The sequence below is a fragment of the Acartia tonsa genome, chromosome 3, assembly GCF_053477335.1.
Source record: "Acartia tonsa isolate MP-2025a chromosome 3, ASM5347733v1, whole genome shotgun sequence".
In the NCBI taxonomy this organism is placed as follows: domain Eukaryota; kingdom Metazoa; phylum Arthropoda; class Copepoda; order Calanoida; family Acartiidae; genus Acartia; species Acartia tonsa.
The window spans coordinates 40,467,242-40,589,137 of NC_137262.1; the positions used below are offsets into that span (position 1 = coordinate 40,467,242).

Genomic DNA, 121,896 nt, shown 5'->3' on the forward strand with positions numbered 1-121,896 from the left:
ATAATTTATTAGAATATTACAGTCATAGATAAAATATCGTATAGCTATCACAGTTTAAAATGGGTCAGATATCTTAAAATCAATTTAATTAACATCTTCATCGACCTATAGTTCCTCGCAAGAATCAACATACTCACTCTCAGATTCCTTGCCCTCATCCTCGGGAACATAGTCAGAGTCTTCCTCACTCTTATAGCCCTCCAGATCACCCTTCAGGTCGGCAATTTCACGGTGCTGGTTATCCTCAACATGATCGCCTTCCTGAGATTCAGTCTCGTCAATATCCTCAGAGTCCTCTTTATCAATTACGGCAGGAGCAGTTTGATCTTCAGCTACAAGCTGAAGGCCAACCAGCGAGAGAATTGTGTTGATGCACAACAGGCTGCTGATGTAACCAAGAAGGCCAGAGCGGGCCAAAGGATCATTTTCCAGGTGGCTCTTCCTCTCCCCAGCACGTCTCACAGTACGCAGGGCTCTGCGGGTCTGTCTCATCTTTTGGTAGGCAAAAGCAATCATACTTCCGTCCTTCAGGTCAGAGTGGAAAAACTTTGTAGTTTTCTCAGCAATGGACAAAGATTTGTCAGCAATTTTGAGACCAACCTGAACCATGCCGTAGGAAGCAACATATTCAGCAGCTAAGTTAATATAGTTGATGGCCGCGTCCTTAGAAGTCTCAATAAGCTCAGGGGTAGGTTCCTTCAGGGCAGGCACTCTTGTAGTCAAATTATCAATGGCTCCGGCTGCAATGGTATCGATCTGCTCAACAGTGCTGGTAACCTTGCCCTTAACATTCTCAACAGCACCAGTCAAACTACTCTGAACAGCTTCAACAGTCTGCTTCACCTTAGGATGTTCAGCAGCAACCTTAACCTGTTCCTTGACAGAATCTACAGCACTGGAAACCTTCACCTTGGCACTGTCAGCCATTTCATAGCCAGTAGCAACAGCTTGCTTAACTTGAGGATTTTCTACAGCACCCTGGACAGTGTTCTTGACACTATCAACAGTGGACTTGACACGGAGATTCTCAAGGACCTGCTCAACTACCTTACCCTGGATCTGCTGAACTTGTTCCACCATCTTGCCCTGCATTTGTTGGAGAGACTCGCTCTGCTCAGACAAAGTCTTGAGTCCACCCTCCACAATCTGCTTGGCAGCCTGGACATGCTCATTCTCGCTGACCTTACTGCCAATGGTCTCGCTGACCTGCCCGGCCAGGCTGGTGGCATACGTCTCCAAGTCAGTGACAACTGGTAGCTCACGTGCCTTTCCAATGGTTTTCAACTCTCCAATGGATTTAGCTGGGGCGGCCTCGTGGCTGGCAGCGACGGCGGGGATGGTGTTCTGCTCAACTGGAGGCATCTGAAATTTAAAATAGAATTAATAAAGTTAGAAGTGGCAACATAATACAGTTAGGGAGTTGAATCCATTTTTATAGAAGCAGAAATATAATCTATGATTATGGTTTTGACCCTCTAAAACTGTAATCTACCCTTCCACTTTCCCCTCTCTTGGTGAAGATATCTTCAACGCCGATACGATTTTTGAAATATAAGATTCCACTTTTGTCTCTCTTGTTGAAGATATCTTCACCAAGAGAGGCAAAAGTGGAATCTTAAATTTCAAAAATCGTATCGGCGTTGAAGATATCTTCACCAAGAGAGGCAAAAGTGGAATCTTACATTTCAAAAATCGTATCGGCGTTGAAGATATCTTCACCAAGAGAAGGGAAAGTAGAATCTTACATTTCAAAAATCGTATCGGCGTTGAAGATATCTTCACCAAGAGAGGGGAAAGTGGAAAGGTAGATTACAGTTTTAGAGGGTCCAAACCATAATCATAGATTATATTTCTGCTTCTATAAAAATGGATTCAACTGTAATACATAGTTTGATTATATAGAAATTACTAATTAAAGATTTGAGTAAAAAACATTTGTAACGTAATAACTCATGCTTTGTAAAAGATTTAGGATTTCAGAATTCAAAAATAACAATAAAGCTTATGAATTAATTAATCTGTTTACTTTTATTATCTAATCACTAAAATAAAATCCATATAGAAATTTGTTAAGAGCACAAAGATATAAAAGACAAATGAGATAAATATTTTTTGAGGAAAGAAAAGTTCTCAAAACAGGTAGGGAGTGGAGTGAAAGGGAGTATTTTTATAAACAAGTATAGCCTCAATTTAAACAGAATCATATCGTAAATAATATTAAGTTTCAACGAGAAAATAAACTAAAATTAAGCTTAAGAATTCATATTTAACGCGGAAAGCTTACCAAATTCTATGCGATATATTATTAATAACTAGCATGTAAGAATTTAAAATCCCCCATTAGCCTTCAAGAAAAACTTATCTGGTAAACCAACCCATGACAAAAGTAGAACTCTTTAAGATTAATAAATAGGGTATTACAATAACAACTTAGCAAAAACGATGCCAATATAAAGTTAACGTTATGAAAAAGAGGTAGAATGTTAAACAATATTTTAGGATAAGTGAATATCCCTCTAAATGTAAAATGTAAACAAAATACTTTGATAAATATAATAAAAATATGATTGAATACAAAATAAAACTAATTAGATAATATAATAATAAAACGTGACTTACTTTGAATAATAATTAAAAGTGGGTAAAAGATGATGACAGTAGATGTTGTCGATGAAGAATGTTGCTGGTTACTAATCCAATCTTTGTTTATATAGATTTTAGTTTCAGTACATTTTAATTGTGTTTATACATTACAGCTAAAACTTTAAAGATTTCCCGCAATTTTTATGGATTTTAGTTTTTAATAAAAATTACTTTTATAATTTCTTCTTATAAAATACTCTATATAATTTTGCAAAAATGTATGATACATTTTTTTCTTGTAAATTTATTGCTTTACGTACTATGTTTTTTCCTTTACCCTTTAAAGATGAAATTGAATATTTGAATTATTTTTTGAAAATTACTAAAACAAAATAAATGAATTGTAACATATCAAATAAGATCCAAATATAATTATTGAAAAACTTAAAAGGCTTTCTTTAGATTTATTGATTTTGGTATTTTGAAAATTTTCGATGAATTCCCTAAAATTCTTAGTTGATTAAAAAAACCATCCTATTCTGAAATAAATAAGTTGGGTTGTAGTTTTTCGCGTGTTTGTTTTTTACTGTATGACAGGTGAGGTTAGGTTATATTGAATGCAGGGAAACCCCGCAGGATTAGGACACTAAAGGTATAGGCCCCGTAAGAATATGGCCCTCTGCGGAGATTAGACGCAATTTCTACTCTTATTTTCATTTAATTTAGAAATCCCTCAATATGCTTGCCAAACACTTTGAGGGAAAATACAACTTTTTAAACAATTTTTTTATTATGTAAATAAATCAATCTTTAAATACACGTAAAATAGAATATTTTTTGAGTAAAAATTCACACAACCTATACTATAGTATTTGCATATTCAGAACATATATCAATGGATTATGAATTATTTATCTTTTAATGTATACGCCTACACTGTAAAGGAGAACCATATTTGTTAACTAGATCCTTCGGTATACACACAGACAGACACAAATCCCGTTACTTTGGCTTAACAACCATGGGGACTTTTCAATGGTTTGTTCATTTAGTTTAGTGTGCAAATATTTCAACCAATAATTTTAATTTACAGAAGGAGTAATTTTGTGTATCACATTTGGGGGTTACATCAATTTGTCGGCCATTGTCCTATTTCCTTTAGTTTTTGATAATTTAGAATATTTGACTTTGTTAGTCTAAAAAGTGATGGTTTAATATATTGACCAGTTCTTCTAACTGACCACATATCACACCCTCAACATACTAGGGATGGAAGGGATAATTACTCTGGGAGGTTAACCCTACCCCATCACTTACAGATACAAAATTTTTTTTGTATACTTTTTCTGATTTCAACAGCTTTCGTTCTTTCTATCATTATTGGTAAGCTGGCATTTAAGGCTTACCTACTAATTACATTTAACTATTTTAGACAATAATTGATATCTAGGGCGTAAACACGATTTTGGCTACGGTACTGGGTAAGGGGTAAAAAATGTCATAATGTTTAATATATTTTCTCGTATTCATTCGAATCCGGTGGATTGGAACCAGTTCTAATCCATACGAAAAAACTATGTCTAGCATCGTATTATATCCAGCTTTCTACGAATATAAAAATGTACAATCATAAGATTAAAATAACTTTTTTTATCCCATGCCTTCGTCACCTCGGGGCTAAAAAAACTGGTTTAATCTTATATTTGTACATTCCATATCCGCGGAAAGCTGTTTATAATACGATGCGAGAAATAACTATTCTGGAATTTTTTACTCTCCTAGGACATTAAACATCAGCGGGGATATTTCATTTAATAACTCCCTCCCCACCCATAAGGTTGTGTGTTACTTAACTTATTCCACTCCCTCACGGGAAACTTTTTTTATGCAAAGTCAAATTTATTTTTTGGGTGTTCATTGACTAACCTCCAATCCCTGGCACACACACAAACACCACAGATCCTTCTAACCTTCCATCCAACACTTCGTAAAAGTTTGTAAATTCCAGGTATAAAATTTCATGGCCTGACAATTGAATAACAAGGATGACAATATTTATAAAACCGGAGCACTATATTAGAAGGAAGGACAAACAATAACTCTTGTGGAGTGTCAGAATTTAATAAGCAGAACATTAACATTTAGTTTTAAGACTAGACGAAATTGTACATAAATTTGTTGCAAAATTGCTTATATACAGGATACAGTAAAGGGACATACATTCATACAAAGTTTGAAATCGGTAGGACAATTCTACTAGTCAAAATTAACTAAAATAGCTAACCGTTACGGACGGACCGACCCTAATTATAGAAAAGCCTCGTCCTAAAGAAAAGAGTAATTCAAATTCTCAAATTATTTATAGGGAGGAAGTGACATTGGGCTGTAAATTATGCTATTCAATGTTTCATGAATACGTTCTCATTCATTGGCTTGAAACCTTTCGCTACTTTTACAAGATCTTGATGAGATGGTAAAAAATACGCAATGTCCATAACTATAATCTAAAGATATGGGTAATTAAGTCCCTTAACCTTAAGGTTGTTCAACAAATATATTCATTTCCCAATCGTATTATAAACAGTCGTCCGCGGCCACGAAAATAAAATAGTTAAATGTAAATCAATATTTTTCATTAACAAGTGTAAACTCAAGATTGAGGCGAAGATTAATTTATATTCTACAAAACAAAAAGTCGCACCTAATTACTTAATAAGGTAAAGATTATTGTTTTACAGGCACGATATGCTATTTATTTTCTTACTTTTTAAGTTTTAAAAGCATGTAAAATTTTACGAGCGAACCATGCATATACTTTAAAGACTGTGCATGCGAAGAAAATCTACTCTTTAATTTATCCAAATACAATTATTTGTATTCAAATACCCAAACTTTTGAAAGTACGTGCTCTTATTCGTAGTTTGGAAAACTTTGGGTATTTTCAATCAGTTGGCACAGACTAGCAGTATCCAAATATATCCACCTGTAGTTTCAATCAACAGAAGGGGTAATTTTGAGTATCGAAAATGGATATGTACATTAGGGTGGGTCGATTTTAGACATTTTTTTCTGAGGCCAAAGCGGGGATCTTCAAATGATTTGTATGAGTATAATACACCTCTGGATAATTTAAAATTTATCCTAAGTCTTGAAACCGCTGACGACCAGACATTCAATTGTATAGCTATTTGTAAATGGGAGTCAAAAATTTATTGAATCAGAACTATGGCTTCATGGTACTCCCAGGAAAGGCATTGAGGAGTAGAATCAGGAACTTTTGACCGTTTCAAAAAATCTCGTTCCTAGCCTGAGAAAGTCTAAAAAACATCTACAAATTGGACAATTCTCAATAAACCTTTAAAAAATGTGTTTTTTTTAGTGATTTCTAAGGCTAGGAACGAGATATTTGGAAACGGACAAAAGTTCCTGATTCAGCTCCTCAAGGCCTTTCCAGGGAGCACCATGAAGCATAGTTCTGATTCAAAATTTTTTTTGACTGTCGTCTTTGCATATTAATAAGTAATCAAATATATTTTTTAGTGGTCGCGTTCTAAAACTCATTTTTTTAAAATTCTTTTTCGGTCAGAAATGTTTTAAAGGTTAATTTTATCTGTTGCATATCCCCTCTTTGTCTAATTCCGATATGAACCCGCCCTAATGTACATAAATTTATCGTTTATTATCTTATCCCCTGAGATCCCTATATAAAACCCTCTAAACGAGTATTTATACTTTTCAAAAGACATGCCACGATGAAATACAATCATTCTTGTCTGCAAGCAAAGTATAAAAAGTCTTTACAGCTGCATTTAGATAATTTTAGATAATTAAATGTTATTCCAGTATGACTTTGAAACCGATTAATATCAGCTGGATTAGAACAAGTTCTCAGCCACAATGAAAAAATTATGTATAGCACCGTATTACAGACAATTTTCCAAGAATATTAAAATAAAAATCTTATGATTGATACCCGAGCTTTCAGCCCCTAATAAAACTGGTTTTAATCTTACGATTTTTCATTTTTATCTACGGAATGCTGTCTGTAATATGATTATGATGTTAAACTAAGGAAGAAAATGACAATGACGCTATAAGCTGCCCCTCCGCCTCTCCCTATTACAATACCATTCCTTTTGAAGTCAAAAAATCATGAAAAAGTCCCATAAGATTTTAAATCAACGAGTGATAGAAAGTGTTCGTCTTTTCTATGGGCTATTAGTCTAGCAATTTACGAGATCTCTAAAAAAAATACAAAATTTAATAGTTATTTCTCGCATCGTATTATAAACGGCTTTCCGCGGATATAGAATGTACAATTATAAGATTAAAACCAGTTTTTTAGCCCCTAGGTGCCGTAGGCACGGGCTAAAAAAAGCTGGTTTTAATCTTATGATTGTACATTTTTATATTCGTAGAAAGCTGGATATAATACGATGCTAGACATAGTTTTTTCGTATTGATGCGAACCGGTTCCTATCCACCGGATTCGAATAAATACGAGAAAAAGAATTATGTAACATTTATGAGGAAGAAATCTAGAAACTTGTTATTTAAAAGTTTAAAATCATTCTTCTCTGAATTTCATAATAGTTTTCTTAAAAAAAAAAACTTTTATTGCTTTCACATTTTTTACGAGAAATATAAATTTGATTAAATATTTATGCATTAAGAAAATAGTGAAAAAAGGATGACAACATCCATAAAAGCGAAGCTCTAAAATAGGAAGGAAGGAATAACGAATAATAACTCTTGTAGAGTCTCAGAGTCCTTGATAACCAGTAAGAATAAACCAATTGTACATAAATTAAATGCAAAATTGTGTAAATACAAGATTCAGTTAAAGGACATACTTCCATTTTTAATATTTGATAATAGTTATTTCTCGCATCGTATTATAAACGGCTTTAGGCGGATATAGAATGTACAATTATGAGATTAAAACAAGTTTTTTTTAGCCCCGAGGTGATGAAGTCACCGGCTAAAAAAAAATAGTTTTAATCTTATGATTGTACATTTCTATATTCGTAGAAAGCTGGATATAATACGATGCTAGACATAGTTCTTTCGTATGAATGAGAACCGGTTCCTATCCACCGGATTCGAATGAATACGAGAAAAGAGATTCTTCAATTATAAATATGTAACTTGTTGTTCTAGAAATCATTATTCCAGAAATCATATAAAAGGATAATTATATCATGTAAAAAGTTAAAAATCAGCATGTTTTAAATGGACGTACGGACTTTCTGGTAAATCAACGAATAAAGAGTTGATACGCTTCATAAATAATCATTGTAGGAATCATCAAGCAAAATTTAAAATCAATAGGAGAATTCTAAAATGTCTAAATTAATTAAATGAGTTAACCGTTACGGACAGACGGTTGGACATACGGACCTACCCTAAAAATAGAAAATTTTTCTTTTTAAAAGGAAAAAGGTTGCTAATAATTTAATTCTTTTTTTGAGTATTATTGATTAATGATAATTATTTGCAATTATGTACAACTCAAGTTAACTTAATTCTAAAATTCCATAACGTTAGATTCAATAAAATACAGGGGCTTTTTTAGAGGCGAGAGTGAGAGAGAGAGAGAGAGAGACAGAGAGAGAAAGGGAGACAGAGAGGAGAGAGAGAGAGAGAGAGAGAGAGAGAGAGAGAGAGAGAGAGAGAGAGAGAGAGAGAGAGAGAGAGAGAGAGAGAGAAAGAGAGAGAGAGGGAGATAGAGAAAGAAAGGGGAGAGATAATTGTAAAAAAAAGAACAAGGTGTGAAGTTAAGTTATGTTACTAAAAAGCTCTTATATGACTAAATATTATGTGACATGGTTAACCCCTTAACCTTAAATTAGAACAAGGATGACAACATCCAAAAGTAGCGAAGCTCAAAAATTATAAATGGATATCCGGAAAAAAATTAACTTTATTGCAGTTTCATAAAAAACGCTAAACTAAAAAATCACGAAACCTTGTACGATTTATAACGTGAAAATCTAGGAATCGATCTAGCACCTTAGCAAATTGGCAAATCTTAATGAAACTTTGTGGGGATAAGTAAATTGTGAACTTATTTAATATCTATTTAATATTTAATAATATCAGCCGTATATCTCTGATAAGAGTTAAGAAAATCATGAAAAACCTAAAAATCTAGGAATTGAACTAGCACCCCAACCAACGAGCAAATCTCGATAAAACTTAATAAAAGTATTCAGAATATGATAGTATTCAATCCCTGAAAATTTCAGCCGTCTATGTTGAATAGGAGTTGAATTAATCATGAAAACTTAAAAATTTAGGAATCGATCTAACACCCCAACCTTAATGAAACTTGGTGAAAATTTGAAGACTGTTTACATAATTTATCCCTGAAAATTTCAGCTCTCTATCTTTTACAGGAGCCGAGAAAATCACGTTTCTCCCTTTCTGTCTCAGACGGACGGATGAACGGACAGACATTTCGAATTATAGAGTAGCTTCGCTACTAATAAATTTTCATTTTGTTTGTATTCTGCAAACAGTTGTTTGATTGAACCTATGTAATAGGGGTGTTATCTCTAGCATTATCGCATTAAGTATTGTGACAGATTCTCGAGTACTCTGTTTCTCAGAGCTGGCTAATATAACGACACTCCCTTTCTTTACTACATCCCCTCCCATTACCATGGTGGAACGTATTGACAATATCCACGTTTTCTATATTCATTATTTACGCATATATTTTTCCTTTTTTTTATGACAACTAAACATCTGTTCTAAAACTCACATAGTCTTGTTTTCCATTTATGATTTTCTTGTGCTTCTTCGCTACTTATGGGTGTTGTCATCCTTGTTTTCTAGTATATACATAGTACATACATTCTTTCTTGTTTATTATTTATGATTGGACAATAGTAAATTATGCTTATCTAAATAGTTGCATATCTAACAATAACATTTATTTATTAGTAGCGAAGCTACTCTATACCTCAATTTTCTTTCCTTTCGATTGTCAGTGCTTAATGACATTCAACTCCCATGGGTCGTCGGTCTTATATTTTAAGAAAAATAAACTAAAGATAGAAGATGATTTACTCGGCTGTTGTCAGAGATAAGTAGATTTAAAAATACTAATATCCACTTTATAATTTTGGCCTGTTGGTCTATCTGTAATGCTCTGGAGGACATCAAACTTAACAACGGAAATTTATTTTTACGGCTATTTTTAGAGTTAGAACGGACTTACATATACCCATTTTATGAAATTGTCCGTCTGTCCGTAAATTGGTTTTTAATATTAGTTTATTGTTTTAAATTATAAGCTTCGCAACTTATTGATGTTGACATCCTTGTTTATGTTATTATGCTTGCGTAGTGCAATCAAGCATATTTGACTGTTCTATATTTAGATTAATCAAAAAAGAATAACTTCATAAATATTATCCTATTATATAAAAGTAGTAAGTTTTTTTTCTTTAGAGAAGGATCTCGCTAACTGCTGAATCTATATGGTTTTCCTTTGTAGCGAAGCTTATTAAAGGTCCAGAGACGGTTTCAAACTATTTTGGGGGAGGGTATCTCCACCATCCAAATAAAAGATGACCGCCCTCCAATTTTTATTCAACTTTTTCTTTTTAAACTTAAATTGAAAATAAGGCGGTCAACTTTTGTCCCTCCCACCTTAACAGCTCCTACTGGCTTCTAGGGGCGTAGCTGATAGTAGTTATAATAAGCTGTTTCCTGAAGAGAATATTTAAGTTTTATACAGTTATTTAGACTTGTAAATTCGCCATTTGTAAAATTCTTTTGATCTGCTAGGATGCGTAATACCACAACGGCTTCGAATCAAATTCATTTTTGTTGGTCGCATACCAGTCATGAACGTTATCTTCTATGCTATTCAAATTCTTGTCTTGAGCTCACTAGAAACAAACTTACATAATTACAGACTGACCGACAGACACACATTCTGTTATAGTTATATAAGGATAAAATGATTTTAAGTGGCTTTATCTTTAGTGCTTCCATTAAAATTTAATTTTGCCTCGACAAACAAAGTCAGGGAGAACTGGGTACGTCAAAAAATCAAATGAAGATAAAATACCTGTCTCCATTCTAATTCTATAGGTTATACCTTTGGAGCTTAATCATTATGTGTTTATTATTGATATTTTCTATTGACCTTCCCATCCCTGTCTAAAGAACTTTTAAAGCCCAGAATGGTAGGTTATTTTGGTATAGTATACCTTTCAAATTTAAATCTAATTTTCGGGAGTGAATATTAAATTCAATCTGACACCGGAAAATTTGTTTTAGACAGAATTTCCAACCCAGAGCCTTAAACTGCGGTTGGAGGCCGGAAGGGTTCCACCAGGAAAAAGGGAAAGTAAAGGGAAAGGGGCCGCAGGGGATGGGGACAATAGTTTTAACTTTTAAGGAAAAAAAAGAGAGAGGATATAGAGTTATCAAATGTTGCAAAATAATGTTTAAAAATTTCTTATTTTTTTTGTTTTATTTTAGACATTTAAAGAAAACGATCTAAGTACACGGAAACACTATGCTAATAAGGAATTTACTGCATATTTGGTCATCGTTATTGAAACAGTTGACCACGAGTATGTAAATGTAAAATAATGAATTAAATAATTGAGAGTGGTGTAAACTTCAGAATTAAAAATTTAGAGTAGCTATGTTTAAAATATAATAAATTCTAAAATATTTTTCTTGACCATTCTAAAACATGTAGTCTATTATAAAAAGATTCATTTTTGAAAATTCTTTTCTAAATGTATGCAAAAACCTTTTTTGATGGATTATAGGCTTGGAAATGTTTTACATTGTATACTATGTATGTTTTAGGGAAACTTTGAAATGGTTCATTTTCTAATAAAGAAACCAGACCTTTAAAATGTTCGCCTCCTCAGGGTATTTAAATCTGGAAAAAGGGCAAAAGATGTTTTAATTAGGCACGAATCTAATGCTCTAATATAAAACACAAAATTTGGCATTTTATGGAAACTTCAAAACTGATTAATAGTAATACCCGGTCGATTAGAACCAGTTTTCGGTCATACTGAAAAATTATGTCTAGCATCGTATTATATCCGGTTTTCTACGAATATAGATTCTTAGAAATAAACAATAATAAGATTTAAACCATGTTTTTAGCATCTCGGGGCTAAAAAGACTGGTTTTAATCTTATATTTGTAAATTTTATATCCGCGGAAAGCTGTTTATAATACGATGCCAGAAACTATAACTATTCTGAAACTCTAATATTCTTTTTACAAATTCTATACACTGGTTTTTATACCAAAACATGGCCAAAATCAGAAGTCCTTTAATAAGTATACATGCGCATATAAAAGAAATGGTTTAAACAATATTTCATAAAAACAAGGATGATCAAGTTCAAAAGTACCTTATATTGGATAATAGATGTATTATTACTTGGATCTTACTCCAGTTTTTCATGTTCTCAAATATAGTAAAAACCACAGCGGGCTAACGATTTCGCCCTTCCACTCCCTTAAGCGCATCCCCTCCCATCCTACTGAATGAACGAACTTACAAATACATGACAGGAAAGTAAAATTTCCCTGTCATAATATCCATGTGTTTTTACAACCATTATAATATAGTTAACTTACAGTTAGGAAACATTATTTCTGAAAAAAAATTTGGACAGAAAAGTTGGAAGTAAATTGTATGAATATTTTCAAAATTCAGAGTCTTTTATAATTAGTAGCTACGCTACTAAGAAAATGGTTGGAAAAATTGGATTATAATCTCATGGGAGGTCAGATAATGTAAACAATTATTTTACAAATTTAAATAATATAATTTAACGCTTTTATTTATTTTCATGTTTAAGTTTTAAAATACTAAAAATAACAAATTAAATGTAGTCATTTTAACTACATTTTAACTTAATAATATTTTTAATTAATAAGTAGGACGAATGGTTAATAACCCAACATGTAAAACCCTCAGATCATATAAAAAAAAACTCAAGGCTTTAACTTTTAAATTTATTCATTGTTCAAGGGCAAGACTGCCCTCATCATCAGGAATTTTTTTCGTTCGTAAATATTGTTAAAAAACACAAAATTAAAACTTTCAATTGGTTTTTCACAGAAGCGATTTCTCTCACTTACCGCTATCCCTTTTATCCCCTTTTTTCCTTAGGGGTAGCTAGACCAATCCTGAAAAAAAAGAGTCCCTCCATATAATTTTTATAATAAATTCTTTTCTCGTATTCATTTGAATCCGGTGGATAGGAACCGGTTCTCATGAATACGAAAAAACTATGTCTAGCATCGTATTATATCCAGTTTTCTACGAATATAGAAATGTACAATCATAAGATTAAAACTAGTTTTAATCTTATAATTGTACATTCTATATCCGCGGAAAGCCGTTTATAATACGATACGAGAAATAACTATTCCAGTATTTCTTCGAAACCGATTAATATCCCAATATCCCCTTGATTAGAATCGGTTCTCAGCCATACGGAAAAATCTCGTATAGCATCGTATTACAGGCAATTTTACATGAATATTAAAATAAAAATAATATCAGTTTTGTTAGTCCAAAGGGTCCAAAGGCTTATATATTTTTTCTTTATTATCCGTGCGGAACGCTGTCTATAATACGATACGATAAATAATTTCTGCTTTGAATAAATTGGTTGTTGTTGTATCTAAATCTATTCACTTTGTACTTTACTTTTGCTGACATTTATTTCAATAGTAGATGAGATGTAGAACAATTGTGAAATTCATGCTTTATGTTTAATTATTCATATGCCCGCTGTTTCTAAACACAATGAGAAATCTAGACTAATTAAATACAAACATTAGACAGAAAAGGTTATAAACATTTCTTTTTCATGTTTAAATGTATATATTTTCGTATATATAACAGTTTTCCGTGGAAAGTAATGTTTTATCATAGAATAATTTTTTTTTTGTTGCCCTGAGAGGGTTATAATAAGTTTTATTTTTAGATATAATAAATGTCCCATATTTACTTTAAAATAAATCATTAGGTGTTAGAAGTGGTTAACATTAAGATCCGTTTGAAATGATTAAGAAATCATTACTCAATTTTGATCACCCTATACTTTTGTCAAATTTGACAATCTTTTTCACGTGAGCAATCATTAAACAACGACAGAACCTAAGCTGATTAAACAAATTATTTCTCCACAATAAGGCTGGTAGTATTCTCGTAATATATACCTTGTGTGCCTGATCTACAAAAGGACTCACCATTATTAAAGAGTAGCTTTAACCATGAATTAAACCATAGTATTTTGATTAAAGTTATTACAGTATTACAGCATTTCAAATTTCAAACTCACTTTTGAGAATTTCGAACTGTATGAAACATTACAACCTTTGTCTGATCTGATGTAATATATATTCTGTAATATCCAAGGATAAAGTAAATAGAAAACAAGGACAATAACGTCCAATAACTGTTTGTAATCATAAGCAAACCCTTGAGAGAGTTAGAGAATGATAAAAGACACAACTGAAAAAAATAGAAAAAAAGTTATAAAGGAAAAGGATATGCTATTCCAAACATACATATTATATTACAAACCGTCCTTAAATGTAGAAAAGCTTTGCTTTTTAAAAGAAAGGCATATCAGAATGTCAATGCGAAGTATCATTTTCATCAATTCATCCCTGCTTTATACCTATCCGTTTATCTACTTTAATAATATTCATGATTTCAAAAGAATAAATGAAATGCTTTGTGTATTATGTACTGCAGAAATATAGGGTAAGGAAAATTGAATAAATTTCACGAATTGAAATTGTTCTATCGGTTCTAAACTTTAAATAATGATTCCTGTAACTGTGAGGTTGATTTTAGAAAGAATAACAACTTTATAAAAAGTATGTCTAACCGTTTGAACTTTTCTTTTATGGACTTTATTTTCAAAAAATTATGATGAACACATTTTCTTCTAGGAAAATTTAGCATTCCAAAAGGCTCAATTACTTATTCTTAAATCCCATTAAACAAGGAGAAGAATTTGATGTGTTTGTATCTGTACAGTGATATATGGATGGGACATTAGATGTTAAATTGATCTTTTCCCCAAATAAAACATAATAAATGATGTCATTGGTTGTAAGATATTATTGAAAAAAAAATTTTATCTTCAGCTTCAAAGTCAGAAATGTGTTCACTAAATTTGGCAGACATTTTTTTAGCTCATTGTTGTAACCCTGTATCCCTGGAATCTGTCACAATGACATGGAATATTTAATGCTTGTCTTTCAATGTCTTTTCAAATTGCATTGTCGTGTAATAATAAGTTTTTCATTAACAGTTTTTTTGCGTTATTCGAACTTAAAACACGAAAAAAAGCATATGATTTATGAGCAACTCTATAACAAGAGTATTGTATATTACCTGGCCATGAATGCTCATACCAGGGTTGAAGTAATTACCCCCTCCACACGTAAATTATACCCCCGGGAAAAAATATTTCTTTGTGTTCTTCTCGTGTCATTTTACCTTCTTCCCCCTACATCAAGTATTTCATTATCCCTGTCCTAAAAAATAAACAACCTTGATTAAATATATTAAGTAACAAACCTTTTCTTAATAAAGCAATCTCATTAATCAGTTCTGACCTTCCATAATAAATAAATTCCATTAATGATAAAGAAAAGTAAAATTAATTGTTGAAGGTGCAATTTTTCTAGAAATAGCTGCAGTTGGATTTTATAATTTCTGCATCGGAAATGATTTTGCATTATTTCCTGAGCTCTGATGAAGTATACCCATAGTGCAGCAAATACATTTAATTTTTAAGTAGCGAAATTACTAAACAACGCGGACATCTGACAGTTAGCATAAGATGATACCCCATTCTTTGGGGCCTTTGAAGATAGTGGGGGTGGGGGTAGGGTCACAGAAACCACATCTATAATACAAAGTAGAACGATGTCTGTCCATCCGTCCGTCTGAAGCTTAAGATCTCAGTAACCACTAAACCGATCGGATTCTACTCTTCAGGGTATATACCTATTGGTCCTGCGGTGGTTTTAAGCTATTATCTTGGGGGGTGGGACACCCCCAACCCCCCAAAAACAAAAAAATCCCCCCCCTCTTGGGGCACAGCCCCTAGAGACTAGGGGCGAAGCCACTAGTAAAGATTATAAAGCGTCCCTTTTAAGAAAAACACAATTAAGCTAGTTTCACAAACAGCTTGTTAGCACAAAATAGTTTTCTTCATATTGATTTAATTGTCCTTGTTCACTAATAAAAATTTTTTTTGCTGAATTTTATTAATGTTTAAATATTTTCGATTAATAATTTTTTTGTGGTGTAGGTGGAACAGCTGAAATATTCCAACATTCTTGGGTTCTATGCAGTTTAACCAATTTACTTACAAAGTACAAAGTCAGTACGATTAGATTTAGTTTAACACTTTAACCGTATTTTTATTGGAAAATCTAATTTAATAAAATTAATTATTTAATAGTAAAGCCAATAATTTTAGCCAATCATTAAAGTAACTTATTACTATTTTTTCAGAAAAATATTATGAAACAAAGATAAATCAAATTTATAAAATCGGACAAATGACGGACCATAAGGAAAAAGGATAAGAGGATGAATACTCACCCCTTTTTCATTGTAAGATACTACTTCCCCCCTACTAAAATAATTCGTCTGCTATTTATGTAAACCGCCCACGGCTTTTTGCATCGTAATCATAACCTATTCTATATATAGAAAAAAAAATACAAAAAATTGTTTTTTTCTTATTATTATCATTATTCTATAACTTATTAGGTTTTTAAAAAAATTTAAGAAAATATTTAAAATATAATTTGATTTAGGATCTTAAATAACAAACAGCCAGGGACGACTTTGGTCTGGTAGAAAAGTTTGTTACGCATAGTTTAAAAATTGGAGGATTTACCTTTTATGATCAAATTTTTTTTTTTAAATTAGTTTAAATGTAATATTTAAATCTAATTAACATGATAAAACTTTTAAGTGTTTACTAATAAAAAAATTAATAGTTCAGCTGTAAGCCACCAGGATCGCTAGTTGTCTACTTCAAATTCTTACTTGAAAACTAAGGATAAATATTAAATAAAATATTTCAAAACTGTGTAATAAAAATTAGTGAATAATCTGTAATGCTATCTACGTTTTTTCTAGGATAATACTCGTTTTTACAATATTTTTAACATTTTCAAGTGATGTTATTTAGCCCTCAGGGTTTGGCCCTTTAGTGACGAAAATCCAAAACAAGATAAATACAGACAAAATAAAATTAGATGAACTCTTTGATATTCTAGTTCTACATTCAAAGCTAGATGGCACTGAAAAACTGATTATTATGATTTACAATCAAGTTCTTATATAAATTTGTAAAAACGTTTATTTATTAAGTAATAAAAGTTAGATAGACTGCAATATGAATCTTATAAACTAATAATGTGTGTAATAATTAAAGTCAGTAGCAAAGTTAAGAGAAATTGATAATGATAATTTTATATTCTTTTATCAGGTTTTATCAGAATTGGTAATATTTCTAAATATTTCTATATCATCCTATAAAAATCAGATGTATGCTTCAAACGGCAACTATAACTGTCTGGAAATTACATTTAATTTTAAAATATTCCCATTTTGAAAAGTGGTGGAATAACACTAAAAATTTAGCGCGGCAATTGCTCAATATAGGCCTCTAGGCCCACTGCATATTTTATTCCTCCAAATACCTTGATTTCTCTCTTTTATTATTTTCTCTATGTGACGGACAAACGGACAATAACAAGTTTAGAAAAAATAAATTCCAAATTAAAAAAAGTTTGAAATAAATGTCCCGTTGAGCTCCTTTGATACAGAATATTAAAAATTTACAATCATTTTTGGACTTAATTTATAGAAAAGCATCGCTTGTTTTATGGTGCCTAATCGAACTAGGCATTGTTTGAAATCTTGCATTTTTAATCGACAATTCTAACACACTTAAGTTAACTATTAGAGATATTCGTAAAAAGTTAAGTCAAATGTTGTCATTGCTAATACAATCTATGATGTTCAATATTCTTACAATTCTGTTGGCATAATATACAACCAAAGCCTGACAGGGATATAAATTTTTCATTTATTATCCCTTTATCCCTACAACTACATTTGTAAATATGACATGTTTACGCTTAAAGAATGTATGAAAAAACAGCAATAAATATTGATGGCCTAAATAAAGGGCAACCTCATGACTTGTAAATTTATGATTTATGGGGCTATTTCTTTCATAATTAAAATTGTGATTACTAAGCAATATAGATTAAAGTTACAAACAAAAATGCATATGTTTTCAGGGATTAAAAGGATATGGAAGTGATTAAAATAAAAAAAATAAGACAGCGTCATATTTTGAGACGTTGACGGTACTGCATGACATAAATAGTAAGAGTTCTAGTAATGCCTTGGCCCAAAATAGACCCACTCAAGACCTTGATAAAAGGTCCTGAAATCAAAGAGTTTGTTTAGGTCATTTGGTCGCATAACCATGCAAATCACTAGCATGATTTGGTCTAATCATACATCAGAATAAGATCTCGTCGTGTGTCCTGTTCTTTCTACTTTTAACTTTCTACTCATAGATGTAATGGCCTTGAGAGTCTTTAAAGTCTACAGCTGTGAAGAATCAAAGCAATAAATATTGTTCTATATATATTATCTATTATCCCCAGGGATAAGGGATGGGAAATGTAAGAAAATATTATTCCAGGCCTATTTTCCAACTAGGCCTAAAAAACTAGTTTCGGGATGACGCAGTAGTTAGATTTGAAAACTATGAACAATGATGAAATAGCTATTATATGAATGCAAAGAAAAAAAGTATAGAATAGAATTCAGGTAGTTGATTTCACCTATCATAAAATATAATAAAAACTTTTCAAAGAACCAATATGTTAGTGGCTTTAAGTAGAATCCCGTTATTACTTCGCCAACCCCCCCCCCCCATTTAAAAAAGTTTTTTTTTGAGATGGGTAAATCTGATTTATTTTCAAACATTTTAAGGGGGGATCTACTTCACCCCAAAATTTGTATATAGAAATAAACACCGCTTTAGCTCCCCAGCTTTAATAAATAAATTAAGTAGAATTGAATAAGTACATGGGTAACATTCTATCAACTAATTGTTCCATAGCAAACATATAAATTAAGAATTTAAAAAAAAAATTATTTTACGTTAAATATTAACAGAAAAGTTCAATTAAGTGTGCAATAATTTTTACCAAAATTAATGAAATTTTTTTTTTAACAAAACACAGTACTGAGATATAGACAGACTTTCATAAGTTAATGATAGAGTAGACTTAATATTTAATTCAAAATACAAACAGTTTTTCAAGTATTTATTATATTGGATTAAATGCAGTTTTTGAGTAAATAAGATTAGATATATATACTTTATTTAGAAATGGTTAAATATATTAATAATTCAAAACTACTGATTATTTAAGCTGGAAAGTTCTGAAGTAGCAGGATGTCTGTCTGTATATCAGGACACCAAGCAACAGGATGACTGTCTGTTTAATTAATACAATGTATTAATTAACTATGCACTTTGAAGGGGTAGAATATCTGCCTATGCAAACTAGCTAAAGTAATAGGATGTCTGTAAATAGCTGAATTGGTCTTAATAAGACTCGAACCCAAACCAGATAATGTTCTGTGTTAGGACTCTCAATATCAACTGTCTTTAATACATTTTCTCTTTATTCTTTCTGAGAGCAATTGAAGAGTAATTGAGAGTAACAACTAAAACATGTCTGCAAACTTAAATATATGACATCACAACTTAAATATATGACAGTACACTTTTATTTACATATTGAACTAGTTTTGTATTTGTGATCATTTAGATGGGTTATCAATTCCACATGAAATGTAACTTTTAAATTGTCTAAAGACATGAGTTTTTCGCATTGTTCTAAAGTATAAAATGTTGAATCCTACTCAGTCTTCAAAAAACGATCTCTAAATTTATGTTTTGCTATATGGACATTTATTAATGTGTAAATTTAATAATAAGTTGATGTGATTGAACGTCATATATAATGTTGTCATTCTAATAGCAGAAAGTTTCCATTGTTGTCTTTCTAATAGCAGAAATTTATGTTTGGTAGAATTAATTTAGCCAATAATGAACTGAGGGACGCGTTTGTTATTAATTAATTGGTTAATGCTAAAAGCAAGTTTCAGGCTATTGGATATTGGCCTACAGCCAATGAGGAACTGGGGGAAATGAGTTGATTTTATAGGCAAAAAAGAAAAGTTGCCCCATCACTTTTAAAAGGAGGCTGAGACCTAATTTTCGGTCAGGTTTCCCATCCCTTATCCCTGATTATCCCTGGTTTATATTATTACTCATAAACATGTGTTAACTCTGTATTGCACCTCTGTGCTTTGAATATGAAATAGTATTTATGATAAATTAAACAGAAGACAAGTTTTCAGCATCGCAGCTACTCTAAAATTTTCTACACTTTCTCTAAGATTGATTCTGTATTTGACTGTTTTTTTTCAGTTAGCCTTATTACATACTAGCGGCTACTCCCAAAGATGCCATAAAGGAAAGGATTGGGTCAGAAGTCGCCATCCACTTTAGTTTTAAAAACAAAAATGCTTAAAAATAATTTTTCTTGGGAGGGTGGATATTATTCACCAAAATAGTTATAAACCTTCTCTGAACCTATAGAAGATTCATTGTAAATAAGAACTAAACCGGTTCAGCGGTTAGAGAGATCTTATGCCACAGACATAACACCCAGACAGACATCCTATTATTTTCATAAACCGATTGTTATTTGGATATTTTTGAAAAATACTATTATTGTACTTAATTGGATGTTTTTTGTGTGTTCTATGTACTTTTAAAATGCATTGAATATTTACTCATTTTTGAATTATGAACAGTTATATTTAATTTGTTTAATTTTACTTATGGAGGCTTAGGACAACAGATACTTCGTGTTAATAGAGTTGTCAAAGATCAGGATTTACTGACCCATGTACCAATAATTGTGTTCAAAAGGTAGCACAGCTTACAACATTTTTCATAAAAAAAGATTAGAAAATGTCAATTTTGAGACCAAATTGAGTTTTGAACAGTTTATGTCTTTCGGTGGCAAAATTCTTCAAAAAAAAGTTTACTTGATTTTCTCACATAAGTGACTAAAAGGGAACACAAGACTAATTTGAATTTCTGGATCATTTTGATTAAATCAATGTACCCAATAGTTATAAGCTATCACAAATCAAATCAAGAATACTTAATTTAATCCATCTTTCTACCTCGTATTCATCCAGAAATGGAACTTAATCATCACATCGAAATAGAGACCCATTTTCTGTTATGTTTTCATTCTATCAAAATTTAAACCTTTTCTATTTAAAATGCATTATTGAAAAGTTTTAAAAATATTATGCACGTGTGGGTGTATAAGGGGGGAACAGATTTTTTTTCGGGGTCGATAGCCGCAGCTTCATTAATAACCGATGACTAGAACTGAATTTGCTTGAAAGTCGACAAGCTGCCAGCCGAGCAAGCTGTGAATATAATTGGACAATCAGAATGACTGGCCGCGACTGCCCGTATCAACACTATAAAAACGCGAAGCTTTTCTATAATTAGGGTAGGTCCGTCCGTCCGTGCGTCAAGAAAGGTTAGCCCTTTTTTTGTTAATTTATACATGTCAGAAATAAGATGTAAGATGTAAGATGATTCCTTTAAAAAATAGGTACGATTTAGAAAGCTTAGCAACTCTATAACAAGAAAGTCCGTACTTCTTTGATCTATAAACCGAAGCATTTTCGCCCAACCTTTAACACTTTTCATCCGTCTGAAGTTGCATCCACACATCTCATAATCTGTGATCCTCAACCGCAGATTACTGCACTTGAAATGATGAGGCCTTGTATTTTTGCAACAATTTAGCCAAGGGTTGTGAGCAAATAAGTATGCAAAATAACATAATTAATATTAGTAGGATTTGCCCACCCTAAAAATATCTATCTATCTATCTATCTATCTATCTATCTATCTATCTATCTATCTATCTATCTATCTATCTATCTATCTATCTATCTATCTATCTATCTATCTATCTATCTATCTATCTATCTATCTATCTATCTATCTATCTATCCATCCATCTATCTATCCATCCATCTATCCATCTATCTATCCATCTATCTATCCATCTATCTATCCATCTATTTATCTATCTATCTATCTAATCAATTTGACAGATGGTTCCTAATTGAAGTAAAAAGTTTATTGAGGTTAAGAATTGCACTTTACTTACTCTTCTGAGATTCCAGGCAGCACAGCTTCCACACACACTCATACCTTTACCCTGGGAGGGAAGGGACATTTGGCTGTTTATTACACTAGTTCCCAAAGCCTTATAATAACATTTTCTTATTTGTTACATTAACAACCTTGGGACTTTTATTGAATTTGATTCGTTTAGTTGACTGCTTCCCCAACCATAAATATATAAAAGTATTTTAATTTATCATCATTGGGGATATTCATCAATTTATCGGTCATTGGCTTGTCCTTTTAGATCCCTGCCCTTATCCCTATCTTGTTTATAATGCTAATGTTTAAATAAAAGTTCTGCTAAGATTTTGGACATTTTCATTCTTTTTTACATTTGCAAGCGTGGAATGGTATATTACAATGCAAGAGTATGTACATTTCAGGAATAGGTATGACCAACAAGCGAAAAAAATCTAAAATAACATTTGGGGGGCAAATGGAGAGGTCGTCAATTTTACGATGTGTTGCCCCCCAACGACAGCTGAAAAACACGTATAGGTTTCGTGATTTTTTCCGAATTCATTTTATTGTTGGTATAAGCTGTGTACATTTGTGTGTGTGTATGTGTTGTATGCTGTATTTGTGTGTGTATATAATTCTGTTTAAGATTTAATTATATTGGAAAGCTCAAAAGTATAAAAAAACTGACTTTTACTAAAAAACTGATTTAACTGATCTTCAAGGCTCAATTATTACACTGTATGAAATAAATTATCGTATTGTAGTAAACCAAAAACATTGTCTATAAAAGTCTTAATCTATAAAAATGGGATTGTAAGGGGTGAGTGTGTGTGTGTGTATCATGTGTGTATGTGTGTGAATTCCTTTTTCAACACATTTAGATTAATACACACGAAAAAAAATCTGCAAATAAATTAAAAAACAAAGATTTCAACATCCATACTTTTTTAATGCAAAAAAGAAAGAAAAAATCAATTTCACAATCAATTGCAATTTGCACATGTATAAAAATAACAAAGAGTTTTTTTAAAAAACTTATAATTAATTTAACAATGATGACAATCCATAAAAGCTAATTGCTAAAATCAGAAGGAATGTCAAACGAACAATAACTCTTGTACATAAATTTGTTGCAAAATTGCGCAAATAATAGGATAATTTTCACATATAAAAAGATGTTGCCAAAAAAAAATATAAATCAGTATGTATTTAACAGATTATAGGACTTTCTGGTAACGAATATAGAGTTACTATGCTTTCAAAATTGTACCTAAAAAGCGTCAAAAAATGTTTTTCTTAAGTTTTGTTTTAAAAAAAGATTTTTTAACTGCTACATAAATGTTTTTCCATCCCTTGTTTAAAAATATTATTACAATAGCGTCATAACAATAAAAAAAGATTTAAAGCCTTCCCCCCTTCCCCCCTCCCCTCTTCCAACCCCCGGATAGCACTTTTACCCTCAAAACAAAGAACCTTTGATTAGCACAAAAGTACAAAAGATGCAAACGGTTTAAAAATGCTATAAAACTTTTTTGCTTTGAGGTTTGGTAAAATGGTATTTTACAAACCAAAAAAATACATAGTGTGATATCTAATTATAATTTAAAGTAAAAGGATGTCAGACTGTCTTTATGTACTGAAGGATCTCTATAACCATTGGACCGACATGGTTCTCCTTTACAGTGTAGCTTCTCATAGGACCTGAGAAGGTTTTAAACTATTTTGGGTAGGGAACCACCACGCTCTCAAGAGAAATCTCACCTAAAAAAATGCCAAACACCCAAAACTTTTCAATTTAAAAAAAAACTGAAATTGAAAGTTGAATAAGGTTGACTCCCCCTTCCCTAGAGGCCTCTAGATAGATATTTTTAATCTTATTATTTTCTATATTAAATTTTAAATAAAAACTCAATAATGCAATGTATGAATAACCTTGAGTATGGGATAAATTCTGTTGAAGAAACAACGTTTTCATATAACAGCAAGCAGATTTACTTATTTTAGTCCAAAATAGAAGACCCCAAAAAACGTTGAGATATTAACAGAAATATAGAAGTACACACAATTAAATGCTATATAAATTGGAAAAATATAATTTAAGGAGAAATAGTAAAGACAAAAAATCTTTTAGCGAACAGAAAAACAATCACAAAAATTGATAAATACAAACAAGTTTTATGTCCAAATAATGTTTATCTCTTTTCAGAGTTTTACAATGTTTTATATTCATATTAGGATAAAATTATAAAACCAAAAATATACTGTTCAAAGACTAAATTATTTGGCGAGTTTTTTAGATAACTATTTTATGAACTGTGTGCATGTGTGCCCCGCCCATATTCAGTGTAAGCAGCGTGCAAAAATAACTACGCGGTCATGCTTGCATCAAACTTAAAGGGATATTCTAATACCTAATTTTTGAAATGAGTAAATATGCTTATAAGGACATTACAACTATTATTACCTTTCTTACAAAGTGTATAATATTCTGAAATTAGACTAGAATGGGAATTTAATGATTTTAAAAGTTAACGGATGTCTATGATATCTATAGCTTAAGACATCGCTAACCACTGGAATGATATACAGTTGAGCTTCTTATAGATTCAGGGAAGATCCATCAATATCATGTAACACTGTTTGAACTTCATCTTGCAACAAGTTTATATACAATTTTGTTTACACCAAATTTAGGCTAATAATACTTCTGCTTCATATGTGTTCACTGTTCATGTTTGTTTGTTCTACCGTGTTATTTCAGAGCTTCGATGGATGTTGTCAACCTTGCTTGAAAATAAACAAGAACACAGTAATAGTGTCTGACTGATTATGACGTAACAAAAAAATTAGCCAATGAGAGGCCGTTATTGACCAATGGTAAAATTTATAGTGGCCTCTCATTGGTTTTTTTTGTTACGTCATAATCAGTCAGACACTATTACTGTGTTCATAAACAAGGACTATTTCCTACAATAATAGCGAACTAAAATTGAACATTAGGACATACACACAAACGAGAGAGATAATGAGTAATGAAAGAAAATGAGTATATGAAAGTAAGAAAGAATAGAAGAAAGAAGAAAAAATAGACAGAATAAAGTATAAAGATAAGAAGAAAGGAGGACAGGCCGTCATTAGTCTAGGGTTGAAGCCAGTATTGTAATAAACAAAATATATATCTTTAAAATTATTTAACTACTTATCGATTTTACAAATTCATCGTAATTGATAAGTTATAAACTTTAGACCAACTTTTAAACAGTTTGTACTTTCAAAGAAAACTTTTTTATGAATGATTTTCAAAGTGTCGATAGGGGACCTTCAATCAAATACCATGTTCTAGAACTTACAGCGAAATTATGATTCTGTGAGTGTCGCTCATATTAACCCCCTTCCCTTCTTAAGTTTCAGAAAGTTAGTCTATTACTTGTGTTGGTAAGGTTAGGTTCTGGTTGGTGTTTGTTATTGGTTAACCTGTGGGGTTCAACCAGGGTAGGTCATATCATAATTATAATACCATTTTTATTGCCATATAATCGACACTATTCCTTTAAACTTTATTTCGACAACAGATTGCCTTCAGGTTTAGCAAGTAAATGTGATTGTTATATATCAAAATAAAGGATTTTACCTATAACACCTTTCCGAAATTAAAATGTGATAAAAACTGTAAAGATTAAAGGGTACATTGTTATGATATCCTTTAATGACAATTCTTTATCTTTTCATACTGAACCAATACCTTATGTATACAAAATATCATGGATCATGTAAAAAGTATGTTTCTCTTAATTTCCTTACCAGTTCAAAATAATGCTTACAAAAAAGGTAGCATTAATGCACAAGGACAGTCAAAAAATGACTCTATTCATTAAGTGCGAAATTCTTGTGCCTGTTTTTTCGTTATGAACTATGTCAATAATTGCGACATTTTGTATGATCCGTCCTAAACATGCAAATCATAATAATAACTAGTAATAATAAATTAAGCTACAAGAGATTAAGAGAAGACATTAAGTAAACATTATCATAAATACAGAGTAAACAGTGTTTGGACTAACTACAGTGTTGACTATGATAATCATATTTATATAACAGAGAGAATAATATTATCATAAATACAGAGTAAACAGTGTTTGGACTAACTACAGTGTTGACTATGATAATCATATTTATAAAACAGAGAGAATATTATTATCATAAATAAAGAGTAAACAGTGTTTGGACTAACTACAGTGTTGACTATGATAATCATATTTATATAACAGAGAGAATATTATTATCATAAATAAAGAGTAAACAGTGTTTGGACTAACTACAGTGTTGACTATGATAATCATATTTATATAACAGAGAGAATATTATTATCATAAATAAAGAGTAAACAGTGTTTGGACTAACTACAGTGTTGACTACGATAATCATATTGATATAACAGAGAGAATATTATTATCATAAATACAGAGTAAACAGTGTTTGGACTAACTACAGTGTTGACTATGATAATCATATTGATATAACAGAGAGATTATATTATCATAAATAAACAGTAAACAGTGTTTGGACTAACTACAGTGTTGACTATGATAATTATATTGATATAACAGAGAGAATAATATTATCATAAATACAGAGTAAACAGTGTTTGGACTAACTACAGTGTTGACTATGATAATTATATTGATATAACAGAGAGAATAATATTATCATAAATAAAGAGTAAACAGTGTTTGGACTAACTACAGTGTTGACTATGATAATTATATTGATATAACAGAGAGATTATATTATCATAAATAAACAGTAAACAGCGTTTGGACTAACTACAGTGTTGACTATGATAATTATATTGATATAACAGAGAGAATAATATTATCATAAATAAAGAGTAAACAGTGTTTGGACTAACTACAGTGTTGACTATGATAATTATATTGATATAACAGAGAGATTATATTATCATAAATAAAGAGTAAACAGTGTTTGGACTAACTACAGTGTTGACTATGATAATTATATTGATATAACAGAGAGATTATATTATCATAAATAAAGAGTAAACAGTGTTTGGACTAACTACAGTGTTGATTATGATAATTATATTGTTCACACTTTGTTGACATGCACAGTAACGACATACTGGCAAGATACACCTGACATGCTGCGTTTTTTTAAGTCAGAGAATGATGCCGGACCGCAGCCACCTGGCACAATTCCGGTCACCTTAGACATACAGTCTCTATACACAAATATACCAATTTAACAAGGTATAGAGACTTTCCGCTACTTTTTGAACCAGAGACAAGATAAATCTGTACCAACATCGTTCCTGATTATACTTCTTACATTTGTCCTTACGTGTAATATTTTAGTATTTAATAATACTTTCTACCTACAGACAAAAGGCACCGCGATGGGCTCAAGAGTCGCCCCGACGTTCGCGTGTCTATTTATGGCTGGTGTAGAGCAATTGGCTCTAAAAAGATGGAAAGGCCTACAACCCCGACATTTTCGCAGATATATTGACGATATATTTTTCTTATGGAATGGTAGTGAAAATGAGCTTTTAAAATTTATTAAACATTTAAATGATTTCCATCCATATCTCAAGTTTACAGCCAGTTATGATTTCACCAAGAAAACCGTTGTTTTTTTGGATACAGTTATTTCTGTGACAAAGGATAACTTTATCAAAACTAACCTTTATGAGAAACCGGGGCGAAAATGCAACTATCTTTCGCCCTTATCCTGTCACCCCTCACACATTACAGAAAATATACCTTACTCATTAGCGTTAAGGCTAAAACGTATTTGCAGTGAAAATTTAGATTTTTTAAACAAATTAGATTGTTTGAAAATAAAGCTTTTATCACGTGGTTGTAAAGTTAATTATATAACAAAAGCTTTTGATAAAGTGAAAATTATTGATAGAAATGTTGCTTTACAAAAAGTTGCTAAGCAATCTGAAATAAAACGCCCAGTTTTATCTTTACAATATGACCCCCGTTTACCCTCTATTTCAAATATAATTTTTAGATTTTGGAAAGTTATGGTAAAAAATCCTAGACTAAAAAGAATTTTTCCCCACCCACCAATGATTACTTGGACTAGCCAAAAAATCTCAGAGAATATTTAATTCGAGCCAAACTTCCTGTTTTAAATGATCGAAAATCAGAGAGAAAAAAGATTGGTTTTAAACATTGTAATAGAAATTGTAATCTTTGTAAACATTCACCCAGATTTGCAAATTATTTAACATCATCAACAACAAATGAAAAATTTCCTATTCTCTCTAGTATGAATTGTTTATCTTCTAATGTAATTTATTGTATAACATGTGTTAAACAATCTGGCAATTGTAGACTAAAACCACAGTACATTGGCAAAACAAAAAATCGTATTTGTGATAGATTTAATGCCCATAACAGTTCCATTAAACCAAATTCAACCAAAGCTGTAGGTATTCATTTTTCTTCTAATGGACACCAGCCCAATGATTTTCAAATGGTGCCATTAGAGCAAGTGCAGAGTAATGACCCTTGGATTTTGTTATCTAGAGAAAAATATTATATTCGTAAAATTGACCCTGTATTAAATATTAGAATGTAAAATGCAGTTGCAATGTTTTTAAACAAGGATGACAACATCCATAAAAGCGAAGCTCTGAAACGATATGACAGACGAACATTAACTTTTGTTGAGTGTCAGAACTGAATATACAAAATATGAAAATATAAGGTTTGACAAAATTATACGTAAATTTGTTGCAAAACTTCTTAAATACAGAATTCTGTTTAAGGACATACTGACATTTTTAATACTTGATTATAGAGATGCTTTGCTCATAATATTGTACCTTATAGTAATAGGAATCAGTAATCAAAAAATCAGATCAATCGGATGATTTTATCACATAAAAATTGTTATTAAAAAAGTAAAAAAATCAACATGTTTAAAATGGACGTACGGACATTCTGGTAACGATTATAGAGTTGCTACGCTTTCTAAATCGTACCTAACTACTACAGGAATCACCATGCAAAGTTTGAAATCGATAGGACAATTCTAACATGCCTAAATTAACGAATAAAAGCTAACTATCTCGGACGGACGGACGGACGTACGGACGGACGGACGTACGGACCGACCCTAATTATAGAAAAGCTTCGCTTTTAAAAAATGAAAATAACAACCACACCACAATCCCCTCTTGCTACGCCCATTCAAAATCTTCAACCCTTTCTTTCAGCTGTTTTTTTGTTTGTTTTGAAATGGTCTGCTGTTAGACCATAAATAGATATGTAGCGGGAGTGTAAATATGTTTAAAATGTCAAAAAAGTTTATAGGTATGTGTTTTTATTAATATGAATTATGAAAATTTAATTTTAACAGCATTTCTAATTACATAACCTTTTATAAAGATGCGATGCATCTCTACAATTCTTCAAATCAAAAAGAAAAAAAGAAACGTTAAATATCTTATTCAGATTCTTCAAAAATAGACTTTTTGTATGTATTATTTACTGATTTGTGTTTTTTTCCTTTACAGGACGATTGAGAATGATAACCTTAGTTATTGAAATATATATATGGCCCGTAAAAAGATGTTAGTTTGATAAAGTAGTCTTGGGTTGAGATGGATCAATAGCTTTTAAAAATAATTATATTGATATAACAGAGAGAATATTATTATCATAAATACAGAGTAAACAGTGTTTGGACTAACTACAGTGTTGACTATGATAATTATATTGACATAACAGAGAGAATAATATTATCATAAATAAAGAGTAAACAGTGTTTGGACTAACTACAGTGTTGACTATAATAATCATATTGATATAACAGAGAGAATAATATTATCATAAACAAAGAGATAAGAAGTTCTCTTATTCTTTCATTTTGCCTTATAAAGATCCAATAACGGCTCTGAAAAGGTCCTAAATATCATAATGAATAAATGTTAACAACCATTCACTAGGGTATTATTCTGGTGTTTCTTAAGCTACACTAAACTAGTTGCTTTTAACTCTGCTTTGTTTGTTCTAAATTCTCCCTTCTCTTGCTTACTACTTAATTGTTCTTGGCCTTTCAGAAGCTTATCATTTAAACAAGGATAACAAATTACAGAGCTATGGTATTTTAATAAATTTAATTTTGAATCAAACCGATTTTGGACCAAAGAATTTTTTTACAAAATATGTTTGAGGCCCATTTTTAGGTTATTTAAAGGTTGATATCCGTTTGACTGTAAAGATTGTATCCCGTTTGGATAGGGCCCTGCAGGGGCTAGAAATATAGAGTAGAAAAGAGGGGGGGGGGGGGACTGAAATGGGTCTAAGTGAATGTACCTTTTCTTGTTTGAATTATTATAAACAAATCTTCTCTAAGTATAATTTTATACATCTGATTTTCTTATTTCGTTGAAGAGTTATTAGGTGTAATTGGATTGTAATTAATTATAATACAAAGTAGCTTGATGTCTGTCTGTCTGTCCGTCCGTCTGAAGCTTAAGATCTCGGTAACCACTGAACCGATTGAATTCTACTCTTCAGGGTATATACCTATCGGTCCTGTGGTGGTTTTAAGCTGTTTTCTTGGGGGGTGGGACACCCCCAACCCCCCCACAAATGAAAATTTCCCCCTCATTTTTTTCTTTCTTTTTTTTCGATGATGTATAATTATAATATGATGAAGATGAGGATCCTAATTTTTTTTTTGTGATGATTTATAATTTTAATATGATGAAGATGAGGATACTGAATTTTATTTTTTTTAATAATGTATATGATGAAGATGAAGATCCACCACATGTACTACATTTTTTTAATTACCTCTTGGGACAAAGCCTCTAAAGGCTAGGGGCGATGCCGCTAGTTAATTAATATAAAGGGTAGAATTAAAATGAAAAACCTAAAAATAATTAAAATCAAAGATATGCAACAAAAACACATGCATAAAATAACAATTTTACAGTACTAAAAATATTGTTTTTATTGATGATTGATATATTTACTTAAGTTATTGTACAATAATAAACATTAACAAGGAAGACAGTATTCATATTATGATCTTGGCGGACATATTACCGTCTTTTTCTGTCCACTGTATTGGCATTGATTAAAATGTTAAAGAATATAGGGTACACCGCGTTATATTGAAATGACGTTAGAAGTTGAACCTACAAATCGTATTATTGGTTTGGTGCATGCCCTCAATAGTGTAGAAGTAATGCCTTAACCAGAAAACAGGTAGAGGTAAATACCATGATTAATTAGGACTTCCAGAGAAAAGTTCTGCAATTAAACCTTTCCCTGGCCTTGTAAGAAATTTATTAGATATTGGAATGCAGTTTATCTATTTTTTCTCAGGACATATGAGAAGCTACTCTGTAAAGGAGAACCATATTGATTCAGCGATTACAGAGATTCTTCAGGACAGACAGTTACATACAGTGTTTTTTTTTATGAGAACTTTTTTGAAAGCAATTTTACCCCACTTATAGTTATCAGAATTTAATGATTGATGGCTTATTTTCTTCGTTTTTTAATGATTAATGCTTTCAAAAAAGTTCTCATTAAAAAAACACACTGTATATTACTTTTATATTATGATATTTTATATTTACCGAAAAAGAAAACTTACATAAAAATGCACATTAATCATTTTACTACAAAAAAAATATGAAAAATATACATTATACATTTATGAGTAGGAATACACACAATTATAACCACATTTATGACGTCATGGTATTCTGAGAAATACAAATATTAAAAAAATATCCGGAAATATGAAATGGTGCGCGATTTAATCAGCAAAAGAACCCGGGTTTTTTACTTATTATCTAAGCCAGGCAAATTGTTTTATAATAATATCAATAAGTAACACCGTTTTTTTAAAGGATTTTAGTGATTAAGATGGTTATATGGTCAACGTAGATTTCAGGCAATTTAGTTGTAGGAAGCAAATGTCGATAGTTTGTCAGCCAAGACAACTTTTATTTAAAATGTACCCTTCAAAATTTCCTTTATCAAATTCAACTTTTTACTTTTTGGAGGGAGGGTGAGGACATTGTATTCTACATTATAATGTTACCCACAGTTTTTAAAGCAAGCTTTCTCATTTGTTGGATTAAAAACTGAATGAACTTTATTAAATCTTGATTTATTGGTAAAAAACTAGCAGTGTTTGAACTTTTCCACCAAAACCTTAATCTACAGAATGGGTATTTTGTTTACCTGCAAACGCACATTGCAGTGGCGTGCGAAGCACTTTGTCTAGGGGGGGGGCATTTTGAAGATTTTGTAAAATTTTGCCCCCCCCTAAATCAAAGTGCCCCCGGGGGGGCACTTTGCTTTAGGGGGGGGGGGCATTTTGATTATATATACTAATTTCAAATAAGGGCGTTTTAAGGGGTGGGATTATTTGATTATGGGCCTTCTAGTCCTTATCCCTTCCCCCATCCCTATTTCCCATTTATATCCCCCATCTCTCCCCCCCCCATCTCTTCTCTCCCATCCCTTTTCCCCACCCTGCAATGACTGAAGGGAAGAGAGCTAGAAAGCATCTTCGAAAAAAAAGTACAGAAGATAATTTGACCTTCCCCCCCCCCCCCCCCCCACCACAAAACATTTTTTATGGGTTGAAGGGGATGTTATAAAATCTCAGCAGGAAGGATGAATAACCCCATAAAAAAAATTTTTTGAGGGGGGGGGGGATAAAAACACTCATTTTGGAAAGAGTTTATCAAAAATTAACCTAATATGTAAAACTGATTTTAAATATTACTTTATTGTATGACAACAAGGATGACAACATCTTTAAATAGCAAAGCACAAAAAATCATTAATAAGAATACAGACAAGTAGATTTAAAGAGCATCTGTTGAAATAATATATTTTAGGTAGAAAAAGTCACAAATCCTTTTTCCTGTATGTTGTGTGATGACAGTCAAATTAATTTACTTACTGGGTGCTCGAAACATCGAGAAATTTTTTTTTTTTAATATTATAATCCACAAAAACATTTCAGGCCAGACAGAAAACATTTGCCGAGAAATGCTTAAAGCCAAGGTTGATATCCTAGCTATCACCGAATCAAGGTGGACAAATAATGGAGAGTTTAAACATCATTCTGGCTTGAAAATACTTTACTCAGGCCATATGAATGAGGATCTAGGACATAACCAAGGGGTGGCTCTTATGCTGACCAAGCAAGCAGAGCAGGCCATGATCAGTTGGCAACCCCATGGTCCAAGAATCATGGAGGCTTACTTCAAATCCTCAGATAAAAACATCAATCTGAGAATAATAGTAGCATAAGCAGATACAGAGGTCAAAAACGAATTTTATGACCAGCTTGACTCTGTATTTAAGAATTGTCATAAAGAAAAGGACCTGACCATGCTCCTAGGAGATTTCAATGCTCAAGTGGGGAGTAATAATGAGAATTTAGAAGAAGTTATGGGCAGATATGGCCTAGGCTTAAGTAATGGCAAGGATAATGACAATGGTGATAGACTTGTAAGTTTTTGTACTGAAAACAAACTTGTCATTGGTGGAACCATCTTTAAACACAAGAAGATTCATACTGCCACCTGGAGATCACCAGATCAAAGAACCTTTAATCAGATAGATCACATCTGTATATCTAGACGTTTTAAAGGTTCTCTCCTTGATGTCAGGGTTGAAAGAGGACCTGATGTTAATTCAGACCATTATCTTCTATCTTCTAAAGTTCGGCTTAGATTTAAAAAGCAGGACACAAAGCCTAACCCCAGGAAAAAGTATAACTTAACAACCCTTCAAAACTCTGAAAAGCTACAAGAGTTTAAGCTCACTCTAAAGAACAGATTTGAGTTGTTGACTCTTCAAGAGGATGATGGAGTTGAAGATATTTGGCAAGGTATCAAAAAAGTTTATAATGATACTAGCCAAGAAAAATTAGGTTTCAAAAAGGCTAACCAAAAGCCGTGGATCACTCAAAGATCCATTGATCTCATGGATCAAAGAAGAGAGGTAAGACAAAAGACACTCTCCAGAAACTCTCCAGAAGATAAAGACCTGTATAAGATGCTCAGCAGGGAAATCCAAAGAAGTGTCAGAATTGACAAAAAAGAACACTTGGAAAACCTTGCTATGCAAGCAGAAAATGCTGCTAATCAAAATAGAATGAAAGATGTCTATGAGATTACTAAGAGCATTGCAGGTAAAGTACACAAATCAGGATCACACATCAGGGACAAGGATGGTTCACTCCTTAAAACTGATGAAGATATTCTAAATAGATGGGCAGAGCACTTCACTGAACTGCTGAATCTTCCAGTTCCAGAGGAAGAAACTGAGATTCCACCCTCAGATGCACTTGACATTGACTGTCGAGCGCCAAATCTATTGGAAATCAAGGAGGCCATTAAAAGTTTGAAAAATAACAAGGCCGCTGGACCTGATAACATACCAGCTGAGGTCATAAAAGCAGATCTAGATACATCTGCTGAGGCATTCCTACCTCTGATCACAAAGATATGGAATGATGAGTTATGCCCAGAGGACTGGAAGAATGGACATATCTCAATACTAGCCAAAAAAGGAGACTTGACCCAATGTGGAAACTACAGAGGGATAATGCTCCTTTCAGTACCTGGCCGTATCATTAGTAAGATTCTTCTTAATAGAATAAAGAAGAAGGTTAATGAAAAGCTAAGACCTAATCAGGCTGGATTTAGACCAAACCGTTCCACTATTGATCAGATAACCTCTCTAAGAATCATCATAGAGCAATCCAAGGAATGGAACTCTGAGCTTTTTGTAAACTTCATTGACTACAAAAAAGCATTTGATTCTTTAGACAGAAGATCTCTCTGGAAAATCTGCCGACACTATGGCATTCCAGAAAAGATAATCAATATCATTAAAGCTATCTATCACAAAGGAGGTGGAAATGTAATGTATAAAGGTAAACTATCAACCTTTTTTGAGATTGTAACAGGCGTCAGACAAGGATGCCTTCTTTCTCCCTTCCTTTTCCTCCTTGCCATTGACTGGATCATGAAGAACTGTGAAAGTAATGATGGCATTCGCTGGGAGCTATTTGGCAATCCCAAATATTTAGGAGATCTGGACTTTGCTGATGATATCGCTTTGTTAACAAGCAATAGAAGTCAAAGGCAAAGAAGGACTAACAGAAAATTGGACTAGAAATAAATGTTCCTAAAACTAAAATACTCAGATTAAATGCAAATTCCCAAGAACCAATTACTATTGGAGACCAAATTCTTGAGGATGTAGATTGTTTTGAGTATCTTGGAAGTAAAATTGATGAAGCTGGAGGCACTTTAACAGATGTTAAAGCTAGAATTAACAAATCTAGGACAGCCTTTGCCAGCCTGAACAAAATTTGGAATTCCAACAACATCTCCATAAAGACCAAGTTAAGACTGTTCAAGTCAAATGTTCTCTCTGTTTTGCTGTATGGGGCTGAAACTTGGTTCCTAAACACAGCAGTGGTCTCCAAGCTACAGACATGTGTCAATAAATGTCTAAGGAGAATCCACAAGATCTTTTGGCCTAATAAGATCACAAATGCTGAGCTTCTAGAGCGCAGTGATATGTCAGACATTAAACTGACAATAAAACAGAGAAAATGGAGATGGCTGGGGCACACTCTAAGGAAAGGGCATGATGATATAACCAATCAAGCCTTGACTTGGAACCCCCACGTAGGAAAGAGGAAACCAGGTAGACCAAAAACAACCTGGAGGAGGGAACTCTTAAGTGAACTGAAAGAAAAGAAAATTCCATCTTTCAGCAATGCCTCAAAACGTGCCCAAAAAAAGGAAGATTGGAGAACCATTGTGCATGGCCTACGTTCTGCCGAGAACTAAAAGGCAATGATGATGACAAAAACATTTATCGTACCATAAAAACCAAAGATATAAAGAATTATGTAAAAAAAAAAGATTACTTGTCCTTTCATCTACAGATATATATATCTCTTAGAAATATGGAAAACTTTGGGGTATAGTCTCTTTTGTGGCAACGCCTTTTAAGGGGCATTTTGTCGTATTTTCATAGTAGCTTTTAATAGGTTATTCTAGGTTAAGTTAGGTCAGGTGATTTCCCCGCAGGGTTAGGCAATTGGCCCTGCAGGAGCTATAAATAGGTGAAAAGCTACTGTGAAAATACGACGAATGCACCTTAAGAGGCAATGTCACAAAAGGGACTATACCCAAAATTTAAAATATACAAAAATAGCCAAAAACGTCCTGAAAAGCAGTCCGACCTCCATGAATTTTTAATAGTTAATTATACTCCATAATGGTGGGAATGTTACCATAAAGTTTTAACCTTCTATCTTTAATTGCAGTTGAAAAAATCACACTTCCCCCTTAGCATTACGTACTGACAGCCATAGTGAATTATAGAGAAGCTAAAAAGTTACATCAACATATCCTACCCTCTTTAAATGGCACTTTAAAACTCTGTTAATTTTTTATTTAGTGGTGTTTCCAAGGATTTATAAGGGCGGTGCCTGAAGCGCACCTACTCCCCCTTTGAACTAAAATCAATTAAAGACAACAAGAGTGGCGTATTTTATTAAGTTAGGAATATAGAGTGTAGTTAGTTTTAAGAGTTTTTAATGAAAATTGCCATAAAAAAAAACATGTCTTTTTGTAAAAAAATGATAAACTTATTCATTTAGACAGACATACAGTGTTGAGAAAAAGGCTTGGATAAATATCAACGCTGTTTCTTTTTTATATAAAATAACTTTTTGATTAAATATTTGTTGTCTACACATGTTTTTATAGAAATAAAAACAAAATAAAAAGCATAAACCATTTGGAAGGGCGCGAAGCGCAAATTTTTTTCTTCAAATTTTCAGGGAGTGAGGGGTTTTTGGGCTATTTATTACACTAGTCCCCAATATTTCATGTAAAATTTTCTTATTCGTTGGCTCAACAACTTTGGGGACTTTTATGGAATTTTGATTGGTTGGTTAATTAAGTCGAATTTCCATACATTTTATCCACTAATTGTAATCTATATAAGGGGTAATTTTGTGTATCATCATTGGGGATGTACAAAAAAAATACTTCCTATTATCTGGTTTGTTATGTTCAGTGAAAAAATATTATAACCTAATTTCTACACTAATTAAAAATTTTTGTAAGGTTAAATGAATAGTAACTGTCTGTATGATCTTTTTTTGGGAAACTGGGATAGTTTTGCTTTTTGTAGGGTAAGGGGCAAAAAGGGGCATTTTTGTTGACCAGGGGGGGGGGGGCAAAATGGGGCATTTTTCAACATTTAGGGGGGGGGGCAGGGGTGGCGGTGGCTAGGGGGGGGCAGGGGGGGGCATTTTGGTCGCTAGGGGGGGGGGGCGATTGCCCCAAATGCCCCCTTCGGTTCGCACGCCACTGGCACATTGTACCAATTTATTGACAATTGTCTTATCTCATAAGAACTCAGGCTTTTTGTAAAGAAAATTACAACTTCGATGATGTGAATAAATATGTTGTGCGTTATTGATATACAACTAATATGAGATATATGAGGAAATGTATTCCTAAAGAAAACAAACGTATCCAGTACAATTTACGGTAAAATATTGCTGTCATCTTCACCCAAGATTATTGGGTGCTTATAGCTAAATATCTGAACCAACAATTAGCAAAGTATATAATCCCCCCCTCCCCCATAAAAAAAAACCTAATAATAGATTAGCTCTACTACCATAAATAGAAATTTATCAGTTTAACATCACGCAACCTTGATCAACATAAATACATAAGAATTCATTTACGAGCATTTTGTTAGTTCAATGTCCAACAATAATCATCATTATTTCAATTCTTGTTAATGGGTTTGAAATGTCATTTCATGTTTAAAACTTGAAATTTTATATAACTTTTTTCGACACTTCTTTTTATAGTAAAAGTTGAAGTAGCGAAACTACTCAATAGTTCACATTGCTAAATCATTCTGTATGTACTTTCGCAAGTCCGTGGAGATGGATATTCTATGGAAGATGTGATCATGTGATGGGCTTGGCTAATGTCAATGATATATTTCTAAAATACATAAGAAATTTTGTCCATCTATCGATTTGGCTGTTCATAATTATTGTATTTTATATTGTTATACAATTGTGGGTTTCGCTTCTCTTGGATATTGCCATCTTTGTGTACACACTCTTTAAGTTTTGAGATAAATAGATAACTTAATAAAGATATACAATATAAGTGCTTTCACTAATACTTGTAAATGAACCACCGAATACCCCTGACCCCTTTTAAAATCAAATGTTAAAATATCCTGTTTTATGTCTCATCGAGGAGTGTGGTAGGTCGAACGCTGCTGTACCAATAAATATAGGGCACTATCACTGCAGGGCTCTTATGAGTAATGACAGTTCCTAACCAACCTTTTAAAAAGCACAAAAAAAAATTTTTCTTTAAAAAGTTTGAATGTGGTTCATATTTAATTTAAGGGAAATTGCCAGATATTATCATCCCCTTCTTCCAAACACTTACATTTACTAAAATAATATTATTGTCACTTTTGACATAATTTTCAGACAAAAACAAATATCTCTCATCCTCTCTCTCTCTTTTTTTTGGATGCAAAGCTTTTGTACATCTAGTGTATGTGTGTCCGTCCAAGCTGTGAGTCTGATGTAAAGAAAAAATATCTATGAGCTCTATTTTCTTTAACTGAAAGCTTTTTTTAGATGTTTTGAAAAAGAATTTTCACAAAAAAACACAGTATAAATTAAATTTATTTGAAATAGAGATTTCTAGGACAATAAGGAATTGCTTGATATAAAAGTAGGAAGTGAACAGAATATTTTTGATTTTATACCTTTTAAAATATTTTGTCTCTTCGTTTCTACCCTATATTTTACATATATTTTACTTTGTTTCGTTTCCTTTTGGATGTTGTCATCATTGTTTCTTATCTTTTTATAAAAGAAACTCTGTAGCTTTCAATTGTTTATTAAATAAATTTTATTATTACTTTATTTACTAAACTACAGTGCTAATATTTAATGTTAAAATTGGCCTTTGGTAAGTGTTAGCGGTCTCTTATATGAAACTGGTTTAGGCTTTTCTATATGTATTACATTGTATGTATGTGTATTATTAGGGTAGGTTCAAATAGATGGATGGACAAGTCTACTATACATATATAGCATATATATTAATATGTATATTAACACATATATGTATTACTAGAGTTGGCTCGATATAATTATCTCCCTATTGGCTAGTTTTCTATATGCATATCTATTTCTCAATAAATCTATTTTCCTCACCCGGCATTACTATCTAAAAGAAAGTAAATATTTAATAATTTAAATGATTTTTTTAAATTATATTTTTTTCTTTACATTACCATCACCAAAGGGTTAATGATGATGATTACAATTTTAGTTTAATATTTGAACACACAAAATGTCGCCACAATCGAATTCTTTTAAAACATAGTTTTCTTAAATTTATCATATTATAAATTTAAATTTTCTTTTTTATGATTAGAAATTAAATACATCAATATAAGGTAAATAGCAACATGAAATGAAAAAAATGAATTTATTTTTAATAAAGTAAAATAATGGGTCTTATCGTTCTGGGCAATGAGAGTTTATTATGGATTATTGGAGCACTATGAGTTTTAATCATATATTCCTTGGAAAACTTGAGCTCGTTTATAGACATTTATTTCCTATATAGATCTGACATGGATCTTGAAGCAATTAAGCAGGCCGTTTTGTACATGTTAAAAATTGGAAGATTTCATTAAATAAAAGTAATCGCAAATATACTTAGTAAATAAAGAAATGAGAGGGATTGAGAGAGGAGAGACAAAAATTCGAGGATGCTTTGGGGTTACGGTTGTGCGAGTGGGGGGGGGGGTGGAGAGGGGGAATGGTAATATGGTTGTAACTCTTATTTCAGAGAGAGGAGATTTGGTGGTACACAACTACACTGTGTGTGTGCTATCAGAGTTTTGGTGTGTGTGTGAGTGTTACTGAGAGAGGAGGAGAGGGAGTGAGAGAGATGGTAATGGCTTGCAAGTGTTATGTCAGCAGCACCACCACACTCACTCACTAGTAGCAAGTGGAATTCAACAACAAAGTCAGGGAGAACAACAGAGAGAGAGAGAGAGAGAGAGACAGGAAATAGGAGAGAGATTGATGTTGTTGTGGTGTGTGTGTGTGTGTGGTGGGAAGAAGAAGGAGGCGGCGTTGGTGGTGCTGAGCTCCACACTCTTTGGTGTGTGCGAGTGTGTGTGTGTGTGAGTGTGTTTTCTGTGCTCTCTTCCCCATAACTTCCCCCCCTAAAATTGTAACACCCCACCCATTGCCCCCCTTGCGCACACCCACCCCCTCAATAATATTCCAGTATAGTCTGAAAGTCTGTGGGTGAAGAATCAAATCACAGAGGGACGCAACACCTCTCTCTCTCTCTATATTTGACTCTCGTTAGCTTTGTATACTAGAGATCTTGTTCTGCAAGCCTTGGCAGCCACAGATCTGCTTATTAAAATATACCCAAAGTAATCCATGAAGTTTTTATAACTGGTCAGCATTTTATACAATTTTACATGTTATTAGTTTTTATGATAATTTGTGTAATATAATATGTAATATACAAACTGAAAGTGACATATTTCAAATTTTCTCTGCCATGTCCCTACAGTTTCTTTGCATTGTGTTATATATTTTTTCTAGTTAGAAAATGGTTTATTTGTGTGTTTTGTTGGTATGAAAATTAACAATACATCAAAGAGCAAAAATATTAAAATTCTCTAGTTTTGTCACATTATTTTGTATGCCATTCCCCCCTCTCATCACATCATTAACAGAAATCACAATAATATACATGTGTGTATATAATAATCATGTATATTAATATATATTATATGTGTGCTAATGGTCTAGCTTATTATTTTTTTACTACTAGGAAAACCTTTAATGATATATTCTTTAAAATGCCACATTCTTTAAGGCTATTAGTTAGTTCTATATTATGTTTATTACAATAAAAAAGTAAAATTGTATAAAATTATTATTTAAGACAAGTTGATTGACCTGGTTTGAGTTACTTTGTGCTATCAGACTGACCCTGTAGCAGCACTGCCAGTTGACCGCTCAACTTGCACCACCCCACCTCCACCCCCTGCACTCCCTCACATCTCCCCTGACACAGTGATAACAGTACAGTGTTGTTGATACAGTGTGTGATTCATCCACATTTGTGACAAAAGCGTGATAAATTGTTATTTAATTAGTTATAGAATCAACAGAAAAAAAACATATAAAAAGTCAAGATGGGATGTATCAAGAGCAAGCAGGGTCTGTCCCAGGAGGATCTGGACTTCCTCAAGAGCCACACACGCTACGACGAGAACACGATAAAGGAGTGGTACAAGGGGTTCAAGCAGGACTGCCCCAACGGCCGTCTGACGCCGCCCAAGTTTGTTGACATGTACAAGCTGTTCTTCCCCTCGGGCAACGCGGAGCAGTTCTGCGACCACGTGTTCAGAACCTTCGACACCGACAAGAACGGATTTATCGACTTCAGAGAGTTCCTGCTCGCCATTGATGTGACGTCAGCCGGCACCCCCGAGGAGAAGCTCAAGTGGGCCTTCAGGTAGGACAGACATTAAGTACAAGAGTGTGTGTCTATTATATAATCATCATGCCTTGTGTGTGTTTGTGTGTGTGTGTGTGTGTGTGTGTGTGTATGTGGGTGTTATGTCTGTATGCACATTGGTTAATTAATAATTTATTGAGTTTCAAAGTATTATTTGTTTTTCAAATAGAAATAAACTTTTTTACGCCTTCATTAATTATACTTTAAAATTGGGTCAAATTAACCTTCGCTTCCATTTGAATATTCCCAAATGTCATATTTATAGGTTTATTGACATTATCTGCCAAGATAAATAAGTTTACTGTGATATAATCTAATGTTTTCAGCTCTACTTTTGAACATAGTTGTATTAGTAATAACTTTTTTTGGTAATGATTCATTTCAATCAATTTTATGTACCAAATTCATAATTGATAACGAGAAAAACATTCAATGTTGTTATATTATTTTTAAGATTGGGGAGAAGCCACTCTAAGAAAATCTAATTTTCGCCTACATTTTGCCAGTAAACATATATTTTTTTCTCAGATCATATATCCCTTGTCCCTCCTAGTGGTAACCTTTGCAAAAAGTTTTGTAAGAAATAATTACACATTATCCAACAAAAACTAATTAATAATTGCTTCGCCGAGACATTGTTCTTATTAGCGCAGCTACTTCATACCTCTTTCATTCTTTTATTGGAAATTTACTATAATTTAAAATAAATAATATTATCCAATAAAAATGTGTTGGATTTTTTCCTATTTAATTTACTTGCGGCGCCGCCCTTAGTATCTAATGGCTCTGCATTCAATGGGTTATGAAAGGTGGCAGAAAAATAGCCTAAACTCGTCTGATTAATAAATCTAAATATAAAAGAGTCTAAAACCATCGCGGGATCCCTTAGAAGCTTCCCTAAAAAGGAGAACTCAATCAGTTTAGAAGTCATGAATTATTAAATTTTATATACTAATTGATTGATAGGTTGTTATTGCCGACTTAATAATGCAAAAATTGTTCCACTTTTTCTTTTGTTTTCAATTTCATTTTAAACGAGTATATTCATAAAAAGGACGCGCACCAACTATTCTATTCCCCAACAAGGATAAAAATCAACACATCAGGCACCGAAATTTTTCGTTTATTGGCATAAACATCATCAGGGTCTAAAAAATATTAAATTTTTTTCACAAAAAAGTATAAGAAATGGTTATATACACAATAACATAACAAATCATTTTAGCAAAATGGTCAAAATTTAAAGAAACAAGGACAATTATATCAACAAAAAGCGTAGTAACAACAGGACTATGTAAATTTAAAATATGTAATAAAAAAATTCTATAAAATAAAACAACTTACATGGTTATTTATATACATTTTTTCACATAAAATTTAGCAGTATCTTCGTGCATTGTCAAGAATAGAATGAGTTTTTTGGGGGAAGATTAGTTTGATAACAATACAGGCGGTCAAAATGGTCAAAATTTGGGTGGTTGTTGAAAATCATCTGTTTAAAGGGTTAAATAACTATTACAAAAATGTTATATATAATAAAGACAAAAAAAAGGAGGTACAAGAAAAAAATTTAAGGTTGCAACTGGCAATTAATAATTTCTGTTTAATCCAAAGATTACAGTATTTTTTTCTAAAATCCAATATTTTTCACGAACATCTAATAAAGTTTTATCTTTTTTATTTAATTTTTCAAAAGGTGTAAAAATCATATCTGAATGAGAGTGGTTTCTACTGTTAAAATGCTTTGGTACAGGTTTCTCATTCTTTTTATTTATGATATCCCATGAGTGGCTGTTAAAGCGTCTACACACAGGTGTCGTAGTTTGGCCTACATATTGCATATCACATTTTTTACATTGAATTGAATAAATAATATAACTATCAGAGCATTTAATTTTAGATTTTATAGGATATTTCTTTTTTGAATGACTAGCAACATGTTCTGTTATGTTTTGACTATGGTTACACAAATCACAACCAATATCTCGTTTACTACATTTAAAGAAACCATTTCTATTTCTCATTTCATACCTATGGATGGGATACAATTTAGCACGGATCAAGTGATCGCCTAAATTGCGTGCTCTTTTGTACCCAACCATAGGCATTTTCGGAAAAGATATTTTAAAACTGGGATCCTTATTTGCAATAACATAGTGCTTTTTTATACTATCATTTACATTTATAATTCTTGGGTCATAAGTTAAAGAAAACATTACTCTATTATTTTGTTTTGGATGAATTACTTTTTCTAAAGTTTTACTGCGTGGAATATTTTTGAGTTTGTCAAAGGCATTTACAATAATTTTGGCATTGTAACCACGGCTTAATAAATTTATTTTGAGTTCATTTAATCTTAACAGAAAATTTTCATTTGAAGTACAAATTCTTTTTAATCTGTATGCTAAAGAGTAAGGTATATTGCGACAAATAAAACTGGGGTGACAACTTTGAGGCATTAAATAAGTTATTCTGTCTGTATCTTTTGTAAATAAATCACATTCAAATTTACAAAGATCATTAATCCAAATTGTACAATCAAGAAAATCAATTGACCTAGGTCTTACATTTCCAATTGGTAATCTATTAACATCAAGGTTGCCATTTTTCCATTTGGTTTTAACGATAACATCATTTAATCTATATTCACATGTAAATTTAATAGTAGGATGATAAGAACTAATAAAAGTCAAAAATTTTAACAAATCATTTTCATTTCCAACAAATAGACATATAATATCATCAATATAACGTTTCCAAAAGGCCGGAAGCGTTCCTTTAAACTTTTTAAGCATTTCGGTTTCTAGTTTATTCATAAAAATATTTGCATAAGTTGGGGCTACTTTTGTACCTATACTGGTACCCCACTCTTGAAGGTAAAATTTTTCATTAAAAATGAAGCTGTTAAATTGTAACACATATTGCAAAAGTGTTATTATAAAATTTATACACATACTTGATTGGCCATATTTAGGTTCATGCATGGCTTCTCTAAAAGCATCTATTCCCTCATCTTGAGGGATGTTAGGATAGAGTCCTACTACATCAATTGAGACTAAAATTGCATTGCTTGGAATATCTGGGCCTTTATTTGCTTCCTCCAGAAACCTTAAAAGATCAGGTGTGTCTTGAATAAAAGAATCAGTTTGCTCTGGAATATGTTTAGAATAATGATTTACAAAGTGGGAAATATTCTCTGTATTGGATGCACACCCACTAATAACTAGGCGTGTTGGGGGTAGTTTTTCTCCATCAGCAACAGGTTTATGTGCTTTAGGCATCGCGTACGCGCGTGCCTCAGATGGTTGGTCCGGCAAAAGTTGCGCGGCTAACTCATTGTTTATTAATCCCCTATTTTCTGCTTGTTCAACAGTTTCTTTAATTTTACAAAAATGTACTTTAACCATGCTCGGATCAATACGTCGATAGACTGGTAGGCAGGTACCATCTTGAGTGGTAATTTTAGAATTTAAATGTTCCGATTCTACTTTATTTATGTAATCATTGCGATCCATAATGGCCATAATGGCGATTTTAAACGAATGAAAACATAAAACAAGTTTTATTTTAACTATATGTTTATGAACATTTATTTTAAACATGATAATTGCTTTTTTTGAAAGGTAAATTACATGATTATTATTTGGCATTTAATTGACAAATCTGATTTAAAAAAATCAATTTTAAATTTGTAAATGATATAATAATTGTAGTATAAGGACAGTTATGTCCATAGAAAGCGCAGCTTTTTTTTTATAAAACACAAACCGTAATCTTTATAATTAAAATAAAATAAGCTTATGTTATATTCAGAAAAAAATATAATACGCTCAAAGAATCAGATGTAACTATAGAGTAGCTATACTACCTTATAAAGAACTGAAATTTATCTAACTGTCGTTGATTAAATTTACATGGTCGCTGAGTTTTCACCAATCTACACTCTAAAAAATATATTCTTAATATTAAGAACTTTTTTCCCAATTAATTTAGCCTTCATTCAGCTTTCCATAAAACAAATAACAACCAAAACCCAGGAATAAGGTATAACCAACAAGCAAAATAAATCTAAATTAATATTTGGGGGGCAAATGGAGAGGTCGTCAATTTTACGATGTGTTGCCCCCCAACGACAGCTGAAAAACACGTATAGGTTTCGTGATTTTTTTCCGAATTAATTTCGTTATTGGTATGAGCTGACCAAAACCTCTTCATCTAATGAAAGTAAATAATAATATAAAAATAATAATAAATAAATAATAAAAATATAAAAGCACAGAATTTGAAATAAATGCCATAATTTGGATTTATTTTGTACAGTGTACACTCACACAAACATTAACAAATTAACAAAATCTAGAAGAAAAAAACAAAGTCATTTGGTCTTGTAAAACAAAAACAAAGCCTACATTTACTACATTTTTAGTTTACTGTTTAATAATAAGACTTATTTATTACTTTCTTATGGCTTACAGAGAAGGCTTTTAGTATTTATCTTTTAAGTTATATATACCAAATTTTCAAATTGTTACTTTTATAAAAAGACATTTAGGCAACAAACTTAGTAATAATAGAGAATAAAATTGCCTAATAATATAGGAGAATTTGAGTTTTTCTCTTACATTTTGTAAATTCTAAGATAATTAGTAGTATAAGTATACTCAGTATTAATACAAAATATTTTGTCTTTATAACATAAACATACTGTAATTGTCTCTAAAAAACTTTTCTTTAGATGAAAAATCCCTCCCTTTAAATATATTCAAAAGACAAAATAAGATAAATTTAATATTTCATGCATATTTCCCACAAGCACAAAGTATTATAATCCATCAGTAATTATAAATTATTTAGATTAATATTATTTAAGCCTTATCTTATTACATTTTTTATAAATGTTTATCAAAAAGTTTGTTTTATAGGCATTTGAAAGCATAAGATATTAATTTACATTAATGTGGCCAATACCAATAAAAATATGATTGTTTATTTCTGTTTTTTGTTTTAATTTTATATTCAATAAAAAAGCTGTTTTTTCTAACTAATTTTAAAAAGATTTCTTTAAGCATTATTTATGCATTTCAACTGTTAAAATGAATATATCTTACAGTTTTTTTTGTACATTTTTGTGGAATATGAATGATCTTTATAAATTCTATCAAATTTTAATATTTATTTCTAAAGTTTATCTTGTGTAAGTAGTTTCTGTAGATGCAAAAATTGAAGAAAAATAAATTGAAATGAATCATGTTTCATGTTCTAGAGCATTGCACATAATTTTTCAGGGATGTAAGGGGATATAAATTGACCCTTCCCTTTAATTTCATAATTATGAACAGGGTTCGGAAGCCGCGCCTCAGCCGCGCATAAGCCTCAGTTTTAAACCTGCTTGTAAGCAGAAAAATAAATTTCAGAAAGAAGGATTGTCTGCCAAAGAGCAGTTTTATACATCCAGCTAAATTTTATAGTGATAAAATGACGATTTCAGTAAGGCTTACACGCGGCTTACGCGCGGCTTCCGATCCCTGATTATGAATAATTAGGCAGCCGCGTGAGAAGCTGCGGCCGATTTTCGCAGGAATTGTTGGCAGTCGCCCTCAAATTGCAATTGCAAATTGCACAAACAAGATTTTGAATTAAAACGTAATTTTGTTGCTTATTTTAAGCTAAGTAAGGTTTCGAAAAGCCGCGCAGGGATAGTATCGCATGATAGGACACCGCATCTGGAACTGGAAACATATTTTTTCTTCAAAAATTATTGTAACAAGGATGAAAACATCCATAAAAGCGAAGCACTGAAACGGTAGGACAAACGGACATTAACACTTGTATAGTGTCATAACGAATAATCATAATATAAATGTATAAGAGTCAAAGCAAAATTGTAAGTAAATTTGTTGAAAAACTGCTTGATTCAGGATAATGTTTATGGACATACTTACATTTTTAGGACTTGATTATAGAGTTGCTTCGCTTATTAAATTAAACTTTGTTGTCCCAGGAATAAATATACCAAAAATCAGATCAATCGGATGATTAGATCACATAAAAATTTGTTGTTAAAAAAGTAAAAAAATGAACATGTTTAAAATGGACGTACGGACATTTTGGTGATGATTATAGAGTTGCTACGCTTTCTAAATCGTACCTAACTACTAAAGGAATCACCATGCAAAATTTGAAATCGATAGGACAATTCTAACATGCCAAAATTAACGAAAAAAGCTATCCGTTACGGACGTACGGACGGACGGACGGACGGACGTACGTTCGGACCGACCCTAATTATAGAAAAGCTTCGCTTTTAAAAAAGGGGAATGTGGTTATCTGGTGGTTCAGATATTGATTTGAATAAGTGAAAAACTAATTATTTAATTCTATCCCCTTATCCCTGTACAAGTCTTGATATAAATTGTTTAACATTTACAATCATAAATTTTACTAAATCATATTTTTTCCGGAAAATTGCCATAATTTAGTTTATATTTGTTTTTATGTTTGATAAGAGATTTTCAGGGAGGGAAATTGCAATGACGACTAAATTAATCACCCAAATTTTACAGATAATGAGAACTGAGGGTATGATTACTTTATCGACCATTGTCCTATCCTTAGATTCCTTTGGGTAGTATATTAAATAATATTTACATGTTTACGGCTACGGCTACCCTATATTTAAGTGCTTGAACATTAACTTCTAACTTGGGAAATCTTTGTTTATAATGTTATATGTTTATTACGACATAAACATAATTAAAGAGAAGCTTCGCTACTAGCAAGACAAATGTGTCTTTTATGACGATAGGGACTTTTCTATTAATTGCCTTTTTAAAAGTGTCTTGTGGAAATGACCTTTAAAACTGAACAAGCTCTAAAATAATAAATAAATAAAGATCTAAAAGACAAGTAGCAATCTAAATGCTAATATAGACAAAGTTGCTCTTGTATTTATTTTATTTTGTTACAAATAGCGGGTTCAATGGGGTAACTCGCCCTTCCATTATTTACTTTTAAGGGGTGGGTTGAAGGCGTTCTTAAGTAACATGCACAACACACTTTCAGCAAAAAAATTGTTTTTGGGATGGTAATTTGGTATTTTACATTGTACTTTCGATCAGTGGCGTGCGCAGGTTTTAGTCGAGAGGGCTGGAAAAAAAACAGGCCTTGTAAGGTTCAAATTATCTGAGTGAGACGCCAATGATTGCAATTTTATCTCCAAATAATATTTAGTTTGTTGAATTATTGAATCTGTAGCATGGCCTTTTATAAAAGTTATATGTTATAAGTGAGTGGTGATAATTTAAAATGTCAGAGCATTAGTCAACTTAAATGAAAATCAATTGAGAGCGGCTCCACACAGAATTAAATGTCCTTTTGTGTTTGAGTGAATTATTATATTTTCAATAGGGATATCTGTGTGTGTGTGTGTTTGTTTTTTTGAATGTTTTATGTAAGTACGTGTCTTTGAGTCGAAGCTCTTCTATAAATTGTGTGTGTTCGTCAGTTTAAATTTATCTTTATCTTTAATTTTTCACAAACATACAAAACAATTACAAAAAGTTTTTTTTTTGTAAACTCGTTCAATTAACAATATAATAACTTTTAGAAAATCTTTGCTACAAGTGGGCATAATTGTCCTTGCTTGTTTATGCATGATGCGGGTTTTAATCTTAATAAAATGATTGTTGAAATGACAGCATCTCAATTAAGGTCATAAAAAGCATTCAATTTACATATAGAATTATCTTATTTAGCATACGGGAAGTGTTTAAGTTCTATTAAGTAATTTTCTTGTGTGTTTTTGTTTATTCAGTTTATATTGGCTTAATTTTAATTAGAGTTTTAGTAGCGAAGCAACTCTTAAACTAGTTTCTAGATTGATATGTCAGTTTAATACACTACTCAATGAAGCCAAATCTTTATTTTGTGGGTAGGGGAGAAGTTTATATCTTTTTTTCAATATTTTATAAAAAAAGATTCAACTCCTAGACTATAATGTAAAACATGTTTTTCTACCAAAAAACATTTTACAATTTGTCCAAAAAAAAAGTAGTAAAACGAACTGGGCCAGAAAGTATAATATGAAAAGAATTGTTAAATACGTTTTATATGTACTCCATCTTGAATAGATCTTGGGTTGAGGGATATTGTACTTAGAAAAACTTTAGAATCTTAACTTAGTGCAAAAAATAATCTAATGATGTTATTTGATGGCCAAAAAGTTCTGTAAGAATTTTGGTCTTAAGATGCCGTTTTCCTATTCCTGTTTTATTTAAAACGTTCATTCACTTCCTCGAAATTATTATTATCGAATTAGCAGAGCTCCAAATTGTTACTAACAAAAATTGCACCTTTTCTTTTGCTTCAAGTTTATCTCCATTTATCAAATGATATTTTGTGTGTTATTGCTATTATGGAACATGTTGCGTACATGACCAAATGTGGAAGTCATTGCCCATCGTTATTTTGTTGGGAATAGGAGTGTAGAAGAATATTCGCATATAAACCTTTTATGCCATTTGAATTGCAGATTGGATAGATTTGGAATGTAAAAGCTTTTGGCTTGCACAAAATTCTCATACTAGTTGAAGTAGGTTGCTGTGTGTGTGTGTGTGTTTGTGTGTGTGTTTTACTATATGTGTATTTTGAATATAAAAGACTTTTTATTTTTACTAAAACCAATATGTTTTCGATACATCTATCGTCAGAAAGTCTATTGAAAAAAATTAATTATCCTTTTGTCAATGAGAAAGCAAAATAGAAATATTGCTTGATCACTTCTACAAGAGACAAAATGAATTGAAAATGATTGCTAAAATCAAAATATATCTTCATGCCTTAGAATAGTGTATTATTTTAAAAAAATATGTTGAAAAACATACTATTTAAAATATCAATGCAATTCTACTTTTTTTGTCAAATGTATTTTATGAAATAACCTTTATGTAAGTTCTCTATATGTTTCATGCATTAAATGCATAAAAATTCAAAGTCTTATTGCTTAAAGCAATTTCCAACGAATATTTGAGCACCAAATCCACTTTAACTTAAAGGAATTTAAAAGTAAGGATAGGATTTAGAAAAATACAAATTCTTTTACTATTTTTCTTCCACTTTATCTCAAAACTAGAATGTAAAAAAAATGTGTTCAGTAAAATCTGGTTCTGGAATTTTTATTGGCAAATATTTAAGGCTGCGTGCCAAAAGTATTGTTCTCATAACCTGTTCCAAAAAAATCAACTATGCATTTTTTTTAACTTGTATATTAAAGATAAAATGCATATAAAATATTTTTGGGAGGTTTGGCAGCTGCCAAAAATGCCTTTTGCGATTTTTTTGACAGCTGGTAAATGTGTATCAAGCCTTATAGGACAACAGAAAAAAAAGACTATTGTGGAGATCCTAGGTGATACATTTATCAACATGGTTTTTGGCAGATGCCAATTAACACAAGTATCTGGGTCGTTGAATCCAATTAAATAAATGCTTTAAAGTTCTCTAATAAGACGTACTATTGATTTAACTGTCAAACATTTTGTTAACTTGTTAAAAAAAGTTGATCATAGGCGATAAATGTAACCATTAACGCAGTAACCAAACAATATTCAAGAAATAAAACAGTAGACTATAATATATTAAAAATAAAACATTCAGAATAGGTAACAGAAATATGATAGATGATATAAATGCATATACAGAAAATATTTTTTCATGACAAAAAAGGAACGCAAAATAATATTTCCTGATAACCTATTTGTGAGCAAGCATAAGTTACTCGGTCGGACAGACAGACGGACAAGTGGATAACTCTAAGTAAAGAATATATGTGTTCTAAGTGTAATCAGTAATAACTGGATCTTAAACATTTTTCGAAAAATATCCTAGTACATTATTATTTAAACCTGTTGGTCTAGTAATTAAAATTATAAAGCCACTGTCGATATGGCTATGCATAATACAAGTTTAATATCTATGAAAGCAATCTGAAATGGCCAATAAAATTAATTTTTAAGAAGTACTATTTGAAATACATTTTTTTACATGTGATGACATAACATTGTAAAATTGTTACCACAAAAGTGAATTGTAATTTTTTTTTACAATTCCAAAAATTCAAATGAGGCAATGTTTGTTAAATTATTATCACTCTATTTCATTGATAGCGATATAAATATTGAAACACAAACTATTATGTCCATATTATCCATAGAGGGAGGGGACATTAACCTGTTTATTACACTAGTACCCAAAGTTTTATAATAACGATTTCTTATTCGTTGGCATATCAATATATATTATTGAATTTGATTGGTTGATCCATTAAGTTCAGTGTCCAAACGTTTCAACCACTAATCGTAATCTACAGAATTGGTAATTTAATGTATCATCATGGGGACCGATGGATGAAAAATTCGCTTTATAGCTATACGACTGGGTATGATTGTTTTCAACAGAACACAGTAATAGTGTCTGACTGATTATGACGTAACAAAAAAAATTAGCCAATGAGAGGCCGTTATTGACCAATGGTAAAATTTATAGTGGCCTCTCATTGGCTAATTTTTTTTGTTACGTCATAATCAGTCAGACACTATTACTGTGTTCTTTTCAACAGAATAAGTTTTATTAAAAACGAGCCATGTTTAAATTCTTTTTAAACTGAATTGATGCAACTTTTTTTGTTCAGATGATGACTTTAAAATAAAACTAATGTAAGATGCATTTTCCATATCACTGTATAATTTGTGCCAAATGTTCTTGTTTAAGCACAGCACAGCAACAATAGGCACAGTTCTTTAAAAGTAGAAGTAGGATTTATTTTTAAAGCTATCAGCTAATATAGTCAGCTATATAAATTTACCCAAGTCAAAGTTGACAATAGGTTTAATTAATGATACTAAATTCGACCTTTAATTAGTCTTAATTAACTTATTTTTTTTTATAATTTTTTAGTAAATTTATTGAAAATTCAATTCAATTAATTCTTAGTTTATGACACAAACAAAACCTTTGACATGTAACATAAAAGTTAACATGAACTTTTTGTGTTCTAGAGTAATTTTTTTAATCTTAGCTCCAGTTGAAGACAACTGTGTGGGCTAAGCAATTGAGAATTGCTTGAGGGAAAGGAAAATAACTCTTTAATTGAATAAATTGTATACTAGTGCACTCCTGCAGGCTATATGCCAGTGTGTATACAAATGATATCATGCATATAAAAAGGACATTTAGAAAAAGAAGAATAGTTTAAATTTCAGTTTAATGTGCACAATTTAAAGCATTTAGATTGCAAAATAACAATCTATTTTAAATAATATCAATCATTTTAATGCTTTGTTATAATTTCAACCAAAAAAGTCAAAATTATGCTGTAAACGACTTATTGTTAAAAATATCCCATATGAAAATTATTAAGTATAAATAATTGTAAATTACCCTTTTTATAAGTGTAGATGCTTATTATTAGGGTCCATCCGTCTTTCTGACCCAATTGTAAACATAATTGTACTTGTTGTTCTTATTATAAAAATTTTAATGATTTTAAATTCAAATCAACATCTAAATATAATGATTTGGTGGATGTTAGAATTCTAATCTATTTTATTTGACTGATTTTAATTATTTCGTCTAATTTAAAATCCATTTGTTGCAACAATGAATGTGAATACAAAATAGTTTACCACAAAAAAAAATAATTTTTTTACCATAATTTTTTCTAAAGATTCATTAATTGTTGAAACGTTTTGCCCTGTTTGTAAAATATGATTTAAACGTCATCATTGATAAAAAAAATAAGACTTCTCAATTTGATAGAAAAATATATTTTCCTAAGATAAAACACTCTGCTCTAAAAATAAAACTAGCATTTAAAGCTTTCCTGAAATCTACACAGTTTGTTGTTTTGAAATATATTCTATCTGGTAGATGCAGGCAATAAATATAATTTAAATATTCATCCACAAAAACCCAGGCAGGTGTCGTTCAATACAGCAAATTATTTTATTTTTTTTTATGCTGATTTACTTTAGCTTAGCCCAGTGGGATATAGTAAACGAGTCAAAAAAGACTCTATTATTCTGCTTTCCTATTTTAGTTATTATTTTTAAAGCTACTTACTTTGAGATGTAATCGTCATTATTCAAAATCTTAATTCGTCAATTTATAAACAAAGTATTTGGCCAAAGAATTAAAACATAAAATCGTGTATCTAATGTGTATTTATGTTTAAAGTATACTATACATCATGGTACAGGGATGGTTCATTTGGAAATACTTAAGCTTTCTTTCAAGTCAATGAAATAAAAAATATCAAAATTACGATCCTTTACTTTAAAAACATTTTAGGAAATACATACTTTCAATTGGGGATAGATTAAATTATCACTCTTTGATCTATCCATTCCAGTATATATTCGGTTGAAGATAAATAAAGTTGGCATCTTGTATTCTGAATCTTAACTTGAATAGGATTAGATTCATAGATTATAGAGAGATTAAAGGATAAATTAAAACATACAGCTTCCATCTAATCAATTTGAATAATTTATCATGTAGCTTTTAGGGATGGATAATTTGAATTAAATGTAACCTCCTAACTTTTCTGCTAATCAAAAAAGAATTTTCAGTGGTGTGCACAGGGTTTTCCAGAAGGCGTAAACCTTAAGGGGGTGAAGTGACAAAAAATATACTTCTGTCTATCTATTCTTTTTATTTTTAATTTTATGACAACAATTTGACAAAGACATTAATCTATTGCTTTGTCATACTTTTCTATGTTTTCATTGTTGTTATCAACAAATATTCATTTAATATTTGAAGTGAAGCAACAGAACATTCAGGGAGGTAGAGGATATCTAATCAGTCCATCTTTCTATCCCCAAATATTGGATGGATACCATAAGCAGATATTTTTTATATATAAACTTGACGAAGATTGATTTATTGACTATTAACCAACATCCCAGCAAGTAAATATTTCAATGCAACAGCACGGAATTAAAACTCCTGAAATATTTAAATTCAGTACACAGACATTCACTTGTTGTTATTATGTATTGCATAGTTAGGCAGCTGGAATTTTTATTCTTTTCTTCACATGACCCTGTTTTGTGTTTTCTTGTTTCCTCAAAGGAAGCCTGCAAGAAATGCACCGGTATAACTGCTGAAAGACTGCCACAAGTTTACCCAATAACCCTATGTTGAAGCCTTCAGCTTCAATAAAAGAAAAGTTGTATGCATTTCAAAACGGCATTTTATATTGTATATGAAAATTTTACATTGCTCCTGACGCAAATTTCAATATTAAACTACTTTGCGGAGAAACAAAATTATAAGCTTATTTTCGGCAGAAAGTTAGGTTGTCAGTAACTGACTACATTTTTAAAAATAAAAACACCACTTTTTATAGTCAAAATCTCTAAAAAAAAAATCGGTTTAGTATTAGCATGCTATATGTTATCAACATTAAATTATGTTGATTCATTTATGTTACTTGTTGATACATTAACAGTGCTAGAGTAATAAAGTATAATTTAAGAAGTCTAAAAAGAAGAAAAAAATATTATCTGCCCTATTGTAACGTTGTTGCTTACATAATATGTTACGGTGGTGATGTAGTTGATATACTCTGTAATACTGTAGTAATAGATATGGAACTTCTAGATGGCTAATCCCTTAAATAGGCCAATAGTATAAATGAGGAGAAATCCGCACACATTTTGCACATTTTGGTACGAAAATGATTTTTTTTCATTTCATCCATGAAAAATGTCAGCTGTATTTAAACAGTTGAACTTCTTAGGATACGCTTAGCTTAGGGAAATTTTATTGTCCAAAGATTTCGTCGATCGTATGTTGGGATTGAACCTTATGTGATGAATATAAACTAAAATTTTCATATACCAGTAAAAGCTTTTTGAAATGACCATCTAGGATACTAAATCTATTATTGTAGTTAATATGCTGTATGGTAACGCTTGACCGAATAACCTTCTAATTTTGTTTAATTCATGTATTGATATAAATTTTAAACATTCAAACAATGATTATGTAATAAATAAAAATGTTAATTAAAATTAATTAGTTCCTTTTTATAATTTCATACATTTAGATATCAAAATATAAAAAACAGACAGTTTATAAATTCCTAAGACAATTTGATTTTGTAAGAGGTCAACACCCCTTGATACACCCCCGAAAATAGTAAAGATCGATGGCAAGTTAAAAAAGTCAAACCTTACTTAAATAAGGTGAGGTGAAAAAATTGACCGTTGAAATTATACCTCCCTATAGCTCACACCTCCTTCGTTTTTAGTTTAAAGGGGGAGTAATTTTTGTTGCCCCTGGCAAAACCCTGTTCATGCCTCTGAAATAAAAGTATACTTTATTTCCAAAAATATAACGGTGACAGTATAAAATTAAATTGAAAATAATTAATTGCTTTCAACAAAGAAAGAAAGAGATTGATGGAAAGGTCGACAAAAAACTGTGAAAGACGAAATTGCAAATCAGAAAAATGCAATTTAATATTGAAAAGAAGACTGAAATATTTGACAAAAACAATATTATTCCCCGAGTTTTCCTTTAACTCTAACTGAGTGGGGGGGGGGGGGGAGTAGTTATTTTAGCTCTAAACTCCTGTTGAATCCTTTTGTGTCTTTTAAAAGATGTGAATGATACTTATATACAATTTTATTGAAATAAAAGAAAACGCAGCGAAACTATGCTCTAATGTTATTTAAAGAGGGGCCTAACACTGCCCCCCCCCCCCTCAGTATCATTCAGATAGGGTTAAAAGAATTGTCAAGTCAGTGACCCTCAACTCGAGACCAGTTCCAAGAAATTATTTTTTATTTCTGTCCATTTGATCTGTCTGAATTTTTGATTTTTGCTTGTCTGTATTTCATTCTGTTAATTTTGCTAAAGATTTGCACCTAACCTAATCTAAGATCAGTGTCGTAGGATGGAAACTCAATAGGCGCAGTTCAACATTCAATAATATAATTTACCCTTATAAAAAAGTATTAGATATATTTCTATGTGTCTTAAAATTTTTAAGAATTGCAACCTTTGACTTTTAAGCCGATAAAGGAAACCTTAAACTGGTCAGTGGCCACACACAGACACACACACACACACACTTGGACTAAATATGATATTCTTATTACCTGTATAAGTGCTACGTCATGTAATGACATACATGATACAACAGCATGCGAGTTTTTTGTTGGTCTTAAAGACATTGTCCAAACGTGCGCCAAGCAAATGTCATAAATTCATGGCTAGAAAAAATTAAGTTTATTTGAATTTATTTTTGAAATATACAAATCAAATTAATTTCAAGCATAATATCATTTATTTATTTATGCTTTTTAGCAGCAATAAAATTTCTTATGTTACAAAACAAACTTTATTTTTATACATTTTTAGCACTAATTGTTGAGTAATTATTTCTTATACAAAGTGTATTATTGTATGTATTTTTCTGATGAGTAATCATTAACTATTTTTAGTTTTCTTTTCTTTTCTGGATGAATTTCTTTTTCTAATTTTTGCTTTTCATGTTAGATAAATAAGATAAATTTACTTTTAGATTAATTCATTTCTTACTTGTGTTATTCTTTTTAGCTGGTTTTATAGATTTAAAAAGAAAAGTGCGGGCGTCGAACTGTTGACCTATAGTCGTCTAAAGCTTTTGCTGTTTTTTGGGGGTTTTTAGCAGTTTTAAAGGGTGAGCAAAAAAATGCGTAGATTTTTAAAATTCAAATTGCACGGCTTGTGTTAATAGTAGAAAAATGTTATGGATACCGTTAGATCCGCTATGAACTGTATTTTTTGGAAATATAAAAACGATTTCTGTGCTACACATTGGTATGGAGCTTCGCGTTAAAATGTCCCAATTGACTTAAAACTTGACTTGCGAGTATATTACTAAATTTTAGAGAATAGTGTGTGCAAAAATAACTGCGTAGATTTTTAAAATTCAAATTGCGCGGCTTGTATTCATAGTAGAAAAATGTTACGCATATCGTTAGAACCGTTATGAACTCTACTTTTTGGAAATATAAAAACGGTGCCTGTGCTACAAATAATATAGGATCTAGATGGTAACACGTTCCAAATTTTACTCGCAAGTCAAGTTTTAAGTCAGTTGGAACATTTTACCACGTAGCTCCCTAACTATATGCAACAGAGGAATCGTTCTTATATTTCCAAAAAAAACACTTCATAGCGGTTCTAACGGTATGCGTAACATTTTTCTACTATTAATACAAGCCGCGCAATTTGAATTTTAAAAATCTACGCATTTTTTGCTCATCCTTTAGAATGGACTCGTAAAAAACTTGTGTTTACTCGACTAACTTGATAAAAAAAATTATTCATAAATAGTATATGAATTTCCAAAAGTTTTTTTTATAGTGCAAAAGACTGTTTGTATTAATTTATTAAACTTAAATTATTAGATAGATTTAACATCACAATAGATAAGAACTATATTTACACTAAGCTGTATCTAAATTCTAAGACTTCAATACTATGTTAATCTTAACTATTTCACGTGAGTTTAGTCACAAAGATAAAACACAAATATAATAATTAAAACGTTTTGTATAATAAAATCGTAATCTTTCATATTTTTTTTTTATTTTAGGTATGTTTGATTTTTTTGTTGGTCTTTCAAGCTGGTTGTAAAGGTACATAGAACAAGGATGACAACAGTTCTAAGTATTGAAGTACCAAGATTATTTTTATTACACAAGCGGTCTAGTACTCACCCTATTTATTTTAAAAATCATTATCCCCTTATAGTTAAACGTTTGAACTTTATACAAGTGCCTATGATAAAAAAGACGTTATACAATACATATGACCAATGATAGGCCGATACACAGACTTAATTACCAATGGCAGGCCAGTAATTGCCCAATAGTAGGTTTGTATGACGTCATATCTTTAGGCAATATTAAAAGCCTTTATAAACGTTCATACAAATGAGAAAATTATGGCGTTTAAGTAGATTTGATAAAGTCAAAATGAGTAAACATGTTATGAAATGTTTTATCAAGCAAAAATAGATTTTTATACACGAGCAAAAAATAAATTTGGTTAGCAGATCAATTTGTCATGTTTACAATTTCTCCCGACACACAAAATTGGGTAAAACAAACCATCATATAGCTTAGTGGACCTTTAAACAACCCCCCTCTCTTCCACAATTTTTTAAAATTTATATAAAAAGCTCTTTTTAGTTAAGTGCCTATAAAAAAATATGTCATTCAATACAAATGACCAATGATAGTCCACAACACAGACTAAATTAGCAATGGCAGGCCAGTATAATTTTTATTGACCAATAGTAGGCCAGTATGACGTCATTTTATAGGCAATTTTAAAAAAGCTTTTCTAATCCCAAATTAAGCACGACATTTTTTCTCTATGATAGGGGTCGACTGTCAATTGGTTGAGTTATTGCCAAAAATGGCTTTCTTAAACATGAATAAATTTTTCAAGAAAATACACTTTCTCATATTTTGATGGATTTATTCAAACTAGAACATTTCTGTGAGGCATTTTTTTAATTAATTTTCATAAGCTTTAATAAATATTTTTATAGTAAAATATTAAAGAATAAGCCTTTAATTTATATTTTACACAGACTGACAACAATACCTATTGAAAAAGTTGTAATAGTTATTAATTATCCAATATAGAAATATTCTTTATACTTTTACAAGAACGATAATTACCAATTGAATTATTTTTCAAGTTTGGCTTCAAAACCGATTAATATCCACTGGATAGAAACTGGATCTCATTCACACTAAAAAATCATATATAGCATCGTATTGCAGAAATTTTCCACGAATATTTAAATATAAATCATAGACTTAACGTCTTAGATTTAACATTTAAATATCCTTAGAAAGCTGTTTAAAATACTTTGCAATAAATATCTATTATAGAGTTAATTTTATCGTTAGTTTATTTAAATGTATAGTATGAATGTATGTTTGAACTTAACATAAGAGGATTATAAACAAACAGACCGACAAGAATCACTTGAAAAATAGCTTATCTGTAAAATAAGCTTATCATAAAAATAAAGAATACATTAAAAAGAACATGACAGACCAGCCGACTTTAGAGTATTTTCTCTATAATAGACAAGTAGCGAAGTATTATGAATGTATGTATGTATATTGTATAAAATGTAAATGGAGTTTTAATTCACGACTGGAGAAGAATAAAAACCCATGAATAACTTATTTTCTTGGAAATATAATAAAAGGGTGCTTAAAAATAACAAAAAATGTGCTATTTTTCAAAATTGTTTCTGTTTTTTTTTCAAGGGGTAATTTTCTTTGTCATTACTGGAGTGAGAAGAGATGTGGAGAGGTTTAAATTTTTTTACATCCATAGTCCTATTTTACCCCTGGAAAATAAGGAATGATCTAAAAACTAGGAATTCATATTTGTTAAAAAAAATCGTGGATTTTTGAAGATATTCTTATATAATTTGTGTATGCATAGCTTTCACAATATTCTCTGAAAAAAAGAACTTAATCTTGTATAAAAATGGATGAAATATTACACGCAGATTAAACTTTTATAACTGCCTCTGCTTGGTGAAACATTACTTCAGCATAATATTTTCTTGATATTGTCTTATGCAAAATATTGCCACAGGATTAATTGCCCCTTTTCCATAACTTTATCATTGGCATTTTTTCTTATATTTTTAACAGTATAAAACGAATACTTGGCATTTCACGACCAACAGACATGCAACTTTTGTCCATTTTGCATTTTGCGGAAGTTTTATCACACCCTTCTGCAAGGATTACTAAGCTTTATTGGTGCATAATTTCATAAACATTTTTGGTAATATTCTTTTTAGATTAGATTGCTCATTAGCTAATAGGATAATCTACAAACAGGGTTTTAATTGAAAATTTACTGTTCTTGAATTTAATGTAGGATTGTTATTGCTGAGCTTCTTTAAAGTATATTCTTATGTCTAAAGCTATTCATTATAAATATCAATGATAGATTGACTTAAACAGTCTTTAATATAATTTTATTTATAATATAAAGGTGTAAAATAAAACATTGTAATAAGAGAGGATCTGGCTAAACTATAAAGACTTTATTTACAGTTGTAAATGCTTATGATAAAAACTTTGTGTTTATTTGATTATCTATAAAACTTGTAATATGACTGTTTAAGTAATGATAAGCGAATAAGATATTTATAGATAGCATAGAGTATTATGATATAGAATAGCCATATCTACTGATTTAAAAGTAAAATAACAATTATTTATTAAAAGCCTTTCTAATTTAATGTCAGATATTTTTTGCTTTAAAGTTCATTTTCAATTGAATGCTTTTATGAAAATTTGAAAAGTACATTTGTAAATAAAATTAGACTATCAATTCAATTTAGAAAATTGGGTTTCCTGGTTCATAGCAATGCAATCATGTACTTTTATAGTATAGAACAAGGATGACAACTTTGATTACATAAAATTTTTAGAAAATCATAAAGCTTTATTAGAATGGCTGAATGCATAGACCATGTTATTGTTTAATGCATATAGTGAATGCTAAACTAATTATTTTACTGTTAAGACATACAGTCGTACTATATAATAAATAAACAATATACATCTAATAAATTTGTAAAGGAAATCTGCAATAAAATAGTCTTTTATTTTTAAAAAAACAACTGAAAAATTAAGTATCCTATATTTTGCTATGATTTATTCAAAGATACATTTTCATGACAGATTAATGCAGAAGTTTTTTAAAGATAACACTATCATATTTTTTATGGCAAGCATTTTATCATGTATTAAAAATATTTATATTGTTTGTTTGCTTGTCAGTGTGTGTGTTTGTGTGTGTGTGTGTGTGTGTGTATGTGTGTGAGTGTGTGTGTGTGTGTGTGTGCCTGTCATTCATACATCTTCCTTCCCTTGTTCAATCCTTACTTCCCTTCCCTTTTAATCTTTTCTTACTAAATCCTTTTTTTCTCCTTTTCTATCATCCTCCTCCTGCCTTCAAGCCTTTGACATTTGGTACGGGAGAGAATATGGTGTCTCAAAAATTGCATATTTTTTGGATTTGTTTGATTTTAATATTTCTTCTTTTCAACTTAGTTTTTTCAGTTAGGGGTAACTTGGCCTTATCTTTACGTCGACATTATGTCCAGAAAAATTAATATGTGAATATAATTACCATTTAATGCTTTGCAGAAAATGAAATAAATACCATAGTCTTAAATAAAAGCCCCTTCAAAGATTATAATGTCTGTAGAAAGTTTGTTTTTGAGAGACTACCTTTTTTGACGGCCTCATTTTTCCATGAGGCATATTTGACATGTCAGTCAGATATTTTCAGGTACTGAGGGATAAGACAATGGATAATAAATAAACCTACCCCATAATTTGTCAAATTTTGCCTTCAGTAGGTAATTAAAAATTATTTTTGGAAAAAATTTTATTTCTATTGTCCTATCCCTTTATCCCTGGAAATTATGTAGAATAAATTCTTATCCAGTTGAAATCATACAAATAAAATGGTTTTGATTGTCTATTTCTCTTCTTGGAAGCTTAGCATCTTTTTATGGATAAAAATGAAAATTATGTCCATGAGTGGTGTAGCAATTAGAATAACACAATATTTTTATACCTGCATAACTTTTCAGGCATATTTAGAAACTGTATCCATAAATAAAATTTTCAAAGTGTCTGTTGTGAAGAATCTTGGTAACGGCAAGGGGAGGGAACCTCCAATCTTCTAAGAGAAATCGTCCCTAGATAAAAAAAATGTGTTAGGCGTACATTAATTAATACGGCCTTTTGTTGTGCTTGCATTTATCTTTGTTTTCATTACGGACATGTGTACAAATGGAAGGACATACCTTGCATAAAGAGAAGTTGCGCTTCTAATAATTTTCTTTTATTAACATCATTATTTCTTTAGAAAAAATAATCCTGTATTTTTTTCCAAATTACTTTTTTGAATAACATAAAAAAGTTTACTAATAATTAATTCAATTAAAAAACTCGGAAAAGAAACTTACAAAAGAATAAAATTGTCATCATTTGAAATTTTAAGTTTAGAAGTTTAAATGATATACTTTATCTTAAAACTTTTGCAAAAAAACTTTTAATTCTTTTTACAATGAAACATGATCTCTAACTTTTGATGAAATTCATATTTCAAAGGGTCACAAGGAATTATTATTTTTTTTACCATAGTACTTTTTTAGCATTTTTCAATAGAGAAGCTACTTTCAAGATTATTTATTGGTCCAGAATGACTTTTTAGTAGCATATCTACTTTTTAATTAAAAATATATTTTGGAAGAACGAGGTTTTCTAGGCTGCTATCAAAAGTAGGTACATATCTAAAATCTACCTGAATCTCTTTTTTTTGTCAATCTTAGGATTAAGGTCAGAGGAGATAAAAAGCGTGATTTTCTCAGCGTATATTATAGATAGATGTCAGAAATTTCTTATGAAGATTTCGAAACCTTATAAGTACCTCCTTTATTAATCAGAATTTCCATCCTTCTGTTTGACATTTTAAAAGATTTAGGAGCTTTCTTTCTAAGTGTTGCTGTTATCCTTATTGTCTAATCAAGACAAATAGGAAAAAATGAAAAAAAAAAACGCAGCAAAGGAACATTTCGGGGTTGTTGCAATTTTTTTCATTCTTGTTTCATAATAAAGTCTTTGAGATTGTTTCTAAGTTTATTATAATGAATATCTAAACTGTATTAAAGTTATGTATATTGAAAATAAATTAATTTAAAAGTTTGTTGAGACAAAGAAAGTATGAATCATCTTGATGCTGAAGTTAGATGACGTTGCAATGCACTCTCTTCTACAAACTTATACCAACTTTTAATTTAACAATATTCATTAATTTATTTTAATTTCATAGTCCTTGGGTTCGAATCCCATAAAAAATGTTTTTAAAGCATTGTTTTATTGGTGAATATAAAAACTATAAATTCAAAAGTAAGATTGTTTAAATCTATCATATTATGTAAAGTTTTAAGGGCTTTTTATCTGAAGCCTAAGATCTCAATAACTTCTGAACTGATTGAGTTTTTCTATTTTAAGTAAGCTACACAATGGTGCTCTGATAGTTCAAGGCTATTTCATTTTTAGATTTAAGTCTCGGTTTAAAGCTTTTTCATAGCACCTTTTCCCTTTAAATACAAAGCCTCCAGATGGTAGGAGCGCAGCCGCTAGTTTAAAAACAAATTACTATAGTGAGTTGGTAATGTAAAGAAATTCCTTCCTAATCTAATTATTCTTGGTTTATCTTTCTATCAGAACTAGTGCTGACGAGTCTTGACTCTCTAACTAACTATTAAATAGAGAATGCCAGGTTTAATGGGATAAGCCAATGGACGAAAAATTAATCTTCTCTTATTTTTAATTCCATCTTTTATACAGTGAAACAATTTGGTTCAATATAAGGATAATACATAGCCTCCCCTCCCCCAATCATTTCTAAAATTCTTGTGTAATATTCGAGAATATATTGATTTATTGTCCATTTTCATATTCCTTTATCAATGAGATTCTGTAGAAGAAAGATTGGATTAATTATTTTGTGTATAATTAATGTAGCATTTAATTAATCTTCTCTCTAAAACTTTGGATGCTTCAATCTTAAAAAGATTTATGAAACGATAAAAGTATAAATTGAACTTTCTACACATCCATACAAAACTTTTGTGTTGGTATTATATCAACAAGTTAATAATATTGTTTTTACAGAACTAGGTATCTAAAGGGATAAGATTATATCCGATAAATTGATGTACATCATCAATGTTCATACACATAATTCTGTAGATTACAATTAGTGGTTGAAACACCAACCAATCAAATCCATTAAAAGTCTCCAAAGTCATTAAGCCAACGAACAAGAAAATGTTATTACACAATTTTAGTGACTAAGAAATAAACGGCCAATTATTCCCTCTCTCTCTCTCTGATATAGAACTCTTGAAGTTTAGTTTTATGTTGGTAATTATATCGACACAACTATCAGACCAAACAGCCCTCATATTGTTGTTTTGAACATTAAGAATAAAAAGAACAGTTTAATAAATTAACATTTCAATTGAATGTGAACGGAATTTGTGTTATTTATCTTATCTATTTCAAATGGAATTTTGATTAGATATCTTTAAACTTTGAAGCGTTTACCTTACAATTGTTTAGAATATAATTGTTTATTACTTAAGTTTAGTTATAAGAATAAAGATCTTAAAAACCAAATTCTTAGTTTTCTATACATTAGATTTATTTCATAATCTAAATTTTTAACATTACTTTGCTAATGATTTTCATTTTTCATTTAACTACTTTGAATAAACGCTTAAAATGTACTTTACCAGATTGCAATTGTAAAGCTAAATAAAAGAGTTTCTATTTATTATTACAGGGATGGGTAAATGAAAAATAAATTAACTCTTCTTTCTAGTACTTTTAAAAAATTAAAGACAGATTTTTCTCTCTAAAAATATTTTTGTAATGATTATATATTTTTGAATGGAAAGAATTTTGTGTTTCTTTATTCCGGGGTATGAATATTTTATCTATCAATGATCTATATCTGCATCCCTGGTTTCAAGTTCTTGAGTAAATACATTTGCCACTACTCTGAGAATAAATTTCCAGCTACTTTAGTAATATTAACCTTCCTGTCAGAAAACCACCAGGGATAAAGAAATAGGACAATGGATTATTAAAAATCTTCCTCAATTCTTTATGTAAATTTCTTTATGTATTTGCTTTTACTTATTTGCGGGAAAGAAGGGTTGTAGAATTATTTCTCAGTCACTTTTTCCTCTCTTCTTGCTGAAAACCAACTTTATTACACCAACAAACCACGGAAAAGGAAAATCTTTGAAAAAATAATAATTTCTACATAGCCCTTTTTTCGAGAACTTCAATCTTAAAATAGAAACTGCAGTAAAAATTCAATCAATCATTGATATTACTATAAAAGTAATTTTTGGTTAAGGCAAAACTATTGGGGTATAGTCCCTTTAGTAACATCGCACCTTATAGGGCGATTCTTCGTATTTTTCACAGTAACTTTTCTCCTATTTCTAGCGCCTGCGGGGGGCTCTAACCCTGCGGGGCCAATTACCTAACCCTGTGGGGCAATCACCTAACCCAATATAACCTAACCTAACCTAAAATAACCTATAAAATGCCATTTTAAAAATACTACGAATATGGGGCGATGTTACGAAAAGGACTATTCCCCACTATTGCAATCAAATACTTAATTTTTCAATTTCAAATTATTGGGTTGCGGGGGGTGGTTAGCATGTTATCCGGTTTCTTCACTTCTTTACCATATCAAAATCCGTGAAGTCAATCTGCCCATTTCACATGCACTCAAAAAGATTCACTCCTTAAGTGCACCTCGACTATTAATCATTTGGAAAAAGGTACAAATAGACTTACTTAGCTCTGTTTTATCTTTCACTTCTTCACTAGCGTGTAGGTTAGAAAGATTCCAATATTTCGAATCTTATAGGATAAGACAATGAGCGACAAATTTATTTCCTTCCCTAATAATGATAGACAAAATTACCCCTTCTGTAGATCAAAATTGTTGGATGAAACGTTTGGGTACCAAATGTCCCCTCCCTCTTTCGAATTCAAAATTTTTCATAAGGAAATAAATAAAGAATGATACTATTGTAGAAAAAAAGCGAATTATAATGGATAATTCCATTTTTTTTATTGTTATCATATTTCGTCTAAATAGACTATGCTTCCAATTGTAGAGTTGTAAAGTAGCTTCGCTACTTAACGCATCGCAGAATTGTGTAATATTAATTGCAAGTATTTTTCTCTGCAAAACTAAAAAGATAAAATCCTCTTATACTTAAAGCAAAACGTATTTGCCATATTTCCTAACTAAGTAGGTTTTTACATACATCTGTTTACAGTCAATACATAAAATACTTTCTTATACCATAAAAAATCTTTTCCCCAAATAACCTCTTTAAAACAGAACTGTTAATAGGCATTGGGCGAATTTTCTAGCACCCAAACAAAGCAAATATTTGATTGAAAAAAGAAAAAAAGCTTCGATAAAAGTGGTTTTTTTTACAGTAATAAGTATGGTTGGTTAAATATGAGTATATGTACAATAGACCTGTCCATTATTTGTATTTTTTGCAGCCTTACTGTATTTTCTAAGACAAACAGAAAAAAAACTACATTTCCAAGACTTAGTTAAAATAAAAACTTGAAGTAAATATTTCTATAGGCACCTATTAAGACAACCTTCTGTATGCAATTAGTCTATAAATGGAAAAATTGACTGCGTATAAACTGTGTTCTCATAAGATTGTTGATTGACACTGGTGTTTGATTGATTGATTAGCCATAGTTCTTTAGGGCCAGCTCAATCTTTACGTCCATAAACATTCTGACTTAACCAGCTATCTCATGAGAGCTATACTTACCTGGTATAATCTGTTGTATGAAATTTAAGAGATGGATTTTTTTTTATAAACCATATGACCATATAACCATATAACCATAATGAACAGACCTAATGTATGTAGTGTATATCATACACACACACACACTCACACACACACACACACACACATACACACGCATCTCACACACACACTTACACACATCACCTATCTCCATTTCCTCTACTTTCCTTCTTCTCAACATACACAATCTGGAAATAGGGACAGATTATCACAAATATGATTTGATTTGAATACTTTTTTGGTTCTTTTTTTATCTACCAGTCAATTTCTTACAATGTCTTGTTATAGGTACCCTTTTTTATTTTATAAAAAATCTTTTATTTGTATTTTATCAACCGCTTTTCCATCAGTAAAAAATTATTTATCCATTGAAGTAATATTTTTATTTACTTTTTAAGGTAAAATTTATTATTCTTTTTTTCCAATAATTTGTAAAATACTACTGTCAAAATGATTCTTACTTATTAGTGGCTGCGTCCCTAGCATCTAGGGGGTTCCGTATTCGAAGAAGGGATAGGAAGAAAAATAGTCTAAAACTTGAATCAAAGAATTAAATAGCCCCACACAATCCCAGGACCTATGTGAAGCTTCCTCCGGAGAGCTCAATCCGTACAATTTAAAATAATAAGAAAAGGTTATTTTTAAAATTCCACACAAATAATAATTATTACCTAATTCAAACAGCTACATATGCTACCATATCCTTGGATATAATATATATTTCTATAATAATATGAATACATATAATCACCATTTTCCCTCATATCCCCACAGGGTGTTTCAATATTGTATACAATCTATTACACAATGAAACAGCAAAATATACCTATCATGTCTTTATTTTAAATAAGATTTCTATTAATTTAATCATTCAAAATCACTTTTTACTCCTAGAAAAGGTGTATATCATTCAAAGAGGCACGTTTTCCCTCAAAAATATGTTTCATTTAGTTTTTTTTTAAATACTACTGCAGCATGTTTTTGCTGATATCAAAATATCCCAATATCCACTGTGGGATCTTGGACAAAGTAGCTTCGGACAAAGTAGCTTCGGACAAAGTAGCTTCGGACAAAGTAGCTTTAGGACAAAGTAGCTTCTAGACATTTACTTAAGAAAAGTAGCTTCTTAAGAAAAGTTATTCTCCAATAGTAATAAAGGTCATGGCCGCAGCGCTCGGCCCCTTGGCCTGCCTAGCCGCGGGCGCTCGGCCCCCTAGCCTATAACCTAACCTAACCTAATCTATGTAAGCCTCAGGACATTCATTCAAGTTAAATATCCTCAACTGTTAATACATAGGTGGTTTGGAATTTCGTGGATTTGACAAAAAGTGGTTGGTAGATTTTTACAATTTTTAAAAGGATGTTTTTACAAATTTTAGGTTAGGTTAGGTTAGGTTATAGGCTAGGGGGCCGAGCGCCCCCGACTAGGCAGGCCAGGGGGCCGAGTGCTACGGCCATGACCTTTATTAACAGTGGAGGCTACTTTGCCCGAAGCTATTTTGTCCTGAAGCTACTTTGTCCTGAAGCTACTTTGTCCTGAAGCTACTTTGTCCGAAGCTACTTTGTCCGAAGCTACTTTGTCCAAGATCCCCACTGTGACCTTTTCTATTCAAGGGAAAAATCGGAGAAAAAAAAGATTTGTTTCTTTTCATATTTTCTCTTTTTGGGGTTTTAAATGAACACATTTATTCTAAAGAAATCCTAGGACGAACCCACTTTCATGTTCCACCAAGCTGCAAAAGTATCTTGTATTCAAAAGTAAATATAATTTCTTGCATTCATTCATATTTTACATGGAGGAAAGGATGGGTTGTTGATTAACTTAATTGTCATTATTCACTCCCTCCTTAAGGAATAACCAATTTAAATACTCTGCAATTGAAAATAATTTCATTTAAATTATAAAATATCTATGATATATATTTTCTGTTATTATAACTAACTTAGTATTGATATTATTTCTTTAGTTATATAACACAGTTGTATTCTATGTTAATACCAGTGTGGAAATCAACCTTATTACAATATAAATGAGCGGATTGTCTAATATTCTTTTTAGAGATAGTTTTGATACATAGTACACTAGTAAGGAAATAAAGATCTATATTTTCATAAATAGGTCGTCTCAATTTTTATTGATATTTTCTAAATGTTAAAAAATACACGAATTGTATCTCTATTAATTTATTTAATTTACAGACTACATATATGTATATTAGGCTGAGTCGATTTTGGAATTGAAATGTAGTACAAACACCTACTGTTTAAACATTATATAGGATTCCAAAAATCTAAAAAGTTTCGCCCATGAGAGGGGAGGGGGCATGGGTGAATCAGTAGGTGTATAATCAAAGTAAAAAAAAATCCTTGAAAATCGCCCCAGCCAAATGTATATACCCTACTAACCATCATCATACTATATCTACATTGTACATTATTCCTATTTCTCTTCTTTCATAAACAATTTATCATATCATTTCTTCTCTATGCATTATCATTATCAGACGCGTGCACAGGCTTTCTACCAGGGGATGCTCGAAATGAACAATGCTCTATAATCAACTCTAATGATTTTTAACCTTCTAAAAGTAAAAATTGAGAAAAATTGGTCATATAATAAGGAGGGTACTAAAACTAAATTTATGTGTTGGAGGATATACAATGTCTTGTTCACCCTTGATTTTTTTCGTGTTTAAAATCTTCTGCTATTTTGTCAGAGGTGTGATGGCTATAAACTTCCCTTCATCCCTCATGCACGCCCCTGATCTTTATATACATGCAGCAAGAGAAAATATATATATTCAGAACGTTTTATACCAAAAATATTAATAGATTTTAACATATAAAATGTAGTGTTGAAAATTCCTCTGATGAGAAATCTTTTGTCTAACTATAAGATTAGAAAAGTTAAAAATTCTATACATACAGACAGAGTGAGGAAAGCAAAATTTTGTCTAATTTTTTTAAAGGCATTGCAACATTATCAGATATAGCTTTGCTGTGCTTATTAGCATGGATTTGTCCTTGTTATGAATTATGTAAAGTTGGGAAATAATTGTGTGTGTGTATGTACATGGTGGACATAATGAATTTTTCTCTATTCTATACTAATATGATTGGTATGATTTTCATTTTAGGGAGACTTTATTTATGTTCTCTTTTCATCATTGGAAATGTAGTTTATTCAAAAATAATAATCTTTCTCTGAAAATAAATATGATTGTACAATGACATTTATACACATATTTTTAATAGCGCATCAGCTCTGTAACTTTCATGTATGTCTTTTAATTAAAAGACCGTATTTAACAAATAGTAACAAATTAAATTCTTAAGATCTTGGAAATTGTTGGCCTAAATGGGGTGTACTCTTCTGGAAAGCTTTGTAAATGTCTTGGGGGGGTATTTTTAACTACCACACCTTCCCCTAGAAGCTAGAAGCAAAGTCTTCGGAACATCCGTTTCGTATATCTTTAGTCAAACTCAAAAAAAACTTAACAACTATAAATCTTAGAAATTTAACTGAATTTGGAAAGAAATAGTCTTCGATGCTATTAAAGGTAGTTAAAGAGATTTTATGGTAAATTTATTCATTATTCTCTTTTGTTTCAGGTTAGTTATTCCGTCTGCCAGACAAATTGTCTACAATGATTTCATTTTTAAAGAGGCTTGTAATTAGGTTTGTAAGTAAGTCACTGAAAATGACATTTTAGTTTCTTAATTTCAACTTTGTAAATTCATCAAAGACCATTACCAAAAAGTATTTTGACTAACGCATTCGGTCGATGAGATAAAGATGTAAATGTTTCTGAATTATGAAAAGCATAAGAACATAAACAAACAAAGTTAATCATATAGTTACCACACTTATAAAAATGAAGTATGATTATGAATCATTTTTATATTTACTTTTTAATTCTGTCTAGCAATTTGAAAATGAAAGAGTTTATTGTGTAATTGTTGATATTACAACCTTTTACTACTCAAAATAAATACACAAACACATTCAGTAAATTCTTACAAACGTTATTGAGTCTCCCTCCCCAAGCCGATCTTAAAAAAAACATTTGGAAGCCCTTGCCAATTCAAAATGTCATCCTGATTCTTTACTAAAGTTGACTTAAACCAAAATAAATTTGTTTCTGGTCCACTACCTGTTTTTAAAGGAAATTGCCTGGAGGGGTTGAGATTAAATAGGTCACTAATTTTTTTAAGGGAAATTGCTAAATAATACTTTAGAGTAGAGTAGAAAACAAAATAACGATGTATTCGTGATTTTTAGAGGGTAAATGCATTTTTTTATATAAGAAATAATAGAGATAAAAATGTTATTAGTAAATTTAAATTAAATAATGTGTAGTTTTTTTTAATGATGAACTAAATAATTTTCATGATTCATACGAAAATACTATCTGCAAAAGAATATTGCCTAGTTGGCTTTGCCCTAGAAATCTTTTCTTACAGCGAAGCAAAGCTGTTGTTAGTTTGTTATTACTGCGCTACCTATGGATGTTATGGTTATTGGTTATTTTTTTTGTATAGAAATGTGTTTTTGAAATTATGATATTTTTACGGCCTACATAATTTAAAAGCTAAAAAAGTACCCTTGTAATTTTAAAGTTTTGGGGCATTTTTGACCATAGGCCTTAAGCACATTGTTTCCTTATCAAATTTTCTTGTGTTAATTAAAACAAATTGCTGGAGAATTTTTGGCTTAAGATTGTTTATTTGATGATATCTATTAGTAGTAGTAAAGCTACTCTGTAGGTAAGGTATGTATGTACAAATGATCGTTGCAATACGTTGGCAATACTTGCTGTTAGAATGCCTACAATATATTGTTACCTTTCTCCTGATTCGCTACTGTAAAATCAATTCTTTGTGTTAATAAAATAAACCAAAATGGAATTTGTTTCTAAAACCTTTTTACTCTCTTTCTCTCGCTATGATTTTCTAATACAATGTTTATTTTTATTATAAAATAAATTTTGTATGAAACAAAACAATTTGAGTATAACTGCTAACAACTAAATACTTAATTGGTTCTATGGAATCAGTTTATATCTTCCACTCTCTCTCACTCCCTCTATATCTATCTATCTATTCTCTCTCTCTTTATCACTGAGTCTACCAAGGTCAACCAGATGTTGGTTGCTTTGAAAGTCATGGTCGCCAATTCAAATTTCTGCACATGTTTGTCTTAGCTAAATGTGTCAATAGGTACAGAATTATTGGGTCTGTAGAAGCTTATATTGCTACTATTTTTTCTATCTAACATGCCTAGTAAAAAGTACATTTGACTTGGAAATTATAATTTTAATGCTTAAAAAAAGATGATCGCTTTCCTAAGTTGAGATTGCCTACTCATTAAATTGTCATATGAAACAAATAATTTTGAAAATTTTGGCTACCCTGAGCTGAGTAGTGATTTTTGGCAACTCCTATTCTTTTCCTTTATTCTGGCAGCCCTGATCTGAGTGGTGATATTTGGAAACTATTATTTTTGTTCTTTATTCTGGAAGGCCTGATCTGAGTGGTGCTATTTGGAAACTATTTTTTTGTCCTTTATTCCGGCAGCCCTGATCTGAGCGGTGATATTTGGCAACTATTATTCTTGTCCTTTATTCTGGCAGCCCTGATCTGAGTGGTGATATTTGGCAACTATTATACTTGTCCTTTATTCTGGCAGCCCTGATCTGAGTGGTGATATTTAGCAACTCCTATACTTGTCCTTTATTCTGGCAGCCCTGATCTGAGTGGTGATATTTGGCAACTCCTATACTTGTCCTTTATTCTGGCAGCTACAATTCCACTGTTGAATTTATAAAGTCTTTCTTTGAATACAACCTTTTTTAAAAACGCAATAGCCAATTTTTTGTTGTTGTAAAACTTTTATAAATTTATAATAGATTAAGGCAACGCTTTTCAACAATTTTTACCAAACTGCCCGCACATATTTCTATAATTGGACAAGGATTGATGCATAAAAGATTTCGCCTTACAATTTAAACCTTTTAATCGTAATGTAACACAAATCATTTTAATATCTTTGACTTAAAAAAACTATATTCCTATTATTTGCCAATTATGTACTTTTTTTATTGGTGAAAGCATACATAAATGTTACTCTCCTTGTTTTAAAACAAGCATGAGAATATTTTGGCAATCTAAATTTTTCTTATCTGATAAAATCTCTTGACACAATTTGGGGTAAAAGATGAAATCAAATTAAAACGACTCATTTTACATTTTGCTGGTATAAAAAATTTAGCTGTTGTGTAGGGCAAATAATTCTAGTTTTGATATCATTTACAAATCAACTTTATTCCACTTTAGTTTAAGCTCTGTGCATGCATTTAAACAAGGAGACGATACTATAATGTTGGAAATTAAAATGATTTATACCTATGTTGAATTTATTAGACTTGTGTTGATAAAGTAAATAGAGAAAACTTCAAAAACTAAAACACTAATACAATAATTAAACACTAGCGGATTCGCCCTGAGCCTCTAGGGGCTTTGCCCCAAGAGGTTTCATCAAACCAATTTTTCGTATTTTAGATTTAAAAGAAAAATTTTAAAAAAAAATTGGGGGGGGAGAATTTTTTTTTTTGGGGAGGGTGGAGTAGTCGACCCCACTATTTTTATTTTAGTTTTAAAAAGAAATTTTTTTTTGAGAGGGGGTATTTTATATTTTTTGGGGGGTTGGGGGTGTCCCACGCCACCCCCCAAGAAAATAGTTATAAACCTTCCCGGGACCTATGAGAAGCTACCCTGTAAAGGAGAACCCGATCGGTTCAGTGGTTAGCGAGATCCTTCGCTACAAACTACAATCACCAAAAATAAACTGGAAACATTGTTTTAATTTGTGTGCACAAATATTGTCAATTATAAAAATATATTATTTGTTCATAACTTTTTAGTGTATATACTTGATTTTTACAAACCATTCATTAGGACAACTTTTTATCTACATTACATTTAGCTAGCTTTGGTCAGAGAGACAGAGATAGATCAATGGCAATTTAAAATAGTTACATTTTTAAATTTTTAAATTGTCTGAAATCTTTGTTTGATATATCCATAGTTTGAATGTCAATTGGTTAGCCACTGTTCAGATTATCGATGTTTAGATATTATAAGAGTGTATCCATTATTTAAAAGTCAATTTTTGATACTACATCATAGATGTTTAGGTATAAGTTTAATGGTTTATCCATTGGTTAAAAGTCCATTGGCTTTCCGAGCCTCAATTACTAATGTTAAGTTATTAAAAGGGGTTTATTCATTGTTCAATTGGTTTGCTTATAAGCCTAGATTATAGATGTTTTGATATTATAACAGTGTATCCATTGATTGAAAGTCCATTAATGTTTGTATAAAATAGATTGTGTATCCATTGTTAATATGTCCATTTGTTAGCCACGGCCTAGATTATTGATGTTTAGATATTAAAAGTACACCTGAGAGAATGCCAAATTAATTTCAGCTAGAACTCCTCTTCCCATCCCATATTAGAAATATACAAATACAACTTTTTTTGAAGTGAAGCTACTCAACAATAAGGGCATCTCATCTCTTCTGTCTGTCTCAACATTAATGTATTTTCTACATTGTCTACTTCTATTTGCTGTCTTATGATTACACATAAGCGTATACGCCCCTAGAGGCCTCTAAGGTTACTTGGAGGAAGGGGGTGGGGTTGACCCTTTATTTAGTTCTTGGAGTGTGGATTTTTTTCCAGAGGCGATTAATTTGGGAGGGTGGAGAACCCTTTCCTAAAAAAGTTAGAAACCTTTATAGGACCGATGAACCATATCGGTCATTTGGTACACATAGACATACAGACATCCTGCATTTTTTCCATCGGGATTTAAAGCTAATCTTTTCTTACTTTTATTACATTACTTTTTTATTAAAATGTTTATAATTGCTGAGCTACTTATTTACATAATTGTTCTTGTTTTATACAAATTAATAGATTGCCAAAACCAGAAGACAGAAATCAAATGATTATCTGAAATGATTCAAATTAAATATTTCATAAAAATTTTATTGGTTCCTGCCAAGAAAATATACATTTGAAAGTATACTTAGCAAAAATGTGGCTCTGATTTTACTGTGTAGTTTTCTCTCTTTCTATGTTTAATTAATTTTCTCGTATTCATTCGAATCCGGTGGATAGGAACCGGTTCTCATCCATACGAAAAAACTATGTCTAGCATCGTATTATATCCAGCTTTCTACGAATATAAAAATATATAATCATAATATTAAAACCAGTTTTTTTAGCTGGTGCCTTCGGCACCCCGGGGCTAAAAAAACTAGTTTTAATCTTATAATTGTACTTTCTATATCCGCGTAAAGCCGTTTATAATACGATGCGAGAAATAACTATTATAACATCGGTGTTAAGACAGCTTCTTGACTGTCTTTATCCGCTCTTTTTCGTTTTTGTAGTCACGTCTTGTGTTAATGGAAGCTACTCATTTTTGTGGAGACCTTTTAATGTTAAAGTAGACTGTTAAACAAATCTATAATTCTTTTAAGCAAATTTTGTAATTCGACTTTTACTTATAAACATGTTTTTTTTTTGTTCTAAACAGGCAAGCTACCTGTTCTTGAATAGATGGACAGGTATGGAGTGATGGATGATGGTAGATGCATTTTAATTAGTAATATGAGTGCAACCTTTGCTGATTAAGGCCTCACTAGTAGGTAGGCCTCAGGCCTTTTACCTTCATGTTGAAACTGTAAATATTTGGTTATCATACAATATAAACACTTGTCGACTAGATTTCATTTTTAAAAACTGGATAAAGGGAATATAGGACTGTAAATTATACTTATATTTAAAGTTTTTAAACATATTACGTCATTCGTAGGCTTTAATTTTTTGGGGGGAATTTTTATTCATTAATGATTCATCTGTACAAAACAACTTATAGATTTCCTCTCTAATATCACCTAACTTTTTTTCTCATTTTCTTTCGACATATATGTAAAATTATTATTTTCCTAATATCGTAGAGGCCTTCTCTATGTTGGTTATGGAGGTTGTATTTCAAAGGAAATATTTTGTTTAGAGGGGATGTGGGGTATAGTTGTTGATGCTGGTGGCAAATGGTTGTGAGGGGAGGGGGGGTGGCAGGCTCTTGGGAAATGCGTTTCTAGAACTGCAGCTGTTAAAATTCATTTGTTTAATATTCAAAGGAATAGATGAATTAAAATAAAAGGTTAGGCATCAAGGAATAAGGGTTTTAAGTTGAGTGTAGATTTCTTTTATGTTTCTCCTTAACTTCAGATTGAGTTGTTATCTAAACTATTTTGTTCTAAATTGGAAGATTTTTTTCTGTTCTTACATTAATGGCCATTTTATTGTTGCAAGCTTTTTAAAACCATTTTTTGTATTGTTTTATTTTATGGTTGTTAGAGTGTTTTTAGGCAAATTTTATCTGATTTTTAAACTATTCAAATTCTTAATATTTAATTTATTATGAAATACTTTACCTGTAAATGAGCATTATTAAAATAAAATGTTATTGTTTTATATTTTTCATTACTATTATTGCCATTTTAGTGAAACTTAATCTTTTGAAGAAAAATTTAAAAGTAACAGTTAAACATTACAAGATAATATATAATCTATATACACATTTTTACCATTAAGAACAAATTATCTTTTTTATAAAATTGCATTTATCATACAAGCAGACAAATACCGGCTGTCTTTAATTGACTGCACACAAAAAAAATCCTATTTAAAATCTTCACGTTTTATATATTTGGCTATCTTTAAATGGGTTCTCCTATAGGATCGCGGATAAGCTAAAGGAAGAAAATTATTTTGCTTGCCATGTTTTCAATATTACAAAATGTTGTATATTTTTGTAACATACATTGTATCTCCATCTCTGGGATCTTAACTTTAAATCTGAATAGGACAATTTATATTATTCTTTCTGCAATTTAAGCATCCAATGTACAATTTAAACATTAAAGTTAGGGCTTGGCAGCCGTTTAGGTTTAGGGCATTACAGCTGCAGATTATTGATTGTCAACATTTTCGGCGGTTGCGGCAGCAGATTGTAAAAAGTTTATGCGGGTTCAGCTGCGACTTTGCTACTGTAGAGAATACTAACGCTATAAAAATTGGATAAAAGCGACTGCAGCTGCCGAGCTCTACTGACGAATATGCATTTCTAAAGCCTTAAATTAGCTGCAAATAGTTTATTGCTATTTAAGCTTTAATTATATTGGTAATATCTTTGTTGCATTCAAAAGGCAATAAAATTTGTGTGGCGATCTGTATAATGAAATCTTAGTAAAAACAATAAGGAATATAATGGAAATATTAGTAGCAAAATCAATCTAAAATAATAGAAATTATGAAGCAAAACCACTCTAAAACATGTCTGATATACCCGGCAAAGTACAGCTAACCTGTGCAGTGTCTGGTGTTGCCTGCAAAATACTCGGTCTAGATAATTACAGTTCAAATATTCAATCCTATGCTTCGTAACCTTCTACAGTCAGGCATTTCAATTGTTTCCTAGTTGCTTGTTCGATCTTATTTCTATATCTTGAATCATATTTGGTTTGTACAAAGTAACCAACGTGTCCAAACTTTTCCACCAATAAGTTTAATCTACGTAGTGGACAAATTTGTTTGTTTAAATTTTTTTCTCCCTAAACTAGCGTCGAACTGTAGTAGAAAAGCTGCAAAAGCAAATCAAAATCCATACAAGTTACACACTATTCCATCTATCTGTCTATCTGTCCATGCTTTGTAAGTTATTATCTATCTATCTATGAATGTTAACCTTGAGTTAAACCAATGACACGGTTGTCATACTTGTTAGAGCGTAGCAATTTTAATATTTTTCAATTTCAATCTTAATACCAAGTTGAAATAATCTATGTAATATAATATCTGTCTGTATGAAGCAAAATATCTCGCTGCTAACTAACTATTCAGTACTTTCATAGTTATTGTCATGTTGATATGACGTCACTTCCAAAAGATTTAATTTAAATCTATCAATTTGTTGAACTATTATTCTTATGTGACTTCTTAGTTAGTTTAAAATAAAAAAAAAACTAGAAAATAGTGCCTGAATTTAATAAGTAAAGGTTTGGATAGGTTTTTTCTTAATGAAGTGTTAATCTATTAGCTTCAAATCATCACATATAGCAACTTTTATTTCTAATTTGGTAACCATGGTTAGTTATAGTGTAAGTGTTGGTAATTTGTATGTTCCCCCCTTAAACAAAACAATTTACAGCTAACTAGGTAGCATGTAGTAACAATAGTAAGTAGCAAATTAATATTGAATTTTAAACAATTTTTGACATATTTGGATTTTTCAATTACTTCTGTGGCTTATTAATAAATGCTGGTATATTTATTTTCAATTTAAAAAAATGAATTTGTAATTTTTTAAAAAGTACACACAAAAAATTGTGTATACTTTGACTGTTGAAATTTGTGATGTATCTAAACCAAATGTATGTAATTTACAAGCTTTTTGATTAATTTTTGTGGTTTATTCTTTTTTTTACAAAGTTGTGTGTACTATTATGTACATTGTTCTGGAGAAATATATTACAAATAGCTTAAACCACCACAGGACTAATAGGTATATACCCTAAAGAGTAGATTCCGATCGGTTTAGTGGTTACCGAGATCTTAAGGGACGGACGGACGGACAGACAGAATGACATCAAGCTAATTTGTATTATAGATATGTTAGCCCTTTAAATAATGTATTAGCTCTTGTGTAGTGTAAGCTAAAAAGTGCTCTCATGCAATTTTTACATTTATCATTTTTTTCAAGGTTGACACCATTTTTAAAAACATGTTAAAGATTAATTCTGAATGTGTAACTTTTTAGCAATCTAATCAAAAGTTTATTAATGTATGTTAGTCACCATTCTAAAATTCTTTCTTCTATGCTGTTCTATGATATAAACATTTTTTGTAAAAATAATGTCTAAGGACTCATGAGAAATTCTGGAAAAAAATATTCTTTATCATAGATTAAGGAAGCTATAGATGTCAATAGATTTATTATTACTTGGATCTTACACCAGATTATCATGCACTCTAATAAAGTGAAACTTTAAGTTGGATAAAATAACGACCCCCTCCCAATCCACCACCTTTAATATCCCCTCCCCTCCTACTGAATCAACGTTCTGACCAATAAGTGAAGTCCATGTTAGCAACCTAAATTGATGACAATTTTTCCCCTGTCATATAATATCCTCGTATATTCTATATCCATTATTTTGTCATTCTTTAATTGACTTAAAAATGAAAAGACTTTTAAATGGCCATATTTAAAATTGGACTAACAAGCAAAGTAAACTAGAAACCCACGTGTTCGCCTTGAACACAAAGTTTTAATTTTTACACCTTAAAATTGATACATATCTTTTAAACTTGTTTTCATCATGTTTGGTATGTTAGTGAGTGGAAAAATATTATGAAAATTATGTGTATAAGTAACGCAACAATGAAGAATTAAAAGATTTTAATTACATCTATAAAAACTTAATTTTACCAAATTTCTAAATCCGCTTTAACAAATTACTGCTTTTAATTTCTAGATTTCCATGTAAAAATATACAATGGTTATTTCTACCTAACATAGGGAAGTTGTAATGACATACAATTCTTGGGAAAAAAAGCTTCGCTTCAAAAAAACAATGAAGAATTAAAAGATTTTAATTACATCTATAAAAACTTAATTTTACCAAATTTCTAAATCCGCTTTAACAAATTACTGCTTTTAATTTCTAGATTTCCATGTAAAAATATACAATGGTTATTTCTACCTAACATAGGGAAGTTGTAATGACATACAATTCTTGGGAAACAAAGCTTCGCTTCAAAAAAAAGTTAATTTTTACACTTTTGTGTCTAAGAGTCTTTTTATAGCAAGAGAAAAAAGGGGATTGAGAAAAAAAGGAAGAAGAGGAAATTTTCTTGGATAAAATCCAAAATTTTACCATCTTGATGGCATTTTATCACCAAAGAGAGATTATTTGGGTAGGAACAAAAAGGGGAGAGAAAAGGAAAAGGGGAAGATTTTAAAAAGAAGATGAAAAAAGAGGTGAGAGAAATGACTTCATCTTTTTATCAGTGACTTTCATCTGCTTGTTGTTACCCAGACAGACAGACTGACATACAGAAAAAGACAGACAATCAGTCCGCATAGTACACTTTCCCATTTTATTCATTCTAACGCTACCAATGAATAAATTAAGTTTCTCGTATTCATTCGAATCCGGTGGACAGGAACCGGTTCTCATCAATACGAAAAAACTATGTCTAGCATCGAATTATAAACCGCTTTCTACGAATAAAGAAATGTACAATCACAAGATTAAAACCATTAAAACCATTCTATATCCGCGGAAAGTGGTTTATAATACGATGAAAGAAATAACTATTCTCAATCTCAGATGCTGTCATTTTTTCAAAATTCTGAAAAGATTATAGTTTTAAGTCTTGACTTTATGCATATTATTTTACATAAATGTTTACACAAGAACGATACGATCTGAAGCAAATGAATTACATATCAAAACGTCATTTGAATTCTATAAATAAAACGTATTTTATCTTATTTTCTTCCTTTAAAAATAGTATGGGAAGAAAAGAACAATTCAAAGCTAACTAAGTTTAAGATTAGCTTTGCTCTCATGTTTTTTTATTAAACAGTTAATTTAAAAGATAATTATTGAGATTTTGCTTTGAAATTGCAGAAATATTTGGCACTTAAAATTCACATTATATCAATTGCCACTTTGATAAGTAATAACATATAGGGAGTGGTATTTAAAATGACTTCTGTTTATTTGTGATAATTAATTCTTAAACTTTTTTTTGGCTGATATATGGCCATTGCCGACATTCTGGTGGCAATTTTAATGTCGGCGGCTCTATAACATTTACGAAAAGTAACATAGCAAATTGATATGAGCTGATATGAGATCGACAGACATTATAATAAAGACTGCGTTCTATGGCATTATTATAACGATGCAATAAAAAAAACAGAGGTTTGACAAAAGTTTTAATATAAATTATGGAAAAGTTAGTGATATAACTAAAGTATAAAATGATTGTTTTATTGTAATTTGCAAATGTAATTTCTGTTTCTTGCATCAATCTAAAGGGATAAAATCCACAAAACTTTTTTTTTCTTGATATTTCCCGAACAAGATTATGATAATCTACTGGAATTCCTTACCAATACATACCCAGCTATGAATTGAAATGCTACTATAAATTATCTAAAATTATAGCTCTCTGTGTAAGTAAGCTTTAGATCACGATTTTGGTGTGCATCCACTACCGTATATCTCCATTCGCATTATGCATTTGCTAAAAGTTACCATAGAAAATAATAAAAGGAAAGGACTAAGTTTTTAATGGTGAAATAAGTGTATGTCCTCTTCCCAAAGACATTGTGCTGACTTTTAATTGGGTCTGTGAAAATCAACCAATAACAACGGGAATATTAACACAGCCAATTTGCTACAAAAGAACAGAAAATTTGCTAGCAGACTAAAAAGGTCCTTGACTAGGGGGATCCAGGTAGTTGTCTGGTTTTACAATACTATAGATTTATTATTGTTATAATGTGCAATTTTAAAACAAGTTTATCATGTGATACAATGTGCGGAAGTGAATGTTACAACCATGATTTCAAGAGTTGTATAATATGGTGTATGGATTATTGGTTCCAATTTACCTTGATTGCATTACATTATTGGGATACAACGATAGGTACATGGAACATAAAATAATCCTTCCCCCAAACATTCATTTTGTTTATAAACAAGAAAGAGCTTTTTAATCAGATTTGCGTTGAAACCAAATGAAGGTGGGTATTAATGGAAGAAATAAAGGAAGTGGAATGGAAGATATTGTCTTACAATTGTTTGCAAGAATACTGGTCCTTTTTCCTTGATATTAACCTATTAATGTTTCCCTAAATTCATAATGATTATTTAACTTATTCTTAAAGGTTTAGTAAAATTAAATCTTCTAAAAATTTTTGAAGATTTTTTGGAGGAAAAGATTTTCATTGACATTTGAAAATCTTCGAAAAATTATAGGTCTCAAATGCCTGCACTTTTTATTAATTTTTGTATCAAAATAGTTGTTTTGCTTTTATGCAGGATGTCATCCTTGTCACATCAAAATTAAGATGTAATTTTGTTATATTAACTGTTAACCTTGCAATGATTTATAAGAGATAATTTAGCTTGACAAAACTAGATTATTTAATAAAATAAAGAAACATCGTTTATACATACATTAACAAGGATGACAACATCCATAAAAGCGAAGCACTGAAACGGAAGGACAAACGGACATTAACACCTGTATAGTATCTGAACTGAATAATCAGAATTTAAAAGTATAAGAGTCAAAGCAAAATTGTAAATAAATTTGTTGAAAAACTGCTTGAAGCAGGATAATGTTTATAGACATACTTACATTTTTGGACTTGATTATAGAGTTGCTTCGCTTATAACATTGTTCTTTGATGTCCCAGGAATCAATATACCAAAAATCAGATCAAACGGATAATTAGAACACTTGAAAATTTGTTGTTAAAAAAGTAGAAAAATCAACATGTTTAAAAGGGACGTACGGACATTCTGGTAATGATTATAGAGTTGTTACGCTTTCTTAATCATACCTAACTACTTCAGGAATCATCATGCAAAGTTTTAAATCGATAGGACAATTCTAACATGCCTAAATTAACGAATAAAAGCTATCTATCTCGGACGGACGGACGGACGGACGGACGGACCTACCCTAATTATAGAAAAGCTTCGCTTTTAAAAAGCCCTGTTTATTTTTAAACCATCATTCTTTCATTTTGCTTCAAAGGGACTGGATTAATCTGACATTTTTTAGCCGCCCAAAAGCACAAAAGTAGATAAAAAAAAACTCTTTATGTTATGCAAATATTGTATCCATTATGAATAGCAAAGATGTTCTATTACTTACTTTGTCTGTCAGATCTTTTGATAATCTATAGTGTTACTCTCACTTTAATTCATCGATGCAAATGTTATTTTTCTTGTAATTTGGGCTTTTGAAATTTCTTGTGAATATTCCCTTAACCCAAGGACATCTACCGTATTACTTAACTCTCTCTTTCCGTTAGTCTGTTATGCTTTTATTAATATTTTAATCAAATTTATTTGTATATCTCTTCCCCGCTAAGTTTTATTTTTTTACGTTTTAAATTAATATGGTTATATTTTTCTTTCCGCTGCTTTTAAACTAATTGACCTTGTTTTTTCTTTAGTCTGTCCTTTGAATTTTGTATAATTTATTTTATTTTTGCAGGTATGTAAACATAAGAAGCACAAATTAACAGAGAAAACATTGTATCAAATTTCAAATAGAACAAAATGTAAACATAATTCCGACAGGGGTGTCAACATTTTAATATAATATTATATAAACATTTATAACAAGGGTGTCAGTACTTTTTTAGTAGCGAAGCTACTCTATAATTCACTTTGTCCGTCCGTCCGTCCGTCAGTCAGTCCGTCCGTCCGTCAGTCAGTCCGTCCGTCCGTAACGCTATGGGGGAAATGGGATTTACTCAGCTCCTATAAAAGATAAAATGCTGAAATTTTTTGACAACTTTCCCATCATTAAGGAGCACAATTGACTATAAACATCATTGGCGTTCGGACCGATTTTTAGCAGGTTTTAGGCTATTTTTATATTTTTCCCATTTTTCTCCATATCTTCAGTGTTTATGGTCCGATTTTCAAAATTTTTTTAGTTACAGATATCAAAATTAAATTTCCCGTCGTTTAAAGGAACAACCATGAAGGCCAGACTGCCTTATCAGCAGGTTTTAGGCTATTTTTATATTTTTCACATTTTTCTCCATATCTTCAGTGTTTATGGTCCGATTTTCAAAATTTTTTCAGTTATAGATATCAAAATTAAATTTCCCGTCTTTTAAAGAAAACAACCATGACGGCCACACTGCCTTTTTAGCAGGTTTTAGGCTGTTTTTTATATATTTAACATTTTTCTCCATATCTTCAGTGTTTACAGTCCGATTTTCAAAATTTTTCCGTTATAGATATCAAAATTAAATTTCCCGTCTTTTAAACAAAATAACCATGACGGCCAGACTGCCTTTTTAGCAGGTTTTAGGCTATTTTTATATATTTAACACTTTTTTCCATATCTTCAGTGTATATGGTCCGATTTTCCAAATTTTTTAAGTTAAGGATTTAAAAATTAAATTTTTAGTCATTTTAATAAAACAACCATGACGGCCAGACTGCCTTTTATCAGGTTTTTGGCTATTTTTATATGTTTTACATATTTCCCCATATCTTTGTTTATTTTGATGCAATTTTCAAACTTTTATGGGATATCTGTATCAAAATAATTTTTCCCATTGTTATGAGCATCTTTAATATAATTTACTTTGACCATCGTCATCATACAAAATAAAACAAGGTTACATGTTTATTTTATCCAATAAATCTATTCTTGATTTTAGTAAAAACATTTTAAATCTACCTGTACGTATTCCCATCGACGATTTTTTGTGCTTCGCTACTTCTGGATGTTGTCATCCTTGTTGATATACAGAAAGCACAAAATGCTTACAGAGTTGTCAACATTTTAAAATGATTAATAAGTTTCGAGCAAACAAACCTAGTATTAATTTATGAATTTTTTATTTTCATATTCATGGAAAATTGTCTGCAATTCGATTCTAAACATTAATTTTTAACCGGTTCTTATCCAGCAGATATTAATAGGGTTCGAAGCTATACTGGAAAAAGTCATCTAAATTTATTTTGCATTTAAAATTGTCCTTTTGAAATATTTTTTAAAAAAGCTAACTAAATCTAACCTAGCATTGAATGAATATGACATAATAAATACTTAGATACAAAAATTACCTGATTGTATATAAAAAATTATATTTCTAAAAGCAATTACACATGTAAGAACTATTTACTTGTTGTGTGGTTGCAATAGTAAGGATCTCATAACTCGTCGACAAATTTTAATCTTTGCAAAACCTTGTATGTGATTTTTGTACCCAATTGTATGTATTTGTTTATGTGTTTGAGTGTGTGTTTTTTCAAACTGTTGCAATTTTTTAGCAATATTTTAACAAGCAATAATATTTAAAATAAATATTATAACTTTTAGCATTACTTTTATTAACCAAAGCAACCTGAACTCCTTAATACTAATATTTAATAATGATATTTTTATGGGGGAAATTTACCTATTTTATAGAAAAACTGCTTTTTGGTGAGTGTTTGGTAAAATTTGCAGTTTTAGAGTTGAGGGTTGGTGGGGGATGAAAATTGCGGGGCATGGGTGTTGAATACCAATATTTTGCAAACAGAAGAGGGGAAATGTATAATTGCAAAGCTCAGGGAGGAAGGAGGAAATACAGGGTACAGGGATAGAACATTGCAGAACATATTAATATTTCCTCCGAATTCTTAAGTGTAGAAATCAGCACTTTGTTGTTAGGGGAGGGGAAAAGAATGGTTGTAAATTTGACTGCCATTGATATATCCCTCCCTGAGGATGTATAGGAAGAGGACATCAGTATGAGTCCTAGTCCATATGTTCCCATAGAAAAAAAAGGGAAGGAAACTGTGTATAGAAATATACAAAGGGGAGAACAACAAAGGGCTGGAGATTGGTTTTAAACAAAGGAAAAAGATTAAACGTTGCTTTTATGCTTTTTACAACCAGACCGTATATAAAAACATTCAAAAAGCTATAAAATCTTTTAGGATATTTTACTTTTTTGTTAAAAAAAGAGATATTTTGCTTTTTTATGTCTTTGTTGTAGATTTTGCTTTGTTTGAACAAGAATAGCAAAAACCAAATGTTAACTATTTTTACCATAAAGCTAAAAATATTTAGAATAATTAAAGGGTTTTGTTAAAAAAAATACATCAAATTGTAGTAAACACTTCAAATTATGTACTTTTTGCAAGTTATTTGTTATAGTTTTATTTATTTTTTTTTTCATTTGCCTATAACATTTTGTGTGTGTTGTAGTTAATAAACCAATATGTTAGTATTAACTCATTCATAGGCAATTAATCTCTGAGGTTCTGATATATTAATGAATTTACACAGATTTATTCCCCCGGAATATACTTTATATGTGGTTGTTCCTTTAGAAATAAGAAATTAATAAATATTTCTCAATTTATTAAATTAAATTAAAAGGTTTAATTAAGTATATGGGATTATCTACAATGTTTCTTTATTGCAGTTTACTGTTCTTTCCTAATTAATCTCTTTTTGGGGATCAGAGATATTATTAAGCAATTTAATTAATCTTGAAATAGCTGAAATTTATATATTTTGTTGAGTAAACTCGGAGTAAAAAAAGCTTAGAGATGTAACTAATGAACACAGTAATAGTGTCTGACTGATTATGACGTAACAAAAAAATTAGCCAATGAGAGGCCACTATAAATTTTACCATTGGTCAATAACGGCCTCCCATTGGCTAATTTTTTTTGTTACGTCATAATCAGCCAGACACTATTACTGTGTTCTTACTAATTTGAAGTAGACATGTAAAGTGGAAATAAAAAACAAGTGGACTAAAAGATATCCTCTACATTCCTCCCCATAGACGTCCAGGGGGGGGGGTAAAGGGGGTGTTTCCCCCCCCCCCAAATGACGCCCCTGTTCCTCCCTATCTACTTTGGTTTGTTTGTCGGAAACTGTGTCCCTCATCCCTGTGTATTAAACAAAAAATGTAACACCTTAAAAAGCAAAATTTAATTTAATGTAACGGGTTATTGGATGTTATTATGATAGATTATAATTGCATCAAGTATTGAAAAAAATGCATAGATACATGAAAATATGCAATTTAGATTAGGATTTATGTAGTGCTTCACATTCATAAATAAAATAATGTGAATTTACAAGAACAACCAAAGAAAGAGACGTAAAAAGTGAGTTATAGGGTAGATAATCAAAGGACATTTAAATAATATAAAAGAGATATGCAACTCTTTTTTTCTTAAATAAGCAATTGAGTGTTTTTGCACCATAATGAAATAATGCATAGCCGTTTTTGGTAGATTATTTTTACAGTGTATTTATTGCATATAAGATAATAATGCATTATGATATATAATATTATTCCTTGGTATTTATATTAAATAACCCGCTATAATAATAAAATATGTGATATATGTCGTTATTTTAATTAAATTATCTGCATGTACATTATTATTAGTAGCGAAGCTACTCTATAATTTGAAATGTCCGTCTGTCCGTATGTCCGTAAGTCCGTATGTGATTTTCTCGGCTCCTATAAAAGATAAAAGACTGAAATTTTTTGACAACATTCCCATTATCAAGGAGCACAATTAACTATAAAACATCAATGGCGATAGGACCGCTTTTTAGCAGGTTTTAGGCTATTTTTGTATTTTTCACATTTTTCTCCATATCTTTGGTGTTTATGGTCCGATTTCCAAAATTTTTTCAGTTATAGAATCAGAATTAAATTTCCTGTCGTTTCAAGAAAACAACTATGACGTTCAGACTGCCTTGAGGCAGGTTTTAGGCTATTTTTGTATTTTTCACATTTTTCTCAATACCTTTGGTGTTTATGGCCCAATTTCCAAAGTTTTTCAGTTTTATATATCAAAATTAAATTTCAAGAACACATCAATGGCGGTCAGACTGCCTTTTTGCAGGTTTTTGGCTATTTTTATATTTTTCACATTTAACTTCATATCTTTTTTTTAAATTTTTGTAGTTAAAAATATCAACATTAAATTTCCCGTTGTTCTGACATACTGGATGTTTTGACCGTCAGTCTGTTAGTCATAGTACTGAAATATAAATAAATATTAAGAAATTAAAAACAAATGTTGAAAAGGTTTCGTGGTTTTTCCTACTATACATGCTTTTGTCAACTAATATCTAAATTCTTATTTAATTGTTTATGCTTCGCTACTTATGGATGTTGTCATCCTTGTTATTATCTATTTCTTTTCAAACATGATGATAAAAAAGAGCCATTGCCCCATTTTAAGTGCTTTTTAAAACTGTATCCCTAAAATCTCTGTCATCTTTTTAGATGTTCAATAAAGGCTAAAAAAATTCTTTGGGTCTTTTTTGAGAATTTTTTTTTTAAGTATTGCTTGCTTAGTTTTACTTCTGCTTAACCCCCCTCCTCCCTCTTATTTTGAAAATAAATTGGAAGATATTCTGCAGTGGCCTAACCCAGCAGAGCTACCCTGTATCCAAAATGACCTAACATAACCTGACGTAAGGTAAACCACAAACACACTAAAACTCCCCCCACCCTATTTCTTTTTCAAAATAATTAGTTTATGTGCACTTTAAGTAGAACAAAATTCTTAAAATAAAAAATAGAACTGTTTTTTTTTTATTTTTAGAGGTGTGAGATTTAAACATGTATTACAATTTAACTTAAATATGCTTTCACTATTTCTTTCTATAAATAGAATCTTAAATCATGAAAACTCTGAAAGTTGAGGTTTATTTAATTCAGGGCTTATAGGGATATGATAATGGAAACAAATCAACCTCCCTCTCAATTTGTTGTTGTTAATTCTTCTTTTATAGTTCTTAAATGATATAGGGATGAATGATTTGTATATTTGTTTAACTGCCATTGTCCCCTTCCTCCCTTATCTAATCAGTTTATTCTTTCCCATTAGTTCACTTTATAATCACATATTTATTTTTAGTGGATTCAATTTAGGTAAAAGGGATGATTCCATAATACCTATTTAACGAATTTAGGTACTTATCATTTATTGTTATCCTAAATGTCTAAATAACCAGGCCTTTAAGTATTTCTAGTACTTTATATAAAAAGAAATATGAAACAAATCTTTGCTAAATGTTTCAATTAAGATTGAAACATTTAATCCTTTTGAAAATTCATCCTCTTTAGCTTGTTCTAAAAAAGAATGATTTTTAAGTCTGTCGACCTTCTAATGCAGACAAATATATAAGCTTTGGATTTATATTAACATTCAAATACTTAGAATTAAAGTTAGAAAAAAAAGGCAACTGCAATTGTACTTTAATTCTATACAATTGATGGATAATATTACAAAGTTTATTCGAAGAAATTTAGGTTTAAACGTCTCGACTAGAAATGCTTATATTTCTGTTGACAGCATAACTATTTCATAAGCCTTTTTTATTCTGATTTGTCAGTCTGTCAGGCATTTCATGTGTAAAACAACTAAAAAAAGAATTTATGCTTAATAACTAGTTGAAGCTATAATTGATATTTTACATAAAATAATTCATTGAAAACATGTCTGTCTAAATATTGCTGCAATGACTGACATAGTGACATGTCAAGAATTGACATTTTTCAAAGGAGCAAAGCAAATGTATAATTCGCACATTCAGTCTCTTTGTATTATGGAAGTCACATTGAATGGGACACAAATGTTCCAAAAATTCGTTGATCTGTTTTGGATTATAACCACCTGATTTCCTAAACTTGATGACTTTTAGTTTACTTTTGTATCTCAATGATAGATAACTTTTAAGGGTTAGCTTCCATCAGTTGCAATCGTTCTTTAATGCTTTTGTAATATTGATATTTAAGGTAAAGGTAACCTTTAGATTGATTTTATTAACCATTTTTAAGCTTTTTTTCCTCATGCAAAATATATGGACAGCTTGTACAAATAGATGTTAAAAAGTCCTAAACTAGAATAGCTGGGAAGTTGGAACATTTCTCCTCTCTTCAAAGACAATCAATGTTCGACTTTTTCCAGCAATATACACTCACCGTTTTTTTCTTGCAACTTAATCGACAAAGAAATAGATAGCTCCGAATAAATTGATCATTTAAACTTGGGAGTATTTGAGTATTTTTTTTAAGGAAATTAATATATCATCCATTGGCATATTCCCTATAATTATGACTTTTGTGATATTTAATTTTTATTTTTTTATCAATTCTATGGTTTAAAAGTTAATAAAAAAGATGTTTAAGATTTTTCATAGGGCTATTGTATTTCCAACTAATAAACTAAATGCTAACGCAAACACAAAAGGCTAAATGAAAACGAATATGATCTTTTAAACTAATTGGTGTGAATATATTAAGCTGACTAAAAGTTACTTTTTGGGAGATATTTTGGGAGATTTTTTATCAGTTATACATATCCTTCCTGAAATTTACACGTCTACTTAACTTGCTTAACAAGAGAACTGGGCTAATTCATTTGATTGTTAAGACTGGTGTGCCTTCTTTTCCGCATACAATATATTAAAAATTATTTGAATAGCATACTATTGAAACATCATTAACAGTAGAATGCAGATGATTTTTCCACCAACCCTCCCTTACGTTTTGTTGACCTCTTAAATCAAATTCTTGGGGGGGGGGGGGGTGAGATTCAGGGGGGTGTATTACAGACAACAAGAGGGTGTATTTTAGTGTTAGATGTTTTTTAGATGTAAATTCCCAAATCTGTCAAGTGCTCTTTACTTCACTTTTATTGCTAAGTAAACCTCGTTTTGCAAATACGCTACAGGTCTGGTGCTATGCGAAATTGAATGCACACTGCAAAGCCTAACCTAACCGTTGTTGCAGAATAAATGTGGTTCATGATACACATTTATACAAAGTAAGTAGAGAAAAGACATTGTGATATTTCAAACAAATTTTTAAAAAAGGACATTTTTCTCGTTAGATGTTGGTTTATATTAACATAAAAAAAGCATAACCAGGCAAATTCAAAGAAGATAAAGTACCTCTTTATTCTATGGGCAAATCGAAGTATCTACTATTTAAGCTTAATGTTTGATCTAATCAAAATTTGAAAGTAAAAAAAATTGATTTTGACCACCTTATGAAAAACACTACAGTCGACACAAACTATTACAATTACATTCGTTTCAGTGTAAGCCTCTAGTGTCAATGGGATATTTCATACTTTGTTAGATTTACCTTTTCTTTGCATGTAGCTTAACATAGTCGTTCTTGACCTTTCAGATTTGGTAACCAAAATATTGTTCAATCACTTCCACATATTGTCATATCTACAAATTTTTTCGCATTTGCAAAAACACACCTTTAAAAAATACATGAAGCAGCTTATAGTGCCAAAACAATGACGTCATACAATACAAATGACCAATGATAGGCCAGTATACATTGTAATTGACCAACGGTAAAATTTACTATGGCCTCTTATTGGTCTTTTTTTATTGTATTGCGTCATTTTTTATTAGGCATTATAATCTGTTTCAAATATATGAAAATGGTGGATTCTGTTTTAATGTGCGAGTGTAGCAAAGGGTAAAGCACAGTTTGTGCTGTTGTATTAATTCTTGCTCCTGATCATTGGATAATGTAAAATTTTTTGCGGATGTGAATGTGCCCCAACCAAAATATTTTTAACACTCATAACCAATTTTATTATACCCCTCTAACTGGCTATACACGACTTCTTTTTGGAAACAATAAAACAAAATGTTTTTTTTTTTACTAGGCAAATTGTTTTCTGGTTAGTCACAATTCGTTCGCATAATAGAGTTTGTCAGGAGGGGCGTGAACGTTGAGGGGGTGAAAAGTTTAATTCTTAAGAGGGTTACTGATACCCCTATTCAAAAAGTCAATTTATGTTTGTAAAATAGCAGCAAAAATGCTCTTTTTAATATAACAAATAATCTCTCTCTTAAACTTTTTGTTTAAACCATTTGTTACAACTTTCAATTTATGTATAAAAGGCTATGCACATAAACGTTCTGTTTTTTTTAGTGATAACAAATGGTCAAAACAAGACTCAGCAAGTACTTCACACCTCTAATTATTTATCCTGATTTATTCAACATCTTATAACACAGAACAGGTTTTATCAATCCAACCATTTAACACTTACAATCAAGCCAGGGAGAGAGGGGACATTGGGATGTTTATTACACTAGTCCCCAAAGTTTTATGATAACTTTGGGGACATTAATTAAATTTTGATTGGTTGATTCATTTAGTTGAGTGTCCAAACGTTTCATCATTAATTTTAATATAAAGAAGTGGTAATTTAAGATCCCTGCAATCAAGCATAAAAACACACACACTCACATACACACACCCATACACACACATATATACACTAATTATGTGAGAATGGTTAAAAGAAGAATAAATGAGGACCATTAAGATAACCTCCCTCCCAAGATTTACTTCAACTTGGGCGTACTCAACTTTTGGTTGCGAAGCCATTCTGTGTGTCCTGTTTAGTTGTATGTTTAAAATTCATAAGATTAGATAACGGAAATTATACAATACAAATTATGATAAACAAAATTAACCCTTCTGTAGATTAAAATTATTGGTGGAAAATATTGAACTCTGCTAGCTTATACCTAACAATCAAGATTTGATTGAAGGTCCCATATTTTTAACATCAATCACAAAGGAGAGAACATTCTTATAAAACCTCGAGGATCAGTTAATTTACAGTTTATTGGACCCTGTCTATCTGACAAATACTAATCCTCCTTTATATCATTCAATATTTTAATAGAAAAGTAATGTTCCTCAATAAAATTGATTTATTGAAAATTATACCAAACCACTTTTCTGATAACTATTTTGGAAAATGCATTATGGCTGTACGTACATGTATAATTGCAAAAATATGAAATATTGCCTTTTTTAATGGCTAATAAATTAACTTTATATAGAAACTTTGAGTTTATTCTGTTTTGGCTTTTAGCGTGCTCATATACAGAATATGAGTATCTAGAATATAAGATGGAATAACTTTAAAGGAGGCTACCAGTCAAACGGCTGTGCATAAGAGGCTTAGACATTTCAGATTTTTATCAGTTTATCGCCCAGCAGTTTTTTTTTAGTTAATGGGATACTTTCCTTCCAGTCGCCAGATACAGTTAAAAACCTTTTTGTTTAGTTTTAATTAATTTCTAGGTCATTTTACAGGGCAAGAGTGCTATATTTTTATATTAAACTTGTTTAGCCTGAAATAATATGTTAAGATAGACATACAACTACTTTGGAACTCACAATTCTCTAATGTGAAAAGATACATGGAAATAGAGCGTGCCACCAAAGTTAGATGGAAAAATAGTAAGTAGGGTAAGTGAGTAGAAACACGTCCGCCCGACAACTTTCTAGCCGGCAAACATTGCAAAACTTTTCACATCATAACTCATCTAAAAAATCGGCAACAATCCCTTGCTTAGCAAGTGCACTTTTTTTCGCACCCTCCTGCTAATCAAAATTCTGGGGGAGGGGGGGGGGTATATGTAAAGCTTCATTGGTAAGGATATGTTCAGTAAAGGTTTGAATCTCAGAATTTTGATAGCAAATTGCTATAAGCGTTTAAAAGATTTTTCAAAATAATTCCAAATGGTCTATTCATTTTAGATTGTGAAAAAAGGTAATCTACCAAAAATATCTTTTCCAAAAATACAAAGTTTCTTATATTTTTCTCTTTCTCTATACTTAACCTCTTATGAATGTTCATTATTGAGCTTCCCTTTTATTAGCTAAAATGCCCTTTCAACCCCTTACTTTACCACAAATTGTGTTTTGGAAGTTAGAAAATTGATTTGGAATTTTTTTTCCTTCATATTACTGCTGTTTGTATGTTTGAGATAGATTTTGTTTCTTCAGAATGCTAAATCAACTTGTTTTCTGTTTCCTTGTTTTCTAATTATTGATTCAATCAACAGTCGATAATGTGAACGAAATTGAAAAAAAGTTTTCTGTGTATTTGTCTTTTTGACTTTATTAAAACATTTAATCCTTGTTGTAGAGTTTATAAATATGAAATTCAGGGCTCGGCAGCCGCGCGTCTGATATCTGTAAGCCTTAGGAAATCAATCTTTTACAATTTGTAAATCAGCTGACCCAAGTTTTGCAATACATATTTTCAAAAAACGGCTACTGAGCCCTGATATTAATCTGATGAATTTGAGATAACGAAAACTATACAAAAGATTTGAAAAAGTTATTAAAAAGATTTAGATATAAGATATTTCAAACTAATATTCAACTACGAAGAGTATTTTAATTTTCTAAAATTAATTCAACTATTTATTTGTTAGCAACTAAAATATGAATTAGTAATTTTTTATTAAATATGTAATATGTAATATATAAACTCTAGTTTCTGTACATAATATGTTTAGTATGTAATACTGTAATGAATATAGCTAGCTAGACTGTTTTTATTAACGTAGCTGTAATATAGCTATTATATAATTTCAAATGTCTGTTCGCCCGTCTGTTTTTCTTTAAAAAACGATAAGAGAGGATTTTAAAAAGTTAATAAAGATATATGCGTGACTACGAATACTTTATTGTACAGTTTTCTACAGTATTCGTCCGTCCTTCTGTCCAATTTATCGGCTTCTATTACTGATAGAAAGAAATTTCTTTGGGGCGATTACTTATTCAACATAAGCATTTACCATATAACTAAGTCAGATCTTCAGTTTGACTTCTTGTTATATTTTTGTAATAAGTTTTTATCTATGAGTTTCACGATGTTGTCATCCTTGTTTTCTTCATTTATCATTATTTAGATTACATTTAGAACAAAAATACATTACCCCCCATGTATGTTTGTGTACCTAATTTACAAGTAAATACATTTATATAAGTCACATTATAAATGGAAAAACATACTTAAAAAATTAGCAAAATTGTCAGCGAAAAAAACATGTTTTTAAGTTAAAGCTTAGAACTAAAAAGACATATTATTAATTTTTTATGAAAATCAGTAGGTATTCATTTTTTTTTATTATAATAAAACTAATTTTATTATACACTTTTAGGTATGTTTCCAGAATAATAAAGTGGATAAAAAGAATAAAACATTCTCTAAAAATTATTTTCATTTGAAATGTGAAAAATTCTATGAAATTGAAATCATACTTCAAAGAGTATTGTTAGGAATGTAAGTGTGTCTCAAAAATTGCCCATTTATATAATGTCCAATAAAAAATAAATACATTTTTTCAAGACAAATAATATAAAGTAACTTTAAAGCATCTAGTCGAAGTTAGGTTTATTTGATATTAAGAAGCCACCGCAGTGTTAGGGCCCTCTGTAGGGGTTAGACATAATAAAAAACACTCCCTTCTCTTTTCCAATTTATTTTACAAATAAGAAAGTGTAGGTTTCCTGTGCTCATTAGTCACTTTGATGAAAAGTACTTTTCTAATGCCAACCTTTATATAACTAGAATTTTTTTACCTTTTAAATCTAAAGACATTGGTTATCATATATATATATATACAGGGTGCGGCACATAAATCCGGACTTTTTCTAATTTGTAAACAAATGAACATAAAATCGTCAATTTTAAAGATTTTATCGAATTTAAAAAAATTAGAGGCAAAATAGGTATATGACTATTAGATTATTCAATAAAACCGCCGCTAGCCTCAATTACCGCCCCTACCCGCCCCTTGAACCGCCCACAGGCCCTGGTCACCATGTCCCAAGTACAAGCTGGCGAAGTTCTACTTGATAGTGGCAATGGGGGAGGTCTTTATGGTATAGGCACGTCTATTGGTGCATGCTTCAAAGTAGCTGTGGGTCAAATAGTCTAATGGATTAAGATCTGGGCTGCTAGGAGGCAACATTTCCTTAGGGACGTGAGTAACCGCAGGATCTAAATTCCCATCTTTCAAGCTACCCTTCGACACGGCGGCTCTCATCTGGGCCACAGTTGAGCTAGAACAACGTTTTATACCTTTTTGGAAATGGCATGAAGATTAAGCTAGGGTTGTCAGCGCAACCCATAGTCTAAAATGAGATTCAAGGTTTCATATGGGCCCCTGTAGACGAGAATCGTGAAATTTTTAAGATTTTTGGCGTTTTTAACATCTTACAATCTGCCACGTGTCAATTTGCTGGAGTACTACGGCCAAGTCAACTTGAAAAAAGAACTCTAGCAATTTCTAGTACCTAACTTATGTATCTTACAGTACCTTCAGCAAGTTTCATGATCAACCTGCGCACTTCGAATTTGCCTAGTTGAACATATGAGCTGCCAGCTCGTAGTACACGTCCTACATCGTCCAAGATTTTTATGGGTAAAAAGGTCATTACCTAAGCTTTTCATAGTGGGGTCAAACGCCCTGATCGGTCAAGTAGTCTTGGCGCTATGGCCGTTTAAAATAAGTCCGGATTTATGTGCCGCACCCTGTATATATATTCAAAATAAAAATATCTAAAAATAAAGAATGGTTAACATAAAATGTAAAATTACCGCAGACTATTTAGCCACCCATTTACTTTAGAGTTTATTTGCAATCATAGGTCTGGTATTATCTGTGTGTGGGTGTGTGTGAGTTTGTATTGGTCTCAAGGGTGTAACAAGATTTACAAATATAACCATGAGATTTGCCCGTTTACAATAATATTATCCTTAACAGCTTTGCTACTGCAAGAATTAGTAGTTATAATTGCAAACAATAAAAATCATTTTATCAATATGAAAATAATGAATAATTTTTTATGTCAGGAAGACATATAACTATTTAAATAATCCAATTAGATCAAAATTTATTGCACTAAATCTCATTTTTCAAAAAAAAAATAACATATGGAAAAAATTTGATTTTCTAAAAAAAAGTTATTATATTTTCTAAATGGAAATTTCCCTTGTATTGAAATTGGAGCACAATAAAATTTGGTTTGTATGTGTGTATCTTTTTTCTTTTATCTGCAAAGAGTTTATATCCTTCTTGGCTAAAGCCTAAATCCAAAATTATAATAAACAAAACCTTTACTAAAAAATGTTTTATTTTTTAAATATCAGGATGAAAAGTTATTGAGCTATTAAAGAGTTTTGGCTGAAAACAAATTTATTTACATTAACAAAAATGCATTTAATGTTTTAATATAAAAATGTCAATTGCAATAAATGTAAAAATAATAGAAATAAGATGTTTTTCTATTTTGTTTTCTGATTATTGAATGATAATTGGATTTTTTACCATGTTGATCTGTTGGTTTGTTTATTTTAGTAATGTACTTCTACAATTTATTTAAATTGCAGCATTCCTTGCTATGAGACTGAAATCATTATGCCATTTTAGAATTGTATTATTTGTTGGAAATCTTCATGATTGTTAAATAAAATGTAGAAATATACATTTTAGGAATTTTTTTTATAATGCCTCCAATTGGTCATTATAGTTTTTATAGTTGACATTGAATTACAAGGTCAAAAAATACCTCTTTGTCTGGTAGGGTATACCTGCAATATTTTATCATGCATTTGAATTCTAAAATAGGTCTAGTATTTTTTCATTTTTATACATAATTTAAACTATCTTATTAAATCTTTATATAAATGCTTTGAACTAAATTTAAAGAACAAAGACTCTGTTTTTCCTTTTTCTTTCCTTGAAAGGATATTTTTTTCTTCATTTTTCTTATTCTTTTGTATGTTAACCTCTATCTTTCCCATTTATCTCTGGTAGAATGCTTTGAATTGGGGCATCTTCACTAAGGAATTAAAGTTTTGAGTTTTAAGGATAATTCTGCAAATCAAATTGGGAGAGGAATAAAATTATTATGGTGGGAAGTATAAAGTGCTTAGATATATGATTTGTTAATATACAGGCCCATGGGACTAACTGCTACAAAATTTTCTAGAGTTTTAAAAAATTCTAAAGCTGGCAATATCCCCAAAATTATGGCAATTTCACCTATGAGCTCAGCAACCTTTATCCCTTAATATTCATGCATATAATAAATACTCTGTATATCTATATTGTATGCATTGTACGCCTGTATCTGTAGAATATGGAATTGTGCCAGTAACAGAAAAAGAATATCAACTCTACTCTTTTTATTCAACTTCTGTTATGCCAAATTAGTTTTAGTATGAGAATTTTCAACTTTTAATCGATTCACACTTTTAAGAAACATTTGTCTTTTGACTGTCTGTTTGGGTAAAGACAACAGTATTTTTTTAATTCCTGCAACCTTAACGATTTAAAACACCTTTGGAAAATTGGCTTTTAGATCCCTAAGAATTTCAATTAAAGCCCAATCAAACTCACTCGAACAATTTAGTGTGCACTTAAACCTAAAGTGATTCTTATGGCTAACAATCATAATTCTATTAATGCAATTTACTTTAGCCATTTTTAAGTATGCTAAATAAAGCTTTTCCAAAATTAGAGTCTAACCTTTGTTGGCCATTTTCAAATTAGTCGAATTTGTAGAGAGCCAATTTCACCGTGTCTAAAATTTGAGACTGTCCTGTAAAAGTTTGTATTTATTTGTTTTGCGTAGTTTTACCTCAACCCAACTCTGAAGTAACCTTGCTAACTCTCAACCCAGCAGAGCACCCGATATTTGTTTTTAAAACTAAACTTTTTACTATCTTCATACACAAAATTTGTACTCAAGATACAGAAATCGAACAATTTTAGTTTCATACTAGTTATGATATTTCTATTTAGATCTAATTGAGAGTAATGAATAAAGCCTCTATACAGTCTGCACTTCAGTCTCTACGCACGCTGCAAGAAAATGCAATTGCACAGCATACATTAGTTGTATGAAAATATTTTTTATTGCAAATTGATAACTTTTTATTGTTTTCGGAAAGTTTTTTTTTTCTTTTTTTCCTCTTATAACTTTGGAAGTTAGAGTAGGAAAAGTAATTTAAGAATTAGAGGAACATGAACTGATGATATATTAAAGTAAAAAAATATTTGATCTCCATCTTATCTGCGCGTCAAAATGATATTAAAAATGTATGCTTATAATTCCATCTTGAAAAGATTTTATTCTAAAGCTATATTAAATATGTATTTTCTACATGAAGCAGCCCTCCATAATTTCTGATTTACTTTTAAACTCTGTATGGACCTTTTGACCAGCCCAACATAAATCTAGTTTGCCTAAGTTTAAAGTAAAAACCTTAGCATCAAGGTTGCCAGAGTACTTATCAGTATTAAAGTTATCTTGAATGGTTAACGTCGACTGAATGTCATTAATTTTAAATAATGTAATAATAATAAATGTAACAACAGAACAATCTTAAAGGTTTAAATAAGAACTTTTGTGTGGCCAAAATTATTTGAATTGGCAACCTAGATTCTAACTTTTCTCTTTTATTTAGTGATCTTTTTCTTTTGATAGAAATAAAAACAAATCCATTCTTTTACACACAACATAGAAGAAAGAAAGATTTATTTATAAATGAGATATATCATTTGAAGACAACTACAGGGCACTGCATATAAATAGTCCTATTAGCCTAGATGACAATTTTAGATTATGCTATAAGTAACAGCAGTATTCCATATAATTTTATCTTACAAAATTCTCTATGAAATAAATAACAATACAAACATAAAATTTATGTAAATCCAGTGAAATAAAAAATTTCAATGGGCGATTTATCTACTAAATAGTTGTAAACCTTTTCTGGACCTATACAAAGCTTTACTGTAAAGGAGAACCGTATCGGTCGTGCGGTTAGTTAGATTTTAAGGTACAGATACAAGATACATAGACATTATTACTATTACTTTTGTACAGGGATTGTTAAAGCCGTTTCCAAAAAATAAAATAAGAAAATTTACATGCCACACCCAGTACAACATACATTACTAATCTGCGAGGGGATAGGAGTCATTCATATTAATTAATAGTCCTACTTAATTATCATCATTACAGTTCTCATATATCTTACCTTTGCACCCTGTTGAGGCTAGTGGCGATGCGCTGACTAACAATTTTTTGTGGTTGATAAATGTATAAATATAGATGTAGAACCAGACAACTAACTGGATCTCCCTGTTGGAGACCTTTCTCGTCTGGTAGCAATTTGATTTCTGCTCTTTTGTAGCGAATTGACTGTGATAATATTACCGATGCTATTGGTTGATTTTTTAAGACCCAATTTAAAGACGGCACAGGGTCCTCAGGGTGGGGACTTCCTTCCCCCTCGATTGTTTTTCTCTAATTATATGACATTTTTAAACAATTGATATAAAAGATTTACATTGCATTTGCAAGTAATCTGAAGTGTATTACAGTTACATCAATTTACAACCATTTCTTTCATCACAGAAGAACTTTTAATACAAAAGACTACTATGCGTTGTATTCATTGAAAATAACTATGTTGATATAATAACAGCCTTAACTCGCGACCGTGGCTCAACACGTAGCGCATCCGCTCGTCGTCGGGAAGGTGATAGGTTCGAATCTCGGGCCGACACCGCGTCATAACTAAAGACGTTAAAAATGGTTCCTACTGCTGCTATGTCAGATGCGCGACATAAATAGTTAGAGTAGGGGGAATGCCTTGGCCCAAAACAGGCGCAACTCGTTACCATGCACAGTTGGGACTTCTCAGACAAAGGTCGTGCATCACAGAGAGTTGGTTGTCTGTTGGATGTTACTTAACCTAATATCCTTGGGTGTTTGGACAGAGAAGGGTGCGTAACAGTCATCCTTAGTTCTCCTGGATTGCTGGACCAGGACCTAGACAGTACACCAAGTTGAAAAGGTCCTGGACTGTAATCCCGCCCGTACGAGGTAATCTTGGTAATAACAGCCTTTAAGCTTTACAGGGTCTTTACCTTGTAATCATTAATATTAGTTAAGAAGAAGAATATTAACACAATTAATAAAGTTTTAGCAAAGTATATACATACCTATACCTAAATAATCAGTAAGATAGATAAAAAAAAAATGACGAAATCCATAGGTAATATAGGTTATAACACTATATAGGAACATAGACATTAACAATTAATGAGAAGTAGCATCTTCTTAAAATTAATATATATATAATGAACATTGACTACGTACTACTGACATAATAGTTTTTGTTTTTGCTCTTATAATATCGTATCCAATCGTACAAAGCATCACCAATTTTAAAAAATCATATGAATCGAATAAGAATTCTTTAATTTCAGAATTTGTTGTCAGAATAGCTACCAAGAGATATTTCATAGGCTCAAATTAATAGATTAATATATAAAATATTAGTGCCTAAATTTGGTCATTTAAAAACATGCTAAACTAAATGTTAAACTAAGCGTTTGTCCATCAGGCCTTAAACAAGATTTAAACTTAATCAAAATGTCTCTAGGGTTGCCATATGTCTAAACATTTAAACATCGGATTTGGCCTGTTTTTTGAAATAGTAAAATAATGTTGATGTATACGGCATATCGTTAATAAGGTAAATGCGTACTTTTATTTAATGCTTTCATCCTTTTTTTATTTTATTTTTTTTATTTTTTTTTATTCAAATAATGATCTATTTCTTAAAATTTTAATTAATATAAGATTCTTCATGTTAGTGACAGTATCTTTAAAATCATTTTGGATAACTGTTAAAAATGGATGAATATCTGAAAATGGTTCTGACATCACTGATTTGTTGATTAATGATAGGCATACTTATTAAGCATTCAGATACATAAATACCCAGCTTATGCTTATCTATTTGTTGGATCTAAGTTTGTCTGTTTGTTGCAATCACTGAATCACTGACTGACCGATGTTCAATTGTGTCAGGGATTTAGGTATTGTCAAGTTGCGAAAAAAAAGTATAAAAAGTTGATTTTAATAACAGGATTAGCTTCGCTCCAAGACGGCCCTAATTTATTTATTTTAGAAGAATAGTATGAGGAAGGTATTTATTTTCTTAATGGGTTGTAACCCCCCCCCCCCCTCCCTCCCCTATTCATTCTAACTTTATAGTCTAAAACCTGCACTTGACCAAAACTAAAATTCCAGAAAACTATTATGAGTATCTTTTACTAGCTAATTTGTCTGATATTTGAGTCGACGATATTCATCTGTATTAGAAAAAAAACAATACATCGCTTGGTAATTTTTCTATTTTGAAAGATATTTCATAAGCAGTTTTATTGAGTTTAGAAATCTTATATTTTACATTTTAATGATTTATAAAGTCAAGAAATATTTGTGTTTTTTTAATTTCCTTTATCTCTGATTATTATTGACTTAGCTCATAGCAGTGCATACCACAAATAATTTAAATTAACTGTCCATCCACAGATAATCAGTATTATGGGTGTTATAAGTACATATGTATTTATGTATAGTCAGCGGATTTGAACTCCTTATAATACACAGTAAGCATTATTACTGTACTTTATAGATACTCTTAAATTAAATTGTTTTAACAACCAAAAGAATTAAGTTTTTAATCCTATTACAAATAATTTTAAAAGGTTTAGTTATGTCCCAAAACAAGGGAAGAAAATATCAAAAAAGAAGCAACTCACAAAGCAAATTTAGGTATCTAACAAATTTCTATAAAAACTGTAATGATAATTATTCAAAAGAACCTTTTAATAATCTTATATTTTTTACATTTTAATATTATTTAATCCTCCAAAAATAAATTATTTTGGGTGTAATTTTATTATTGCAAATATCAAGTAAATTATTCTTAATAATTGCTTCGTCCCAAGACTTTAGGGGATGGGCGAGTGAGGTCAGATAAACAGCATAAAAGCAACCAATGACATAAATTAATGCTTCTTAGAAAGCACCGGTATTTTCCAAAATCTTCAGCTTCATTCAGACGAAAAAAATAAACGCCACTAAAAATGATTTGTATTTTTATGATTTGTTACATGAAATAAAGTACACTAGTGTCCCATTAATATTGCATTTACTTAATTTGGGTATATATATGTATAAATACTACATAATATATATAATGGCAACACATACATATAAATATATATTATATATTTACTTATAGCCCCAGGCAGCATATATTAGAATACATATTAGCCCTGTGCATTTTTTTTTATTTTCTTATTTTATACAGTATATTATAACTATTTATACTTTAGGGGTCCTTAGAAATGTATGCCCTATGATTTTAGCCTTCTGTTAGCAAATATATGTGTACACGCGATAGGTAGTCTTTGGTAATGATAATAAAATTGCCACGCTTTCTAATTTGAACCCAACTGTTACAGGAATCATTGTTATAATTTTGAAATGGGTAGAACGATACCAACATGCTTAAATTAAGGAAAATACGGACGGACGGACGAAAAATAGAAAAGCTTTGCTTGTAAAAATTAAAATTATGAACGGGTCTAATCAATGAAGAGGGATAGAGAGAGAAGCCAATACTAAGTTGATTTGGCAATATTATACAACAATTATGCCCAATAAACTGCATCTAGATAACATTAATTAGAAATTTAAATAATTATATTCATAATTGACATTTAAACTTATTCAAAAACCTGATTTTTAAAGAATCTTTGTACTATTATATATGTTTTAAGTGCACTATTAGTGCTTTCAAAAATTTTGCTAACTTACTAATTCGAAATTTTATTTATCTATTTATCTGATTTAAGTAAAATCCTAATCCTAAATATCTGACTCCAATTTTCCCTATTTGGAGTTTTGTTTATTATAATTGGGATAAAAATTAATTTATCATCTATTGTTGAATCCCTATATAAGTAGAAACTAAGTATAAAATGGTTTAATCCTTATTATTTCAATGTTAAAAGTGTTGACTTAAGGTTTAAAGAGTGTTTAATTCAACCCTAAGGGAACATTTACACACACACCCACACACACACACACACAAGAACAGAGAAATTGGGCGATTTATACTTTCTCTCTTGGGAGAAAGATATGGGTTGGGTGGTTGGAGGGTTGTCTTGGCTTGGGAGTGGGCCACCAGTAGGGTGGCTTTAACTTTGCACTGAAAGTTGCAACTATCCGAAGGGTGGTTTTAGAGAGAGTTAGAGAGAGGGGGGGGGGAATAAAAGATGGGTTTTGGTGAATACAAGTTGCCAAATATATTTTTTGTCTTCTCCTTCAAAAATATATTATACAAGATAAATTATAGTAAACTACTAGTGATTTTATTACATGCAAACTCAAGAATTGCTACTCAAGTTATACTAAAAGGAAATCATACTGTGGGAATCCGTACTACGTAGATACTGTATTATTAATTCTTTGTAATATAACTTAATTTTTAGGTATGTATTGTAACAATAATATCTCTGAAACGGACAACCTAAACAAAAGTTATTGTAGAAGCAACGGGCCTAGAGACAGTACAAAGAGTTGGATATCATTGGAAACTACCAAAAAAATATTTTAAGACAGAATGCCAGAAAAATAATAATTATTGAAACTAAACAGTGAAAAGTAACAATTTTAAAAGTGTTACATTCTCACTAATAGTGTCATTTAGTGGGCTAAAATAGATTTTTAATAAAAGATAACGTAGACATAATTAAGCTATAATTTGCAATCGAATCTCAAGTGTAGCAGATCTCTAGATGGATTATTGTTTATTTGTATGGATATTAACCCAATAACATACAACCAAAAGTTTTGTTGAAAAGTGTCAACACCTAAGAGGGCTGTCCAGGGGTTGGTTCGTAACCTGGGTGCTCTGGGTGCAAACCAACCAAGGATATACCCACATACATACATGGGCACAAAGGAAGGGAGTTTATTGGGCAGGATGGGTGCTAGAGAAAGAATAGTGAGAGATAGAGAGGGTGAGGGAGAGAGATAGATGGTGAGGGAGAGAGAGGGAGAGAGGGTTGTGTATTGATTATGTAATACTGCATGCTTCTCACTAACATTGGGACACATTCAAACACACACACACTCACACACACACATATATACTACAATAAATTACTTTTATCAACAGCCTTACACTTACACACACACACACACATACACACACACACAAACCTCTGAGAGTCACATATGAATATATTAGTATAAATAACCATTAAACACACTCTCCCTTCTTTCTCACTCTAAAAACTGTCAAAAGCGCAGCTACCCTATATGACTAACTAGTCTGTATATAGTACGTCCGTTAATGAGTATATTCGTCTGTCATCTATACTTTTGTTAAAATAATTTGTGAGAATCTTGATTTATGCAGATAGATGTCTGAAATTTCTTATGAAGATTCCTATGACCATAGAGTATCTAGTCATTCTTGAAATTTCTTGGCTGTGATTTGAGATAAAAAGGCTTAAATTTCAGATTCCCATGTTCAAGAGAAAACAGACTTTGGCCGTCAGTCTTCTTTTTATTTTAGTAAATTATTTCATATTGATTAGCTTCGCTTCTTTTGTACATAATTGTGCTTGTACGTTAATAAATTCTCCTTGGGACCGTGACTGCACATGTATGCATATATAATGCTTGCACATAGTGCACATAAAGAAAGCACACCAACCATCCTTCAATATCACATCCCTTGACACATCTCATTGCACACATTAAAAACATTATACGTATTCCATTATATAAGTTTTTCCATTAAGATCGCGCTTTCCAATGATTAGATTGTTATATTACATGATGGAACCTTCACACATGTTCCCTTGCTGGTTTTAGACTATTTTGATTGTATATTAGATCCAAAAATGGATTTAGGTTATTTTTTCCCCATAGATGTTATAGACGCTAGTGCATTATATAATCACTGACATAAAAATACTTTTTTGATGAAAAAAAAGAATGTTTAATTGCAAATATTGTGAATAAATGATTGATAGTAATATTTTACTAAACCAAATAACGTAATGTATCATGACTGACCGACATGCTGTAATTATTAAATAGCTGCGCTTTAAAAAAGTATTCAGCCCCAACACAAAAAGTTTTTTTCCAATTGATATTGAGAAATGAGTAAGAAATAGGGTAATGAAAGAAAAAAAGTATAGTACACTTTTTTCTTTTTTTCTTTTATTACTTGCCAATAACCATTGGTATTGTGTACATCAACATTTTCACATATATATTACATGGTGCATCTGAGTTTGGCCACGTTACAATTATTAAACCTTTAGAAGAAAAAATATCCTAAAACCAACTCAGGACCTAGAAATATCAAAATATAATTTCTTATATAGATATTTGTATATGTTTTATATTATTATGTGTTTGCTTCATTTTGGATTTTGATAGTTTTACCATATTTTCAAATTGAGGTCAGGTTTTTTCTTTATATTGGCCAAAACCCCTAGACACCTTAATAGAAATATTTCTTGTATGAATTTAGGAAAAGGTATAGATATTTGCTAGCGCTTGTTGGATTGTGCTAGATATTCCATTTTTTTCAATTTAAAGCCAGGTTTTGTAAATTTGCAGTGGCCAAAATCCCAGGCACCCCATTACACATATACATACATCTGGGATAAATGTAGGGAAAGGTTTGTATTGATGTGTGTTTGCTCTTATTGGATTCTGATAGTTACTACAATAGAATACAATTCAACAACAAATTAATTTAATTTATTCCCATTTTTTTAAAGTACAAACATAGTACCAAAAAACTTAATAAAAAACAGACGAATAGAGTAAAATCAATTTTGACATACAAATAGACAGCTATTGACTACTAATCTTTTTAAGTGAAAAGGGCCTATTACTTCCTTTTAAGATAGTAAAACTTGCCACAAAATATATAAACAAAATTATTTTCTTAAAAGCTTTTAGTGGTTAATGTTATATATTTTTGTAGACAGTCATTTTTTTATTATGACTGTTTTCTTGGGTATTGACATGAAATGCTTTTATTCTTGCAGTTGCTGTGCTACTAAGAAACAGCTTTATCCTTCTTTTATTTTGGAGAATGTAAAGATATTTATTATAAATGTAAGTCATAGCATTTACTGCAAAAAAGAGCATCATGTTCACAGGGGGAAGGGATATTGAATATAAAGGAAAACCCTATCAGTGTATCTGTGAGCCAAATATTTTATTTTGACTAGCACAAAATTTATGTAAAATAATTTTTTCTTGGTTGACTTATCCCCATTGACACTCAGAAAGAAATATGATTTATTGATATTTTTATATATTTAATTTTCTACATTTTTCCTACATATGTGTATATGTCTATTGGTTTTCAAAGTGTATGGTTCAAAAAGTATTTTCTTTTAAAAAACTGGATTTTTGTTTTAAAACAAAATACTTAAATTCTTTGTTTTGAAATAAAGTAATTTTTCATTTAAATGAATCAAGAAAATTTTTTTAAGAGAGATTTAAAAGCCTTTATGGCCGATTTATTTTTGATATCCAGGCGACATAAAGACATAATATTTATTTAAATTCGGAGGAGGATTGATTTATCATTCGTTGACTTATTAGAGATTTTTTATTAAAAATAATGATTTAGAAAAGGAAACGAAGCAAGAAGTTAATAGCAAAGCACTCAATAGTATTAAAGCAAATGCAATATATAGTAAAGCTTATAAAACACCATCCATAGAATTAGAGAGAATAATCTACTATTTATAAGAAGCTAATAGCAAAGCACTCAATAGTATAAAAGCAAATATAACATATAGTAAAGCTTATGAAACACCATCCATAGAATTAGAGAGAATAATCTACTATCAATAAGAAGCTAATAGCAAAGCACTCAATAGTATTAAAGCAAATATAACATATAGTAAAGCTTATGAAACACATCCATAGAATTAGAGAGTATAATCTACTATTAATAAGAAGCAAATAGTAAAGCACTCAATAGTATTAAAGCAAATACAATATATAGTAAAGCTTATGAAACACATCCATAGAATTAGAGAGTATAATCTACTATTAATAAGAAGCAAATAGTAAAGCACTCAATAGTATTAAAGCAAATACAATATATAGTAAAGCTTATGAAACACATCCATAGAATTAGAGAGTATAATCTACTATTAATAAGAAGCAAATAGCAAAGCACTCAAAAGTATTAAAGCAAATACAATATATAGTAAAGCTTATGAAACACCATACATAGAATTAGAGAGAATAATCTACTATTAATAAGAAGCAAATAGTAAAGCACTCAATAGTATTAAAGCAAATACAATATATAGTAAAGCTTATGAAACACCATACATAGAATTAGAGAGAATAATCTACTATTAATAAGAAGCTAATAGCAAAGCACTCAATAGTATAAAAGCAAATACAATATATAGTAAAGCTCATGAAACACCATACATAGAATTAGAGAGAATAATCTACTATTAATAAGAAGTTAATAGCAAAGCACTCAAAAGTATTAAAGCAAATACAATATATAGTAAAGCTTATTAAACACATTCTATTTAATTAGAGACAATATTATACTAGTATTTGTAATCTTATAATCAATAAAGCAAATACTAAACAATATACAGTAAAACCCATGAGACACCTCCTATCTCATAATAAAAAGAATTTGATAGCAACACACTCGAAAGTGATACAGTGTAGCTTATGAAACCAACAATAAAAATAGAAAAAAATCTACTTACTATAAAAAAAAAGTAGTAAATCATTAAATTGTTTTTTAACCCGAAAAAGTTTTCTAAAATATATATTACTAATTTTAAAAATATAAAACAAAACTAATTCATTTAAGAGAGTTCTAAGAGTGCGATAAATAAGAAACGTAGGCAAAGGTTTCATAGACTTAACTAATAAAGAACTATAAAAGCTTAGAAAATGTGTATTTCTTATCCTAATACCAATCACATTATTGTAAAAGCTCTCTTTACTCTCTCTATTTATAGAGAAATATTGCTTCTATTAATTTTCTTACTTTCGCCTCAATTTTCTTAATAGAAGCGGAGCATTTGTACAAGTCTCATTTTATGGCATGTTTGTCTGTCTTATTGAATGTTATTAAGCTTAAAGATTTCTTAATTTAAGGTTTGCTACAGTTTAATTATCAAAACCAATATGGACTGATAAATCAGGGAACTATAAAGTAGCTTCGTTAATAGAAATCTATAAATTATTAAATTTTTTCTGATTTATATGATCAAAGGTGTGCCATTACTTTCGCATATCCTCATCATGGAAATTTTTCAATTTGAAAAAAAAAATAGAATTAGATTAGCGAGATTGCTATGGCGAGTATGAGAAAAGTACAAAAAGCAGTTGGTGGTTAAGATAATTAAGGATCTTAATGGTTAAGACAGTAGACAGTATATTTTTTTCTATCCCAATTACAATAAACAAAATTACTCCTTGGTTACTCCAGCTCTCAACGTTTTAAGCTAGAGAATGCTAGAGAATGATAGATTTTTGGTTACAGTATGATTTAAGCTCCAATGTTCACTCACTCCCTGCGATAATTTTAAAATGTGAAACTCTTGCAGTAGTGTTGACACACCAAGATCGAATCATTTATCTACAAATAGTTCTTGAACCCTTGGCGTAAGAAAAATGATTATCTAACACAAATTTATTAGAAAGAAATCTATAAAAAGAAAATCTACTTGAACACCAAGCAGAATTTCCATAGAATTTGATTTTATATTGAATTCATCTTTTGAATTTGAATGAAATTATTCGACTGTAAAATGACATTTAGTCAAAGGCAAAACAAACAAATAAAATTCTGAAAGCGTTGTCTTTTAAAATTTCATAGATATGTGTTTTTTAGTTAAACTATCTCATAAACAAATAGCCTAAAACCGGCAGCTAAATTATATTTATTCCTATTTCTAAAGTTACTGAAAGCCCGCAGGGAGTAAGGGAGGGGACAATGGGCAGTTAATTCAATTTTATAGTTGAGACCCTTTAAGGTTGAAAACCCAGATATTTCCAGATAAAACAAGTATTTGCAATATAGCAACCTTTAGTGGAAATTTTTGACTTTTTGTATTGTTTTTAATTCGAAATGCACCATCCTTAAACTGATGCTTTACTACAAGCCTTTGATTCTAGAGATCATAAAACCCAGGTTTACATTTCATTTCCATAATTGTTGTTATTTAAACTTCGGAAAATTAAGGAAACATATCATTTTACTTTTACAACTTCTTTTGCCCAAATTTTTTTATTGTATTTATTAAAAAGCTTAGACATGAAAAAGCCTTTAAATAATTTTATTACAAAACTTGCTAAAACAATTACCTTCCTACAGAACTTTTAACTCAAGTTATTTCATTTAACGAAATAAAAATGAGATACCTTGCGTCAAAATTTCATACTACATAAATAAAATAGTTGAGAACATAAGTACATCTTAATTTTAAAGATCTTAAGGTTTAAGTAACATATCTTAGGATAACTGGTAGCTGCGCTCCTAGCATCCAGGACAGAAAAATAAAATAACACCATCTTGAGATTTTAATGATAAACAAACCTTGAACAACTCAGGACTTCGTGAATTTTCCCTAAAATTTTGAAATTAATCGGATCATTAATTACATAAATATTAAGCTAAAGACAAAAAACTTTTGCCTTTACATTAAATCAATAAGAAATATCTAACATGTCTAAAGTAAGGAAAAGAGCTAACCGTTACGGACGTACAAATGTGCGGGACCTAATTATAGGAAGGCTTTGCTCATAATAACTAATAATCTTAATATAATTTCTTTCTACAACGTACTAATCGGAATGAATTAACATTAAACAAGAATTAGATATAAAAAATGTAATGATTCAATTTACAAAATAATTTTCAAAATCAAAATATTTTGTCTGCTTGTTATTGTTTATCTTTTTGTTGACGCGCTAGTTTGCCGCGAGATTATGCATGATTTTGCGTGACGTCATTCATAATTGGTCCCCAAGATTGGTTAGAAACTGCTAAATTCTTGCATGTTCCCTTTAAGCCAGTCCCCAAAGTCTGAGACTCCTAAAAATTGAATATTCGATCCATTGTCCCCTCCCTTACTCCCTGGAAAGCCCGACTGTACCTTTTGTAAACGTAGTTTTATTGTTTCTTCAAGTATTCCATGGGGAGAAATCTTTAATCCCCTTTATCCCGTCAAAATTTTCTGGGGAGGGAGATGGCATCTGAAGAAACATTCTAGCATGTTTCAAATACAAGATTAATAATCATATTTATTGATCAAATTGCTCAATGTTCAAATAAAATACAGATACAGCTGAATGGTTTTTATACATGACATTATAGTATGCTTTAATTTTATTAACTTAAGACTGTAGAAATAATATCATGTCGAAAAGTAATTATTACTTGAAATGTCATTAAAATGAAATGTCGACATAATAAGACAGTTTGGACGTTGTGATTTCCTATAATTTTTAGAATAACATTAATTCTTCAAATGATATTGCTCCTACAGTTCCTGAATATTTAGCATATTATTTGAGAATAGTTATTTCTCGTATCGTATTATAAACGGCTTTCCGCGGATATAGAATGTACAATTATAAGATTAAAACTAGTTTTTTTAGCCCCGAGGTGCCGGAGGCACCGGCTAAAAAAACTGGTTTTAATCTTATGATTGTACATTTCTATATTCGTAGAAAACTGGATATAATACGATGCTAGACATAGTTTTTTCGTATGGATGAGAACCGGTTCCTATCCACTGGATTCGAATACGAGAAAGGATTTCATGTCCCTTTGTTCATTTTCAACACATTTCTCCATTCTTCTTATTAGGAACAAGTTTCTGTAAATATTTAGCTCTTCATATTTACCTCAAATATATGATTATCCCTTTCCCTATACCTATAAATACATGTCTTGGGGTATTGGAAAAACTAATGCCTATATTTTTTGTCGGGTCCTGCTTAAGAAAATCCGCAAATATGCACTACTTTAGACAATATCCCTAAACAGTTCTAGTTTTTAAAATGATGATTAGGCTTCGTGTTCTACGTATAGCTGAGTATAATTCTATTTGGCAATATAGCATGCTAGATTTACTAATAAAAAAACTATAATGCATTTTTGACGGACAGAAAAGTTGTGGGCAATATAGATTTACCCCGAAACCATATCCCTTTCTCGTTTTTCATGAATTTACGGAATACTTTGTTTTCCTAAATTTAAATCTCTGTCTCAGGCTAAATTGAGGGTCTCTCAGGTATTTTTACACATTTTATGCTCTCTAGGTAGGAATTATTAAAAGTGGAGCTTTGCTACAAACACTTTTTCCATCATTTTAAGCTTGTTGGAAAACAAAAATGCTGTAGCAACTGTGCAATCAAAGCCTGAAATTTAAGGATTTTTAGCTATTTGATCCAAAATGTTAAACAATGATATTACCTATCCTATGAATTTTATTTTTTAGATGTTTGTTAATGCTACAATATTAGTATTATTCCATCTCAATATAAGAAATGTAAATTTGTCCATCTGTATAGGAAATTGTATAAGAAAACCTAATATTTTTTATGCAAATTGTAGTGCAATTGGAGAGTAAATGTAGAGCTATATATAGCCGGAGCTTGAGTTACTTTTTTTTCGCTTGAACTGAAGCAGTAGCCGGATTAAAAATCCTTATTATGCTGTTGTCGGATCAAAACCGTCCAAAAATACGGCGGCTCCACATCGCTGCGTGAATGTCTCGCCGCTTGTCTAATCAATAATTTTATCGTACTTTTTTTGACAATAAAAAAAAGTTGTAAAATCAAAAAAGCTGGCTCTCTTTTAGTTCATAAAAATTCTAGAAAAATCTTGATTTTTGGTATTTACTTTTTAAGCATCAAATTTTGTACATTTATTACAAGAATTTTTTTACCTATTGTTTAAAAGCTTATTGCTATTCAATGACAAGAATTGCTTCGCTGGGTCCTTCCTATCTATATTCCTAACTAACCAAGAAAATAATTTTAAGACAGACAAACATTTTATGGTTGAACATTACATCTAATTTAAAGTGACACATATCTTACAAACAATTTAAAAACAAGGAATGAAATAGTCAAAGTAACAAAATAAGTTGTTTTAATAATTTATTATTTTTTAGGATGTACGATGTTGATGGAAACGGAGTCATTGATCAGGATGAGATGACCAAAATTGTTCAGGTATACTTTATATTTCTACGAGTAATTGGTTGTGCTTTCAATATTAAAGATAATATCTTCACTTTATTATACCTTTGGATGATCACATCCATAAGTAGCGAAGCACATAAATGAATGTTTTTTACTTAATTATGCTCCATATTAATGGGAATGTTGAAAAGTAGTTTCAGCCTTCTATCTCTTATATTAGCCGAGAATATCACGTTTTCCCTTAAACGTTTCAGACAGACGGATATTTCAAATTATAGAGTAGCTTCGCTACTAAAAAAAAACAGCATTATTTAATTTTACATCTGTATTAAGTGTTGAGAGAGATATAATCTGGTAATTTGACTTTTGAATGGCATTTGACAATTCGTTCTTACCATTTCCATTAAAAATTGATAATTATGTAAAACTTAAACTAAATTCTATAAGCTTTCATTTATTTTTCTAAATCGAGCGATTTCATGGTTGTTTACCAATTATTCTCAATTTTAATGGACTCTAATGATGTTCAAGACCTCTTTTAAGGGAACTTCTCGCCCTATTTTAGAATATTTAGATTTTTAGATTTTATAGTTTAGTTTGCTTCTCTAAAAAAGGTGCAAGTTTTCACTAATCTTGTTTTTAAATATATTTCCAAAAAAAGCTTTATAGTCATTATTTTAATCTCGTAACCCTGCAGGGCACTGTATGTATTACCTAATTGTAGGCTATCTATGACATGCTTGGTGCTGGCGCAGTCAAGCCCACAGACACTGCTGAAGAGAGGGCCAAGAATATTTTCAACAGGTACATTTAATTGCACATTCTTTGACTTTAAGATTTTTTTTCTTTTAAATAGAGAAATCGTTGCTACTATATGATTCTTAAGTGATCTTTTGTTCGCCCCGAATGGTTAAAGGCTCGGGCTAAAAACTGGAATTAATTTTGTTTTAATGTTCGTGGAAAATTGTCTGCATATCTATACATGATTTTTCAAAATGGCTAAAGGTTGTAATCCAGCGAATATTAATCGGTTAGGAAACTTGTTTGTACTATTAACAAGGATGACAACATCCATAAAAGCGAAGCACTGAAACGGTAGGACAAACGGACACTTATATAATGTCAGAACTGAATAATCAGAATAAAAATATATAAGAGTCGAAGCAAAATTGTAAACAAATAAATTTGATGAAATACTGCTTGATACAGGATAATGTTTATGGACATACTTACATTTTTAGGACTTGATTATAGAGTTGCTTCGCTTTTAACATTATACTTTGTTGTCCCAGGAATCAATATACCAAAAATCAGATCAATCAGATGATTAGATCACATAAAAATTTGTTGTTAAAAAAAGAAAAAAAATCAACATGTTTAAAATGGACGTACGGACATTTTGGTAATGATTATAGAGTTGCTACGCCTTCTAAATCGTACCTAACTACTAAAGGAATCACCATGCAAAGTTTGAAATCGATAGGACAATTCTAAAATGCTTAAATTAACGAAAAAAGCTATCCGTTACGGACGGACGTATGGACGGACCGACCCTAATTATATAAAAGCTTCGCTTTTAAAAATATCATTTTTTGTTTTATGTAAATAAATAAACATTTTTATAAGGTTTTCCCCAAAATCCACAGTAAATTTTTTGTCTTGTTTTCATACAATGTGATATTTTGCAAAATAATTTTCTTTTCAATAATAGAACTCATTCATTGTTTTACATTTAATAGAAATTTCATTATCCAAAATTTTAAATAGGAGTTATGAAACAGCATATTTTGTTACGAAAATTTATGTAATGATAAATTTCTGCTGTCTACCCTAATACAGTCCATAACAATACAGTTACTTCTTTATTATCAAACCTTTGGAAAGGGGCGGTCGACCAAAGTGAGTTATAGAGTTGATGCTTATTGTTCAGAGGTGTATTCACAAATGATTTCAATAATATAAGCTGAGGGAATGTAGCTTTATCAGAAACGGACTTTGCAAAAAGCAGCTTTGCTACTAAAGAACATTGAATAATCCAAATATATTTTTTTTTTATTTTGTTCTATATATTTTGTAATATTTTAGCATGAAAAAAAAGTAACCTTTATTGGATTTCAATATTGACGCAATTCAATTGAAACTCTTTTCCAAAACATGGACAGACATTCTGCAATTTTAATCCATTTGATTCATGAATTGAATATTTTTTTGTGTATGTTCTACTTTCATTTTACTTCCCCACATTCTTACATACTAGCGGCCACGCCCCTAGAGCTCTAGGGGCACTTAAGGTAGGAGGGGGAAAAGTGGACCTCATCCCATTTTAAATTTGAGTATCAAAAGAGTAAACACAAATATTTTTTGGGGGGGAGGGGGTGAAGACATGCTCCTCAAAAATAGTTTAAAACCTTCCCAGGACCTATAAGAAGCTTCACTGTAAAGGGGAACAATATCGGTTCAGCGGTTAGCGAGATCCTTCGGGACAAACAAAAAACGCTTACTACTTTATATAATAGGATATTATCTTTCAGTATTTCGTAGCTTACATTGTCCGCTTTTAATACACTAGGAGAAAATTTACTTAACTGGTGTATAAGATACAATTCTAAATTTCCTTTTTATAAGCATAATTTGATGAAAAAAATATATGATTTAATTCGATTCTAATCACTGAAAATTTATCTCTTCATGTGCTATTCCCCCGTCACTGAATCCCCAGACTTAACAATACCTATTTTCTATCAAATCTACAATACTATGAATAATTAAAGAAATGATAAAATTAGAATTATAATTTTTGAATTTCACATAATATTGATATGATTATGCATAAAATGTTTTAAAATTTTAATTAATCATCAACACGTGTGTTTAGATTATCAAATTAAGCAATTAATTTTGCCAGACAAGTTTAATGTTTGTTTAACACTTTTAAAATTATTCTTGCGAATATGTTTTAATTTTACATAGAACAAGTTTTAAAATTAATCATGCGACTCGAATTAGGTTAAAACGGTTACCCTTTAGAATGTAGGTTAGATGGAAAATATTTTTTTTTAAATCGTAGAAAAAAAGTTACCATTTGGTTTTTTATTTTAATGATATCGTAATAAGGTTAATATTAAGTAGAGTAAGGAAATTTAATGTAAATTATAAGAGACATGGCAGGAAATTACTACTATAAGAATGTCATTACCCAAATTTTTCAAAAAGTAATTGCCTATATGTGTGTGTGTGTGTGTGTGTGTTTATAATGGATTTAATATTCCTTGGATCTTACACCATGTTTTCTAATGATGTGAAACTTGTAGAGTGGGCTAAAATAAGGATTCCTTCCTTCTACCCCCTTTACCATATCCCCTTTCCACTCTACTGGATGAACGAACTGACCAATAAACCAGTAACACGTTATCAAGCTAAATTCCCTTGTCATAATATCCACGTATATTCTACATACATTTTTATAAATAAGGGTGCGTGTGTGTGTTTGTATGTGTGTGTAGATTTACACTGTGTAATTGCATTGTCTTCAATTAAGCTTCCCCCTATCTTCTTATATTTATACTCTAACAAATAAAAATAACAACAGAAACAATGAATTAAAATCTAAAAAAATATTTAAAACAGAGAAGAAACACAAATCGTCATCTTATTACATAAAGTAGTAAGGTTTTTTGGGGTGCTGCCACTTTTACCACTAGCAAAAATACAGCCACTGTGTTTTTGACAAAAAGTGGGTGTGTTTTTGTCAATTTCGATTATAGCTGTGTTTTTGGCAATATTTTTTTTCACTGTCAAAATTACACCTTCACTGCTGTCATAAACACAGTTTTACTGTCATTTTCACACCCATGAAATTCAATGTGGCTGTTTTTTTTATTTATCATTTGTAGCTTAAGATTTCGAAAAAGCTACAAAATCGATTGAGTTCTCCATTTAATACCTATTCATTTTATTTATTTAAATATTACAAATTTTCTGGGGCATTAAGAGGTTTTTAGACTTTTGCAAATGGTATTTTTTTAATTTTAGATACAATTACCCAATATCATAACTATAAGTAAAAATATAAAAAAATATTTTAGAACATTTTCCCCTTTCTCTGAAAATGAAGGTCAGTGGTAATTTGCACTAATTAGCGTGGAAAAATATATTTTGCCATTGTGTTGTGTGGTTGTACAGTAGAAAAAAAACAACGGGGCATTTCGCATAGTATATGATTTAATTAGGCCAAATTTAATATCCGTAAAACTATATTTATACGCAAAGCATTGATTAATTTTAGAATAAATTAGCCGTCATTACCTTAATTTATGTCTATAAAATATGAACATTTTTCATTACTTAACATGGATATTAACTAAATTGTATGTTTCAAGATATTTTACAATAATTCAAATTTTTCCCTCTTTGTGGAAAAATGAATCAAATAAAATATGATTAGTTTAGAATAATTTATTTTTAAGATAAGGCAAACTTACCAGATTTATTTCACTTGTTGGTTATACCTTATACCTGAAAACTTACACCTTCATTTGATTACTTCATCAATACAAGCTATCAAATTTTTTCTGACTAGCTGTCAACTTCCCTCAAAAATGTACTTATTCGATGTTTTTTTCAGAATGGACGAAAACAAGGACGGTCACCTTACAGAGGAGGAGTTCTTGAAGGGCTGTCTGCAGGACGATGAGCTGTCCAAGATGCTCGCCCCCAACGTCACCACGTAAACAGAACAAACCAACAACAAACAACGCGGCATTACTATGCGCTTGCGCGCACACTCACACAAATTCAAAATGGCGGCGACAAAATTGTCTTTTCTGCAATTTTTGTCCTGAAACTGATTTCATCATTCTACAAATACACAACAACTTTATAAAGATCTGAAAATAAACATTGTTGTGTTTTATCCAGTTATTTACAAACTATTTTTTTGTGTGTGATGTGTTCTTTCATAGTGTGTCCATCTATTCTCTTTTCTAGTTAAGATAGATAAATATTAAATATATATATTCGATCTGCTCATTTCTGAAAGCACAACTTAAAAGAAAATGACGAGCCCAAGTGTAACATTCATTTGCAAGTAATGTTGACAACAACAACAAAAACTATATTATTGGTGCAGCAAAAAAAGTTCAAATTATATAAGTAAGCAGTAAAAAGAAAAAGCTTTTTTTTCAAACAGAAGCACAAAACAAATGCACAATTTGTTCAGATGTTCAGAAGCTACCAACATACAAGCTCTAAAAGTTATTTTTAGATATTTTTCATCATATTTCTCTCTGGAAGCCTTTTAACAAGGTTAAAAAGTGATAAGTGATTGAAATTATAACATCTTGTTATTGAGAGAAAAATAAAAAATATTTAGATAACAAAAAGTGATTAAAAGTGATAAAGGCACAATTAAATAATAACTGCATCTGACAAGGCGGCGCAAAGTTAATTTTTCTGTGCACAAATTAAAAAGTTACAAATCTGCCACCAGCTTAATGTTCTTATTCTATCTACACCACCATAACAAACAAACAAATCTACTATTTGAATTAAAAAGCTATTACTGCTTGAAAAACAAAAACTAAAAACAATTTTCTCAATTATTATTATAACTGTAATGACATTGACCAGTGGCAAGAAGTTTCTTTTTTTTATAATTTTCGTGTTTTCTTCTAGATTAAATTTATATTTCCAGCAAAATTGCAAAGCTAATTAAATAGTTTATAATTTTGCACCTTTTTTGACTTAATCAGTGGTGTCAATATTTAATATTTTTACTCCCTAAAATATTATTTTCATGTTGTCATAAAAATAAGAAATGCTAAAGTTAACAAGCATTTTATTTTTTATTAAACTGATAACCTTGAAAATAAATGTTGACACCCATGGTTGCAAAAAAAAGTGCATATTTTGATCTGTAATCTAAATTGATGGGATCTTAGTAAAGAAATAAAAGTTTTGCCCAACCTTTTTATTGCCAACTCACAAAATATTTTATTGTAATTGTTTTATTTTTCCAATACTTTTATTTAATTCAAATAATTCTAAATTTTTATTAAATAACTAAAATCCCATCAAACATTTTAAACATTTGCTTATTTTCTTAACTTAGTGTCATTTTTTTCAAAACTTTGTAGGGAAAGTTTTACTAAGTAGATATTAAAAAAGTACGTGTGCCCAAAATTTTTTTCTTTTTTTTTTGTTGCAAAACTAAGTGCAAATGTTTAAAAGTTTGTTATAAAGTTTATAATATCATTTATTATTATAAGATTTATTTATTATTATTAACATTTGGATTATGACATTTTATTTTATGTTGACCATTAATAGTTTTATGTTCTAACATTTAGGAAAAAGAGTTTTAAAATACAAATAATGTTTTTTTTCTGATGAAAGGCTTTCAAATAAACTTTATTTTGTGTACATTACACTTTTTAACAGCTATTCATCGTAATTAATTTACCCATAAAAGAAAATTTAAATAACTTTATCCTATTTGTTAGAATATGTTCTTTTAATTGTGGACTCTTTAAATAAGCAATACCTTGCCGTTATTTCTTAAATTATAATGTAATATTAAATAGAGTTGCTTTAGCTAATTGCTTAGTTTCTTTTTATACATTTTCTTACATGTTAGACTCATGTAGTGTCAAATTATATTTTCATTTTTTTCTCTTCACATTTTTGTAATAATATGTTAATTATTCATAACTCAGTAATTAAATTAAATGAATTTTAGTGTATATTAATTAATTATGAAAAAAAGGATGTTTTATTTTCAAATTTTCTCTTTAAATCTTATTATTAAAATAAAAAAAAATTGTAGATTTTTCATGAATGTGATTTTTATTATTATTATTATTCTATCTTTACTTGTCTGTTAAAATGCATTTATTTTTGTGTAGTGAAAATTATCAATTATAAACTTTAGATTCTGAGATAATCAGTTTGCATTTACACTCATTCATAAATACAAAATATTTAAAATTAATTTAGAATATACTAAAGTTAACAACACCCTTTTTCCGATTAAACATAAAATTTTACCTTAAAAGTTAAAACATCTAATGCATTTGTTGAAAGAGATTTCTGATAAATGAATAAAACAAAAACTATACATAATTGTGTACCATAATAAATGTAGGGAATATTAACAAACATGAAACATTTTACTAACAATAATAAAATATAATTATTTATACATCTAAAATTATTATAATTAATAATAATTCATGCAATTAAGTGTTTTGGAAACCCCCTGTTCTGATGCAAATCTTTTTTTTTACAGCATACAATATAATTATATTACAGTGCCTATAGGCCTTTAAATTCTTTATAACTGGGCCTATGCACTTTATATGCATAGCTAGGCATCCACTCAAAGTTTTATTCAAGGCCTCATGATACAGAAAAAAAATTTATTCTTTTTGTGGCGGTGTTGACTAAGCTATTTATTAGTACAGGATGCCTACTATGCGTTATTATTATATTGAAAATATATATAAATGTATAGTAAATATGAATTCCTTTTTACATATTATAAATAATATTTACTGTTGAATAATAATATTATAAAAAAAACTCACTGTATTTGGAATATTCCCGTGTTTTTCAAAGTTTCAACTGCATCTTACTTATTTCCTGCATACTCAGTAAGGGCAACAATAGGAATTTGTGCACCACAAAGCAAAATTTGTATTGTTGCCCTAACTGAACTAATGTGAATTCCTATTATTATATTATATAGTGCCAACTGAGCTGGGGGCAAATAAATTCATAGATAATTATTCAATGCCTTATTTTTTTCGTTTACAAATCCTTAGTCGAGTTATTGAATTTCTTAAATATCTTTAACCAATAAAAAAATATGTCTATGTATTTTTTCGAATCAAGAAATTAAAATATTGATATATCTTCAGAAAAAAATATTAAAAGTAGTTTAATTATAATGACAAATACTATAATGTCCTGCCAAATTACTTTGATGAAAATTCACTACCATGAAAACATCACGCATTTCTTAAAAGTCAATTGAAAACATATGCCTGACTTTGCACCATTGTAAAAGTAACAGGATATCTGTCTGTGTTACTGTCTGTAGCTTAAAATCTTACTAACCAATGGATCTCTTTTACAGTGAAGCATCTTACAGGTCAAGGGAAGGATTGCTAATATTTGGGGGAGGATATCTCTAATGGAAATTGCCCTTGATAAAAAATATTCCGCCTAAAAATTTCCCTCATGTGCCACTAGAGGCCATTATTAAGGACAAAATAATGGGTACAGGATCAGAAAATTATTATGATAATTCATTTTCTCTCTATATATCACTTCTAAACAAAAATACAAATAATATTAACTACTAAATATTAGGAAATCAAGAAAGAGAAAGTTTTCTTTGATATTTAATTAGTTGTGCAGGATATATTAGTTTATCAGTGAAAAGATTAATTACTTGTAAAACTCAGAAACAAAGTTGGTTAAGAAAGTGGAATTGAGCTATCTATCTTTTTTCTTTGGATTATCTCACAGGATAGATAAATCATTTTTTCTTTATCTCCATTCTTTTCTTACAGTTTATACAGTTTAACCTTTCCCTTCGATTTTTAGCTTTGAAGCTATTCTACAATTTGCAATGTTCTATTGTCCTCATTTCATTCATATAAATAAAATATTTTTGGGGAAACAATTTTTAAATTTTCTTAGCATTCAATTATAAAAGACGCCTGAGTTTACATAGTCAGCTATTCTACCAGTCAAGTGTAAATCTTTAAATTAAATGATTATCTTGGTATTTTAGGTAATGATTTCTAGGACTATTAGGCATTTTTTTAACGGTTGTCTTTATTCTTCTACTATAAACAGAAAAAAGTTAATTGTAAACATAAAATTGCA

General features: G+C 30.5%; 2 protein-coding genes across 4 annotated transcripts in view; one reads left to right on the plus strand and one right to left on the minus strand.

Moving 5' to 3' along the window:
* Positions 1–2,777, minus strand: part of LOC145314155 (uncharacterized) — a 2,785-nt gene extending 8 nt beyond the window's left edge. The window contains exons 1-2 of the mRNA XM_080153961.1: positions 2,620–2,777; positions 1–1,362 (exon numbers count right to left, since the gene is read on the minus strand). The exon at positions 1–1,362 is cut by the window's left edge and continues 8 nt beyond it. Coding sequence (XP_080010087.1) covers positions 106–1,362 — 1,257 coding nt within the window. The 5' untranslated portion in view covers positions 2,620–2,777 and the 3' untranslated portion in view covers positions 1–105. The remainder of the gene's footprint in view (positions 1,363–2,619) is intronic.
* A 37,416-nt stretch (positions 2,778–40,193) lies between these two features.
* Positions 40,194–120,788, plus strand: LOC145314156 (neuronal calcium sensor 2). 3 transcript variants are annotated; one of them, XM_080153962.1, is made up of 5 exons: positions 40,194–40,505; positions 41,002–41,577; positions 112,974–113,034; positions 113,729–113,808; positions 117,629–120,788. In XM_080153962.1, exons 2-5 carry the CDS (start codon positions 41,255–41,257, stop codon positions 117,732–117,734), a joined length of 570 nt encoding a protein of 189 aa, XP_080010088.1. In that variant the 5' UTR covers positions 40,194–40,505; positions 41,002–41,254; the 3' UTR covers positions 117,735–120,788. The 3 variants fall into 3 exon arrangements, with proteins under 3 accessions (XP_080010088.1, XP_080010089.1, XP_080010090.1); XM_080153963.1 differs by having other exon boundaries at positions 40,325–40,480; XM_080153964.1 differs by having other exon boundaries at positions 40,325–40,480; positions 41,043–41,577.
* Positions 120,789–121,896: the final 1,108 nt, after the last annotated feature.

Excerpts from the sequence above, each read along its gene's own strand:
- LOC145314156 (XM_080153962.1), top strand. The coding sequence starts at position 41,255 with ATGGGATGTATCAAGAGCAAGCAGGGTCTGTCCCAGGAGGATCTGGAC. Across the intron at positions 113,035-113,728 it reads AGATGACCAAAATTGTTCAG|GCTATCTATGACATGCTTGG; the intron begins GTATACTTTATA and ends ACCTAATTGTAG. Across the intron at positions 113,809-117,628 it reads GCCAAGAATATTTTCAACAG|AATGGACGAAAACAAGGACG; the intron begins GTACATTTAATT and ends TGTTTTTTTCAG.